The sequence below is a fragment of the Onychostruthus taczanowskii genome, unplaced genomic scaffold (assembly GCF_017590055.1).
Source record: "Onychostruthus taczanowskii isolate IOZ18803 unplaced genomic scaffold, ASM1759005v1 scaffold162, whole genome shotgun sequence".
Lineage (NCBI taxonomy): Eukaryota > Metazoa > Chordata > Aves > Passeriformes > Passeridae > Onychostruthus > Onychostruthus taczanowskii.
The window spans coordinates 567,286-703,779 of record NW_024498818.1 but is presented as its reverse complement, the minus strand read 5'-3'; the positions used below and the strand labels follow the sequence as shown (position 1 = coordinate 703,779).

At 45.3% G+C, this 136,494-nt stretch overlaps 2 protein-coding genes across 9 annotated transcripts in view; one reads left to right on the top strand and one right to left on the bottom strand.

Annotated features, from left to right (window-relative positions):
• Positions 1-31,120: 31,120 nt before the first annotated feature.
• LOC121333294 (histone H1-like) lies at positions 31,121-117,384 on the top strand. The gene is given in 3 exon segments (XM_041399520.1): positions 31,121-31,125; positions 116,765-116,863; positions 116,865-117,384. Coding segments are annotated over 3 exon segments (624 nt in total).
• A 9,749-nt stretch (positions 117,385-127,133) lies between these two features.
• Positions 127,134-136,494, bottom strand: part of FBLN2 (fibulin 2) — a 92,121-nt gene continuing 82,760 nt past the window's right edge. For all 8 annotated transcript variants that reach the window (XM_041399509.1, XM_041399518.1, XM_041399515.1 and 5 more), the window contains 6 exons: positions 134,861-134,989; positions 134,182-134,307; positions 133,455-133,571; positions 132,342-132,470; positions 130,026-130,149; positions 127,134-128,584 (listed from right to left, as the gene is read on the bottom strand). In XM_041399509.1, the coding sequence (XP_041255443.1) occupies positions 128,227-128,584; positions 130,026-130,149; positions 132,342-132,470; positions 133,455-133,571; positions 134,182-134,307; positions 134,861-134,989 (983 nt within the window). In that variant the 3' untranslated portion in view covers positions 127,134-128,226. The remainder of the gene's footprint in view (positions 128,585-130,025; positions 130,150-132,341; positions 132,471-133,454; positions 133,572-134,181; positions 134,308-134,860; positions 134,990-136,494) is intronic.

Below are 136,494 nucleotides of genomic sequence, written 5' to 3'. Positions count from 1 at the left end.
AGCCTCCCCATAAATTGCCCGTGGGAGCGTGTGGATAACACAGATTTAGGCTTCCACACTCATGAAAAGCTTCTACTGGTCTTGCCCATCTTTCCTCTTCACAGCACTTGCTGCAGCAAGAAGAACTGTGGAAGGGTTCTGTAGACACTGCTTTATCTGCCTTTCTCGTGTGTGTGTGAGCTGCAGATTTTAGCACAGGGATTTGGGACACTTGGGCATAATAATAACAATATTTAACAATTTATTCAGATAAAACTAATATTAATTTATTTAATTAAAAGAAGAACTTTACCAACCTTTCTGGAACTATTCTGCAATTAAAGTAGATAACTGGCTTTCTTTGTGGAATAATTTTGTAGGATCAGCAAGGAAACACTGGAGCTGTACATATTATTCTTGACTAGAATATTTCTATTAATTGGACTTGCAGGATATGTTCGACAGTACTGGATGTTTAGGACAAAAGCTGGCATCTTTATATATATGTATATACACAAACACACTGTATTTTGGGGTTTTTGTTTCTTTGTTTCCTCCTGTTTGCTGCTAGTTGTCTGGAACAAAAGTGGAGTGGTAGGGGTTACAAATCTTTACCAGTTTTGCATTTGTTGTTTTTTCTTTTTTTTTTTCCGATTAAAGCAAGAAACATTAATAAAATCCTGTTTGGAATATGTCTAAAAATAAGAAAATCCAGACAAAATTCCATCTTTTGGAAAAATCAACCATAGGATAAGAGAGTATATTTTGTAAGAGACTATTTTTATATAAATATTTTATTTATACTATGTCTGCTTGTTCAACCTGTACTTTTTCTCAAAACAGGCATACAATTTGTAATTCTTAGGCTATTTAACAGAGAAAGGGTAATTAGTTTGAGAACACAACAGCAGCAAGCTGGATGCATTCAGCTGCAATTGGTGGATGTGTCAGAAAGCAGGATGAACTTTCTCTCCTGGCTCTTTTCCTGCAGCTCAGTTTGCAGAATATGCAAAACAAGAACAGGGTATGTAGCATCAATTTTGTCACATGGCTTGAATTCATGATTGGTATTAACTGGATGCTCATTTATCCCATTCAAGAAAAAAAAATCCGAATTAGCTTCCCACATGCGTCAGTCATTAAACTGTGGCGTTATGACTCGCAAATGTGCTGTGTGTGCTGTCAGTTAAACCTCTGCTTTGTGCTGCTGTCAAATCTGATTCCCATCAGGGCAAGACTGTAGACTGTGACTGTAATAACTTGCATGACACACATCATCTGATTCTCATAGATAGGATACAAAGCTTACTTTTTGTCCAGCTCCTTTTGGCATTTACATTATTCTTCTTCCCCCACACACAACAGCAGCAAGCTGGATGCATTCAGCTGCAATTGGTGGATGTGTCAGAAAGCAGGATGAACTTTCTCTCCTGGCTCTTTTCCTGCAGCTCAGTTTGCAGAATATGCAAAACAAGAACAGGGTATGTAGCATCAATTTTGTCACATGGCTTGAATTCATGATTGGTATTAACTGGATGCTCATTTATCCCATTCAAGAAAAAAAAATCCGAATTAGCTTCCCACATGCGTCAGTCATTAAACTGTGGCGTTATGACTCGCAAATGTGCTGTGTGTGCTGTCAGTTAAACCTCTGCTTTGTGCTGCTGTCAAATCTGATTCCCATCAGGGCAAGACTGTAGACTGTGACTGTAATAACTTGCATGACACACATCATCTGATTCTCATAGATAGGATACAAAGCTTACTTTTTGTCCAGCTCCTTTTGGCATTTACATTATTCTTCTTCCCCCACCCCCCCACCCCCACCCCCCGCTTAGGCCAGAGCCCAAAAATACAGAAAAACATTCAGACAAGTTTAAAGAGGCAAATTTAAAGACTACTCACTTGTTTTTCAGAGCCCAACTAAGCTGTTTTGCATTCCCTTTGTGGTATTTCCTTTTTATCGCTGCTGATTTCTTCAGACCTTCGAGTGGTAAATATTTCTCTGCATTTAGAATCATTCTGTTCCTACTGCTTAGCTCATTTGTGGCTGATAAAAAACATGTCTAATTCTAATGTTGTTTTTCACTGGGTAAGAAACGTGGCCCAGTGTTACAGATGATATTGCACATTGTCTGGGACAGAGCAGGTTCTCTGCTCCTTCCAGACTGCAGGATCTCCCAGTTAATGAGGCATCAGTGATGGGACGGTGTCACTGATTCCCTGCCCTGCAGGAAGTGCCACCAGGGGTAGGTGAGACAGCTCTGTCCTGTGTGCACTGATCCTTCTCAGACAAAACTCCCACCCAACACTGTGAAAACAGAGAATTTCTGAGAAGGGAAACAGAAGCATCACAAAAGATGCTGCAGAGTTTGACAGCTTACCTGTTAGGACTCCGGTTTTGACTCGCTCCTTGTATATACATTATTCAAGAACACAAGCCCATGCAGTACCTAATCCTAGCAATGTATATCAGGGGTTAATGCACAGTTTCTTTGCAGACCTGCCACTTAACACAAAATAGAATTTTTTATACAATTCAGGCACCAGAATGGGGTATCAAAATAAAGTTATTAATGTAATTTACTTTCAATCTTACGACTTGTCAATTTTCATTGAGTCACTGCTCTTAATCCTCCTCAATTCCACACAACTAGATTTAAAATGCAACCACATACAGTAGGGATGTTCATTATTATTCTGTATTATGGTTAAATAATTCAGATCTGACATTTACTATTGGAATCTCCCCCTCAGTTTGTATTGGGCTTTGATTTAGTGAATACCATATCATAGTTAAAATTGTGTTTTCCTCACTAATTAGAGTTATTTTACAAGTTATTACTTTTGCAGCATGTTTTTACCATAGAAAATAAACTCCTGCTTCCTGTAAATTTCCATATGCAGTGATGTGCCATGTAGAGCTAGCAGAATAGTTATTGAAGGACAAATATATTTAAACAGTTTTACTCACAATAATAAAAAAAAACCTGGATGCACAAGAAATTCAATTTGGTACACATTTTCCCTATATTTTACAATATTGCTGATGATAAAATGGAGAGGGGAAAAAAAAGGAAAAAAACCTGCCAATTTTTTTAATAACTTGAATAACAGTTTGGGAACCATGAATTAAAGAGCAAGGAAAACCAAATGCTGCATTTAACTAGAAAGTATTTAGAAATTTGGTTGTGTCACCTCAGGAGAAATCGGGCCCATCAGAATGTGCCATGAATGTGGAGTTAATTGGTCATTCGCTAAACGGGCTTGAATGGCACGAAGAATAAACAGGAGAAGGAGGAAGATTTACGAGTTTGTGGATATCCTCCCCCCACAACAGCTTGGTCTTTGTGCTCCGGGATAGAAGAGCTCTGTTTTTAGGTGGGGAAGGAGCTCACAATGGCACTGAAATCCACACAAGTGCAGGACAGTGCAGCCCTCAAAGGAAAATCCATCTTTTCACGTGTGCTGCCACGGCAGTGCTGGGCACAGGGACAACCTGGATGGGGCAGAGGAAACACAGCCCAGGAGAGGGGCAGGAAGAGCAGTGGGAAGCAGAAGGGGAAAAGCCTGGCTGCAAGTTGGGAACCTGTTAATTGTGGAATCTCCCTTCCCTATCCTGTAGTGGAACCCCAGTTTGTAGAAATGAAGATGTTCTGCCTCAGGATGTTCTGCCTCCTAAGTTTTAAGGATTTTACCTCTCAGCCTTTCTAAAAAGACAACTAACCTGAATTCACCCAGCTTGACACTAGAAGCACTTACATAAAATATGAATCAGTCCATGATTAAGTTTTCTTTGCCACGTATGTGCAAAGCTAATGGAGATATGTCTTTCAACAGTGATAATTAAACTGAAAACATCCTTAAAATATACCCTCACCTGGTTCATTTGATAAAGTTATTGTAAGGGGACACTGTAACTTAGAAAATGCAAATAATGGCTACTAACCATATTGCACAAGGCTCTCAATGAACTCTCATGTGGATTACAAAACTCTTTTTAGCTGACCACACTTCAAAATCAATTTGAAGTCAGGATGAACAAATTCAAATTAGGATGCTATACAAGTATTTCTGACAATATTTTCACATTTGTCATTATAATAGAGTAAATATGCACTGTGAATGTCCCAAATGTGCATATTAACCAATACTGTCCCTTGTCCCCAACCTGTAACCAAAGAAGCTGATGGAGCAAGCAGGTCTCCAAGTCTGAGCTGCAGGGTGGATGGAAAGTTGGATATGAGTCAGCAGTGCCCTGGCAGCCAAGGGGGACATGCCTGTTCTGGGGGGGCACCAGGCCCAGCATGGCCATTTGGGCCAGGGAGGGGATTATCCCTCTCTGCTCTGCACTGGCATGGCCTCACCTCAAAGATTGTATGAAGTTTTGGTCACTGCAATACAAAAAAGAGTGTTCAAAGGAGGGACACAGCATGGGGAAGGGTCTGGAGAGGCCCTACAAAGAGTGGCTGAGGGCACTTGGTTTGCTCAGCTGGAGAAGGGAAGATTGAAGTCAGACCTCACCAGGGGCTGCAGCTCCAATCTCTGCTGCCCGGGACAGGGACAGCACCCAGGGAACGGCTGGAGCTGGGCCAGGGGAGGCTTAGGGTGGATATCAGGGAAAGGTTCTTTCCCCAGAGGGTGCTGGGGCACTGAACAGACTCCCCAGGGTTTGGTCATGTCCCCAAGGCTGCCAGAGCTCCAGGAGCATTTGGAGAACACTCTCAGGGATACCCGGGGTGGGATTGTTGGGGTGTCCTGTGCAGGGCTGGGAGTTGGACTCGATGATCCTTGCAGGTCCCTTACAATTCAGGATGTTCCATGATTCTAACTAGGAGGCAGAAAAAGACATTTGAAAGATAAAGAAACTAAAGGCCTGTAACAGACAGGGTGCACCCCAGAAATGCTTTGGAGTACAGAGGAAAAAGCCTCAGAAGGAAAAGCCCTGAACAAACCAACGCACGAAAGGCACACCACTGAGTCCAGCAGGGAACAGAAAGGGCTCAGTGGAAGGGCCAGATTGCAGCAAAGCTGAGCCTGCCCGCTGCTGTACAGCCCACAGAGCAATTTCATTCACATCAAGCCAAATCCAAGTATCTGTTCCCTGGAACCAGCAAGAAACCTGTTTTGTGAGTTGTTTCTCACACAAAAGTTTTTACCTAGCAACTTTTCTTGTACAATATGCATTATGGACATCACATACAGTGTATTTTTTAGCATAAAATCCTTCAGAGGATGTTAAACACCCACCACCTTGAGAAAGAAGTCAATGGAGAAAGACACAGAAGATCCAGTAAAGGCAGTCGTGTTACACTGTAACTCTATCACACAGGACTGGAAGATAGGTCATTTATTTAAAAAAAAAAAAAAATCCACATATTAAAAAAACCTCAGGATAATTCCTCTTGGCCTTCTCTAATGGTGTGATGTCAAGTTGAACAAAAGTTCTGAGCTGAGCCTGGTCCCAGCCAGCCACTATTATCCCTACAAACAGACAGGAAATCAGGAGAGAGAGACCAAGAGGGTTGGCCAGTAGGGACAAAGGCAGCCTGCGAGAGAAAGAGGATTATGGCCCAGATTTCTCAGCTTCTGCCATCCCTTTTTTGAAGGAAACTTGAGCAATGACTGATTTGTCTCCTTGTGTAAAATACATATCCAGATTTGAGGGTTTGGGAAACATATTCACTACATTCAGTGATTTCCCTGTGTGTTCTGGGTAGCTGAAGAGACGAGACTCCTTCCCAGGCTCATTAAATGCTGAGCACGCAGTAATTAATATAACCTCCACATTAAGTATGAGTCATGCACCAGGAAAATGGAAGGAACCTGGTCTCATGTTTTGTCTCCTCGAGTCAAGTGATCAGCAAAGCTGAGAGATAGCAAAGGAGATAGCTGAGCAGGCTTTTTGAGGGAGGGGATGTGGAGGGAGGGGATGTGCACAGCAGTTCCACAGAGGGAACAAACAGCTTCTGGCAAGCTGAAACTCAGCTCAAACTCTCCACAAAGCAAGGGCACATTGCTCTGATGCCTCAGCACTGGAGGCATTAAAAAAAGTTAGGGAATACTCTTTGGGAAGCGTTTAATAGGATGGTGTTAAAGCACACGGTGTTTGCTGCCACCAAAAGAGGGGGATGTGAGATGACTCACTGGGGTCAATGAGTTGTACCAACTAAGTACAAATTATGAGAATTAGAATAGAAGCTAAACCAAAAAATAAATTGATTAAAGCCTTTCTGAGAAGTTAGAAAGGCAATTTATCTGCTTCTGTCTCTCCTTTTGTGCTCAGCTCGGGCACTTGTCAGAATATTTTGACGCTTGCCCATTTTTAGTTGTGAGCCACATGAGCTGAATTCAGATTAAACAGTAAAGAAAAAAAGCATCTCAGAATATATACTGTGTTTATTTAGGCCAGAGCAGCTTGGACGACAGTGCAAAATCAATCAGAGCCCAAAAGGAAGCTGGCAAACCGTCAGTGCCTCGGCACATCCAGGCTGCACTTGCTCAGAAAGACAAGGGAGAGGGGCTGGGAAACTCTTGGTGTTTGTAACACACCCTTGGTTGATATAATAATGAGATGAGATGAGATGAGGGGATACACAGACCTGAATTAATGGCTACGCATCAAAGTTGTCATTTTGATGACTTGTTTGGGCAGGAGTGGCAGTGGCCGGGTGATAGATTATTCTCCCTTTATCCTGTCACAATGACATCTGCTTTATTCACAGATCAGCCACCAGTTGCTACAACAACGCCAGCATGCTTTAGAAAATGTTGTTGAGCTGCTGAGAGAATCTTGGCTACCCATTAGTAAAATGTTAACTATGCAAAACCAAAGAGCGCTTGGTTTTTTTGTTGGAAAGAAGTCAATGCTCTGCAATAAGTAAGAATGTCAAAAAGAATTTACATTCAAAAAGTAGAGAAGGGGTTTAACCCATGATATCACCATGATTCAAAAATCCCCCTGGAATTCATTAGTGAGACATTAGGTCTGAAGAATAGAGAAAATAAATAATGCGTTTTAAAAAGAAAGAACAAATACACTTTCCTCCAAGCAGGTTGTTGTCTGCAGCATTTTAACACGTCTGCTGCCCTTCACTTTTTCCTGTTCATTGTCTTGGAGTTTTACACAGTAAACCTTCACTAATAGGAGTTTATTTATTTTTATTTATTTCTTTCCTGCCTGCTTAGCACTTGGAGGAGACCCTGGCTGCTGGTAAACCATGCCAGGACAGGGGCTGGCTGCCAGCAAAGCCCCTCACCCCCACTTCAGGACAGGCTGGGAGAACCTCAGCCACCTACTCCTTAGAAAGGCAATTCCAGGGAAGCGTTTGCAGCAGGAATGGCTTTGTCCTGCAACCAGACAAGGCAGCCCCGTGTTTGAGGGCTGCACGCGGGGGCAGGTGAGAATCCACAGGAGCAGCCCTGCAGGGGAACAGTGCAGAGCTGTGCCCAAAGGCTCAGAAATCCCCAGCTGCTGACGGGGCTGCTCGGAGGGAGAGGCGCCCAAGCTGCAGTACTTGGAGTGAAATTCCTCCAATTTCTAGGAAAGCTCTGCCTGCCATTCCCAGGTGATTGATGGGGGCTGCCTGCCACTGAGGGTGCTGGTAATCTGTGTCAGGCAGCATCCTCCTCTGAGAGAGGATCCCTGCTCCCAGCCCTCTTTGCCTTTGGAACACAATGGCTCCATCCATCTTGGCCATAATTTTTCATCCACTTCAAAGTTAAGTGAATGTAATTCTTAATTTGTTTTCCAAATGACTCCAACAATTTTCTTCCCTTTGTCTCCCCAACAAGATCAGATCGATTTTACAATGTGTTGTACTTCAAATTTAACTTCATTAAATGTTTATAACATTAAGAGGCTAATGACATAAGCCTTGTCTGTGGTATTTATAGGCTTTATGAAGAGACTGAAGACCTGAGAGGGCTGAAGTTTAGGTTAATTCTTTGAGAATGAAATTCAACACCTGGTTGGAGTTGTAATACACAAACTACTAATACTATGTCAAGGCTATCACGTTAATTTAATTAATCAACCATATTTACTGCTGAAGTTGGAAATCTCAACCCAGCCCACAACAGATCATAGGTGTATTGTTTTCCTGTCACAGTAAATAGGTCCCAAATGCTGATCTAATGATCTTGTTACATAACCAAGCTCAAGATTTGTTAAGCTACTTATTACTGGAAGAATATATGTGAAAAATTGCCAGGGGCCATTTTTTGCTACATTCTGAACACATTCTGGAGTCCCCTCCCCACAGTGGTTTCCTGGGTTCTATCTGCCCCCACTTCATGCTGTAATTGCAAAGCCAAGTAGTTCAATGAAGAATTCAGCTACTGAGCTTTGCTGCTCACCACTGCCCTGTCCAGCTGCTATCAGTCTGGCTTTCCCCCTTGGTCCTGAGCCTGCTTCTCCCAGAGATCCTTCCTAGAGCTGATGATCTTCAGTCCATGGCAAATAAAGGGATGTCACACATACTAGTGCCAACGATGGAGCAGCATTAGTTGAATCATATTCCACGAATTTTCAAGGGAGTGCAGGTGAGGAGTGCTTTTGGGGTCTTTTGGCATCTTTAGTAGGGTGTTTTCTTTGTTGTAGCTGCTGCTACAAGCACTCAAGGCAGCAAGGAACAGGGAAACAGGTATAATAGGGGACTAATGGGTTGCCTGAAGCTTTCGAATGTGTTGGATCATACAGCTTTCCCCAGAAGCACCAGCAGATATTTCTGTGTAATCCTAAACTGGGATTTCAGCTGCTCTCAGGTCTGTCTGGAGCAAGCACATGGGACTAGGTGCTGTTCAAGACCAAGCTCAGAGCTCAGCACACCCACCCAATGCACCCAGGGTTCATCTCCTCCGGGGCCAAAGCTCTCTCTCAGCTTTAAAGGACGAGCACAGCACAAAAGGACATTTTAAAAAGGACCCTTGTGTCTCAGGTACGGCAAGCAGGGAACAGCAGCATTTGCCAGCATTGTTGTCATGGCTACAAGTGGCAATCTCTATCTTCCACATGCATGGAATGTCATCTGGGAAGAGTCCAAAGAGCATCCTTAAAAATCCACTGCCATGAGAAGGCAGCAGGTCCTGGAGCCCCACCAGGCCAGCAGCAGCCATTCTGTCATTGTCCCTACGGGTCTGTGCAGCACTGGCAGAGGGCAGCTCCTTTCCCATCTATCCAGTTAAACCCACCAGGTACCCCCACTGCCCTAATGTCAGCCAATTTCAGCTAATTATACACTAGGAACTTTATTTCCTGAAAATGGATATTGCCTAAGCAAGAGGTATGGATAACATCTTCATCTGCCAGAAACAGGATTAGTTTTGACAGAGTTATGTTTACAAACATAAAATTTATCACCTTTTTTTGTTTTAAATAGCACCTGTGTACACCTGGAATAAGACAGTAGCTAATGATTTATGTTGGACGGTAACAACTGCTGGTTTTGCTGGAACTCTGCCACAGCTCAGTGTCTGTCACTCTGCCCTACTGGGTCAAGACAACACATCAGTCAAGTAAATCACTTAAGTAAATTATTGAGGACTTAAATTGACTTTTTCTACATAATATGTAATTACTTCCTTGAACCAACATTCCCTTACATCACCGATCTAAAAAGCTTTCTATTTGTTTTTTAACTGAATATTGATTGAATTTAAATTACAGCCAGCCTGTACTGTTTCTCTGAAGTTCAGATTCTGGGGAACAAACTTTCCAGCAGCGCTGTCAGCCCTGCAGGCCCTTCCATCCCCGCACCCACGGCACCCAGCTGCAGCCCTGCCCGCCAGGCTCCCAGGGCAGGAGCAGCCTGGTGCCTCTGCTGAGCCTGCAGGGCCAGGGCACCTGGCAGGGAAGGCAGGGCTGGGCTGGGGATGCTGGAGCAGGGCAGCAGCACAGGGAAAGGTGAAAGACAGCTCTGCAACACCAGGCTCTCACCCTGACATGCTGGAGCAATGCAAAGCTGTTGAAGCCAGAAGTGAGAATTACAAGTGTAAAATCTCCATGGGGACTACAGGGATTTAGAGCCCCACAAGGCTGTATCTGCTCTGCTGCTGGCTGTGCCTGTGCTTCTGTCACAGTTCTAGAAGAAAAGCCAAATATGCAGAGATTCCTCATGTCATCACAGAAAGATGAGAGATTTTGGCAGATTACATTCTGCCTCTGAGTTCTGTCCCTCACTCAGACGCAGGGTGCCGTCTGTGGCACTGCAGTGGAGACAGAGCTCAGCAGCCCTGAGCCACAGAAACCTGCCCAGGTCAGCTGCTCTTCCCCAGGCTCTGTGTGACAGCAGCTCAGCTCAGAGCATGTGGGTCTGTATCACTGGAATCATCTCCTGTGTCAGGGAAACATCCTCTGAGTGCAAATGTCCTTCCTGTCAGAGAGTCTGTGTGTCCTGTCCTCAACCATCCTCCCCAAACCACCCTTCCAAAACCTATTAAACCCCTTCAGTCTGGGCAGTGATTTTCCTGCTTTAGAAGACAACTGAGGGGAAACAAATACCAATCATTTTCAGAAGTGTCTGCATGCAAGTTTGGTGGAGGGCAGGAGAGGCAGGAAGGAGACACTGGGCTCAAAGAAGGAAGTTTTCAAGTTGGAGGAGTCTTACACCCACAGGGATCACATACCCCCTCCTGCTTTGGGCAAAAATAAAAAGTCCTTTAAATTTGAGTTTGAAACTGGTCAAGTGACCCTGGGCTGCAAAGTATGTCTAGCTTTGAGAAAAGGCCAAGAAGGAGGCTGCTGACCCCAGCAATGATGAGCAGAGATCAGATTTGTCAATGTGCAACATTTAATATTCCTTAGTCAGAATTGCTTCCGGTTAAAATTGGCAGAAGTGGTGAATATAATTCTCTCAATACTTTATTAGCGAGATGGGAAGTAAATGGGAAAGTGCAGCTAAAAGTAGTTTTGCTAAGGCTAGAAAATACATTAAAGTCAGCATTGTCATGGATTACACCCAAGGTCACAGGATTCAGTCACAGGAATTGATTGGTATTTACAACTCAACAAATTGCTTTAAGCAAGAGTGACATCATGGCCCACACTATTTACCACAGGAACTACACACAGTGAGGCTGCAGAGCAGCACATCAGCTCTGGGTGGGTTAATGCACTTGGTGTGGGCTCAGCTGCAATCAGGAGAATTCTGCCCTCCCAGCCTCATGTTCTGCACAAAGCTGCACTCTGTGAATCCAGGAAAGTGAGGAGGCTGCTGTTAGATGAGCACCTGAGCACTGCTGCCCAACCACAGCACGACCACAGCATTCCTTTTTATTCAGATGGGAGACTGGAGAAAGCCACTTTCTACTTCATGCAGCTAATTGCATTTTAACTAAGAATAATTTCAGAAAGCAAGGTCCTACTTGCATCTGTTGCAAGAAGGCGATGCTCCCAGCACCCCAGCAGACAGAAGAGCAGGCTGTGGCCAGGCCTGTGCCTTGGGAACTCCTTCTTAGCCCTTACAGGCACTTGGACTCTTTCCTGCTTGGTTCTGTGCTGGAAGAATTGAACAGGAGCTTTGGAGATGTGTATTAAGGAGTTGGGCTTAGTGATCCGTGGAGGTCCCTTCCAACTCAGGACAGTCCTGATTCTGTGATTCCCTGTCAGCCCAGACAGAGACCAGGGAACCCCAAACCAGGAGCCACTTCACAGGTCTGTGAAGTGTAGGAGCTGCAGGAGAAAATCCTTCAGCTGCCCTGGAGGGGTTAAGTAGTGCTTATTTCTCTCCACATGACTAAATGTGGAAGTAGGAGCACTACCAAACCCCGTGGACAGTGGGGGACACGGAGCTGGCTTTGTCTCAGAGTACAGTGGCCAAGGGACCTACTCCCCACCAAGCTGTGTGACCTCCCCTGTGGTGTCACGCAGCCCCAAGCCCCAGAGCACCTCCTCACGCCCTCCCTTCCTCACTCAGCAGGCCACATTTTCACTAAAAAGTCCATTTTCTTCCATCACCAATGGAGGCAAGTCCCCTTTCATGTAATTGCATGTGCTTCAAGGTGCTTGTGGACTTTGACCAACCGGTTTGTACAATCAGACTTTCCCCCTCCCTGCTGGAATCTGTCATTCCCTAATGCATTACTTTACACAGCAAATTGAACGTGGGTTTGTGGGAATTTTTGCCAACCTTTATGAATCCTCTTGAGTGATCTGTGGATTTGATCAGCAAACAAATTTTGTTCTAGCTCTCCAAATCCTGACACATGAATTGATTTCAGCAGGACACGTTAAGTGAATGATGGATCTCTGCCAAAAGGGCATGTAGGATTTTGCAGGGGGGAGGAGGAAAGAAGAAGACTTTGCTTTCTCCCTTTTTTCTTCTTCTTAGCTGGTCTTGTTAAGAAAGGGCAAAAGCACTTAAATTCATTGCTCTCAAATAAATTGGGTTTTTTTCTACCCTCTCAGAAGTGTTTTCCCTCCCCAGCTTAGCCAGTTGTTCCCTTCCTGGAGGCAAGAACAGGTGAGATCCTGCTCAGTCCCTGAGCCCCGGCCACCCTCGAGCCGCACCGCCGGCCCTTCGCTGGGCTCGGCTGCCCCTTGGCACCACCACCCCTCCTGTCCCTGCCCAAGGCTCCACTGACACTTTCTCAAGCACATTGAGGCTGGCAACAAGAGCAGGGCTGTTTTAACAAATGCCAGTGGGCTCAGGAGCTGGAGGGAGCCTGTTCCTCTGGCTCCTGGGCAGCTCCCAGAGGCTGCTCTGTATGCCTGGCCAGGGCTCTGGATGCTAATTTGTTGGCACTGCAAACTCCCACTGCAAACGAGAGATCCCATGACCTTCTTTGGTTACAGATAACACAAACTGCAGTTATATTTAAGTGGCAGATTGCTTAACCTCAGTGACTCCGTTTCTATCATTAATAAAGGGTTACATTACAAAGGCACCTTGGAGTTCTCGCAGGGAAATGTGGCAACCAGCCCTTTCTTGTGAGCAGATTTCTGCACTGAGCTCCTGCTTTGGGCAGGCTGTGCATTACAAATGCTCTGAAACTCCAGCAGCAATGAAGGTACTGTTTTAGGACAGGTGCTGTGGCAAAACACATGTTCCAAATGAGGTGTGCTCTGTAGTAACTGTTATTGCTGCTGCGATTTCCAAATCCTCCAAAAGTGTTTGAGCACAGAATCATCATGTGAAATCTCACCTGAGCTTTCAGCCATCTCAGGAGGAGGGCTGGTTTCAACCAAAAAAAGTCAAAATAGAGTTATAGAGATTTTTCTGTTTCTCAAAAAGACATTCAATACCTGAACAAAATACTTATTACCTCCTATATTGTACTTCATGTAGCTGTATCGTATTTATAGCTACTTTTACCTGTAACTACCTAAAAATCTACACAGGATTTCAGAGGACAGTGCAATTTTTGTCTTATTACAAGAGGTGATGTGCAACCATTGTAAATTTAGCCTTGTCTGTTGTGCACCCTTTATCTTGGGCATTAAGAATGTCATCATGTCCATCACAGAAACCTTATTCCACATCAGAGATGAATCCACGGCTCCAGATCTTGGGAAGTTCCTGCTTTTCAGCGCCCAGCAGGACCTGAAATGTGTTTCCACCAAAGCATGCCAACTGTCAGGCTCCATCAGTGTCTCAGGGTACCACCAACCTGTGTGAGCAAAAAACTGGTGGTGACAGAGTCCAGAACTGGAAAAACTGGAAAGTTCCACACTTTGACAAGTTTTTTTAAGCAAGGCTGTTCTTGTGCAGCTGCTTATGATAAAGTTCTAGGTCCCTGTTTGAAGACACCCAGAGGAGTCCAATGCTCAGTTGTACAGAACCAGGTGATTCAACCCAGTGAGGCAAATCTGCTCCTTGTTCCTCATTTATCACTTCTGGGTCAATTCTGTGCCAGAACTGTCTTAGATCTTCTAAAGGCTGATGTAGTTACACAAACACAAAGTCATTATTGCCTTGGCTCCAGATCTGCTCATTCATCTCACTCCTCAAGAGCTGGTTCAAGAATGCTAATTAATAGTAGTTTATCATTAACGAGCTGGCTTTATTTACCAAGATTTGCCTTTGGTTTGCCAGGGACAAGACTGCTGGAGTTCTGTTGTCTGACTTGTATCTTGTTGAACATTATAAACTGGATTTATATGGTATGAAATGATGAATGAGGGCTGAGTCATTTCATGTATTAGCATTTCATACTGCCTGAAATGAGACAATTTGTTAAGTTCTACAACCTGTGTAATTATTCCTCTACATCTCAGGTAAGGAAATGCTACAGCTTCACTCTGCCATAGTGAGTCTGAGCATCCAAATATCTTTTAAAGCATTCAGTGAGATTTATGATCATCTTCTCCTTATTACTAAAATGAGACTCTAGCATATGATGGAGATGCATCTAGAACAACACTTAAACCCACCCAGCAGTGCACCCACATGGCAGCATGTGCACTCTTACACAAGAGATCCCTCCAGAAAACATTTTTCTCCTTTTTGTAGTTCCTGGAAATATTTATCATCAACTCAATATAGTAAAGGAGAGCATCCTGCCTTTAAACCTGCTGGGTCAGATTGTGCTGCCAGTAAAGAGGGGTGCTTGGGGCCAGTGAGACCCAGAAGAGGTGAATTCTGTCTCTGTTCCTCTGCCACAGGACAGGACAAGTGCAGATTGAGGGGGTGCATGTGTGAGGGACCATGCACTGGGAATGAGCTTTCCCACTCCCTTTCCCTTTTCTCCCAGCTGCTGAAGGTGATGAGCAGGATACCAGTGAGATAGAGAGGTCAAAAACCTGAAATTAATAGAGGCTCCTCCCAAAAGCTCAGTGCCAAATGCTCCATTTCCAGCCTGCAGCACATGGGGATGTCTGCTGGCTCCCAGGAGTGGCACAGGGATAGCTGCTGGCTCCCAGGAGTCACACACAGTGCCAGAGCCACTCGGGGCCCTGCTCAGCCGAGTGGGGTAGTGGTGTCACCTCCCCAAGCAGGGTTCCAGGTGCCGCTGCTGCTCGGGAGAAGTCCTAGAGGCCCTTGCCCAGAATTCAGAATTCCTGGCACACCCCAACAGCTCCTTCCCTGTGCACACATCGCTTCCCTTCTCACCTGGTCCACCAAAGCACCTTGAACTCCTCCTGACTAACTCCATCTCCTCTCCACAGTCTCAGCAGGAGTGGGACCTCTGGGACTGATATTCCTAGCACAGTATTTTGAGGTAATTACATTAGATTGGTGCTCTCCTTCCTCACCTATTGCTTTGGCAATTAAAAAGCATTAACCAACAAAGTCAGAGATTGGTAGATTTACTGAATGACTGAATATTTACAAGAATATTGTACTTCAAATTATTCCTCAGCTTTTGAGAGAAACTATTATAATGTACATTAATTTATTACACTGAGCACTTCCTCCTATTAGATTCCAATGTAATGAGATAATTTTCTTCCTTCAAGCATAGAACTCATATCAGTAGAGGAGAGAAAAACATTAATTCCTTTCTTCTGTGGGTTATTTGGGATAACTCTGTAGTCCATTCCTGCAACTGGTTATTAAAGCAGTTGGTAGTTCAACCCAGCTGAGTGGACTGAAATCACACAAGTTTGAACAATTTGATCAAGTGATGCTCTGCTACATTTAAAGATGCAACAAAGGAAGAACAAACAAACAAACAAACAAATAAAAGAAATCCCCAGACTCCAAATCTCTACAAAACACATGGTGTGAACAATTACGTTACAGTATGAGATTTTAAGGCAGCTGAATTAACACAGACAAATATCATTACATGATAATTACTTAGATTTGCATTTTGTGGGAGGCCCATTTTTTCATGATTTAGAACACATTGTCTCCTTCTCTAAGCTATGAAGCATTACAAATAACATTTGTGGGGTGGAAGCTTGAGTTTTCAAATGAAAACTTTGCTCTAAGGCAAGTAAGATGAAGAACTATACATCTGTGGGGAAAGAGAGACAGCAGGAACAGGGTAACCATGACCAGCTGACTCCCACCATGCTTCTTCTTCAGGTTACAGAACTCTTTAGTAGAAAGTCAGACCCTGAAAACAAACAAAAATGGAGCTCTGATGTAAGACTGCATGGGAAAATTATTGATATTTTCTTCACAGTCTGAGGTGATGCCTGGAGAGCACTGGAGAACCTTGGCTGTATCAGGACCACATGCAGGATTTGACTCTGCAAGAGCCTCATCTTCACCTGAGCAGGGCTCAGGAACTGCCGGTGAGAGTCTTGTGCCAAGCCCTCTGTGTGCCCTGTCACACAGATGTGCCACAGTCCATTCCCCAGTTAATGCCCAGTGAGCTGAGCTCTCTGGGATGATGCACACTCCTGTGCGAGAGACTGCCCTACACTGAAACCTAAAAAATTGCATTGGCTCTCCCTTGTGTGCTTGTGGGTTTGGGTATAGGAGCCAAAATATTCAAAAGTAAGAAGATCTTTGAAGTTTCCAATTTTTGCAGACCCAGATAATTTTGGCACAGGTCATGTCACAACCATCATTTGTCCTGAAGCTGAACTTTCTGAGCCATTTCAGCAGCAACTCTGAGACTGTGCTTTGAAATACAGATAAAGTCCTTGACTAATGCTGTTGTGAACTAAATTCAGGTTCTGTCAGGGTGTTTTGAAATGCAGGATTTGGCTCAGAACAGATTATCTTCCAACACTTCAACATTTCAGTTTTTTCTTGGATTTCATTGTCTTTCCTTTGCTGTGATTTAATCCAGGAACAGGGAGAGGCTAGGTCCTTTGGAACGGCCCCTTGCAATGGTTTCTGTGCCACATCAGTCCCATTCACTCTGTCACTAGTGAGCCCATTAAAAACGGCTTTTGATGTCAGTGACCTCAGGCATATCAATAACAGGGACCTCCTTCTCCTTGTTCCCCATATTCCATCCCACATCCAGACTTAAGCTGGTTTGCAGTTTATAAAATTGTTGAGAAGATTCAAGGGGAATGGACAAATTCCAACTTCACAGATCCCACTGACAATTTTGAGCCCCAGCAAACAGAAAAAAACCCGTTAGGGTTTGTGACAAAACAGAATAGTTCCTAATTTCACAGGTTGTGTGGGTTGTTCCCTCTTCTTCCAAGTTCCTGAATTGTGTCCCAATTTCCCCCAAAAATCCATACTGGTTTTGCTGAAATCTTTAACCAGGAATAAAACCAGCAGCTGAGAAATGTCTTAGGTGCTCCTTACACTCTCCATGGAATTACTCTGTTGTCTTATCACTGTGTCTTGTCCCTGTTTAGGACTACATGGATTTGGGTACCAAAACTCTCTAATCTCAAATAGATATAATTTTATGAAATGTACTACTTCTCTTTCCCATGGGAGAGGAAATGGTGATCAGGACAGGGACTGCCAGGTCAGTAAGTGGTAACAGCATCCCCAGCACAGGGTTGTGGGTCACATCAAGCTCTCTCTGTTCCCCTAGTGCTGGAAAGATCACCCCAGATCCCAGAGTGAGGTGTTGGGGTCCCCTCAGAGTGTCTCCTCTAACGTGAGCGATGTATGAAGATTTAGCTGTATGTTCTACTTTTCCTGAAACCTATAGAAATATTAATTTAGCACTCGAGGATGAAATGCTGATTACTAGAAGAAGGGAAGTGCTTACATCAGGCAAAAGTCCTACAGGAAATACATTCATGCCATCTGCAGAGTCCCACGTGTCAAAATTTTGTCGGTGTTAATTGCAAGTCATGTCTGGAGTCAAAATTAATCTGCTGAGCTACCTTTCACATGTATTCCCAATCTGTGCAACAGTGATATCAAACTGCTTAGAGCTCTTCATGTGAGCACTTGTTAACTGACTTGGATTTGTAAACACTTGAAAAAATTCTTGCAACTTAAGTAAATCTTATTATGATTGGGGAAAATTCCTATCCTTTCTCCACATGCTAAGCAGTCAGAAAACAAGGATGTTTTAAATTCCTTCAATTTAAAAGAGTTTGAGATATTCTTTGAAATGACAAATGTATTACTTCTTCGTGACCCAATTCCCACTTACTGTCAATGGCTGTAGTTACTCTAAAACTGTTTCGTATTTAGCAGAAAAATGGACAGCAAACAGAAAAAACACAGATATTTCAGAGCTCAGAGTGTATTTGTTTCTTTCCCTCACCAGCTGCTTCTGTGTTGGTTATCAGACAAAAATGGGGCCACCGTGTTGTGAACCAAGCCCAAACCCCACTAAGCTTGCAGGTGTGTGTATGGGAAAGGAGAAGGAACAGAGGAGAGGAAACACAGTCCTCATTCCTTCTGGGAGGATTTTTCCTTTCCCAAGTGCAGCAGCACCCGGCCTTGGTGCACTCAGGGAGTCTCCCATGCCCTGGTCCTCCCTCTGCCCCTCTCTTTTCCTGAGCACATGGTCATTCACAGGAAAACAGACCAGGAAATTCTTTTGGCACTTCAGTTCAAATCAGTGTCCCAAATACCTTACACTCAAGTGACACAAAGCACAGGTACATCTGAGTTTTCCCAGCCCCCAGAAGCCTCCCAGCCCAGGCATGGCCGTGTCTGTTTTCCCACTGGGAGCTCCTTGCCGGAGCCGGGATCACTGTGTCCAGAGGAACTCACAGCTCTCATTCCTTGCATTTTTAAGGGAAGCAATTCCAGCACTTCACAGAAGCAGAACCAATGCTCAGTTGTTTTACCTCTTTTCTTCTACCAACAGGTGACTTTGAGCTGAATTAAAATGGGACTTCTAATGAAAAGCAGCCACTTTTGCTCTGCAGCCTCTAATTACTCAAGTGATTAAGCAACTCCTGTAGAACGGAGAAGCTTCAGTGTCATTTCCATTTCTCTTTTCCCTTGTTGGTAGCCCGTGCAGCATCCAAGGCACTGCCTTTGTGCACACTGAGCTGGGGCTGTAGAACAAAGCATCTACTCCACACTCCATCCCACTAGCTGATTGCGGCAAAGAGCCCCCTGACGCCCTTTGAGATTTCCCCTCCTCTTATTTCTTCTCCTTTTTAATTCCATCTCAGCAATTACCAGAGCTCTGGCTGAATGCAAGGCCCTTCCTCTTCAGAAGCTGACTGTAGCAAGACTTAGATTCTACCCCTTTCGAAGAAAAATGCTTCCTGACAGCTCTTTGGAAAGCAGGGGGAGTTACGTGCAGGGGTGACACTGGCAGAAAGAGTTGGCTCTCACCGTTCCTTGAAGCTGCATAATGAATGAAATGTTTAACAGAAGAGAGGATGTAGGGCTGGCAAAACCTATTAGTTAAAGGGCTTTTTGAAGCCATCTGTCCACCAGCTTTAGCCACCACTGAATGAAAATTGGTTTTGAAAGCAAAAGGGACAGACACTTTTAATCTTCCAGCTCTTCAGCCTGCACCACCAGCCAGCCAAAGGCACTTGCAGTGCTCAGGGAAGGAATGAGTTCCTCAGCTGAGGGAGGGGTGCTTTCCCCTCTTTCAAATGGTTCTGCTCACAGTATTTTTATCAGTTAACAGCATTTACAAGTGCAATGTACCAGTAAGGACTGAAACAACGAAAGCCAGCTGTATAAAAATCTGCTATCCCTTATGTGAACTTCAGAGGGCAAATCAACAGAATTTTAGACAAACCAAGGAGAGCTGCAATCTCTTTTCCAAAAGTAAAGCTGTGCTTTAGTGCACCAGTAAGAAGCCCTGACTTTTGACTCCTCTCTTTAATCACTGAACCAAAATTTCTGTGCTAACACTAGCCCTGGCCCTGCTAATGCTCATTTTGGGGGTGTCTGTCTTAATGGTTCATTCTCACCCCTATTTCTGCATGGATTGAAGGATAGAACAATTCCTGTAACATGGGGATAATTTGTGATATTCTCTCTTCATACAGCTTAGACCAAATGAAAAACTTCTAGTTGCTCAGTGCAAAGCTGAGATTTGCCAAGGGCATACAAGCAGTTTATTCACAAGCTTATGAAACCACCCAGCAAGAGGATAAACTGAGGATTTTAGAACTCTCTACCATCAGACTTGTAAGTAAAGAGTGAGAAACAGAGGTGGTTTCCCACACAGCAACACGAAGACACAACAACTCACAATGAAGCTCGTCCTACTTGAGACTCGCTGCTGATTCAGTACAAGGGCAAGAGAGAACAAATCCCTGCTGAACCACAAACCCTCCACCACCAAATGTGGGAACATGACGTGTTAATTTATGCAACAGGATCTGAAGAGCAATGTAAAAGGAAAGAAAACCATCCCAGCAAATGTCTTGGGTGCGCCCTGGCCTACTGGATCCGTGCACCTGGCAGATCAGCAAACTAAAGCAAACAAAAGTGGGAAGTAAGTTCATGTTTCTGAAGAAAAGAAAATAAGACAATTTCCCTCACCCCCATTCCAAGTTTGCATTATCCTACTTTCCCAGGGCTATTCCATGTTAGTTGTTACCCTCCTTCACAGCCATTGTTTAGACAGCTTGAGCAGTGGCTGCAGAAGTGCAGTAGGTGTTTATGCAGTTGAAACTGTAGCATACAAGCGCATCTTTGGTCCTAATTTCAGCAGGAAGAGATTATATGGAGAGAGAGAGAGAGGGTTCAAACAGATATAAAGTCCAAGGAAGAATAAGTCCTTGAAAGCTTTGTCCCAAAATGTTAAAAACAGCATTTGAACAGTGTTCCCTTAGTGGTACCTTGCTGTTGAGTTCCAGGGTTTGCTCTCTGGAGCCCAAACAGCTCTCACAAAACTGCAGCCTGGAGAAGAGAGAGGAGCTCCAGCCCTGCTGACAGAACATTTTGCAATCAGCTTGCCAAGGACCAATTTGTTAATGACAAAGTGTGTGTGTGAAGTGTGTGTGTGCGTGGCAGGAGCATATCAGTACATTTGGAAATGTGTGGGCTCTTGGCAAGACCTTGAGTCAGTGACCTCACACACCTGAGGGACAGCCCTGGGACTCACCAGCCACCAGCAGGATCCAGGGTGGTCCCTCTCGGGTGGAACACAGAGGCAAAGCTGGAAGGAGCTCCAAGGAATTGAAAATTAAGACCCCGTGGTGAATGTTCAACTTATGTCACAGGGGCCTGAAATGCTGAGCCTGGGGCTCTGGCAAACCCAAACCCAGGCCTGGCTGGATGAGCAGGCACAGGGAGAAGGACCAGTAGGGCTGGGGCCGTTCAGCGTGGAGGGGAGAAGGGTTAGGGCAGATTTCTTTGCAGGATTCCAGGGAGAGCTTATGAAAAGGAGGAAGAGGGGCTTTCTATACAGGCATATAGTGCCAGGACAAGGGGGAAAGGTTTTAAACTGTCAGAGGGTGGGGTTGGATTGGATATTAGGAAAAAATTCCCTGTGGGGTGGGGAGGCCCTGGCACAGGGTGCCCAGAGCAGCTGTGGCTGCCCCTGGATCCCTGGAAGTGTCCAAGGCCAGGCTGGATGGGGCTTGGAGCAGCCTGGGACAGTGGAAGGTGCCCCTGCCTTGGCAGGGGTAGCACTGGATGGGCTTTAAGGTCCCTCCAACCTAAACCAGTCTGGGATTCCATCATTCAATGCTTTTTAAAGACCCGGAGGAGTGGCCTTAGGGAGGGAGCTGGAGAGGTTCAGCACCCAGGAACAGCTCACAGACAGCAGTTTGCTATTGCTGTTGCTTCATTTATTACCATCAATCAAAATGTTTATCTGCAAAGCACAGATTTATTGAAGAACTTAGTCCTTTGCTGTACTCAGAGTACTGAATAATTACCGGCCTTTTCAAAACAGCACATTGCAAAAAAATAAAGGAATAAGCTGAAGGTAGAAGGTACCATCAATTCAACACCAGCCTGAGCAGGTGTGTGTGTAGCAGACTGCAATTCACTGCTGGGGAAAAATGGTCACTGACTTGTGTGCTACTTTCTGCCCTTTATTTAATTTGAACAGGGTTGGGCAGAACAGATTAAAGCAAAATATAATGAAATACAGAGAATGTGCTTTGTCCAGATGGAAGTGGCATTTGAATGAACGGTTGTACAAAACAGAATGTGTATTCTTGTTTATGTGAAATCAGTATCTGCAGACTAAAATGACTGAAAAGTATCTATATAGGTCTACTTAAAACTGGAAAGAAAGAGGCAATTTGGAAAATAACTATTTTATCTGCTAGCAAGCTGATAAGGGAAGCAATGTGACTGAATGTCGCTTTTGTCTGAAAGCACCCGCAGAGATAAGAACCAGAATCCTTGCAGGGATGTGTGGCCAGGCTACATTACCCGCTGGACACCGCTTAAAAAACCCACCCCTGACTAAAATGGCAAATTACCGACTTGGCAAATAGAGCAACAGAGCCCCGGCCGGTGCCAGCTGCCGGCCCAGCCCGGCGAGGCACCTGAACAAAGGCGTCTCAGAGCGCCGTAACCGAGGATGCTCAGGTGGATGCGGGGCCTCCCGGAGCGCCAGACACAGACAAATTCACAGGCAGGCAGCGCAGCGCTGGGCTGGCATGAGGACGTGGGTTCCGGGGGCCATTCCCAGCACAGAAGACAATCACTGGCAGGTAATAAAGGAGGCATTTATGCGATATGTCAGCGGTTAGTGCAGAGCTTAAAAGAAATGAGATCATGTGGCGAGATAGCATTCTGTGCCTTCCCCCGGGGGAAGCGGCAGCGCTGTTATTACTGTGAGCCATTGTTACCGCTACTTCTTTGAAATAAAGCGTGCCACAGCAGCGTCAGCTGATACCTGTGCGAGCGCGGCCGGGCCGGCGCGGGCTGCGCGGCGCGGAGCTCTGGTTACGGGCTGCCAGCGCCGCAGCAGCGGGGACGGGGGCACCGGGCTGCCACCCTCCTGCAGCCCGGGGACAGCCGCCATCCTCGGGTCTTGCTCTGTCCTGAGCCATCCCTGGGCCCTGCTCTGTCCTGAGCCATCCCTGGGTCCTGCTCTGTCCTGAGCCATCCCCGGGTCCTGCTCTGCCCTGAGCCAGGGCCATCCCCAGGTCCTGCTCTGTCCTGAGCCATCCCCGGGTCCTGCTCTGCCCTGAGCCTTCTCCCGGTCCTGCTCTGTCCCGGACCGGTCGCCATCCCCTGGTCCTGCCCTATCCCGGTCCTGCTGCCACTCCCCAGTCCTGCTCTATCCCGGTCCTGCTGCTGCTCCCCAGTCCTGCTCTGTCCTGGACCAGGCGCTGTGCAGCCACAGTTCCATTCCTTCTTTCCCTGAATTTTGTAGTTAGGTAAGAGATGAGCAAAGAACATTATGGTCCAACAGCTACTGGCTTTAGCTCATTACTCTCTGGGGAACAATTATTGCATGTGTAGAGAAGGTTTCATTTAGTAAGAGACCCTACAGCTGACAACCTGCACAGTGGCCCCAGAGTGAGCTAAAGCTAAAGGTAAAGTGCACTAAAGCTCCTATTCTCATCAGTTTATATGCTGTGAAATATTTCGCACCATGAACTCCACAGAATAAACAACAGGCTTTCATGTGTATTAGAATTACCCCCATTTCTCTAATCACATGAGGTCACAGTTTTCTCTCAGGACAGTTTAGAACCTCACAGTCAGGTGTTAGTGCCCAAGAGTGAACTGAATAGCTGGAGACTTGTTTATGCCTCATTTATGATTAACAGTGTCAGTGTCCTCAGTCAGCTGCCTGCCAACCATGTTCCAACTGCCATTTTATTTCAGACCTCAAAGAGGGAACAGAAGAAGACTAGGTGTGCTGCACATGCATGGAACATGTTCCCAAATCAAGGGCTGGCAGGTGCACAGGGGATTCCCGAGGAAACAGGCTGGCTGTGGCTGGAAATCACTGTGATGCTGGGCCAGGAAAAGGAGTTTTGGTGACCACTTCAGTTCTTTCATAACCACCTTGAAACAGAATCACTGGAGGAAGCTGTGGGAGCACTTCAGAGCAAGAGGAAGCCAAAGGTAGATTGCTGACAGAGAAAAACACTCCATCTCCACTCTAGAGCAGTTTCCACCAATGACTTCAAAAACTTCTAGGACCTCCAGGTAAGCAGGGAAAATGATACCACAGACTGAGGTTTATATTGAAAAGCAACACATTCCAGTGCACAGGAACCTCACATCTCAGTTTACTGAAACCCCTGCTCTTCCCGGCAGGCAGCTCATAAAATGAAGAGAGCAAGTGGGATTTTATTTCCAGATTGTACTTAGCAACCAAATTACCATAAAGGCTTGGGCAGGAGAGCCAGGCTTTGCTCCATTCACACGGGGGCAGCAGGTGGGAAGAGCTAAAATCCACCTCAATCCTGAGAGCTCATTTCGTTGTTGGTACCACTGCAGAGGTACTTTAAGATGCCACAGTCCTTCAAGTCCTCCAACCCACCCATTTTCTACTTTTGGATTTTTTGTTGAAACAGAAGTGAATGGCACATTATTTTCTAACAGGACCTAATGACAGTCTTCTTCCACAGTCATAAGATTTATTTCTGGGGCATGGAATTGTAATTACACAGGGGATTCCACTAAGTATTTCAACCTCTAAACAAAAAATTAATTTTGCCCAGATTTTGCCAAGATAATTGCTCCTGGTATTCCAGTGGCAGTTTTAGATCCCATCACTTGTCCTTATGAATATAATTACCAGACCTACAGACAGGACTAGCAATTGAAAAATGATGTGTTTAACTATATTAGATTGTAGCTCTATAGACAGTAGAGTCTATAGGCTACTCTTTCCCTTGGACAAGATTAGATCAAGGAAATCTAAAACACAATCCCTAGGAAAAAAAAAAAGCCCTAACAAATAAAAAGATTATGACCTCTAATTAAATGGATTTTTTGTTGATACAACACATACAGATACTTCTCTTGTCTGATCTGCCTCAACCCACAGCCTTACCTACAAGAAATCAAACAAAGACCTTCTGGAACAGCAGCTCTGGCACTGCCCAAAGATTTAGTCCCTTAAGGCCGATTGCCATAAATTATGAGATTTGCCAGAAATTCCCTCTACTTCTCTAGAATTCTGTAAATAAGCCCCAATTGCTGGAAAACTGTTGAATAATGAATCAGAAGGATGTTCTTTCATTTGCTGCAATCTAGTTTTGGTGGGCTCTAAGCAATTTTTAAAAAACTAGTGGATTAAAAATTAGCATGAAGCCCCCTCGTTACTTAATGATAACAGATTTTATCTTATTAAACATTAAAAACTGCAGTCTTAAAGGGGGTGGGAAACCTAATATGGGCTCCCATACAGAAGACTCCTCCTAGTCTCCTACACCAGGGCATCTGACCTTGATTTTCATTACACTTTCAGCCTGGGACGGATAACTCACTTTGTGGTTAATTATCCTGCACGGAGTCCATGGCAGTGGTTGGAGTGTAGAGCTCTTGTGGGCACGGCCAGATCCATTAGAGCCTCACTGAGGACACGAGCAGACCCAAGCTGAAGAATTTACCAACTCACTCCACATAATTACTGCTAGCCTGAGACAGGCAGGTATGGAAGGAGGAAGAAAAAGGATTTTTTTTTCTTCCCTGCCAAGTGTCTGGTTATAAATGGATGGCAATGCTAAGGTGAGGACAACCTGAAATTCCTGTATAAGGAGACAGGGTTCTGTAGGTTCCCAGCCTTCAATTTCTCCTTCATGTTTGTGACTTAATAAATACCTGAGCAGACCTGCAAGTAATTAGTTTAAGCAGGGATTGCTTTTGGAAGAGGTGGAAAGCTAAGGCTGTGTTGTGCCAGAAAGGCCATGAGCAAATCATAGGGAAAGCGGTCAGAAGATGCAAAGAATACAATGGAAAGAGCTGAAAGGTATTTTGGAAGCAGCAATTGCGACACTGCAGACAAGTCTTGGCACAGAACTCCTAAGCAATTAGAGAGAATCCTAATTGCATTTCAAATATGTTGAAAACAGCCTTGCAGTTTCACATACATGTGAAGTGGGGCTGAAGGGTGATTCCCTGCAGAGAAGAGCCAGCCTCTGCAGGGTGGCAGGGTCCTTTGGCAGACACCCCAGCAAAGCTCACCTGGGCAAGCCTCAGCAGAGCCAGAGAGGGCACAGTCCCAACACAGAGCTGTGCTGCTGCTGCTCCTGGTGTGCCACGCTCCAGCAGGGTGACAGTGACACCAGGGTGGCACTTCAGGGGTCCTGGCCCTGCACAGGCAGGGAGAGGCTCTGCCTTTGGGGGGGTTTGGGGAGGTCAGAAGTGGTGGGAGCCCGGGGAAGAGCTGTCCAGGGCAGCAGCTGTGGGCTCACTCCTGCTCCAGCAGCACCCCCTGCTCCCCTAGCCCCGGACAAACCCCACAGGTTGTGTTCAAAAGGAACTGCTGCATTTCACTGCACAGTTCCCATGAGAACAGGAGCTGCCCTCCAAGGTCTGCATCCTGTGCACCCCAGAGTGGCTCTGGAAACAACCAGGATAATCAGGCTGCTGTCAAGTGTTCTGTTATTAAAGACTATAGACGTTCAAAATACATATTCCCTTAAAATACATGGGGAAAAAAAATCACTTTTTGTGGTGAAGTATTTTCCAGCTGCTACATAATCTGCAGCTTCTCTTTAGAGAAAAGATGCAGAATCTGATGGGTATTTATTTTCAAGCAAATGTGCTCACCAAATCCAGCCTGGGCAGCTGCCACCCTTTCAGTTCTACAGCAGAATTCTTGAATTTAATTTTGGGTTTTGGTAGCATCTCTGTTCACCAGGATTTGCAATTTCAGCAACTGGGGGTGGGAGGGAAGAGAAAAAAGACAGCAAAATGGGATAATTCAGTCATTTTTGCATGTCAAGTGCTGAGCTGTCACTGGGAGACTGCACTTTTTGGTCTTTGCCCTCCTGTACTGGCACTGTGAGAGAGGAACAGCTCCACTCTCTTTACAAACATCCCCAAAAATGTGTTTCTCTCTGTGAGAACTCAGTACAAGGTAAGTAAAATTACCTGGCTGCTATTTGTACCAGAATGGTATTTTCATTTCTTTCACACAACGAGCTGAAGTTTTGCGGGTCCTGGACAGATTAAATGTACTATTTTCCAGCAGGACAGACAGTTTGGGAGTTCTGGGAGAGGCTCTTTCTGCTGCTGCAGTAGGATCCTGACACTGTCAGCTGCTTTGCCAGTTCTGTGGCATAGCAGGGCAAGCCAAGCAGCTCCAGCCTCCTGGTCCCACCGAGACCAGTTGGTTGTCTCCTAGGAGATCAAATGCCTTATTTTCCATGTACCTCACCCCGCAGCCTCAAGGAGGATTCGTTCAACATTGTCCTGCAAATACTTTGAATATTCAGTTTGCAGTAGATTTATCGAAGGCTGAGATAAAGCTTTTCAGCATTTCAGTACTTGTCAGTTTCATTGGAATTTACTTGAAGTATTAAAAAGAAATTAGTACAAACATGACCTAGGCCTATATAAATATTTGCTCATATTTGGTAAATGTTTATATATGTAATTTCTGAAAAGCACCTCTTACTATGACAATTTCCAGGTTTTAGAAAGAAAAAAAGGATCTTTCCTCCCTGCTTTATTCACACTGTTAGAGGAAATCAGTGGTTAAGCAAACTTTTCTAAAAGGGCTTAAAAAATCATGTTTTGCAAGTTCGTTTAGTTTTGAATGAACTTGAGAAATTTTGAAAGCAAACATCACTCGAGGGTGGCTAATTTAAGAGGACCAGGGAAAACCTCCTTTGCTATTTGAATTTTAAAGCTTGGCCAAAGTCTTATGTCAGCTGCCTTGTTCTGCAGCCTGTCTTTGAATCCTCTTAGGAAAGTCAGGGATACCCACTAACAATGGAATTAAAATCTGTCTTTAGGACTGGCAAACCATTCAGAGCTGTCTGGCTGCTTAGCATAGACTGTGCTAGGCCTCAAGAAGAGAATAGGCCCCTAGAGAAGCAATAATTTTCAGATTGTTGTGTACAATGCAGTGATAAAGCTCCCTGTCACATTTTTCTTCCCAGTTACTGAAGTTCCCATTCAGAGGAATTGTCACAGCTTCTTCAATCCAAACAAGCACCCTTCCGGCCTTGTTTGCATTAAAATGTGATAAAACTAAAGGTGACTTTAGCACAGCTGTGCAGAAAAGTGGATTAGGTCAAAGTGACAGCGTTTGTTAGGCCCTGCCACAAAGGTGGTTCAAGATTTGTCTAGAGAGCTGATGTGGGAGAAGCAGGGGCTTCTTAAACCCAGACATTTGTAACAAGGCCACAAACAACAAACAGCATTTCTTTCATCCCCGCGCAGGTTCCCAATGGCCTCAGGCCATGCTGCTGACCTGCTGTCACGGGGGATTTGGGGCTCAGGCCAGCCCCACACGGGGAGGCCCTGCCGTGCCCCATGCCCGGTTCCCGTGCCCCAAGCCGGCCCTGCCGTGCCCCATGCCCATGCCCCATGCCCCATGCCCGTGCCCCAAGCCGGCCCTGCCGTGCCCCGTGGTGCCGGAGCTGCCGGATCGTCCCACGGAGCCGCAGCTCCGGAGCCCTCCCCATGAGCACAGCCCTGCTAAAGCCCTCGGGGGAGGAGGGAGGTAGCGCTGTTGTTGGCAGTGCGAAGCAGCCGTCGGTTCCTCAGCCAGCGCGGCCTCTCCGCACCGTCCCTTCACCTCCTGCTCCCATTTTATTTTACTGCTGAGGGAAAGCCCCGCCGAGGCAAAAGCCCTGGGCAATCGCACCCTTTGCATGCCCCCTGCTGGCAATGTTTTGTATTTGTCTAAAGTAGGGCAGAGCATCATGTTCTCTAGGACCAAAACCACTCCTTGTGCCAGGGGCTGGCAGAATAATCACTGCGAGTCCCACGCGAGCACTTCGGGTCATCTGTGTGGAATCGGGGAGAGGCCACCAAAACCCACCTTCTCCCCACCACTCTGCCATTTAGTTCTTCAGCTCATTTATGGTTTCTAACCCAGAAGACAGAGATCTTCTGTTAACCTTTACAGCCCACAAAAACTGCAGAAATGCGCAAGACTATTTTACAGGAGCAACATTTACACCTCAGCTTCTCCATGGTGTACTTTTACTGGTCAAAGGTAATACAAAGCTCCCACATTTATGGGACTTATTTCCAACACAAATTTTACAGATAGTTGCCATCATTTCCATGCTCTGTTCTGGTGGAAATGTGCACCAGGACTTGTGGCCCTTCAGCAGAGGTGTCTGTGCCAGAGGATGCTGCTCCATGCCGTGGGACCAGCAACAATCACTGTGTGAAGGAGCTCTGTAAGCCTAAACTGAAGAAAAAAATAATAGGGAGCACTTTAAAGAATTTTGGATAAGTTATAAAAGTAATAAATGTCTGAAAGAAAAATCTCTGCATCAGGTATTTCTTACTAGCAGAAGAAAACATTAATTTTTTACCTTTACTGGAGCTTGTTAAAGGTATTGGTCTGCTCTTTTGATGTACATCACTCATTCTCCAGTCCCAGTGAGGGCCAAGCAGAAGCACATTCCTATTTTTGCATGTCTAACCAAAGTAGCTGTGGACAGCTCTCCTCAAAGGTTTCCTCCAGCTGGTAAGAGCTGGAACTGAGCGTATCCTACTGAACCAAACCCAAAACCAGACACAGCACCACTGCCAGAGAGCTGCAGCCTCAGAGAGCTGAGTGCCAAGAAGGTTTTGGGAGAGATACACCGGTTTATTGGAAACAGAGTGAAGAGCTCAGGCAACTCTCAAAGACACCATTTAATATAAACTTAGACAGTCTACTGCACCTGCAAAACAATGAGTGTCCTCTGTCTCTGCAGTGCAGGGCCCTGCAGGGACAGCGAGGCTGAGAAAGCCCAGGAAAGCCCTGAGCTGGAGAGCAGCAGTCCAGCCCCACAGCACAGGGCAGGGCAAACCAAATCCACTCCTGGCTTACGACAGGGCTGCACAAGCCTTTCTGCAGAGCGGGCAGACCTACCTAAAAGAGAGGTCTGGGGCGGGGCTGAAATTTTTGGAAAGAGTTCAGGAATTCTGAAGGATAGAACCTCAAAACAGAGGGCAAAAACCTGACTTTGGAAATTAATACACCCTGGAAGCACGAGTGCCTGAAGCCCAGCCAGATAAGGAGCCAGCTGACATTTGAAGAGCTCTGGAGCTAGCAGATGCTCTCTCTCAGAGCTCGCTGCATCCAGCACCCATCCAAAGGTGATCCCAGCACCTTTCCCTGGAGCTCCACACAGCCAGCTGGGCAACAAGGAAAGACAGGTGAGACAGATTTTAATGACTACATTGTCCTCAGTTTGATTTATAAATTCATTCTCCATGGAAATTAACCCCAGAACTTCCAGTCAGGTATTTTTTCCCCCTAATTACTACTGGGGTAGTACACAGCTAATCTTGTATTTTTCTCTAAATAAAGCCTTATTTGCTGCAATTCAAAGATTCCCTCTACAGGGAATTTTTGAAGTCTCAAACTTCAGAATCCTCCTTGTTTGTGATATTATTCTTCACAGAAGATTCATAACTCCCTTTTCATCTCTTCAAATGTATTGAAGACTCGAGTTTGAGGTCATGCTCAATTACTATTAATTAACCCCAGCCCACTTGTGCCTTTGCAAACTCTAACTAGGCAACCCACAAGTGCAAATATTTATTATAAATCGCAGACTGAGTTGGGTTGGAGGGACCTTAAAACCCATCCAGTCCCACCCCTGCCATGGGCAGGGACACCTTCCACTGTCCCAGGCTGCTCCAAGCCCTGTCCAGCCTGGCCTTGGATACTGCCAGGGATGGGGAGTCCTTCTAGAAACTACTGTGAAGGAAAGCAAGGGGAGGGAACAGAAAATGAATGAGTAGTATATTGATGTGGAATCAGGTCTGGGGATTATTACAAGGATTCAGTTTTACTGTGGAAATATCACAGTGTTATTACTTTGATAATTAGTCTGGCCAGGCAGAGGGCCAAGGTGTTTACACTACTACTGACTTTAATAATTGGTACTAGGATAGAGTTTCTGTAGTTTATAACCTGATTCTTCACACTTACACTGCTTAATTGAAGCGCAAACTCTGCAAGCCTGTAAGAGTGGTATAATTCCCTTAAACTAAGCCTCACTCCTAAGACTGACCTTTAATTTTATATTGATTAAATACAATTTATTTCTATGCCCCTGAACACACCCCATACTCTGAGCACTGTGAGCACTGTAATGACACTCCCAAATATTTTTATCCCTTGGTTACTTAATAATTATGATCTTTATTATTCTTGTTGGAGGGATTTTCACCGTGCTACAGCCTCGTTCTCAAGAGGCAGAGAATGAACTGGCTATGCCTGTGCCTGCTGCCTGTTGCTGCATGCCCCCAGGTCAGCAGTACACTCCAGCTCTAATCATGCCGAGATGACGTGAGCTTCAATTTTTCCCAACCTGAAGGCAAATGCCTTCTTCATCACCAGAGTGTACTTTCATTTCAAGGCACACAGAGTTAAAACCTCCAGGCTTTGGATTCAAAGTAAATGCATTAAGCACAATTTGGTGCAGCAGTTAGAGGATGCACACTGTTTAACCTGCAATCAGGGCTTTTCCTTCTGCTTCTTCCAGGAAATGAGAGAGAAAGAAATGCCACTAACTTCCAGAGATATGATAAATGAGAGCAGCTCAGTTTGGCGTTCTGTTTCAAGAAGTGCCTTTTTACAGTCAAGTGAGGCAACTGTAGAATAAGCATGGGAATATTTTACATGCAATTTATTAAACCTTTCCTTAAGTAAGAAGCTAACACTTCGAAATGTCTTTAGTGTAAATGATTCAAGAGCCTAACGTATCCTGACTACTAAATGCAACTTTCTGTGGTTCTTTTCATGTACCCACTTGCCTCAAACCAAACACATGTGAAAACCCAAAGCCCAGAGAGAGAGATTTTATAGCTCCCAGTTCTCGCCTGTGTGCACTCTGACACAACTTTGGTTAGGTACCAGATATCACAGCGAGAGGATCATTATTAGTGTCAAAGCTTTCAATTCATGGAGTGATTTTTTTACATGATCTTTTCACTTTTCCCTTCTGCATCCCCAACAAAATTCCTGGGCTGGAGGCTGTGGGATGAATTGACAAATAACACTGCCTGTTAATAAAGTAGGGAACTATTTGGGCAACTGTCCAGGGGGGCAGAGTACCAGCCCCAGAACACGTCCCTCCTCTCTGGTGGGCCCCAGTGGGTTTTCTAGGGAGTCTGCAAAGACAGCTCCGTGTCCAGGATGGTGCATAGGTGACCTGTGAAGCTCAGGTCACCCATCTCCTCTCTGTCCAGCACTCCAGCCCTGTAGAGCTCTCCACAGCTCTGCTGCTGCCTCACATAGTTGCTAAATCAGAACAAACACACTCTAGTGCTGCCCAGGCACATCTCTGGGAGGGCTGGTATGTGGAGAGCAGCCCTGCTGCCTCTGGCACACTGCAGGGAGCACAGGGAGAGCAAACTGTGGTGTTCCACTGAGCAGGGCTGGGAGCTGCTGCACCCGGGGTCTCACTGGGCAGCCACGCACCCCAAGGCAGCACAGCGAGCTCTGCTCTGCCTCTCTTAGCATCCTTCTTGTTCAGCATTCCAACAGTGACACTCAGTGATATTCCAGGCCTCCATTTCCATCTGTTACATAAGAATAATTTATGTTATTCTTGTTAAAGAATGTTACAGTCAATGAAATCTAAACAAGTGCTGAGAAACTTCCACCAGCTCTGAACACTGATTTGTGTGTCAGGAACATCACTGCAGGTATAAACACACGGAAATATCCATGCTGGAGTAACAACCTCACAAACAAGAGCCCCACAGCCTCCCTACCTGCTGATTTTAATTAGAGGTTGCAGCTACAGGAACATCATCTCCATGGAAAGCTTCAGGGTGACTTCTTATCACTTCCAACAAAACCCAAAGCACCCTAAACTTTCCAGAGCAATTCCAGAAGTGACCACAGCTGACCTACGACTCTGATCCAGACACTCAAGCTGATAACAGAGCTCTATTCTTAAGTCCCTTCACTGTTCTCCTCAAGGACTGTTCAGAGATGTTTCAGAGCTCAGTCAGATCCTTCAAACGTTCACCACCATTTTTCCACACTGCAGTGCCTCTCAGATTTTGTGAGAATGTAAATGATGGTGGGGGAAATCAAATCTGGACAGTGAAGCCCATTCCTGAATTTCAGTGCAGACATTGTGATAGTAAACTAAGACATTGTCAAAGTCCTAGTGGGATACATAAAGAACTGAAGCAACCTTTTAATTCCTGCACTGATACTGTGAAGAAATCCCATGGGTATGGAGCATCTTTCGCTTGGTTTAATTTCCATTTCAAATTACAAAAGCTTTTCTGTGCTTTTACTTTATAGTCAGTGTGGCATAATGATTCCATCCCTGATCAGCGATTTGCATAATTTATGTTAATAGTAGTTGGGTTCATGTTACATTCTTAAAATCTAGAATTGATCAGAATCCCTATTATGAGCCTTATTAAAACATTCTCCCCACCTTCTCACATTGAATTTTACTGCCCCATATGTTGTGTTATACAGTGAAGGCAAAGAACTTTAAAGGAAGCCAGGGCTACACTTAATTTCCTATATAAGGAGATCACCCTATCTTTATTCTTTCTAACCTTTCTCCAGGTTTGAAGATGTAGGAGCATCAGTGTTTGTATCTAAATAGACTTGAAAGTGATTACTGAAAGGCCAAGCAGCTGAACCTGCTCAGTACTGGTGAGCAAATGCCAAAATAATTGCTAATAATTGCTAATAATAATTAAAGGGAATATTATTTAGGATCACTTGATTAGAAAATCAATCAGAAATTAAGATAACAGATGCCAACATTTTTAACAGCACTCCAGTGCACATGTATTATTACAGCTTTAAAGAAATATACATAAAAGCCCAACAAGCAAAACCAAAACACCAAAATCTTTTTTGTTTAGTCCAGTGCATTGCTTATCTTTATTTAACAAAGTCTTCTGCATTTTTGAAAATTTGGTTGCTTAGTGTGTGGCTTCATCCTCTGTGCAGACCCATCAGAGAAAGTGAAGTGTTTGTTTTCTAAACACAATATTGTCCAGCCTGAACAATATTTACACCGAAACTTTCCTTCCCTTTGACTTTCAAAAACCTCTTCCTCCAAGCTCAGACCTACTGAAATATCTCAATGCAAGGTTTTCTCTTGGGCAGAAATATTGAATTCTCCCAAGACAAGACTGAAACATTTGCATGAATCACAGAACCATAACATGTCCTGAGCTGGAAGGAACACACAGGTATGGAAATACACTAGGAAGGAAAAAATAACATAATAAATCCTTGAATCACACTAAAATGGCACAGTTATTTCCACCGTTGTGAATTTCTTTGGTCAAATTTTGACCAGGAGCACAGCCCTAGGATAAAGGCTGTGCTATTCACTGAGGGCTGTTCCTTGTCACATCCATGGGGAACTCCCATCCAAAGAGCTCACAGCATTTCCTGAGTTACCTGTTTAATTTCACCCTTCCACTGTTTGAAATTAGTAAATAGACCAGTAATTTTTTTTTCTTTTTCTTTTTCAAAAGAATCCCCAAGGCTCAGTTTTTAGCTCCTGCTGGCAGATAGGAAGGTGAGCTTTGCACAGCCTGCTGACACTCCCCGTGCACACAGGGGAAAACTTTCCAACGACAAACAGGTACAGAAAATTACAAGGATTTATACAAAAATACAAGCCAGTTGCTGGTATTTCATATGTTTGCAGGAGCTCACATGAAAATCTGTTGAGGCAGAACTTGGCCCACTGGTTACTGACACCCTGAGTGAGGCATTTTGTCATTCTTTTGGCCTAATATAAAGTGACATCTACATTGTTGCTGTCACAGTTTGCTTGCTTATCATTACTGTCACTATTACATGCTGGAGATTTTACTCCGCAGTGATGATTCAGAGCAGAAAGCAAAGTTGTTGGCAATAGGGTTTCAAGAATTCCCTTTCAAAACACTGCTGAGATAAAGCTGGTCAGATGCTGGAACACAATCCAAGTGCACCCAAATGCAATAATTTATTTCTGTCTTATTTTGTTCTGCGGACACAGCCCATCATTACATCCTCCCAGCATGGGGGGTTCAGCTTTCAAAGGATTGATGGGATTTAGCCCCAGTTCCTATTAACACCAGTGACCCACCCAGCACCACTTTGGAAGTTACCTGGGGCAGTTTTCCTCTCTGGCTGCACAGGGGTTTGTACCCCCAGCTCCCCACAAGGTGAGGAAGAATTAACTTTGATTCTTTTCTGTTCCCTGATCAGAGAATAGTTTTTGTAACTCCTGACTGATAATCTTCTAAGTCCCAAACTTAGGTGGCTGTTTTGCTTTAGGGAAAGGAGGATCAACAGGTTCAAGGTTTTCCAGCCTTAATATACCTGTTGTTAATGCTAAAGAGCACAGTACGTGTATTTTCAATCTTGAGTTAAACCTTCATTTAATTAACTATATGTACATACACACAAACCAATTCTGTTTTACAGTCCTTAGCCAAAGCTGCATGTCAATCTAAAAATTAAATAATAGAAAACAGACATTTAGCTTAGTTTATATAACCTGACAGTGCTCCTATCCTTCCTCTGTTTCACCTAGTGTCATCTTTCAGTGTTCCTCTCTAATTTTATTTGGAACAAAATAAAAAGATTAAGATAAAATAATTCCCAAAAGATAATTGCAAAATGATTTATGTGCAGGTGTTAAATTATTTCTGGCATTGATGTTCCATAAAGTGCAACGTTACAACATTATGGTATTCAAAAGAGCATCTACATTTGATAATCCTGCTAATCATCAAAAGACACTGGATCTGAATCCCGAAGGCAATGTTACATTTTGATTAAATTTTATCATTCATGATTCTGTTTACGGTTCACTAAGGTATGAATTTTTTTCACATTCCATTGGGTTTACAGCTTATTGTGTTTGACTTGGAACACAGTCAGCTGGAGCTTGCCCTGAGCCACCAGCTCTCCAGCTACTGCTTTTGCACACTTCAGACACGCCGAGCGATCCCGGGCGTGAACAATTCCAGGCTTTTCCAGCACCTCCTGCTCCTGCTCCATCCCCACAGTGGTTAAAAGCTGAGCCCCCAGGACAAGCTGGGTGCCTTGAGCCCCCCAGAGCTGGGTCTCTGCTGGCTGCCCAGGAGCCAGCCCAGGCAGCAGAACACATTTCCAAGCCCGAATTGCCAAATGGCAGAACAACTTGTAGGGCAGGCTGTTAGCACAGATTAGTGTTGTGTACACTGCTGCAAGTGGTGCGGTAATGCTTGAGAGAGCTTGTTGTAATTAAACTCTACTCCTTCGGAATCTTAATCCCGAGGCTTTCTGATTTGTAATTCCGACTTCACGGCTGCACAACCAATTTTCTGTTCTCCAGATAGAGCCCCGGGCTGTGGGGTCTTTCCACACCAGGGTGCACATGACAGCAGCTCCACTTTAAAACCATGGGCCTGGCTGGGAGAACCACGGCTTCTGGGGGGCAGCTCCGTGCTTTCTTCACACTCATTCCACACCAGACCGCTGCAGTATCCCAGCTCTGCCCCCTCCTCCTCCTCCTCCTCCTCCTCCAGGCTGCACTCAGCCGGATCTCACAGCACCTCTGTGCATCCCTGCCACCTCTACATACAGCTGAGAGCATACCTGGCAGCTCTGGACAGAACACTCAGATGTGGTTCTTCCCAGCCAGCTGGGAGGATTTGAGAGGCTGAGGGAGGGGAATTGTTGCACTGGGAAGTAAGGGAGCACACCCAGACATGTGCACTCTAGGAGAGTACAGCTCACACTGACAATCAGCCTCTCACTGCAGCCATTCTTCTAAGTGGGACCACAAGAAAAACCACCCCAGACCCCTCCTTGCCCTGCAGGGAATCTACCATCATTTGTGATGATAATAATAATAATAATAATAAATAATACCACTACAAGAACCCCTCCAGACTGCTGATCTGGCTGCCAGCTGCAGGTGCCAGGCTGCTGTCCCTGTATCTGACAGAAGTTGCACCTCTGTCCCATCATGGCCCTGGCTTTGACTACTTCAAGGGCATTTGTGCCATGACAAGTAACCAGAGTGGCTCTGGCAACTCAGACCTTGGCACCAGAGATTGTTTTTGATGTATTACAAGGCAGCAACTAAACCTCTGGCTGGGGGAAGGTGAGAGGAAAACAGGAAGATGGATGGTTCTTTCTATTCTTTTACGGTTTACACGGTTCTCACATTTAGAGGAATAGTTTCAAGTTGCTTTTGGATACATTATAATGTCTTGCATCAAACAAATAAAGAATAAAAAGAAAGGAAAATGCTTAGAGAACAAAGAGAAATGCCTTTAGCACTACAGGTTAAAAAAATGAAAATATGACTATGAACGTTAACTTTATTTTCAACATTCCTCACATTTTTTTTCGTGATAAATGACTTCACATGTAGTTGCCTTCAGGGTTATATCCACAACTTCATTCTTCTTGTTATTCTGAATAAAATTTAAGGTGGACGCTAGAACAGGCTTTACTAAAACCCAACTGGTGCATGCACACACCATTGAGAACACCCATTGGTTCACTCAGGGTAGAAAAACACTGAGAAACAATCATGAAACACTTGTTGCAAACAAAGCTGGGATTTTCCTCTTGCCTACAAGTGCATTGTTGCAGGATTGTCCTTTCCTGCTGAGTTCAGACAAATTTCAGGGACACACACGGAAAAGGTGAATGGTAACAGCATCCAGGCTACTGAGGGAGCTCTGGCATTTGTGAAGTAGCCTGGATTCTTTCCTGCACACAAATAAATAATGATTTCTTGAAATGAATGGGTGGCTTTGGTTACAAGAATAAGGCAGAGGGAATGGTAAGAAATCCTCATATTTCATGGCAAGTAATGAAAAATACCAACTTAATGCTTGTAACTTTCTACCAGTCAATCAATGGGGGCATACAGCCAAGCAGTGTGGGGGACGTGTCATTAGTCTTTGTTTTATGAATTTGCTCAGCTCCACTTAATTGTTTCAGAGGTTCAGTTTGAATTCAAACAAATATTTCTTTTTTTTTTTTCCTTTTTTTTTTTTTTTTTCTGTGTAAACAAGAGTTTGGTGATGACAAAACTTCCTACCTGACTCCTGAGCACCTGCAGCATCCCAGCACTGCGTGTTTCACGTGTAGTTACCCTGTTTGGGGTTGGGTTTGGGTGGTGGCAGAGGACCTAGGATATGTTCACTCTGTGGGAAATTCAACCTCTAAGAAATCTTGGGGCTGCAAGGGCAGTGGAAGGTTCCTGATCTTTCCCCTCTGTGGGAGGACTGGATTCCACAGAATCCCAGAATCATTAATGCTGGGAAAGAACTCCAAGACCACCAAGTCCATCCTGTGCCCAACCCCACCTTGTTGCCCAGAGCACTGACTGCCACATCCAGGATGTCCTTGGACACCTCCAGGGATGGAGACTCCCCCAACTGCCCTGGACAGCTCTGTCCAATGCCTGACAATGCTTTCCACTAAGAAATTCCTCCTGATGTCCAACCTATACTTCTCCTTGTGCACCCTCCTGCCAGGGAGTTGGAGAGAGTGAGAAGATCCCCCCTGAGCCTCCTTTTCTCCAGATTGAACAACCCCAGCTCTGTCAGCTGCTCCTCACATGACTGACTCTCCAGACCCTTCACCAGCTTCACTTCTGTTACTGGAACCCCAATGACATCTTCTGATTCTGTGGGACAGTTGGTTCCTACCAAACCAACTTTGTGCTTTACTTTGTGACCCAGCTCTGGCTCACAAAGAGTTAACACCCACTGCATTCGTTCTCTATCTGTAAAGCTGGCATTTTTCTCCTATTTTTCTCCCTAGAAATCGTCAGTGAACATGAACCCTTTGCAGCACAAATAACTCAGCTGGGCATGAAGTGTCTGATTCAGCTGGAATTTGCTTTTCCTCCTGCCATCCTGAGATTTGATACATGGGCTCCATTATACAGGGAGTCACAGAATCCTGGAGTGGGTTGGGTTGGAGGGACCTTAAAACTCATCCAGTGACACCCCCTGCCATGGCAGGGACACCTTCTAGTTGTCACAGGGTGCTTCAAGTCCCATCCAACCTTGGACACTTCCAGGGATGGGAAAGGCACAACGTCTCTGGGGAGCAATGATACCAGTTCAATTCCTGTTTGTCCCTCAGATGTGAAAACAAATTAAAACCACCTCCCTCCAGCAGGGAATTAAAAAGTGTTTCCCCAGGAGTCCAGGAGTATAGCTTGTCCTATGGGTTTTTAAAGATTTCTTTATTGTGTTACAATGAACCAAACCTTAGCATGGTTTGTCAGAAGAGAACTTCACCACAGCATGTTTTATTTGGAGGTTACACTGTACTCGGAGGGCTTAAAAGCTGAAGTAAAGGATGACAGAAACTCTTGATTGGATTCTTATCAAAACATCTTCCCTATAAATACCTTGGCATTATTTCCTGCATGTCATGTGGCTTTTATATCAAAACAGGAAAAAAATCAAAAGGCATTACAGAGCAAACAGTAACTAGAAGATGACAGACAGTTCAATCTTCACTTGAGTGAGCTGTAATGAATTTATTTTTTCTCCATGCTGAACTGTATCTTTCAGCCCCCATCGATGCTGTCTGCATTGCCAAATGCTACTGCCAGAATTTCACTGTCAACCTCTAGGAGACACAGTCAGTGCAAGACCCTCCAAGTCAAGAAGAATCACTGGAATTAACTTCTAACTGTAATCCCGAGGTTAGAGGGCAAAATGGGCTCATTTCTCTGTGAATTAAAGGTGTGGATGTACCCAGAAGAGTAACGACCAGCAAGTCACAAGGTGGGGCTGACCTTTCCAGCAGAATCACCGAGTGGTTTTGTCAGGAGGCAAAAACTCTACAGGAAAGTGAACATACCTGAGAGTGCAGCACCTTCGAAGGAGCCATTTCTCTGCTGGGAGAAACAAAGTCTGAATTGTGCAGAGAGATGGCAAAGTCTCCTCTCTGCAGGCTGCAGGGGTGGGAGCCACTGCTGACAGTAGCAGAGCAAGTGTAGATTGGTATCTTGGTAGTAATGGAAGGAACTGCATTCAGAGCAAGAAGTTTGGGAATTCAGAAGAATAAGATTCTTGGCTTACTTTTTTGTTGGTGACAAAAGGAAAAAGAGGCAGAAATAGCTGCAGGAACAAAGATCCTGGCTCTCTCCAAAAAGATTTGAGTCTGGTTATGGCCATTTTGAGTCAGTTATCTAAATACACCGGAGGGACAGAGATTATGGGGATGAAAGGTACACTATTATATTGTTTATATGATCTGTCTTCTAATAATCTATATTGAATTCTGTAGGTAATTTTCTGAAAGATGATGCTTACTTATTTGAACAAATTTAGGGAGCCATAAACTGCTTTTAGGCAGCAAAGATCACTGTGCTGTTGGATATTAGAACCCAGCTGAGTCTCCACTGCTGTGTTTATCTGAAATAATGTTTTTTAAGATGTCCTACACAAGGATGTACTTCTCTGGGAATGGAGCCCTGCTCAGAGGAAAATCCCTGCTACTGGATCATGTAACAAGAGGTCTAAAAACCCTCCTGGAAACAGCTGACAGCTCCTGGCTTTGGAATCCTAACAGTCTGTTAATGTAAAGGTGAGCAGAGAGAATCAAACTGCAAGGAACTTGTGAATAAAACTCCCATCTCTGTTTTTGTCTGTCACTTTGTAAAACAAATACAATTTGTATTCTTTGTGTAATTTATTTCTGAAGCCACTGTAACAATCTTGTATTGGTAATAGATCTTTTCAAGAAGTAGGTATGGATTTGGAAGCCTCCCTTGTTCTTTACATTTTTGAAAAGCTGGCTTTTGGTTTAGTGGTACTACAGCTTTGCGTCTTTTTTCAAACAAGAAATTTGTATAAGCATTAGAATACTCGCTTGTTCTGGAAAAGCTAATATGCTAAATAATCACTAGACTTGCTCATTGTTTGTTCTGGAAAGTGAAAAATACTTCACATGTTCACAGATGACACTTCCAGTTAAAAGAATGTACTGGGACAAATCCAAGTGAATGGCAAAGATCAAAAATACCTAATCTCTTTCATTACATATTGTTATTAGTCTTTAAAAAGGGAAGTAAGTCATAATTAGCTAATAATATCCTCTAGATAAACCTGTGTCTCTCATACCTAAGCTCTCTATGCAGAACTGCACTGTCAGTGGTCACTCTTTAGTCCAAACTGCTGAGCAGATGCAAATCAGAGCAGTTGTGCATGAGCACAGAGGGCAGTGCAGAGTCCTGGGGCTGCAGGAGGGCAGGGCAGGGTCCTGGGGCTGCAGGGATGTGGGATGTGGGCACAGCTCCAGCTGCCAGCCTGGCAGAGCCCATGGGCGCTGGGACAGCTGCCCTGGCTCCGGCTCGGCAGGTCCTGTGGGAACTCGGGGCTTGGTCTGTCCTTCTGCACAGACAGGGTGCAAGTGAAGCCCAGTCCTGCTCTGCAAGGAGAGGCTGGAGCTCTTGGCCTCCTGAGGGGCTCTGGATCTGCAAAGGTGAAAATTGACTTCTGCTCTAAATGTGACATTGTATGGGTGGTTTATTCCTCTATTTATTGATTGATTTATTTGAAGATAGCTTCATTTCATCATCATAAAACAAAAGTGAAATATCATTTCTTGGAAAGGAACCCACTGTTATGAGCAATACAAAGGGAAGGTCTTTGTTCCTCTCATGAACCAGTTAGATTTTCAGTTTACAATGCAAACAGCTGCAGATTTCAGTTTCAAATTCATGAAATACAGTTCAAATCTGGCTTGACTGAGGAGAGCTGCAGCTGCTCCGTGGCTGAGGGCTGAGATACAGACAAGACCCAGCCACCCTCACCAGCATCCATCCATGTTCCAGGAGCAGCACCAGCAGATGCTGCTCCAGAATGGGCAGCACAGCCCAGGTGACCTGGGGCACTGCTCCAGCCCGTGCTCCACCAGGGGCTGCTTCTGACACCTCTGGCCATGGAAGCCAGCAGGGCACAGAGGTTGCTCCAGCAGTGTTTAGTGGACAGGGTTTGGTCAGCAGCCTCCTGTCCCCATGGACACCCCAAGGGCAGCAGATCCACACCTGGAGGAACCTCCAGGTCCTGGGCTGGAGTGGAAGATGTAAACATGTCCATTGACTCAACCTAAAGTATGGTGAGCCCGAAGCCAGGCATGTTTAAGGAATCTGATGAGAAGAAAAGGAGGATGGAAAGAAGTGAGACACAGAGAAACCTGCAATTATCAATAGGATGGATTTTCTTCCCTTTTTGACAGGGATAGAGTTACCCAACCTATTATTATGTGTACATAATTACATATCTCTGCAATAGATCACTCAGGTAAGGAGAAATATCTACTGCCTGGGAAACATCACTAATTGTTCCTTTTTTGTTGGCATACTTTCTGATTGGAGTAATTATAGAGCTGCTTCCACATTCTCTTTTACTCTGAAGATTTTGAAGATATATTTCTTCACAGATTCCATAAAATTAAACACCTTGAACTTCTTAATTTTGGCTTTTTTGTTCCCCTTTTGTACCTTTTCTTCTCTTGGACAGAATATTGCCAATTTTACTGTGTGTGAAGAAACCTAATGCAACAGCTTCAGAATCCTACCATGCTGTGCATTGTACATGCTACAAAAATTCCTTGATTTCAATCATTATGAAATTCTTACACTAATTTCAGAAAAGCTTTTGACTTTCAAAATTATCACAAGTAGCAAAAAGGGGGAAAAAAGTTTAGATCTATTAAGTAGCTTATCTGTAATATAAGTAGATAGCTAATTGGCTTTGGTACACTGAAATCAAGTTCTAACAGTCTGGGAGATACCTATCGCAGGTGTGTCAGCAAGTTCTTTATCAGGATGCTGCAAACCCAGCCAGGGCTACAACAGCACCCACTCAGACAGGTCACAGAACATTCTGCATACAGTCTGAGCAGGAGAGCACAGGAACAGAGCAAGGCCCTTTAACAGGCAGAACCTGTAGATTGTTGCTGATTCTTCCACTCAACTCCACAGCCTGCGTTTCTAGCAGAGCTCAGAGGAGGACAGTGCACCATGGCTGAGAGACCCAGCAGTGATGAAGACTCACAACCTCTTTTGACAGGTATTTCCCACCTAATCTGAGAGTTCTACATCTACCCTTTATTGCTATCTTGAAGATAAATCAAATCTCCTGACCTACAAATATCTCCAGCTGCAGCCCTTCTCACCCTGACTTGGACCCTGATGGTCCATTTTATTCCAGCTACAAACACTGATCTTCATTAATATCCTCAGGTCACTTTAGACCTAAGCCTTCTGCTCTCCTGCCATGTTTTTTGCTTTTCTTTACCTTCTAAAACCATCAAAACAGGAGGAAAATATTTATGCCACATTTTTGGGTTTTGCTGCAGAAACGAGTCAATTAAAATCTCCAGCACTTTCAGGAGGTTGTAATCTCCTGACCGTGGATCTCTGGAAGCCTCATTCCTCTATACAATGAGATGCTTTGAGGTTGAGTAGCTCAAGTTCAGTTTTCCTGGCATGGGAGTTCATGGCACTTGTTCCATGAAAAATCACCATGAGAAGCCAAAGCTCAGCAGTCCCCTTGCCTTTTCTCTAACCCTGTACCATGGGCTTTACAATGGATTGAAAGACAAACCCTCACCTTGTTCTGCCCACCCCATGCCAAGTCTTCTCTTGCCTGGGGGCTTCTGCTCAGATCTACATGAATGGAACAGGCAGAAAAGAAATTCAAGAGCTTGGTTTTATTAAGCAGATCTTAAAACTAGATCTAAACCCTAGTCCAGTCAGGGGGAAGATTTCTTATACCACACACAAGTTGTGGCTGAGCCTGAAGTCTGGGATGATTTTGTTTATTTACTGGATCTATCTCCCAACTAAGAAAGTACTAAATTTTCCAAGCATCTGCACAACCTAATGATACAAAGCTCCTTTATGAAGATGTGTATCTTTGGAGTAATTAATTTATCATGTGATGGAACTGTTGCCGTGGTTACTACAGAAATTATTCAATAACAGAGCAAATTGGTATGTAAACAGTAACACTTATCTAACTTATTGGCACAAAAATAACTGCTGACAAGTGCATTCCACACACTCCAAAGTCTCTGTCCAGCTCAAATGTACTTCCTTCTTCAGACTCCTCCTTTATTCAGATCCTATTCCTTATTTCAGTGAAGGGCTCCTTAGCACCCCAAACCCACTGAGAGCACCGCCATCATTAGCCAGAACTGCTGAAGCCATCTTTTCCTTGGCCTGGGGTGAAAGCCCTGCAGACATCAAACAGATGGAGCAGTGTCCAGTCCTTCATTGTCCAGCAGGGTGATGTCAGCAGCAGCTACTTCTTATCCTATTCCTCATCCCATTCCTCATCCCATTCCTCATCCTATTCCTCATCCCATTCCTCATCCTCTTCCTCATCCTATTCTTTATCAGATTGAGTGCTAAACTGAGGAGACCATTGCTCACAAGGTCACATAACCCAGGTGTGCTGCCCCTCCTGGCTGGCATTTCTAATAAAGGATTCCTGGTGTTGAAAACAAAGCTCAACAGCAGCACAAATTCCTCCCCTTCCTCAGAGGAGGCTGCAGGGGTCTCCAAAGAGAGGTCACACCTCATGTCCATATAAATAGTAGAGTCCCACTATGCCCAGTGGGGCAAGAGTCACCAGAGGGCATAAACATGTGCAGTTGTGAATGCTTGAAACCTGCACAGGATAAATTGCATAAAGAAGCAGTCCCAGAGCTGAAGACACACCTTTTTGTAGAGCTCCCTGTGCAAACACAGTGTGTGCTTCCAGCTCTCTGGGCTGCTGAGCAGCCATTCCCATGGAATGCTGAAGGCATGGACACCTTGATAGTATTTCTTCCTCAGCTTCATTGATTTTTTTTTTAATTGTCTGCAAAAACACGACCAACTACTACCTTGGTAAACTATCACATTCATATCATGCAACTACATGACTGTCCCTATCATGCACTATAGAGTGCTTTTAACCCTTAAGGTAGCCTAGTTATTGGCTTCTTTTGAAGAAAATGTCTCTAAAAGCAATTCCAAATGTTATGTGCATGTGCAGTAGGGATTTCCACAGATGACTGGCCTGGATCAGCCACTGCTGTGCAGTGACATGGGGGCTGGCTGTATTGCAGCTGAGGTGATGATTTCTGCATGTTGTGATGGACAAGACAAAACTGTCACCAAAGTGTGGGCCTTGGCTGTGTCTAAACATTCCTGTGCCCACCTGGCTGCTGCTCCTGCCCTAAAATGAGCCCGTGAGAAAGTTCCTACCTTTTTAATTTGTTAGAGGACTTAAGAAATCACTATAGCATTGCATGGCAGGGTTTTTAACTATTATTTTGTGCACACAAAAGTAGCACAGAGAATTTAAAGGTGAATCCCAAGTTCAGACAAACTAAGATGTTTATTTCAACTGGATAAATTTAGACTGATGGGGTAATGAAAGGGGCATTGACAACCACTTGTGAGCTCCTTTAACATATCTATTTCCAGGAAATGTAACATCTGGTGTATACCACATCCATTATCCTATCTGTCCAACTTAAGTGCACACAAATAATATATGTGCATGACTGATTTCCCTTCTGATGTCTTTATTATTACTTTGAGCAGATGAAATCTAGACCAGTCTTTTACTGTTACATTTTGTTTTCTGCATTCCAATGGCAAATTGGTTAATTATGTGATATTTGGTCACACTCTACAAATGTTTCTTGCTGTCATTTTAGTGTCCAGTATTTAGAGCAACAGGTAGAAAAACCAGTCAAAGTGCAAAAACATGAAATATTTTGATTCAAAATGGTAAAAGGTCATAACTACATTACTTATAGAAAACAGAAGCAAAGTCTTAAGTGATTTGTCAGTAGCTAAAACTAGAATTTGCTTCCTGTGATTCCATCCAGTCCAACCCCTGGCCCTGCACAGGACCCCCCAACAATCCCACCCTGTGCCTGAGGCCATTGTCCACACTGAAGGGAGCACTTGTTTGGTTTGACGGAACTTTTACAGGCTCTAGACCTCCATAGGTTAATGCTTTGTACACAAATAAGACCTCAACAGGGCAAAAAATCATCCCAGGCTCATCTTGCCTTCCCCAGTAGATACCTGCTTCTATTTTGAGAGAAAAACAGCTCTTAGAGGAAGCAACTTGTATATTTAGAATACTACTTTTAAAGTGCCCTGAAGGCCACACAGCAGCTTGGAAGCAGTACAATGCAAATGAAATGAGTGGGAGATGAAAGATTTTAACAAGCAGTGAGAGCAGGATAATTTTGCACCAGTCACAGCAGTCATTTCTTGGCCACAGGACTGAGTGCCAGAAAAAGAACCAAGAGCCTGAAATGAGAATGTCTGCCACAGCCACAGCGCTTGCAAACCAATCCCTGGGGATAGAGTTGGGTTGGTGGCAGCAGTGGTGAATGTGCAGGTGGACATGAGGTGCTCCTGGATTTGAGTGCTGCCTTCTTTTTGCCATCACTTCCTGGACTGCTGCCTCTCCAGAACTCAGGGAAGAATAAGGAGAAAATGTATAGAGAGAAAAAAGTTACCTGAGAAATGGTGGATATGGAATCTCTGCCCCTTTTATCTGAGTTTTACCACATTCCCATGCCTGGGGACATCTCTCTCAGGGGCTCTGTCCAGCTCTCAGACCTCACCAATCCCTCCCTTTCTGTTAGTGGGAAAAGGAGACATTCCCTGAAAGCAGCAGAGGAGCTGGGGATGTGAACAGGGATGTGAGCAGGGATGCAAGCAGGGATGCGAGCAGGGATGTGAGCAGGGATGTGAGCAGGGATGTGAGCAGGGATGCGAGCAGGGATGTGAGCAGGGATGCGAGCAGGGATGTGAGCAGGGATGTGAGCAGGGATGCGAGCAGGGATGTGAGCAGGGATGTGAGCAGGGGCAGAGCCCTGAGTGCTGGGGCTCTGCTGTGCCAGGCACAGGCACTGCCACAGAGCCAGGGGAGGCAGGAGGAGAATGCTAGGCCGTGTGTGCAGAGAGGCTTTAAAATCAAGGCAGAAAGTCAATACCTGCACAATGGGCCAGCTCAAAATACTCTGTTTTCCAAGGCTTGGGAGCTTGGAGTCAGGTTCATGGCAGCAAAGGAGGACCATGAACACCTGTCCTTTTCTTACTGCAGACTTACTGCACTTTGCTGCTTCCAAAAATCCCTCTATAACATTTCCTTCACTTGCCAGCTGCTGGGCTGTGAGTTACAGACTCTGTTTTGCCAGTCCTGAACACTTGATCTCTCAAGGAGGTCAAAAATTAGAAATGAACTTCAAACCACCCCTTTCTGAAGACAGAGAAAGTGAAGAAACAAGGACATGAGTACAGTTCAACACATCAGTACAGCTCAACACAGCAGGCACATTTCTCACCCCACCTCTGCTGACAGGCACCTTGGAACAGCCCCAGCAGCCCTGAGGGACAGGGATGTCACTCCTCCAGTGACAAACCTACTCACAGAGATATTCATTACAGACCCTCCACATCTGCAGACTGGCAGGATGAAACCATTCCTCACCCACCCACAAGATTTACCATCCAAGGCATCATAACCACCCCAAGTGAATCTGGCACTGGGATGGGAAATCCACTTGGAAGAAGGAAATGTCCTTCTCAGGGAACGAGGGAGAAATCTCCTTCTCCACCACCACCAAATCACTCAGCATCCAGTGTGGCACCACCAAGGAAGCATCAGAGACCTGGAATTCATGGACAAAATACTGGAATTCAGATTTTAAGGATGCCAGCCCCTGTCCTCAGCTCAGCCCTGCCTCACAGCAGTTATTTTGGCAATGCCAAAGGGAACAAGTCCAACTGACTGCACCCTCAGGACTGGAAAGTTTTAGCACCATGCTGCAAACTTGCCACATACCTTAGATCTGTTCTTCTGGTTCCTCTAAAGCACTGGGTCTATGCCACCTTAACTCTTGGTGTGAGGAATTTGGAAACTTTGGTAAAAATATATTGATGTTTTGGAATATCATAAGTTCTTTTTATGAACTCATATAGCATAATCTTAACTTTATGAGTTGTTTTCATCATCTACTCAAACCATTAAAATGGCTGCTCTGTGTGTTCACAAATGTCCAGGCCATCTGGTATTCCTCAAAATGTTATTTTTCATTTTAAAATAATCTGAAAGGTGCATTTGAAATAGCATCATCTCTGCACAGGTGAAATGTTACTGAAAGAAGAAATGAAAAAAAAAATCAACATGCAATGAATTTTGCAAGAAATCATGAGGAGAGAAGGTTTCAAAACAGAAATCATGTTCTCTGAGCTCGGGGGCTCCAGGCTCTGCTTTCCAGCTCTCAGCCAAAGCAGGACCTGAATTAAAGTGCAGCCACAACTTTGGGGCTTTCATGTTGATGCAACACCCCCCATTTCTTGGCTGGATGCAGGAGCCAAAACAAACGTGGAGGATTTGCATTAATGTGTCAAGACCCAAAGAGAGGCACAGAAACATCCCAAACGAGCAAGTCAAAGCTGCTCTCAAGGAACCATTCCACTCGGTCCCACCCCCAATCACTCTTCCCATATGAAGTTGCTATGGTGATGATAATTATTCTTGATCAGCAGGATACAGTAATTATTGCAATAAAAATCACATAAAGCTTGTCACTACATGTGTGAGACAGGGATTGTCTCTTCAATTATGCACCTTTCCTTGCCCTCCCCCTCCCTTTAAGGTAGGGTGTTGGGGTGGGGATTTTTGTTGCAATTATGTAGTAAAAGACAAGAAATTCAATTATTTCTTGCTAATATCAACTTTGCAGGAGATGATGGCAGTTGCCAGCAGCTGTTTGGATGATCCCAGTCAGGCAGTTTCTGATTATTTCCACAACAAAGGAGGTAAACAGGATTTGAGAATTTACGGCAAAAATTAAATGGCTTAGTATTTCAAAACATATTCTGGAGAGTTTTGAATAGTGGTCTAAAGGTTTGCAACCATTGGAGCCCCTCGGTTCTCCAGTCTGGTGTTCAGCTCATGGGGCTGAAGCTCAGCAGAAGAGCCCCCACGGTCCAGCTCACATCGTGGCTGCAGCTCCCTGCTGGCTGCTTGTGGGCAGAGCCTGGCTCTGGAACAGCACAGAGCATCCCAGCCCAGGGCTGGTGTCTCTCACCTGAGCAGCTCTAAGGCAGCTTAAACTTCAAGGCTTGTTTACCCCGTTTGCCATTTTAATTTGTCGACCTTCATTTTCAAAGTAGTTGCAAGCATGCTGTGATTGATGGGGGGAGTAACCTGATATCGATATTCTGAAGACATCCATCATGAACTCTAATCTCAGATATAACTGTATGTGGAAGCCTTTCTAGAAATCAGTCTCCTCCTTTGTGTGCCTAAGCGCACATAAGGACTTACACACACATTCAGACAAAACCACTTTGCTTTAGGACATCAGGACTTTAGCATGATGAGCTGGGAGAACACCCTGAGTCATTCCTGACTGGCTTTGGGCATTTGATGCTTTGGCTATTGCTTACAAACTGTGCCTGACACGGGGCCCAAATGTTTCCAACTCCACAGAGCCCACAAACAGCATCCCTTTTATTACCAGTGGATCAGGCAGAATCCATCAAAATTGCATTTTACAGTATCTTATTTCATCTCTACATTTTGTAACTGCTTCAAAAGAAGCAGGGGGAAAACAATATCACAGGATATTTTCAGCAGGTCGTACATTGGACAATAGCACAGCAGAAATCAATCACCATTTCAGTAATGCAAATGTTTTAAAAAGCACAAAAAGTTGTTGATGCGAGTTTAAGATCTGCTGAACCAACAGGTTTTGAAGCACTGCCTTAGGAAGGTAACTGGCTTTTTTTTAGTACCTATATGACACAATCTTTTGTTATACTTGTCTATGACATAATGTTCTGTAGTCATTAATATGGGACTAATCTCACAGGCATCTCATCTGCCCTCAATGGAATGGGAATGAGGCCAGATCCTTAAGTATGCAAAAATGCAAGAAAAAGATTTATCTGTCTATCAGCATGTATTCATTCCACTTAAATTTTTATTTGTTCATTATCAGCTTAACCAGCACTTCACAATGTAGAGAAATCAGAGGGCCTCCATCAAAAAGCAGAGTAAGTTTAGGAGAAAACAAGAATTCTACCCCACTTTAACCAAGGCAAGAGTGAGAAACTGAAGAGCAGAGTCAGTACAGGGAACAAAACTATCTTTTTGTCATGTTATAGGAGACAACAGAAAAAGAAGATGGCAAATCACCTCTGATGCCTTTGACAGGTCTGTTTGGTTCGTGCATTCAGCCAGTTGTAATTTTAAAATGTCATAATTGCAAGTCTCAAAGCAGTATAAACTGGAATTTGAGATGAGGATCTTGGAGCCAGAATTCATGTTCTACTGCCCACTCACCCTGAGCTTTCTCTGTGAACTTGGCCATCTCACTCAGCCTTAAACTCAGTGTCCAATAATTTGAAGGTTTTCCAATTTGGGAGGATTTAACAAAACCCCAGATCTTAGTACTGGCACCAGCTGTCAAGTGAAATCATGTCTTTGTCCTTCTTGCACATCAAACATCTTAAACATAGAAACCACAATAAAATTCTTCAGAAAATACTTCAAAATCACTTAACACAGAGGGTGTCACAGCATGAATTCAGGATCATCTGAAGCATCAGAACTTTGTCTTTCGGGCAGGCTGACCACCAGGAGCTTCTGCTGTGCCTTCAAATGACAATTCTCAGTTCCTTACTAAATCTAAACTTGCACACGCAGCATGTTTCTAAATTAAAGCCAAACACCACCTCGTACTCAAGCCTTCCCATCATTTTGCTGATTGTTGCCACCTCCAGTTAAACTCTGAATGTTCTGTTTTCTGATAGTCTCATTCAAGAAAACCAGTGTTTTCCTTGCCAAAGAAATCTCTAGAACTTCTGCACACTCACCTGTGGGATGCCCTGCACAGCCGTGGCCTAGGACTGACTGGCCAGCTCATTAAGAGCATGTTGTTGTTTTATTTTTTTCCCTAAAAAATCCCAGTTTTCCATGCAGCCCAGCACGCAGGAGGGGATGGGTGTTTTCCTGCCTATGTGAGGTATGCAGACCTCTGTGCCCCCCAGGACAATGTTTCACTTGTTCCCCTTCCCAAGGGGATGGCTGGAAGATGCTCCGGCCCCAAGGAGATCAAAGAGCTGCCAGGACGGGCTGGTCAAGCATTTCCCTTTCATCTGAATATACTGTTTGTGATTCTGAGTCATTCTCAAAGGTGAAGAAGGCTTCTAATCATTACAGGAAGGGCCCTTGGAGATGACAGCAAGAGAAAAGAGAAGATTAAGGATTGCTTACAAGCACCAGGGAACGGCAGGTTACATATTTGGAGTAAACTGCATTTGTTGATTTTACTTAAACAGATTTCTAATAAAGAGTTAGAAATTCAGGCAGCATAAAGGAAGCAATCACTTAACACTGGTACTTATAATGGAACAGGGGCTGCTTTATTGCCAGGATATCTATTATACTGTAAGGTGTTCATTTTGTAATATTTTGCATTTCTAAGAATTAACACTGCACTACAATCAAAAGGACTTAAATTATTTTCATTACACAATAATTTTTCAGAGAATCACCAAATTCACCAAATAAAGCAAAGCAGTTCTGTGTCCTCATAAATCACACAGAGAAACTGAAAACAAGACAGAGCCCTCTAAAGTCCATAAAACCACACCAGACCACAGAATTTTAAGTTTTTTCTATCACAGCTCTTTCTCTTAGTTCAGCAATTCATTTTTAAAACATTTTTGAACTGAAATTTATCCAAATTTCACTTTGTTGTTGTCATGTCTCATAACAAAACTCCATCTACACTCTTTTGCTGTAAGGATGAGCCCATTATCACTAGAAGGAATCTGATAAGGTTTCTGTAATTCAGCCAAAGGGAATAAAGACTTTTTAATTTTTATTTTTCACTTCTAATTTTCCGCACTGTGGCAGCACTGAAGGAAGAACCAGTGAGGGGCAGACCTCAGCCAGGGCTCTGTAAAACTGCTAACAACAGCTCTCAGCTGCAGTGAGAGGGACCCAGGAGCCTGATCCAAGCCCTGCCACTACAGCTCCCATCTCTGACCCCCCAGGTAAGCAGAGGGCTGTGACATCACTTAATTTTCACGACTGAAATATGTTTGACATCCAAGAATTCCAGCTCTTTCAGATCCACCAAGTGGTTTAAGCACAGGATGAGGGCGCAGGGCTGCTGTGCTTGTCCTCCCCAGGAAGGAAAGAGGCAAAATCCTGGTGCTCCCCAGTGCCCACGGCCCCTCCCAGGGAGGCTCTGTGCCAGCAGCCTCCTGCCAGGGCTCCTCTCCACTGCTGCTGCCATGGGAGCTCCACAGTGAATAATCAGTGAAACATGCTCAGCCTCCAGAAGCAGATGGAGCTGCAGAAACCCTCTCCTGCTCCATTTTAACAGTAATATTTTCACTAGAGCAAAAAGAAAACAAGCAGTATTAAGTGCAAGTATCTCCTGTATAAATATTTATGTAAGGAAGAAAAAGTGTCCTTGTGTGCAACCACAGGTGCACAGACAAACACTTCAACACCAAATTCCATAAAATAGCCTTCGGACAAGGAGCTGAGCAGTGTTTGGACAGATGGCCAGTTCTTCTAGAAATGCTTCATTTTACCTCCATTGTTTTATTCAGGGCAGGCTGCTGTAGTAGAAACTATTCTATAGCACCCTTTTCATTCAGTAGTTTCCATGAATTATACAAATGAGAGTTTACCACAGTCCAGGTAGAAATTGCAGGGTCTCTAAAACCTTGAAGGCACTTGTTTTTGCACAGAATTCACAGAGTGCTCAGCACAGACTGGGGCAGCCCTGCTGGCAGAGAAGGCACAGCTGAAAGACTAATGAGTCCCATCAAAACTGAGAGAGGCATATAAATAAATTTTAAAAATAAATAAATGGGGAAAAAAAAAGAAAAACCAAACCCCCCAAAAAAACAAAACAAAACAAAGTAGAACAACAACAACAACAACAACAACAACAACAACAACAACAACACAACAAAAACAAAAATGCTTCAGTGAGAAGTGTCTGAAATCTGAAATAGAGGGGAAAATTCTTTCAACTCCTGCAGCTAGCTGAGGCAAGTTCCCTGGTATTTCTTCACTGGGAAGTTTCTTCCCTTTGGCTATACAGCAACTCATGCCTACAGGAGAGGAGAAAGCTGATAACCAGGATTAGGTGAACTAGTCTAGATAAAGAACTGACTTGAACCTCTGCCCAAGGATTGAACCCAAGGCTTGCTCTTCAAATCAAGTATTAGGAGGCAGTTTTCCTCCTTTCCTTTTTTTCCTTGCTTCCCCTTGTCCAAAATCTCTTCTGTCCTGGGTGAAAGCAGATGTTTTAGGATCTCGCATCCCAGAGAACCTTTTTCCTCAGTTTGACCATCCTGTACACCTTGTAGCTCCTTTCCAGTGAGATGATTTCCCAGATTTGGGAGGACAGGGAGTGCAGAAGCCTCTCCTGTGTCACATCCTCTCAATGCCCCTCATGCAGCTGGGGCAGCAGCAGCATCTCCCAGTGCTCTGAATCCTGAGACCCCTGAAGGAGCCCTGCTGTTCAAAGATAGTTTAAATCACAGGGTCGCGATTATGCACTGTATCCAAAAATTTTAAGTAACGTGACATTTTCGGGGTTCCTGCAGCCACAGCATCCTCTGACCTGTATGGAGGTGACACATCCGTACAAGGCATGGAGCTGTTGCACATTTGAAAGCTTTCTTGGAAGGATTTCACCAAATACTCAGTCCAGGCACTGCTGCTGGCCACCAAAATCACAAGTTGAATGCAGTTTCAGAATATTCTCTTCTGCCCTCTATGTGTTCTGAGAAGAGAAAAACTTTTTTAGTACTTGAACATACTCTTAAAAGATCTATAAAGCTGCCAGTCAACATCAAATATCTCTTTGCAGACACTCTCTTTTCTACAGCCAGGGGATGGTATCAATAAAAAGAAAAAACAGAAGGCCTTCAATGCTGTAGTCATTCCTGCTCCCTTATTCTTTAAGTATTTAGCCAATTTAGGAGAAAGGCAAGATCAAAATGCAGGATAATCAATGTAAGCTAACATAAGGCCTAAATTTTATATGCCTTTTCTTATTTCTCTTCCAAAATATCAGGACATGAGGAAATATGATTTTTAAATGAGCGTAGTTAATACACCCTGGAATGAACAATAAACAGCTGAAATGAGCTCCTCAGCCCATTCTTTTAAAGTGTCTAACATGTAATCCTGGTAACACTTAACATTCATTTCAACATGAAAAGGCTTCAGGCTAGAGGTGCTAATAAGAACACCCCACACTTCAGCTTTAAACAGACATGGCAATTTGTATTTCAATAAGGGGGAAAAAAAATCAATCTTGAGGAAAGAAATACCTCCACTCCTCCACCGTATCCATTTACAGTACTCACGTGCACACATTTCAGCATCACTAATGCAAATCCAGCATCAGGGAGACAATTTAAATTGCCCTTCAAAAGGCAGAAAAAGAAACATATCATTAGCATGACATCTCACTCCTCTGAAATGCATGAAAGGCTGGTTGTGTGGTTAAAGGTACAGGTAGGTGTAAATGAAAAAATGCATTCTTTGCTTGGTGATAAGGAAAATGTGGAAACAGAAATGCCAGGGTGACAGACTATCTTCTGCTTTTTCTCACTCTGCAGATCTGACAGCTTCACATTGAAGACACATTATAATAAGGCTGGAATCCTTTCCCTGTTGGGAATGTAGGACTTGTGTTTGCTCCTACTTTAATCAGGAAAAAATAAAAACTCAACTCATCACCAGCACTGTGTCTTGTTCTCTCATTTCCTGGGAGCCTCATCAACATCTGTCTTGTCAAAGTGAATTTTAATTGCTGCAGGATGAAATGTTTTTTGATGCCACTTTTTTTTGGAGCCAGGTCTGACTTCAGTTTCTGTACGTAGAAGAATCTTCTGTAAGAAACCTGGAATAAGTCTTGAAAGCAAAATCCTCAAGAAAATTTAGTGCTAACTGCCTTGATTTTTTTTTTATGTGATTAAACAATTGCCTGAGTTTTTGTGGAAGTCAGAAAGAAATTATTTTTATGAACTGCTTCTCTCACTTCTAACTCCTCAAATTGAGTTTATATGACAAATAGTTACTTCTAAGAGCATGTTAGCAAAGCTGTCCCAGAAAAATCATGTGCCTGTGTATAGATGAATATTTATATACATTAGAAATTCTCTCTAGGAGATACTGGAAAGCTGAGGGGAAAATCCAAAGCACAAATTGAAATGAAGAAATCGGCATTACTCATGTTCTCGTGATAGAACAGAATTGATCTGCCTGAGCTGTCCTATATTTGATCACTGTAGATCCAGGACACATTTGTGCTGAGGCTGCCTGTGGAAGTCACACATTCCAGGGTGTTCTTTGGGAAAGAGAAGAACATTTGCTGTATGGAAATCAGTGCAGGCTGTTATGGGAATACCTAAAGCAATTCCATAGAAAACCTCAGGAGCTGCCAAGCCAAGTTTTAGGCTACTAAGGGGAATGAGAAAAATAAGTAGCTCTCAAAATATGTGGTGGAAATAAAAAGCTGCACAATAAACCCTGAACTTCTCTCTGTGACCTAAAATAAGGAAAATGTGAAGATTATAAATAAATCTGATGTTAGGCTTTCTGATATAAATTTCCTAAACTACACAAGTTGCTAAAATCTTCCCTCTCTTCCTCATGCCCACAAACTGACTTCATCAGTCCCACAAACCTGAGATATAAGGTTGCTGCTGCTTCATTCTTTTTTTCCTTTTTTTTTTTTTTTTGTGAGTTTTTTTCCCCCCTGTGCTTTTTATGCTTTTGCCACTGTTCAAAAATATCTTCTAAAATCTGACGTAATAAAGACAGAATTACGTCCCTGGGGCCTCAGGAAGATCAATAAGTAAGTTAATTTCCTGAGTGGCCATAGAGCTCCTGGTTTGTGAGAGAGGAAAAAGGACTGAAGGACACAGAAATGTGGGCCCAGAGAGAGCTCCGGCAGCAATCCTGGCTCCCTGCAGGCTCAGACTCCCATGATGTTTATGCTTTGCTCTCTCCTCCCTTTGCACCCAGCCACAGCTCTCAGAAATGAGGAGAAGGTATCCCATTCCTGGGGCAGCATCCCTGGGGAGCCAGGGCAGGGATGGAGGGAAGGAGGGAGAGGGGCAGGGAGGAAGGAAGGCTCTGGGAGGGCTTTGCCCCACCCTGCCTTTGGCACAGGAGCACCACAACCTCCCTGCCCTCCTGTTCCCAGCCTGCTGCTGATTTTCACTCCCGGGAGCAGCCGGCCGGGGAGCAAACAGAGCTGATCTCAGGGAAGGAAAGGTCCCTGCATGGGCAGTCACTCCTCTGCCCTGCTCTAGACATGAACAGGTGCACACAGGGATAGGAAAGGGGAGATTGTCAAATCCTTTGATGAAGAGAATCCTGAACTTTCCCATCCCTGCAAAACCGGCTCCTCTGCTCCCTCCTCAGCCAAGAGCCTGCTGATGCAACCCTTGGATGACAAACTGGAGCCAGATTAATGACAAACCCCAAAGTAGCCCAGCTCAGATTGCTGTGGAAACTCATCCACAAGATGATTACTCCCCAGTTTATGGTCAAAGGTCTCACTTGAGCAGATGTTAATCCATTTTGAATGCACAAGTTTCTTTCATGGTTCCAATTTAACCCAGGAACACCCAGCCCAAACCAAACTGGCAGATGCAACCCCAGTCGCCCCAGACTGGCACCCTGGGCATTGCAGCAACCAAGGGGCTCTGGGGAAAGAGAAAAGTGTTAGAAAAGTTAGAAAAGTGAAGCTACTCAGTCTCATGGCTGCTGGAAATGAAGAAGGTTCATTTTCCCTGCACTGCAGTCCCTAAAGCTGGGTACCTGGATAAAGACTCTGAGCTTCTCGTGGTTTGCACAGCACAGAACCGAGGGAGATGCTGCCATGGAAAAGCGGAAGAGTCTTGTCTCTTGATAGCTACTGCACATCCAGTCTCACCAAAACTCAGTTCTGACTTGAGGGCTGTCTGGAGCACTTATTTAATCAGATTTGCCTGTGGGAGAGCTCTAGAAATTACCACCTGTGAATATTTCCAGGAGGGAACAAATGAGCGCTGAAAAACCATCATGTTAAATTTAAGGTAATACATATAGCTTCTGCACTGTGGCCTCAGTTTTCATTCAGCCAGGTTCAAATATAGCTTATCAAAAGCTCTAGGAGCAATCAAATCCACTTTCATGGGCCTTTAGTAAAAAGAGTAACATGTATAAGCTTTCCTAAGCAGCCTAAAAAAAAAGAGTTTACATTAAAAGATGTAACAGATACACAACTATGCTCAAATATTTTTATTTGTCTAACATAAGGAATAAAACAAGTTACAGCAAAGCATGAAATCTGATGAGGATTCTACCTTAAGGAAAAAAAAAATTGTCTTTTATAATAACAAATAGTTGGAACCGGCACATTGCTTTCGCGACATTGTTCCCTTCGAGACAAGTCCAAACGGTTCAACATTATGAAAACTCTGCCTATTGCTTTGTACCAGAAAATTTATTACCCCCAAATCATTTACAACAGACAGCATGCATTCCAAAACTGATTTGTTACTTTAGGCCACAACAACTCACTTTCAAAGCTTAAAGAATCCATTATACTGCGCAAAGGAAAGCCTGTGAACAGGACACAGAGAAGCTTCAAGTGGAATTCCAGTAAAAAGTTTGGATGGAGGAAGGCTGCAAACCCAGCCAGACGATTCACTGGGAGCCTTCTGGGCACCCTGGACTGGGGGAAAAGATTGAATACGATTTTTATTCCATGAAGTGTGTGAGCATTTGTCACAATTTCAGCAAGCTGCTTGCTTGATTGGGAGAAGGAAGCGAGGCAGTTAGAGAAGTCAAATATGATTAACACAGGAACTCTGCTCTGTGGGAGATGTCATTACCTGCTGACACAGAATGGGGCATTTGTCTCACTTTGCTGCAGCACAAAACACAATGTGTGTGTTCAGCACTACTCTGCTCCTCTGATTTTGTTACGAGCCACAACAGACACTTGGGCCGGTTTGATTTATTTGATTAAAACGTCTCAGACATTTTTCAGCTCTGGAGGCCACTGCAATTTAACAACTGCTGGTCTTAGAGCTTGCCTGAGAGCAGAGGAGGGTTATACCTTGGGAGGCAAACCCAGCCCAAGGAGAGCCAGCAGCCAGGGCAGTCCCACAGAAGGTGACCATAAAGAGGATTCTGTGTGAAGGAGCACGGGAGGTGGGAGCAGCGCCGGTGCCCAGGGCACGGGGCAGGTACTGAGCTGATGGCACAGAGGTGACACGGGGCAGGCACTGAGCTGATGGCACAGAGGTGACACGGGGCAGGCACTGAGCTGATGGCACAGAGGTGACACGGGGCAGGCACTGAGCTGATGGCATAGAGGTGACACAGGGCCTGGCGTGCCTGACTCTGCTGTGGCACCAGGCTGAACATCTGCATCTGAAGATCAAAGAGCTTAGCAAGAAAAGCAAGGCTTAGAAAGTTACCTACACACTTGATTTACAACCTCTTTAATCACAAGGGACAATATTCAGGAACTTTTTTTTAAATCACTGCAAATTCACATCATTAAGAGACTTCTTCTACTAAGTTATCACAAAGCTTGAAAAGTGTCAGGGAAAGAGCATCTAGAAGTGATACATGTTTGGTTAGCATTTGAAAGTCTGTATTTCTTTGAACGGATGCATACCCAAACAGCTCAACCAGGGCTTTAAATTGTAATCCTATATGACCAAAATACAGGAAACTGCTTTGAAAAGAAAGCAAAACCCCAGGGCACAAGTGTGAGTCACTGTGGTGACTCAACCAGTCAGCTCTGGGTGCTCAGCTGTCCTGGGGTTTGCCCAGAGCAGGAGGAACTGGGTTCTTTGCACGTAAAAATATTGTTCCGGGTCCTTTGGAGGTGACAGTGTTCTGAGTTTAACACGTGGTGTTTGCAACTTGATTTTTAATTCAAAGCCATGGGACCAAGGAGCCCCAGCATCCCTGAGCCCAGCTTGGTGCTCTCAGAGCTTCTCATAACTTGCTGAGGGACTGGGGAGGGGACAAAGTGGGCTCCTTTATCCACTGTCTCTCACTGGAGTCATGTTCTCGTGGTCTACTTCATAATCACTGCTTCTGGAAATTGATTTGTTTTGTTTTTAAAGCTGTTAGACATCTGTTCTTCCTTTAATGTAAACAATCCTTCTCTCTCTCTTTTTTAATCCCACACCTATTTTGTTTTTCAGTTCTCTCTTGAAAATATTGACTGTAAAAAATCCAAACTGGCCAAATCCACTCCAAGCTATTCTGAGCACACTGCTGCAGAACGAAGCACAGAGTAAAAAAAGAGCATCATTAGCTACCATTTAAATGATTTCCAAAGTTACCATTTAGTTTTCTGTGATCTTTGTCCAAGAAAACTCACCAGTGAGCTTAATGAGATTTCTTTGGGCACGCACAGCAGAGCAGGGAGTGACCAGGGGATGTTACAGCGCACAGAACCCAGGCTGCTGCAGGTGGGCACACACAGCCAGAGGGGCTCCTCAGCACTCAGCTGCTCTCCCTGTCCTCCTGGGATGTCACATCTGAGAGGAGACAGCACATCCCCAAAGGGCACCTCTTGCTTGCTCACAACATCACATGGACAGGCTGGGAGAGCTGGGGGTGCTCACCTGGAGAGGAAAAGGCTCCAGGGAGAGCTCAGAGCCCTGCCAGGACCTAAAGGGGCTCCAGGAGAGCTGGAGAGGGACTGGGGACAAGGGATGGAGGGACAGGACACAGGGAATGGCTCCCACTGCCAGAGGGCAGGGATGGGTGGGATATTGGGGAAAAATCCTTCCCTGTGAGGGTGGACAAGCTGTGGCTGCCCCTGGATCCATGGCAGTGCCCAAGGCCAGCCTGGACAGGGCTTGGAACCACCTGGGACAGTGGAAGGTGTCCCTGCCCATGGCAGGGGCTTGGAATGGGATGGATTTAAGGTCCCTTCCAACCCAAACCATTCTGGGATTCTGGGACTTGTATTTTGGCACCTAGGTCCACTGGCTGTGTGTCTGTTCTAAAATCCATTTCCAAACACAGACAAGTTCTGAGCTGTAAATTGGCTTGGAAACCAGGCAAGCAGGCAAAGTGCAGGCCCAAGACAGATTCCCTGGGTTCTGAAAATCCAAACAGTGCAGCTCAAGCACGTGCAGCCACACAAAGCACTCCTAGAAAGCACCCAAAGCCAGGTGAGTCCACACCCCAGCTTGGCTCCCCAGCCAATCTCTGCCTCAAAGCCTCCATGAGGTGAGGTGAGGAAAATGCAGTCCCGCTTCCAATGGAAACACAGCTCCCTGTCCCTGCCTGCAATTTGTGGTGTCAAGTGTTGCACACACCTGCTGGTGAACGCAGAGCCTCAGGAGTGTGATCCCAGCTCCAAAAGCAGCCAGGTCTCCGGGGCTTTTTAGCTTTTCTGGAAGCAGCAGTTTGCTGCAGGAAGGTGGGATCAGCACCACCAGAGCACGGGCATCACCCCACAGCCTTTGTTCCACCAAAGCCCTGCTCAAGGCAGGTGTTGAAAAGATGGGTTAAAAGGTGAACTTTTAAAGTCCTAAAGGGTGTTTTTTTTTGTTTCCACCCTGGTTTTTCTTCACATTTCTGGTCACTTATTAGTGTAGCTGAATAGTGAAAACAAGCAGTTTTGATTAATACTGTATTGGAGAAGTTATTTAATCAGACAAATGAAAAACATTTGTAGTCATCACAGCCAGCTCTGGGTACCAGAAGCTCTTGACAGCTGGCTCTCCCGGCCCTCTGTGTTAGTTTAGGGCCACATCCTCATTAAAAACAGATGCACAAAACAAAACTTCCAACTGGATGGACATGTGAGCACCCTTGTAGTAGAAGAGACCCATTTAGAGGATGCTGAAATATAATTACATCATATATCCATTAGAGGGATGGTCTCTGCAGCTCCCAGAGAACTTGGCAGAGCATTAAAAGCCCGTCAAGGCTGACCACACAATAACTGAAGGGGAGGAAGAAAAAAACACATCAAACCACAGAAAAAGCCTGAGAAAGGATTTCTGGTGTGCTACTGCACTTTTCTTTGATCTAAAACAGAAATAATCTTCTGGAAGGGTACCTAAGGCATACCTCTGAGAAAGTACCCAGCACACCTCCACCATGACTTTGCTAACTTCCAAAACTCAAAGGGCTTCTTAGCAGAACCCCTTCCTCTCCAAGGACATCTCTGTGTCCTACCCCATCCCCAAGGACATCCCTGTGTCCTAACCCCTTTCCAAGGACACCTTCCACTGGAATGTGGGAGACAAAGGTTCAAACTCCAAGAGCGGAAAAGTTCTGCAGAACTGCTACTGAAAACTTTTCCAAACAAGTCCCAGCTGAGCATCCATCTTCATTTGAAATCCGCAGGTTTTTCCCAACTCCTGTTTGGAGCTGTTTTTTAGGGGACAGAAAAAAACAATGCAAAACAGAAAGCAAAACCAAACAATGCAGAACCCCCAAAACGCAAAGAAAAAACCTTGAACCCCCCCATTCAAACACAGCTCTGTTCATCCAATGCATCTCCCAGCCTAGGAAATCAGTTTTCTACCTCTGTGAGGGGAAAAAAATACGAATTCAGAGTATTCCAACTTTCCTACTCCAAGCTGACAAGGATACTAATGCAGGTACTGCTGCATGTTCCTGATTCCCAGTCCCCACAGGAACAAAACACCACAAACCCACGTGTCATCTCACAGAGACAAGCAATCTTCAGAGAATCAATATAATATGCTGGAAATTAAACCAACAAATGCTCAGCCAAGATTCCTCCATTACCTTACAAATGTTTTTATTAGAACTGAAGTGAATTAATATTACAGGAAGATGATGGAGAAAGTCAGAAAAAGAAAGCAAAATTATGGAAGTGGGATCAAATCAGACTTTTGGACCCAGGCACAGTGGCACCACATGGCAGAATGCAGTGTGAACACTGACACTGTGCCTTTCTGGCTCCCCCTTCTGCTCACTGTCAAATGAATATTGATCTTTTAGATGAAACAGAAAACTCTTCTTTAACTGTGTGCTTTTCACAGCTTAAAACATTGCCCGAAGCATCCTGGTGGCCTGATGCCATCGTGTTCCAGATCTGCAGTTCTGCTTCACCTCAGAGATTCACTCAACTCTCTGCAAACAGCCAAAAGGTGGGAAAGATGAACATTTTAAGTAGGCAATTCTGCAGGAGTGGGTGTAGGGACAGAGCAAGAAAAGCCACCAGGTAAAGGTTCCATACTCACACTCATTACACATGGCTTCAGGGAGAAGCATTGTGCACACCTCAGTAGTGCCAAAGCAATCCTCTCTTACCCCTTTATGTCAGTATTTTAATCTCCTTGCACTCCAAACATGTACACTTGCCTTCATGTGCCAGCTGCAGAGCAAGCCAACCAAGCAGAATTGCCAGCCAAGCCCTGAGCCTGGGCAATGCAGGAATCTCTGCATGTATTTGGACCCTGCTGTAGCAAAACCGCCATCAGAAATGCCAAAGCCAGCTCTTCTTTAGAACTTAATCCACTTCCCTCCATTCCCTCCCATCCTCACTTTCAAAAATCCAGAGGTGAGGTTTGCTTGTGCTCCCAACACATGGAGAACAATGTGATGTAATCCAATAAAGCTCTCCTGCTTTCCTGCAAACCACTGTGCTCTCCATGCAGGCACTATTGCTTTATAGATTGTGCTGCTTTTGATGTCCTCTTTGATCAGATGTGCTCCTGAACTTCAATGGAGCTATTTCAGAGCAGCACCTGCCCTGGTGACAGCAGAACCAGCACATTCACACTTTTTATTTCAGCATTGACTGAGAATGTTTGTTCTCCATTGCAACAACTGCAAATGAGCAGGCCAACAGCTTCCTAAAAATAGACAAAGTGCAGCATTAGCAGCATATCATGCCCACCCGGTGCATTTTTTTCTTGTTAAAAATGTATGAAGTACAAAAGTCCCTTAGCACAGTGCAGGACAAAGCAAGAGCCAGTCCCTGTCCCAGAGGTGATGTCCAGCACCTCCCACAAGCAGGACCTGTGGACATTGTTCATGTGCTCCATTTCCCTGGCATAGGGAGATGAGTTAGAGAAGATTTCACTCACCTCAGAGAGATCAAATCCCTACACAGAGCATAGGATTGACAGAACAAGGCAGAGAACCAGATTTTGTTGCCAAGCTGCAGTTTTAGCCTTGTGATCTCCTAAGGGAGTGACACAGCCAGTGTCACCCCTGGGCTGATCTGTCCTCTGCATGGACACTGGCATAGAGGTCAAGACTGGGACAAAAACAAACCCAAGAAATTTCCCAAACCCCAGCAAACCCACAATGTGTTCTTCAGTCAGAAACTCACAAAATGGTTGAGAGATGAATGTGGCAGTGCTGGGTTGACAGTTGGACTTGATGATCTTAAAGGTCTTTTCCTACCTTAACAAATCTGTGATTCTGTGGTTCTAAAACCTCTCACAAAGCCAGTGAGCAGTTTGCTTGGCAGCTGACTCCATCTGCTGCTTTTTTCCTGGGTGCCTGAGAGTTTTAGCTGGTGACAGATTGTCATCTGCTGACAAAGGAGAGCAGGGATGCTCAGAACCTTGTGATGCCACTTGGCTTCACAGCCACCCAAATCCCCTGTGAAGAACTCAACTTCCAGCCAAACAAAACCACAATTCTGCTCATATCTGCAGTGGAAGATCTGTAGGGCAAGAAGCCAAAGCTCCAAAGCTGGTAGGCAACAGAACCCTGAGATATTTGGCTGAAGCCTGCAAAGAGGCACAGAGGAAAACTTGCTGTATCTTTACAACATTTCTACACAAAGAAGGGGGCAGAAAGGGAGCAGTTTCTAAAGCATTCTCCAAAACAAGGTGCAGGGGAAGGCAGATTATTTCTATCTGTGTGGGTGATGGCAACAATTTAGTTTAATGCACGAACAAAGAAGAACAAACGACTATTTTAATCAAAACAGTTTGCTTTTCCTGTCTCAATTTTACAAGCCTCTCTTGCTCCTGTTCTATTTGCAGATGCACCTGGCTGTTATCCCCAAATAACACAGTGCACAGTGCCCTGAAAGCCCCTCAGACAGATTTGTTCTAACTTCCTTTGCAGAAGGATGGAATGAAAGAACTCTATAATTTCTAGACAAGGAGAAATTAATTTGTTTGCAGAATGACTCCATGGACATGCAATAAGCTGAGGCAAGACCAGGAAATCCTGAGGCAGGATTTCGACTTGGGGCAGAACCTCTACTGGAGAACTGCCAGATAAAGACTTTCGGGAAAGGGGAAAGTGAGGGGGGAAATATTAATTTAAAAACATAAGTCAAATCCAGGAAACTGTAATTTATGGCTTAATGAAAGAAAAAAAAAAAAAAAGCCTAATTTGCCACAGTGTTAAAATGGGGTGATGATACAGAGCAGGCTGAGAGCTGCAAGTGGTTAAGTAAGGGATCAGGAGGTCCAGACAGAACCAGGAGGAAACACTCCACAGTTATCTCCTCTGGAGGCAGCAAAATAGTGATAAATCTGTTTACAAACACATTTCCTGAATGTGTTCATTAAAAATACAGTTTTTAGATCAATAAAATTCCCAGAGAGAAATGTTCTGCTGGGGAGGCATGGTGTGGCTCTGCCTGTGCACAGGCAGCTCTGCAGTGAGGGCTGGGAATGCCACAGGAGAGCAGGCAGGGCAGCTGGCACATGGCTACCTCAGCCCTGCACAGGGAGGTGATAAATCATCCAGAGCTTCAGGGATGATGGACGCCTGCCAAACCCTCAAAAATGTTTGAAACTTGATAAGAAAGAAACAAACAAAGAAAAAGTCAATACTATTTAAGCGTTAATTCTCTAACTTACGCAAGCAACATTAATAAAAAAATTATCAGTGCATTTTATACAATTTATGCCAGATTTCATTACTCTGCACAACCTGAAAAAAAAGCACTGAATAAGACTGATATCAAATCCCAAATTTGTGCATCCAGTTATTTTATTGAAGGCAAATTATTTATATGTAGAAGCAGCCCTGGATTATTCTCCTGCTGCTATGACAAGGGAAAGGGGGTGCTTATTAGCTACCTCTCGCATAAATTTTAATCCCACTGAGATCCTTTTCAAAAACTGCTTTCAAAACTGAAGTAAACAAGAGCTCCTGAACTGGTTAAAGCATCAACAACTTGTTTTGCTGGAAAAACTGTGAATTCTTTTTCTGCCAAAGCTGAGGAGTTACACTGACGGGTATCTGAGCAAACCAATTCACTGTGGTCAGATTCACCTTCTCCTGCTGGGGCAGCAGGGCTCCTGGCCCTGCCCCTGCAGAGCTGCTGCTGTAGCTTCTGCAGTCAGTGTGAGCTCCCAGTCTGGCACTGCTAACACTGCCCTGTAGGCAGCCAGGCAGGTCCTGCTCAGCCATGTGCTTTGGCTGATCCCAAAGCACTGATCCCACTTTGGCTGATCCCAAAGCACTGCAGTGCCCCTTAGCCCCAGAGTTTCACTCTGAGCACGGGACACTGCAGACATTCCCTCTCAGAGCCCCTGCAAGGAGATGTGGAGTGCCTTGCCCAGCTCGTGTTGTCTCTCCAGCTGTGGCAAGAGGAAGCATTACTCAGACAAAAACTGAAGCCCAGGCACTCACTGCAGAGCACCCCTGCACACCCCAGTGTGGCACTGAGGCTGCCAAGGAGCCATCCCTGGCTCTGCACACCACTGATGCTCTTTGTCTCCACCACTGCTTTGGACAGCCAGTTCCAGGCAGTCCCAGCCCGTTCCCCAAGGCAGCTGCCTGCTGTGCAGAGAAGCATTTCCCTTCTTTCAGTTAAGTCAGACTTACAGTATTTCCTTCAGGTGCTTGCTAGCACTGCTGTTGTCAGATTTGGTGCACAGTTCCACACTTGGTTCATCCACCACAGTTCAGGTTATCCTTCTGGGATGGCAAATCCCTCCCAAAGGAACCCACAGAAGGACAGCAGAACCCACAGAAGGACAGCAGAACATGAAGTGACAGGAACTTCTCCAACCCTTGCCCCAGCCACACACAGTGTTACTCCTGCGGGATGTCCCAGCACAGGAAACACACACATTTCAGTTTTCCTGTGTGTGCTATTGTGCAGTAGAAGCTCTAATCACAATCTACTGATACCTGGCCAAGACATCAACTCCCAAAAACCGGTGCTGTTGAGGAGGATTTACTGGACACCAAGACCTCTGGTTCCAACAGAAGTACTCAACATGTGGTTTTACACTTTCTGGTGTTAACTAAATAAAAACTGGCACAGCAGCCTTGGGTCCAGCCTGAGCTTTGCTCTGCAGAAAAAGGGGTTAATCTTTTTGTGTGTACACGTGCCTTCCATCACAGCCAAATGCTGCAGCCAAGCACCAGGGTGTTCCCAGACCCCTCCAATGCAGGCTGTGTCTCTCAGCCACTCAGCCTGGCACTTGCCCGATTGCCAAGAAGTGGGACAGAGAGACTGTCACCATTGTCACCTGCCAAAAGCCCTGACCCCCTTGTCTGTGTGAAAACTGCTGCATCTTGTCAAGGTAGTGATTTCCTTTGTCCCATGAAAGTAAAGAGAAAGTGAAGATGAAAAACAGTGTTCAAAAGGTGGAAATCAGAACTGTAGGAGAGCAATTTTCTTTTGAAAACATGACAATTGCTCAAGGCACAGGAACAAAGTGGCAAATCCTATTCCCCAATGTACTGGGATCAGTAGCAAAGTCATGATGCATCTCTGCACCTCCGAAACAGCTGCCTGGCAAGTGGAGACAGATCCTGTTTGCTCTGCATGAGCCCTGCTCAGGTGCTGTCAGCTCAGACCCCCTGCTCCAACCTCTGCTCTGGGAACTCCAGGCACGTCTCAGGTCACAGGGAGACCTCGGCTCCTGGCATGAAACCTCTCCACAATTCCCTTGATTTCCAGTCCCAAACCAGCTCCAGAGCCCTGGCTCACAGGGAGGATTTGTTCTGCTCCCAGGAGATTTGGGTTTTTCTGCTCTACCCACACCTGCACTTTCAGGCTGACCCGGTGACCGAGCCCATGCCTAAACTCCACTCCGGCCCCACACCAGTGACCACATATCTTGATTCCATTTAATCTAATAAAAGAACAAATTCCCCAGATCTCCTTCAACATCCTCTTCCTTAGAAGAGCATGCTGCAGCAGCCAAGACACTGGAGCACAGGTCTGTTTAGCCTCAGGAAAGTGCACACAATACCTGCCTGCCTCCCAACTTGCTGCAGCTTGTGCTGCTTTCCTCTGTGGTCATGAAATAAAATTAAAGATCAATTTAAGCGCCTGGAAGAAACAAACCTATAAATAAGTAGTCATAAAACCTAGAGGACAAGACAGGAAGAAACAAAATCTAACGAACAAGAATAGAGGCTGAAAATTCAATTCCAGAACTCACTAAAGAAAAAAATGCAGAATTGAACAGTTCTGGGAAAGAAAGGAATTCACCATTTTTCCTGGAAGCACTTGCCAGTGATGCATATGCTCTCAACAAGGCAGATTCATGTATTTTATGGTTTTTGTACTTTTGTGCAAACTAGGAGTTGTTGCCCTGAAGATTTTACAGTCTGAGGGTGTCATCACACTGCTGCTGTAGGTGTAACAATTTCGAAACAAAAAGGATTTCATTAGCAAACATCTACATAAATAACCATTCTCCAGACGAGGATAACACAGCCCAAGACATTACAGCACAGCCTCAGAAATTATAACACACACTCCGTATTTGCAAAGATGTGGAACTTCTGGAAGAATTTCCAATCCAGCCTTTTCTAATTCAGAGCGTGAAACCATCGCAGAAAAAGTACAGAGGAACCAACCTGGAACTCAGACATTTGGGAGAGAAGTGCTGAATGGGGTATACTCGATTTTTGCATTGCATATCACAGAAAAGACACTTTGCCAAGCTAAATGTTTCATCAAATCAGTGTCAAGGATCCTACTAAGTGCTCTCCAACCAAGAATCATCCTCAAGAATGTGGCATAAGAACCTTGCCCAAAATTCAGATTATTAATAAACACTGACAAGTAATAAAGTCAGAAAGGCCCCTCTTTGCTGCTGTAAGGAAAGCAGGTTGTGGAACCCAAAGGCATCCACATGCACATCCTTCTTAAGGACGGTGATTACAGTCTTAGGACAGATTAAGCAATATATTCAAGGGGTGAGGAAGAGGGAAATCATAATATTACTCAATTCTTTCACAGAGCAATTTATTTTCTCTAGTTCTCAATATTTATTTTAGAGATTTAATATCAGATATTTCAAACTGCAGTTCTGATGCTTCTGGTGCTTCGTGGATAACTTATTAACCTGTTAGAGAGAGAATGTTTTAACCTCAAATACAGCCCTGGAGTGTGTGATTCCTTGCTTGGCTCGGTGCCTGTACTCCAAGTCAAGCTGAACTTGCAGGCGCAGAGCTCAAGGTGTCTGCTCGGTTTGGGTGGGGATTTCAGAGTACATATCCCAAGGGGTAAACATTTGTTGCTGCTTTTACTGCTTGCTGAGTGAGTTTTCTTCACTGCTGATTTGCAACATGACAAAAAACAAAGAGTAACTCAGAATAAGAAGTACCAAGACAAAAACAACTCTGTCTCTTTCCTTAGGGTAATAAAATATCTTGACTGTTCACCAAACACTGAGGCTGCAGAGCACGAGGATTTTATGTGTTAGGTGCTTTGCTGATTCAGAAGAGTCTTTTAATGTCACTTCTATTGTGACACTGGAAACTCTTCTGCCTGACATGCTGATGTTGATCTTTTTTTCAACATGAAAAAAACCCCCAGATTTTCACAAATAGATCAGAATTTTCACTTAAGTGTTTCCCTTAAGTCTTAATTGCTTCTGGGGGAAAAAAAAAAAAAAAAAAAAAAAAAAAAAAAAAAAAAAAAAAAAAAAAAGAGGTCAAGAAGTTTCCTTCACCTGAAAGAGAATCCACAGACCTGAGTAGGTGGCACTGTGTTGTAGCAACAGGAAGAGACAATTTAATAGGGTTCTTTCAGCACTGTTTCACCTGGGAAAAACACTATAACATATGGGCTTCTTCCTCAAAGTTTATCGAATGGTGAGTTTGCCTTTTAGCATCCTGGTATGGGATCCTTCCACCTAACAGAAACCAGGGAATTAACCCAAAGGTTTTAAGTGCAATAAGAAATAACTGTTTGTGTGTGCCCCCTGTCCCTTGTCTTGCCAGGCTTGTGCTGTTGGTGACAAACCATCAGAAAGTTTTGAAGTATGAAGAGCCTGTTTTTCTTTACCAACCAAACAGATTTATCTTCACACCGAATATTTCGTGAGACTTGGTTTTTTTGGGTGAGGTTTAGGGGTTTTCTGCTTGTTTTGGGGCTCTTTGCTGTGTTTTGTTTGGGCTTTTTTCCCCTTCACACTTCATCCCTCCCCCAGCCCTGCTGTTCCTCCTGCTGACTCTCCAAGGAGTTGTATCCCTGCCACTGGGCTGAGCAGTTCCTCCAATTCTAAGCCTTCTACCTGGGCACAAATGCAATTTTACAAAGGCATCTTGAGACAGAAATTAAGCTACTTCGGGCTGAAGAGTCTTAAGCAATGAACTTCTTTTGGAATATTTATTCAGCTATCTATCTGTATTTATGAAAGCTGAGGTGAGACTGAGGAGGGGCAGGGGAACTTCAAAGCCCCAAGCCACAGGTCTCTCTTGGAGATTTTTGCAAAAAGCACCTGAGGAAATATGTCAAGTGGTGGGTGTTATGCAGTGATTTTTCATTAATTTTAATTACTGTCATTCTATAGGATAGTGAGCATCCTCAGACCTTCGCCTCCAAATTGCACTGGGATTGATGCCAGATTTCTTCTCCCTCTCTGGTTCCCTCCAGCAGTATTTAGTAATGGAATCGCTTAAACATGTTTAAATAAGAAGGGTAAATGCCAAACACTTCTGAATGAGAAGGAACGTGTATCTTAAATGGCACATGAAGCCTTTATTCATAATTCTATAAACTGAAAACCTGGGCTATTTGGGATCAAATAGAAGGCTTGATCAGGCTTGAGAAGAGAGTAGATGGAACATCCCCATTTAAGGAAATGCAAAACAAAACACAAAGTGACTCTTAACTTTTCATAAGCACTAGGAGTGCACACTGGGGGAGGGGGAGGAAAAGACAAAAACGCAGAATCAATTCCCTTGATGGGATCTCAGTGGTTTACTTTTAAAAGAAAAAACAAACCAAACTATTTTCGGCATTAGATTTGCAATACAGGTGCCATCACCACCAGCATCATCATCAGCATCACCATCTGCTCCCGGCTCCCTTGAGCCGTGGTGACTCCAGATCCCATTCTCCCCTCACATCCCCCAGCAGCCACAGGAGCGCTGCTTTTCAAACCTGGGCGTTTTTGGTGCAGAGCCTGTTTTCAGACAGGTTATTCTGACAGGCCAAGGTCCAGAGCTCCCACCCTGCCCTGCCTGGAGCTGGCCACAGCAGCCCCTGAAGCACAGCTTGGCTGACCACCTTCTATGAGGCAAGGGCACAAAATAGGGAAAGGGAAACCAGCAAATTACAAATTTCATCTTTGGAATGATCATAAATGTCTTGAGAGCAAGATCTCACTGGTTTGTGATGTAATTATTCCATTAAAGCCTGAATCCTAACTGGAAGCTTAGAGGCAGAAGCAGCAGCAGCAATGCTTCAAAGTTTCTATTCTTGGGTAGCACATGGTGGGGCAGAGATGGCAAATCCATATTAATCAGAAGTATCTCATGAAAACTGTACTGTATTTGCCAAACCAGAGTCTTTCTTTTCCACAAAGCCCGATTTACAAGGATTCACTCGAGACTTTCACACAGGTGTACTGCATCCAGCATGCAAATAAAAGGAATCCTCACCTAAAAGCAGCTGTCAGACTGTGCTGCCCAAGGCAGTTCCCCTCCAGAGACATTCTGTTTGTCCAGTGAACAGCCACTCATTTTCCTTAGCTTTCCACAGCTGACCAAGGAGCAACTCACCATTTTCCCCTGGTTTATATCCTTCCACACCCACAACTGGAGCTCACCCACAAGCTCAGTGTTTTTCATGTTTACAGTGCCAGCAGAAAGGGGAATACCTTCCACCCTCCCCAAAAACAAGTGCCAGCTTGGGGTGGTGAGTAAATACAGTCAGTCACCATTTCTTTCCAAATGCACCCACATTATCCTCTCAAAGCCATTCCAGTTGAAAGTCCTCCACTCCCTTTGCAGGAAGGCTCCTTGTCACGCCTGCCTGCCCCAGGCTTGCCTTGCCCCACCTTCCCCAGCTCTCCCATTCCATTTAGGTAAAAGCCAGCTATGTGCCAGGCCCTGGGCTTGCACAACACTTTTTTCTCTGTGTTTCCTACAAAAAGCCTCCTGAAGAGCTCCATCTGAAGAGGAGAGTTTGCTTGGGGGTTTTTTTTGGGTGAGTCTCTTGGTGTGTGTTGGGGTTTCCATGTGTTTGTCCGTGTCACATCCCTCCAGCTGCAGATTTCTCCCTGCATCATCCCCAGCCCAAGGAAATCTGCCATTCTACAGTTTATAGTGCCCTTGAGATACAATTTTCCTGCAACTACCAGTGAAATTTTGGGAGCAAATGTGTGCTGGAGACTCTTTAGAGACCTAAATTTAACAGAGACAAAAGCAAGGCCGAGTTACAACTAAGCTACAGAATTACCCTTCAATGTTCAGAGTGAAAATGTTAGAAGGGATTTTCTCATTCTCTCTTCAATTAGTTTTTCCCCCACAAAATAAATCTAGTTGCCTTGAAACTACATTCAGCTATTTCAAATTCAGTTTAAACTCATTAACCAGCACTGCACAGAAGACTGAAGTGTTTTAGACCAGAGAGAGGACACAAAATAGTATGATCAAGAAGGGTATATTCTTATAGGCACAGAGTTCAGGAGATTCCTAAAGATCTAGAGAGGTGTGTGACAGCAACATGTCTGAGATGGGAGAGATAAACCAGCAGAGCCTGCACTAGATAGGAGGACATAGGAATTTCGAGGGGACACAGGAAGAACAAGGCAAGTGGGAGGTGTCCCTGCCCACGGCAGGGGTTGGAACTAGGTGATCTTTAGGTCCCTTCCCACCCAAACCCTTCTGGAATCCTATGAGAAGACAGCCTTGTGTTCCCTCTGGGTCACATTTGATAAAGCAGAGGTGAATTTCTGTGGGAAGGGATATTTCACTGTGCAAGTATTTCACATGAGTACATGGAGTCAGTGTGAGACTTAAAATGCACCTGTGGACCTGAAATGCCTCTGCATTCTCTGCCTTTTCAGAAGGCAAGGCAGAAGCAGCAGAGAGAACATCATTACCCATTCCCATGCTGTATTCTCTTCTGTAACAGATAAAGGATTAATGAGAATTCTTCAAGTTCCCCTTACCACAGCCTGAAACCTTGCACTGATGAGAAACACTAAGCCCATTTTATATCAGGACATGATGTTTGTTTACTTTTGCAAGACACATCAGAGCCCAACCTTCAAGAAATAGAATGAGGTCACTCCCTTACCGGAGTTCTCTGTGGCTGTTTGGCTCTGAGATTGGACATGTGAAGAGCCACATCTTTCAGCATCAGCAGATTTACAGAAGACATGCTCTGCTTTGAAGCATGGGGAAATTGATCCTGCAGGGCTGTTTACTCCATCAGCACACCTTGGAGTGCTACCACGGCACCTGCGGGTTGCGTAATTGCTATTTCTCCCTCAACCAAACATCAGCAAAATTTGTAGTAGGCAAAGGTATAATCACAGGGAGTGCTGCAGCCAATTTTCACAGCTCAGACATTAAAAAAAAAAAAAAAAAGCTAATTAGGAACATCTATTCTGGACCTGCCTGCACTCTTTGTTTATTACCTGCCCCCTGGAGCAGCATTACTGGGAAAGGAGCTGGTTTGAGCACGTGTGATAACCTGGTATATGCACACACTTTCCTGAGGGACACTACATCCCTTGATACAACATTCAATAGAAATTCATCCAGTTCAAGTTTTTGAAATAGTTTCTCTTACATGATTCATTAGCCTTATTTAATTTTATGTTCACACATAGAATTAATGAGGATAATCCTCTACTCCCTGAGGTCTATGAACAGATCCTTCCCAGCCCTGTGAGCTGCAGCCTCCTTTTGCCCAGGCAGAGTCAGAGCTGACCCACAGCAGCCCCTTTGCACGGAGTGACACATTTTAATCCACAGGCAAAGTCTGGACTTCCCTTGCTCTCTCAACCTGCCCATCACCTCTCACCTTCCCCTGCAATCCCAGGCCGTGGTTTGCCCTGGCTTGATCCCCATATAACGAAATCTAGCAGAGCTCATCTAGGAAAGCAAGGAAACTTCATCAAGGAGTTAATTTTTAGGAAGTATGCAAACCTTTAGCAGACTTCTTCCCTCCTATTTTTTGACTCACATTAACACAACTTCCTTGATCTCACCTTGTCCAGCTGCTCTTTTTAAAATAAACTGTGGTCAACTGCAACACGCAGCAGTGTTGTGGCTTCAAAAAGGGCCCTAGTCTTCATCTGTGACAAGCTTATGCTGCATTTTCTGCACAACTAAGAAAAAGGTTTAGAAGAAAAAACCATGTCAGAACATTAATTCGGACCAAGAATACAAACCTATTTTGTGAAGAGTTTAGTAAATCTTTCCTTTCACCACTTCCTTCTATTTCTCGTGGAATTATTCTTAAAAACACCAAACCAAAACGACAACAAACCCCCACATCTTGAAGATTAAGAACCAACAAGGCTGATCCCATCACCACACTCCTGGCTGAATGCTCTGATCCAGACCATCAGCCTCAGCCTCTGGCTTTGGGTGCACCCTCAGTGGCACTTTGAGAAGGGGCTGCCTAACTCCCAAAATAATGAGCCCTGGCTGAGGTCTGTACGTAAAATAATGGTGGAGAGGATGCAGCACTTGCCAGAATGCACATATGGGTGAATAAGGATGCTTAAGGGGATGTAGCAGTAAGAAGATACTTCTCATGTGACTGATCAGAGTGAAAACTATATTCCAGTTTATTACACTGCCTGCAGATATAGAATTCAATGGTAATTGTTTGAACTAGATTCAGCAATACCTACCACGATCCACTAATGAAAGAAACCTGTGTTGTCTTGCACTGTTGGATTAGGATTGTTGAGTACATTGTATTTTTAGAACAGCAATAAGGATCTTTTACATTGCTCATGAAACACACAGCACAGGTTTAACCAGGCAGAGCAACTTGTCTGGCTGGAGCAGAATGGCAGCGGGGGAAAAGCTGGGACTGGTTTCTGCAGGGCACAGGAGAGAAGGCTGCAGCCTTAACCATGCTAAAATTCTACTATATTTTGTACCCTGATCAGGATTCTTTGGTGTTTGCAAAGTAAAAATGGTTCAGGTTTTGGAGCTTTGCAGGGGTTTCCTTTCCTTTCCTTTCCTTTCCTTTCCTTTCCTTTCCTTTCCTTTCCTTTCCTTTCTTTTCTTTTTCCTTTTCCTTCACAAAGGAAAACAAGAACATGAAACAATGTAAAATACATGGTTTTGCTAAATTTCCCACATAAAGAAGCAGGGCTTGGGGCACAGCTGGTGAAGCTGGAATGTCACCACAATCGAGTGCACAATCCTTGCATGCAAATAAACTACAGAAACTAGTGATTTTAGCCCCAGCTCTCCAGGATTTGATACTGATTCTGTGAATTTCAAGAAGCATGGAAGAACACTTGCATTTTCTATATGCAGGAGCTGAATTTAGTCTATTTAGGAACACTTCATGGAAAACACTGTGAGTTGAAGGGTGATTTCTTAACTGACTGCTCTCCTGTAAGTCTCTCACCCAGAGTAACTGGGCTTTGCATTTTTTCCCAGTCCCATAGCAAGAACTGTGTCAGGTTTCTGAGGCTGGGCAGAGCTGAGCTGTTTGCATCAGTGCTTGAGAGCAGGACCCCCTCAGCAGCAGCTGGGAGATCTCCAGGGAAAACACCCTTTGATTGCAGGGGAAAGCTGCTGGGCAGATGGGGAAGGCTGGGAAGGAAGCACATGGAGGAGGAGATGGCTGAGAAGGAGGCTCCTGCTCCCTCTGAGCACACTTGCATTTGCAATCTCCCTGCTCGTTAGGAAGCTGGGGACATACACACCCAGTTTGTTACAAAGGTGGCCCTGGAACTTCTGGGGACATCGCAGCTGGTGGCATTTGTCAGCGGCACCAGGAGCTTTCCTCAGGACAAGGGAAGCTGGAGTCCATCTCAGGAGTGGCTGGAGGTGGGAAGGAGAGCACCAGAGCATGGCAGAGGTGAGCTGTGGTGCTGCTGCATTTCAGTGCTGGGCTCAGGGAGGTCATTCCTGGCATTCTGGTTCCCCTCTCTGCTAAGTCAGTCCTGTTATCAAGGAAGAAAATATATACCAGCCTCTTTTTCCTTTTGTTTGTTCTGGCTCTTACACTCCCTGCCAGTGCCTGGCCCGTGTCAGACATGTGCTCCTCCCTGCCCAGCAATGCTGTTTGCTGCCGCCTTGTCACAAATGTCACCGCAGGGCAGGCAGGGCAAGGGCAGCGCTCGGACAGCCCTGCCCGAGTGCCACACACCAGGGATGCCCATCTGGAACCTGCAGGGTGCGGGGAGAGCGCCCTGGCTGTGGGAGCACCCTGGCACAGGGAAGGGCAGTGATGCCAACAGCAGCAGGGTCTCACCTGGAGAGCCCCAGTTCAACACCCAAAAGTGCCTCCCCCAGCCCAGCTCAGGCAGTTTCTGCTGGGAAGTGGGCAAGGAGAGCAGCATGGGGTGGGTCCAGCAGGCTCACACTCACTGTGGCTCTGTGGCTGATGCTGAGCACGGCTTTGAGGGGTATTTTGCAGCCTGTGAGCTGGGTATGGTGATATCCACCCTGCTCTGGGAGCAGGGCTCGGGGCGTAGCTTCATAATCTGCGCTGGAATTTTCACGAAAGGGCTTTAGTATGTCAGCCACAATATTCCACTTATGTCTGGCTGCAAAGGGGGATATGGAAAAAAAATCAAAAAGGTGTTAATCAAGTGCTAATCTTGCTGCTAATTATTGTAACTGCTTACATTTGGAATTTCTGTATATGTCTCTCTTATTTTCCTTCTCTAAATGGGAGTGAAATGTACAAAAGGGCAGGTATTTCCTCCTTTCTGGTCCTGCTCCACCTATTTATTGGGCCATACTACATGCCTGGGAGTTTCATAATGGGAATTGGAAATGGAATTAAAGAAAAGGAAATTGCTACAAATGAAGCAATTTCCTGGGTGTAAACAGGGTTTGGAATTTTGAAGAACAGATTTCACATGAAAATATATTTTGTTCTGTCAAACAAATGTGACGATTTCTTGTTAGATACTATTTAGCTGAGAACACTAACAAACAACCTCATTATGATTGCTGATGACATAAAAGACCAAGGACTGAGTGCTGAAGCCCTAATTTGGGCAAAACTCCAGAACTTCAGTGATACTTTTGTCTCAGTAATCACATCAGGACCTGCTCTTGGCAGGTTCAACCCTAATGGATAGCAATACACCCTGGACTGACTTCTCCACAATTTGTTAATTTGCTTTACAAACATTGCGGCTGGAGGAGCTAAATCCCATGGACTTCCACCAAGAGTGAAACTTGGTGCCATTTTTTTTTTGTGACACCATTTGGATACCTGGGTGTCTGCACAAGGTACAGCCCAGCCATGGACACTTTCAGGAATGGGGCAGCCACAAATTCTCTGGGCAACCTGTTAAATTATCTCAGAAATACCAGTCTGAGCTTCTACTCATTTAAACTTCTTAAATAATTTCCTTCCTTTCTTTCAGCACTGAGGGCTGGACGTTGAGAGCTGATCTTCACATCAGTGAGTGGCTTTGGGTGCGAAAGATTCAGTTAACTTGCCAAAACTACAAGAGATATTTTGAAGTTTCTGTATGAACTGATATTTTCTGAGCACCTTGTAGATAACCCTATGAGCAGCCTGCATGCAGATGGTTGATAGTCACATTGGTTTGGACACTCAGGGTAATTTCAGCCTTCTGAGGAGCCCACTGAAGTTACCTGCCTGCCATGAAGAATGCATGTGCTGGTGTTTATTTTCTGTTTATTTTCTGCATGTTCTACAACTGAAAAGAGTGAAAGTATTACATCTGCAAACACTGTCTCCTGCCAGTGTGCATAATTTTTTTTTTTTTGGAAGCTCTTTGAAGGCTTTGGATCAAATTTAGAGGCAATAAATTCCATTTTAGCCCTCTCTCTTCCAAGTGTGGCCTGGTGATTATGTACACCATAAAACACCAGTATCAAAAACCATGAGAGAGCACACCCACTGCAAGGCATGAAATGGATTTCACCACCACACACTGATGTTCCACTGAGGCAGAACACGTGGTTAGCTGTCTATCACAGCAGCAAAAGTAAACCCTGCATGTACCAGAGGTAAGAAAATCATTCATCCAAGGATAATCAACTTTTGGAAATCATTCACTGCTGCTATAACTGAGCACAATGCACTGGCAATTAGTTGTGCATCATTGCTTTTAAATTGCACAAAGCTGGCTGCAGTGGGGGTGATGAATATTTGTTAAGCTGGGTTTATGTGAAATAAGAGATCACCTGGAGGAGGAATATTACTGGAATTTGCGTTTCAGGTCATATCTGGGAATTTACATTTCAGTTGTAGAATGTCTTCTCTTGGCTTCCACAACCAATGATGTCATAGATCAAAGATACTGGGTATCTTAGAAAGCCCTGCTGAAGACACCATGAATAATTCAACATTTGCAGACCAGCTCCTGCTCTTATTTGTACTGGAGTTAATAAGAAGTGATTCCACTGAAGCCAAGGGAAAGTTCTATTCCAGTGTGAGGGATATGAGAATGAGAGAAACAGAATGCACCCATGGCTTTGCTGCCTTCCAGCGGGTGTCAGACCCAGAGCCCACCCAAGTTAAGGGAAATTCCTGGGCTGCCCTCCATGGAGAGAGGCCCTTGGAGAGGGCAGAGCCTGCAAACCTCGTACAGGAGCCCGGCAGCTGAACCCCGAGCTCAAGGATCTCCTGGAGATATTTGATGATAGATCAGAAGAACTCATTGCACACACAGGAAGGGCAGTGGAAGCACAGATCTGCACAGGCAGCAGCTCTGCCTTTGGGTGGGGTACCCAGGAGAGCGCCGCTCTTTTGCATGAGGGAGGGAAGAACCTGGTAATGTTCTGTAACCACTTGTGTGCAGTCCTGGGAAGAACAGAGAAAAACCCAAACAAAAGCATGCAGATGTGGCAGTCCCAGAGCAGCACCAGCCCTGGCACTGCCAGATTGGCACACAGCCTGCTCCCCTGCCTTGGGCACCTCCTGCTGCTGCTGGCCTCCTCCTCAGGTGCGTCACACTCCCCTCTCTGCTGCTGCGCTGTGGCTACGAACTTGGGATGGAGCTGCAACAAGAACTAACTGATCCCTTCATAAAATTACAAAATGTAATGCAAATCCAGCCTCTACTCAACAGCTGAGAAAGACAAAATAAAGTACATGGTTACTGTCCTAACCTTTGTTTCTCAAGGCTTATTGGTACCACTGATATCTCTGTAACTTTCCTTTTACACTCCTGTTCTTGTCTTCACTTCTTCTGTCCTACTCTTGATCCTAGAGACCTCCCTCTAGTCTTGGAGCCTCAGATGAGTCCTGACTTTTCATTTAAATCTTCTGTCAAGCACCTTTCTCTAAGAACCCTTTACTGTAATTTCAGATTCTCATTCTTTTTCTTTCCTGTGTGTTTGTAAGAGTGATTTAATTTTTTTTTTTCATAGGAAATTTTCAGCAGCCTCTATGTCCCTTTATGCTGCTGTGCAGGAGCAATTTCACTGGCACTGGAAAAGAGAGAAATATCTCTGGATAAAGTGAATGCCTGGGTAAGTCAATAGAGAGCCCCAAGTTACGGCAGAGCCCTCTGTAAAAGCAACTAGAAGGAGCAATAAATACCATTATCATTTACAATTACAATATAAGCACTATCCACCACCAGCCTGGCAGTTCAAAAGCAAGCTAAGAACTCCATCAGCAGCCTGTTTTGCTTTGAATAATTACTTTTATAAGAGAACATTGATCAAAGGCATTGGTAGCAAGTTTAGTGAAGTGTTCATCATGTACAAAGTCGCTGGAAAATTACTCAGCCCTGAACTCAGCTCAGCCAAAATCAGGTAAACCATAAATAACCAGGGTTAAAGATGAAGAGTCAGCTCTGAACAAAGGAATTCCAGGGACAGCAAAGCATGGCTGCAGTCTGAGCAGCAATGTGTGGATTTTGGAGCAGTGGAGGAGAGCAGCTCACCTCTGTGCAAGCTCTTCCAGGCCACAAGAAACCTGCAATGACAAAAATGCAAAGATTCTTGGTGACATCTAATCAATTGCAAAGACAGGGAAACACTGGGGATACAGGGAAAAGTTCCTAATATGTTGTAAACAGAGAAAATAATTCAGGTTTTCTGGAAGAAGCTCACCCAGTTCATTCGTGGAGCCATTTTTGCTCAGCGTTGCTCAGTTTTCTGCAGAAAATGAATGGTTATCTATAATTTTTAGCACATTTTCAGCTAGTTAATAGCTGAGCCACTTCCCTAATTTGAGGGGAAATATTTTTCCCCAGTATAGAAGTAAACTCAAAATTTCAAGCAATTCAATGTGCACCTGCTGAACTCAGAGGTAAATATATTCATTTCTTATTTCTTTTTTAGGTGGTCAGGGAAGGAACCATATTAAAAATGTTCTCTACCAAATGCTCACTGTAGGAATATAATCAATGAAAGTAAATTAGAGAGGGCGAACCAGATGCTGCTTGAATTAATTTCCAGTCTTCTGAAGCAGTTAAAGCTCCTTCCAGCACTGGAGCACATGCCAGCATGAGCCCTCATGCTCTTTTAATGCCACCACCAACGTATGGGCTAGTATTTGTCACTGAGAAAAAGATACATTTTCTCATTCCTTCTTGAAGTTCACATTCAAGACAAAACTCCAAGGAACTGAATTTGACCTTGAACTGATTCCAAAAATTTGGCTTGTGCACTTCCAGTTGAAAGAAAAATCAGGGATCCTGGCTCAAGGGTGAAATGGAAGCCTTGTTTGAACTACAAAATTAGTGCAGTTTGAGCAAAATGACTGTATAGTAAGGGAACATAAATTAAAGGTAAATCATGAAAACAATGAAGTTTTTTTTTTAAATAAAATCGCTTTCCGTTAAAAGTCAATTATTTCTCTAGAAGGTCAAACTTATTTTCAGCAATAACACTGTTCACTAGTAGACCATGAAGACCTGTACACATCTGAAATATGTAGAACTTTTAATATGCACAACAGAAACTGGATGTTGGAACGGTGTCAAAGAGTCTCTGTGAAATTACAATGCAAGTCGGACCGCATGAAGTAATCAAAGTCTCAGTTTATTAAAATGTGTTATTTATGACTTACAGAAAATATTTCTTGTCTGTGAAAGAGAAATGAGTTAAGAATTAACCCTTTTAATATTAAGAGGTTCCTTTTTTCATTAAATACACAAATACTGAATTTTATTCATGAAGCAGGCAAAACAGAGATGCCAAGTCTCCCACATTATCATCTACTGGATTCATTCTCTAGCTAATAAATCTTCTGATTCACATTTTCTGCCTGCAGCATGCTGATGCCTTCCCTGCTGGCTGTGCTGCTGACAGGGTGTCTGTGAGGATTGCCCTGGCTGCTGGCACAGGGTGGCACAGTCCTACAAGCACTGCAGGGCAGGCAGGGAGCTGCAGGGGTGCTGCAGAAGGGTTCATGGCTGGTGCTAAAATATGCTGTGAAAAGGGAGATAAAATAGGTTGGGTCCTCCTGGACCAAGCTTGTCAGCACGAGCATTTGCTTTGCTTGTAAAATAAAAGCTTTGACAATCTTATTTTTCTTTTTCTTTGTTGTTTGTTTGTTTTGTTGTTATTGTTTTGGGTTCTCTTCTCCCCTAGTCTCCCCATTCACCTTTATACTTTAGACAAAAATACTGAAGGACCAGCACAGCATTCTCCACCAGTGCTGTTCCCTACATTTGGTCAGATGCAAAACCAGCTGTTATGAATTTTGAAAAGTGTGAGTTCAGCTCATCTGACTTGAAATGTGTGGCCAAAAGTTGTTCCTGGAGCCACATCCAGCCAGTCCCAGGGGGCACGGCAGCCTGTGACCCTTCCAGCCTGGGGCCAAACCTTGGTCCTCCATGGCTGCTGGATCACCCCAGCCAGGAGAAACTGGGGAGGAAGTCATCCAAAGCTGGATGTGGCTCTACTGACAGGGACTCCAGCCCCAGAGAGAGCCCCAGGCCCAGCCCTGCTGCAGGGCAAAAATCCTGACTCAGGGAAGATGCTCAACCCCTCACACATGGACACACTCCCCCTTTCTCTGGATGTATGATAGATTTTCATGTGGAGTGTTAATATTTTATGTGTACAGTTTTTTGCCTTTTTCAGGAAATTTCATGCTTTGCCTCTTATTCCAAATTTTCAGCTGAAGCTGAAAACCACATTTTTACATGTAAAGAAAAAAAAATTAATATTTTGACTTACACATAATTTACAGTGCAATTCACCACAGGTAGTGATTTCCTGGAGTTCCCTAGTGAGGGTTCCTGGCTCAGTGTCTCCTATCCTGACTAACTCAGGTGACAACAACTGACAACTGCATTGACAGGAACAGCAAGTCCTAAATCAATCCAGAACAAAAGTGGAAGATGCAGGAGGTACCTGCTGCTCTCTGTAGCTGTGTGCTAAGTACACCGATAATAACCCTAAATATCTACATCTCAAAGTATTAACTTGTTATCAGAGAGTCCTGGAATGCCTTGGCACAGCAGTCACATTAAAGCTCAGCTCATCCCACCCCAGCCATGGGCAGGGCCACCTCCCACTGTCCCAGGCTGCTCCCAGCCCTGTCCAGCCTGGCCTGGGACCCTGCCAGGGATGGACACTTCCACACAGCCAGTAGGATGGCAAAGTTAAACATTTTTCCTCTTCTTGCCCAGGGGAAGGAATGGCTGGGAAAAAAGCAAGGCGGGGACAGACAGAGATGTCAGGAGACTTTTCCAAACAGCCCCAGTGCTGTGGCAAATAAAGCTCTCAGCACCTGGCCACAGCTGCACAGCAATTTAAAAAGTGCCCAAGGTCCAAGTTCTTGTTCAGCTACTGTGAATATATGAAAGGTTTACATAAAGCAGCAGTGGTGCTCTGCTGCTGGTTTTGTACTGATTCAGGAAAATGGCTTTAACGCACAACAGCTCCTTGCACTGCACTGCTCTGTGAGGCTCTGCTGGGCTTTATAAGTCACAGTATGGAAATGATAGTGGGTTTAACACTTTCCAAAGGCTTTCAAGTCTGAATAGTTCAGACCTGAAGTAAGTCTTCCCTTAGGGATTTAATGTATTTAATTATCTCTGAAGTTTTATCCATCATAATAGCTAAGTGAAATCATTGCTCCTGTACAGAACAAAGGGAAGCCAAACATATAAATCAATATTTGATTTTTTAAAGTTATTTACTGGAGTAACACATGACAGACATTGAAACAGTAAAAGAATTCCCAATAATTATTTTTCTACAAAATAAAAACTTAGCAAAAGGTTATTTTAAAACAACAAAATTCGAGACTAATTAGCCAAGAAATATGGAAATGTCAGCAGCATGGTGGGAGAGGCAGAAGGATGAACAGCAGAGACTTGTAACTACTTCTGCATTACTTCTGTGGGGTTAGTTAAGACTTGACTGGTCAGTGCTTTTATAAAAGTGATCTTGAACTCACCTCAAGATGCAAAAGACCTTCACAAAAACCCTGGGTAGTGAAACCATTTTGTGAGTGTTGTTCTACTAGGAACTTGGTGCTGGTTTCCTTAGTGGTCACATCCTTGTGCAATCTCTGGAGCTCAGAAAGGGCTTGGGGACATCAGTTGTTTTCCAGTTCTGTCTTTCAGCAAATCATAGCATTCCTCCCCCAGGATGCACAAACCTATGGATCCCATGCAGTATGTAAACTGGGAAGTGTAAATCCAAGTGGTGTTTAGGGGATTATGTCCAAGTGCAGAACACCTCCATTTACTTATTATTATATCCCTAAACTTTGCTTTACATTACATGTATTTCCTATCATCCTATTAAATACACAATCTACAAGGGATACAGTTTGAATCATTTCCCAACCAGGCATAAAGAAAATGGATTAATTCTCAAGCCCATTAATCAATGCTTTGCCTCTTGGCACGGATCCCTCATTTCCCCCTTGGAGTGGTGGTGCTTGGAGCTGCTGCCACTGCAGCTGGAGCTGGGAGAGGGCTCTGCCAGGGTGGCAGTGCTCACACTCCGTCGGGGCAGTCAGCACTGCCACAGAAGGGAGAGAACAAATCTGAGAAGACAGCCCCAAATCCGGCTGGAATCTGTCCCCCCCTGCAGTACCTGGAATTCCTGTGTCCTCCCTCCAGCTCTGGGACATCAGCAGGGCCCCACCCTGCTCAGACAGACACAGGCAATGCCACTCCTCTGATAAGGAAGTTTGAAGCATTTCCTTGGATTTATCAGCTCCCAGTGTTTCCTGGCCCAAGGAGGGTGAAATCTGAATCTCATCTCCTGTGCTGTTGCAAAGGATACAAGGACAAAGCATTACCCCAAAAATACAGTGTGGAGAGGTTTGATAGAAATTAAAAATCAGCATTTTGTTGCTGACAACAGTGGAATAACAGCTTTATAAGGAGATTCATATGGAATCCCAATTTACAAACAATAAAATTAAAACATAGGGAGGAAAACAACTTGCACATCTTCCCAAGGGGAACCAGGACTCCTCAGGGAATAGAATCCAAGAGCCCACATCACAAAAAATCCTGTTAGAGGTCATTCATTTGGTAAACATCATGGTAAGTAACAAATGGTAACTAGAATCTATTCCAGTTGTGCACTGGGTCTCGGGTACAGCCAGGTGTGAATCCAGACTGGCATTCTCCCTGTTTACAGTGGAGAGGATGCAGTGAAGGACCATAAAACTGAGCCACATACTGCAGAATTAATTCCAGGTGAAAACTGGAAGAAGAAACACAAGCACAAGCTGATCGAGGAACAGGATCTTCTATACATTTACCAACACCTGCAGAGATGTTCAATTCAAGGAAAATTAATTATCCCAACCAGACTGTTAGAAAGTGAGTTCCTGGGCCATTCTGGTGTTCTGTTTAAAGGTGACCCTGCAGCAGTTAGATACCATTCACATCACCACCACAAATATTACAAAGAACTTACAGGAAAGGAGCTGCAGTCCAACACATCCACCCAAGTTTCTTCAATCCTTTTTTCTTTCAGGTAAATTCCAGACTATTCCCACTCCCCTGCTGTACCCTTTCTGATCAGTTATCCTGTTGTTCTGGAAGTGAACCTGCTGCAAAAGGTTAAGGTGGCTGCACTGTCACAGAGCCAATCAACACGAGATGTACAAAACTCTCCCCAGAGCAGAGTAGCAGTGGCACTGATGTCCAGTTCAGGAGCTGTCTGACAGGGACCTTTTGTGTTCTTTCATGCAATAAAAGGTGTTACTTTCAGAGACCACTCCTTTAACCAGTCCTAAAATGATCGAGAAGGATGTCCTGGGCACAACACCTGCCTGAGACATCAAGTCTATGGATGTAGATCATTTACTGCAAAACAATGCAACCTCACAAAAAATATGCTTGCTCTTTGGTTTAATAAGGGCCTTAAAATGTGAAGCTTTTGGCTTACACCCTCAGAGGACATCAAGGACACCAGAAGAGGTAAGGTTTACCAAGAAAATTTTGTCTATCCTGCCGGAGAGCTGGAAGCACCACACTGCACAGCCCACACTCCTTGGACACCATTCTCTGTTTGGCTGCTTTGTTCAGAGGATCAGTAGAAAAACCTTTCAGTGACACAGTTGTGGTTAAATTGGGATAGCTGTGCTCTGCAAACAGCATCCAGGATGACCTGCCTTACAGAACTCACTAAACTTCCTTGAAAAATTGGTTGTCACTACCAATCTGGAGTCATTTTGGATTGCTGTCTGCTTTTCCAGATGCCCCATTTGTCTCTCTGGATATGCAGGTTGGGAGGCTGCATAACTGACACTGTTCAAAACTTCGCGTGTTGAACTTTGCAGGCAGATTCTCTTCTCTGATTTAAACTTCCACAAAATGATTAGGTTATCATTTTGCCCCAGCACTTGGTTTTCAAGAATTCTGTCCCTAGAATTTGTGAGGATTATCTTGATCTGGAAAAGATTCCCCCTTCCCTCGTTCCTGCCTTGGGCACGTCCTGACAAGCCATGGCATTCTGTGAATGTCAGAGAGCAAAGACACTGGCAGTGGGGATATGTTCCCTCTGGGCCAGGACCAGCTCCAGCTCCCCAGCTCCTCTGGGTCTCCACCATTTCTTTTATTTCCTTTACAAGGTTAGGATGACCAGTTTGCTCCAATCAAGAGTTTGCTTAGTGTGGAGTCTGAAGACTCTTCCCATGAATGGGCACCTGATCATCTTCCTTATTGAAGTAGTGAGTTAAGGCCTCCCCAAACCTCAAAGAATGATTCCAGATTCACTATCGTAACTTGTTCAAGAACCATTCTACCCTCACCAAAGCAGGGATCAGACTGGGAGCTTCCTGGAGCCATACCCTCTGGAGATGTGAAATATTTTGTCATTTTTGTCTACAGCCAAGTATAGTATTGGAATGGTTTCCTTAAAAAGCTTTAAAAAAATTTAAACATACCAATAACCAGAAGAGTTAATGTAACCCTAAATCTTAACCCGAATAGCCCTGAAGTCAAGGGGAGCCTTTACTGATATAATCCCATCCCAAGAGCTGTTGGAGCACTCAGAGTGGCCATGCACTGGTTCTGAACTGCTGATACACACAGACCTGTCACCAAGTGCACTCGATTCAAATTGAGGGTTTTTCCCCAAGAAAAGACATTATAATTCTTCACTGGGTCATTGCATCATCCACCAGAGACACTTTTATTTGCATGTATCAGGGCCTACATCTCTAACCCGGGTGAAGTGGCCAAAATTATTGTTCCATCAGTTCTGAAAGTGAGACCTTGAGGTCAATGGTCGTCGGGCAGACCTGAGTCATCCTCTAAGCTCTGCAGAACTGGAGCTTGGCATCTCCATTTCACAGAACTTTAGTGCCCTTCCCAGTGGGACTGATCTCCCAAAGACCAAACAGGGGAGTAAGCTGCATTGTATTGAATAAATGTCTTTGGACTCACCTCTTACTCCTGTAAAAGTGCAATAAATACCCCACTGATTCCCTGTCTCCATAGTTTAAAAGTATTAATTCTGTACATGTGGCAATTCTGCTCACAGAATTTACACTTTGCTCATGACCTAACCCAGCGTGTCCCAGTTTGACCAAACCACCAGGTAACTGTGGATGTTTAAGGTATTGAGAGCTTATCTCCACCTGATTTGATACAGTCTCACTTTGCAATGGGCACTGGGGGCACTCAGCCTCCTCCCCAGCTTCCTCTGGTGTCTTGCCAGCCCACGAGGATGTTCTGATTCCACAGCCCAGCAGAGCAGCAAGCAGCCACCTCTGCCCTGTAACAGGGGGAGGGCAGCAAAGTCATCCAGGTGCTGCTTTTGGTTCTGTTTTTGCCCTCCTTGTGTGTCCTTGCCACCTTTCATTTTCCTCAGAGCCCGAGAGCTTCCATTTGCACGGGAGGCACAGGGATTTCCTGCACCACTGCACCACAGGGATGCTGGCACCGGAGCCTGCAGCCCCCACACCAGCCCTGCATCTGTCTGAAACAAGAGCAGGCAGAGCTCAGAGACAAATTGTGGCACCAGAACGTCGTGGATGTGCAACACAGCTTCAGGTGTTGGGAAATGCTCTCCTCCAGCATCTCAGATGCTGTGCCAGAAACCACAGCTCTGCAGGCTCATGGCAGCAATCCCCCATGCCACATTCTGCAGTGTCATACACCCCTGAATAAAGGAGGACAAAGAAATTAAACACTTAGAGAAATCGTTATTGCCAACAGGGAACAGCACACAGAGACTCCAAGAGAAGCAGGATAGGACTCTGCAGCACACACATATCAGAGAAAGGACCTTGCATAAGGAGACAAGATAGCAGTTGGGCACATAAGTGTTTTTCCAGCCCATTAAATCCAGCTGCACTATTTCCCTTCTTTTATTACAAAAACTAATAAAATAAAATCACAAAACTGCCATCATTCTCTAATGACTTCTGTTCATCACTGTGCAGTGAACAGAAACAAACCTAGGAAAAATGGGCTCTGTATCTGCAGGAGCTGGTTGTTGTTTGAGTTTCTCTTTGGTCAGAATAGAATGAAGTTACAGATCTGTTGTTGCACTTTTGTGTTCCATGGATTTATCTATTAAGAAGACACAAAAGAGATTCCTATTTTGCTCCCACCCACCGGAACAGATGAGATGACCAATGCCACCAGCAGCAGAGCTGCTGCAGTTGGACTGGCCCCAGTGAACCTGCTGGTTCATGGTTGGCACCTCTGAGGTCTCAAAATATACAATTTTCCTGCAGCTGGGGCACCCAGGATAATTCTCACCTGTTTCTCTAATAAGAATTATTCTGCCTTTTTCAGTACTAGGGAGGTCTGTTACTTTTGGCCAGGTATTTTGTGAACCCTGATGGAACTTAGAAAGCATTGCCCCTTGTCCCAGTGCATCTGGAAATAAGCTCAGTACCAGAGACTGGTGGGAGAATCCCACCAGCTCCTTAGGAAAGAAGATAAAAAGATAAAGGTTGAAGAAATTAGGAAAATGACAACAAAAATCCTTTCTCAGCTATTAAACTTAACAGTCTACATACAGTTTAATTGCTTACTCTGTTTTCAGTTTTGAGCATATGCTGTTGTAATCATCAAGTAAAAACAGGGTATGCAAGATAAGTTTGTGGATAATGTGAAGGCAGAAATGTTGAGGCATACTATACCTTGAGTATTTACATTCCTGTTTTTGTAATTATCTTAATTAAAGAGTAATTATTGCACTTACAGATAGGCTTATCTCTAACATGAAACTACCTGTCTACCATAATAAAAATTGGAAAACATCAAAATTGCATTTTTTACTGTCTTTAATAGCTGTTCTGTTCTTTAAATGCTGTCTTCAGCGCAAGGAAAACACATTGTTATATTCCCTTGGTATTCTTAATTTGTCAAAAGCAGGCAGGTTGCTAAGAATGGAAGCGGGATTTCCAGAAGCACCGAATTAGCTGGCTAAGGAAAATACGCTTTCACTGTAAGTGAAAGGAAAGAGAAAACCAGAAGCTGCTGTCACAGTGTCAGGTAAGAGCAGGAGGAAAATGAGGCAGAAATCTGTGCAGGTGCCTGTGCTCCCTGCCCAGGCCTGGGGACAGCTCCTGGGGACCTGGCTGTCACCTGCACCGGCAGGGTGAGCCGGGGCAGCCGGGGCGGCTCTGCAGCTGATCCGGTTATGGAACATTTCATCTGCTGCTCTTTTCGGCTGGCACCTGCCCCAGGACTGCCCTGACAGGGCAGGGCCAGAGCTCCTCAGCCCCTCGCTGAGAGCTGTCCCGGACACAAAGGAGCGCTTCTGTTTGGGGATAAACAGCAGCAGGCAGGAGCACACAGGGATCGTTTTCCCGGGACTGACCTGACACCTCACCTGCGCTGAGCCCGGATCAAAGTGGGGCCAGGACAGTGGAACGGACTCAGGGAAGACGCTGAGCTGCATGGGGACCCGGCAGGGAACAGCTGGGACTTTAAAACAGTTCACAGACCTTAACCAGCGTGTTTTAATCAGCCTGGAAATAAATTAGGCAAGGTCTTCTAAAGCTGCCAGCAGCCAGAGTGAGCCTTGCTCCCCCTGAGAGCAAGGGAAGCTCCCAGCAAAGGGGTCAGCTCTGTCCCTGGGGTATGTGCTGGCTAAAGAGAGGTTACTGCACTCAGCACCTGAGGCACCTTCTAACCCCACCTCTTTGCTCAGTCTAGACATTTTCTCCCTTTTATTTAAAATTTAATAGAGGAAAATTATGCACTTGTTACCCAAAACCCTCACTGCTCAGCTGAGCCTGAGCTTCCTTCTTCTTCACTTGAAGCAAGATCCCCATCACCACCACCAAACAAAAAACAAACTAGCAAACCAACCAAAAACCCCACAAAAACCTGGCCCCCAACAACTCACAGAGATCACTTTACTATAGCACCTTAATCTTTTAACTAATAAATAACTGGAACAAGACAGAGAAACCATCAACTGCATTGAGACCAGAGAGTTCCTACAGCTGTCCTGGAATGATTACATCGAAGGTTGACATTTATGGCAAGAAATACAATTTATTTGTGCAACTAGAGAAATTACTGCTCTGTCCAGTTTATGTCTTTTCAGAAAAAAAGGTGAATTTCCAAAATGCACACCTGTTTTTGACTCCCAAAGGCTGTCTGTGATGCCAGCATTCAGCTGTACTTACACTGCTCTCCAAGGGATGCCTCTGGGTTTTAAAATGGGGGTGTTTCCTCTGTTGCATGGTTTGCAATATACCTCAGCTGCTCTGTGGCAGCCCTGCCCAGGCTGGGGACTGGAACCAGATCATTTTTAAGGTCCCTTCCAACACAAACCATTCCATTCCAAGGATTCTGTGACATCCGTGATATATTCTGTGACCCACGTGCTCAAGAAGGCTAATTCATCAGACTTTGGGAAAAAAAAGTATTGATAAATAAAAACTTTTGACTTTCATTCAGAACTAATGGACTTCCCCTCTAATTATCTGTGCCAAGATTTCACTGTAATAATGAGTAGAAGTGGGTCTGCAGAATACCGAAGATAAATGTTCTGCACACACAAATCTGTGAACGAGGTGCAGCCCCGTTTTGAAAAGAGCTTTCCTTTGTTTCCATCCTGCCCTCCAGTGGCTTAACCGGGGGTTAACTGGAAGACAGGTCAAGGCAGAGCTTTTAAAAAGCACTAACCAAAACATTTTAGCCTATTTTTCTGACTGACTACAGTACACAAACAAGACAGGTCACATGCTAAAATTATTCTATTTGCAAAAATCAAACAAAATAAGATTTTTTTTTGTCTGATGAAGGATTTTACCTGCCGAGAAGAGGGTTAAAAAACCTGCATAATTCCCTCATCCACAGCACATACGCGAATGGTTATTATTTCCACTTGTACAGGGCCTTTGTTTCACTCTGACAAAGCCTAGGAGAATACTGATTTTATTCTGCAGAATAATAGGTGTGGAAAGGCGTTTTTGTCACAGGGAACTCATGAGATCATTATTGCTCACAGCACCCAGCACTGTGAACAAAAATCTGCCATAGCAACATTCAGGCCACAGCAACACACAGACGTGGACAAAAACTGCTCCTCTGCTGAGCAGGCCGTGTTTGACACCCTCCAGCCCAAATGCTCTGTCCCAGTGCCCAAACCAATCCCCTTCACTGCCCAAACCAGACCAGGTCAGAACCCAAACCCAAGCCATTCATAAACCAAAATTATTCCATGTGAAGAGTCCACACCCAGGTGCCCTCGCCTGGCTGAGGACATAAAGAATGCATAAGGCACAGAGACAGGACCGTGCTCCTTGCCAAATAAGCGCCAATTTCTGCAAAGTTCTGCTAAGCACTAGTGGATATTATTTTTACAGCAGCAGTGTTTTTGCACAGCCAGTGGATACCTCATGTGAGACTGAGTTCAGAATCAAATACCAAAAAGGAAGCACACACATGAGGCACAGCAACAGATACCCCAAAAAGGGTCAGACTTCCATTACAGTCTGGAGTGGAACCGTTCAAAGATGGAGGTCCCACCAACACCAGAGCCATGGTCAGCACTAAAAAATATTAAAAAATACTATAGCAGGTCAAAATCTGCTCTTGTTTTACCTCCTATGTCTGAACATTTCACCTTCAGTCAACTGAATTATTCAGTATTTCCCATAAGGGCACCCTGGACTGGTCCAGATGAAGCCTTGCCTGGGCACAAACACTAATCCATGAGCTCAGTTTTCCTCTTGGTGTCACCAGAAAAGCTGAAACAGTAAAGGGAGTTTCTGTGGCCTCACAGAGCTCCCTGGAAAGGGAGGGCAGCATTTGGCACGAGCTGGGAACATTAAAGCCTTTGATTGATCCTTGTGAGCCATTAGGAAATGCCCCAGCACCTGCACACCAACACAACTGTGGGTTTGGATAAACTTCTGTTGTGCCCAGAAGCAGGATTATATAAAGTACAATAAGAAATGGAGAGCTTCCCATTCCTGTCCCACCACATGACACAATTTTTTCCAAAGGGAATGTTTAAACATTCTCAATTTAATGTTTAATCACAGGGATGCAGAAAGGGGGAAGGAAAAAAGGGAATTAATAATTATATTACTAAAATTTGTTGTAGCCACCTGTAAAATTATTCCCTTAATTTACCATAAATGGACATGGAGAGGGAGATTGGAGGAATCTTGAAAAAGTTTTAATAATTGATAATAATAATCATTAATGGGGTTTTTTTTATGGCAAACTTCCAAAAAGCTGTGCTGATCTTCAATACTAATTCCTCCAGACAATTAGATCACTGAAGTTTTTAATATAATGTTAAAAAATCAGAATCTGTGCAGTTTTCACAAAACATAAGTGTTCTGCAAGTGCCAGATCCTGCACTGATTATTGTCTCCTAGCTCATTAGTGAATCTCCTCACCCATTCAATCAGAATGTCTCTGGTCCATTTCCCATCACTTGGGATTACGAAAAACAACTTGGCACTCAGTCAGACTGGGACAGCTGTACTGATAAAGCCAGCAGGGGAAGCAAATAATTTGTCAAATCTCAGAACTCCTAAACATGAGGAGCCCTGGGAATGAATCCCCGGAAGGGCTCAGAGGGGCAGGGAGGGAAGGGCAGCTCCGTGCTCAGGACAGAGCCCCCCCAGCAGATGAGGGGAAGCCTGCCAGATCCTGGCTCACACTGGGGCAAGAGGAGAATCGAGAAAAGACTCCTTGACCTGCACCTTTGTTAGGTGAATGTGGCCCCATTCCTTCTTCGTGCCCACAGAGCTGACTGCCTGTCATCTGGGGGGTGAAGGAGGATTCAACAGGTTCTTCTCATCAGGGAAGTAGCCAGGGTGCCACCTTTAGCTGAATTTATCTGGTTCCTTGTTACCTTTAGACATGACTGTTGTTTTGTGCCATCTGTAGTTTTGGAAACAAAAACTCCAACCATGCATTTGGCAATCCATTTGCCAAGCCAAATTAGTGTTCAAAACTCCACATTTTTGCTGATGGCACTCATCAAAAAGCCTATTTTCTTTTTGTGGAAAAATATTTGTACCTGTTAGTAAAAAAAGTCAGGCCCACCTGAACATGCCCACCCCATGTGATAACAGTGCTGCCACAGTATTTGCCTTCACACTGGGGTCAATTCAAACATGCCCAAAGCCTGTGCCTGAGCCCTCCTCTTTCTGCAGGGACACTAGAGGAGCTGAGCTCTTTGCAGCACACTCAGTATTGTCACAACATTGGCAAGGCAGGAGTTACCCCCAAGAGCTCAGTTTGATGTTTCCCCAGAATACTCATTGCAATGCCAATACCATTGTAGTCACTTTTATTTTCATCTAAAACTATGCAGGGAAGAAAAGTGAACAAGAATTTCTTGTGCTTTTGCTTCCCCTCGATGTCTCAAGGCTGACATTTACTATCAGAAAGGAAGGTAAATTCTTGAGTGTGATGATGGCCTACAGAGAAAAACAGCCCCTGTTTTGCTTAACCCCTTGGTATTTCTGATATGGATTTTCTGCTTCCCAGGCCGTCGCAGATCCTGTGCTCTTACTAAAGATTTAAGATGCTCCTGTCTCCTCTTTGTGACCAGTTCACCTTTATCCCACAGGCTCATTGCTCAGCTGCTCCAGATATTTTGCCTCCCTGCCCTGGAGCTGCTCAGTTTTCCCTCCTGTTTCTTTCCATCTGGGGCTGGCTCCTGAGTTTTAGGAGGCAGCAGGCAGCCCCTGAGGCTGGCCCTAGGCAGGCAGAGGGCACCAGTGCATTGCCAGGGCTCGGTTCCCAGCAGGGCACAGGGGCTCACCTCCCCAGGTACGTTCTGCAGGACACAGGTGGGAGCGGGCGCGCTCCTGTTCTCCGGCATTGGCTGTGTGACTGCTCGTGGGCATCCTGCCCAAACCAGACACTGCTTATCCACCAGGGGCAGGACCCACACAGCCTTTCAGCGCTGGGAACAAACCGAGTTAGCTTCAGCCCTCTCACCTGTGTGCTTGTGGACTCTCCTGGAGCCTTCAGCAGCGGCAGCGTTCCACCTGCATTGTTCAGTGCACACTGCAAATAGTCTCACCACCGGGAGAGCAGCTGAACAGAACCATGGCACTGCTGCAGATGTTACAATTAGTGCACAAAGCACAGCTCCTGTGCCCCAAATCCTTTGTTGCAGCAGTGTGCAATACATCAGAACTTACTGCCTTTGACATGACAAACAATCTCCTCTGCCAGCATTCTCAGCTCACAACCAGACCATTAATTCTCATTCCTCCACCAGGACAAGTACTCCCGAGTTAATAAAACACTAAGGTACGCCTTTTTAGGGAAATTCTTCCTTTCTGGGATGTTTAATCAGGTACTTTGAGAGTGGAGAAAACCTGAATGCTTTTTCTCCAAAAGAAAGCACATGAAAGAATTAGAAGAGACACACAGATGCTTTTGTTCTTTTAAAGTGAACACTAGGGATGTGAATTGCAGCAATTATTTGGGTACCTTGCTTCTTTGGAGCTGGCTGGATGTGAGTTTCTGTCTGGAAGGTATTTAAGTGTATCAGTATGTCATGGTGACTGAGTGCACCCAAGACAGCTGATCTTCGGGGTGTTTGGAGAGCAGAAAAAGAGCTCTCCGCAGTTTCTTAGACATATTGTGAAAATTAAATGTCCCATCAGGTATGAAATTGTTTTTCACTAGCCCCTATGAAAACAAGAGCCTGCAGAGGAGTCTCTCGGAGGAATAACTCATCTGGGTGTGGAACAGCACCTGTGCTTTATTTCAGAGCAGACACATGGCCCACAGCCCCACGAGGGGCGGGATCCCAAAAGGATGCACAACTGCACAAAATTAGATCCTGCGGTGAGAACTAAAACCCTAAGCTGGGGTCAGAGATTCCCTATGTGGTCCAGGAGCTTAAACACTCCCTGTCCAAACTCAGCCAGCAACTGATTTAAACAACATGTATAGTACAGTATGGCATCAAGACACACTTGAAAAAATGTCTCTTTTTGAAGCCAGATTATAATAGAGGATCCCAAGCAGAGACTCTGTAAAGACAAATTACAGCCACTTACCCCCTGTCAGTACAATTATTAGCCATGTTATATTTAGCTAATGGACAAAAATGTTACAGGGTGTGAGCAGACTTCTGCAGGAACATCCTTTGGCAGCTGAATCACGGAGAGACATTGACTGTGGCCTTGGGAGGAGAAGGCTGAGGGTAGATTAGCATTTTCCTGTGGGTGGGAGGCACCCCAGGGCCTGCCTGGCTGCTACAGAGACATTTCCAGAGGCTGGGGGTGTTTAACAAATGCCAAGAGGTATCACTCACAGTCACCAGATCAGGAGTGGGTCAGAGCCATGGCTCTGACCATCGTGTCACTTCAGAACCATAAATCACTTCAGAACCATAAATCACTTCAGAACCATAGATCACCCCTTTCCTGCCCATCTGAGCTCCTCTCCCCTTGCCCACAGACCCCGTGCCCCATGCCTAGGGTGGGAAGGGCACACACAGAGTTGCTCCTTCCCCTGAGCTGTGGCAGTGCAGGCTGAGCCAGCCTCAGGGGCATTGTCACCATCACCTGTGGTGCTCCTGCACAGCTGGGCTGGCATGTACTGAGCAGAGGAGAGCTGATATGTGAGATAGAAACAAACGTCAGTGGGTTCAGCAGTCCCAGTTTCACAACTGAAGGATGCAATACTTTCCTATTCTGTTAGAATCAAATAGAAGCCATTCTTCGGGGTGGGAAGGAACTAGCTCTGGTCTTCTCCTTCATGTTTTGTTTGTTTGTTTGTTTGTTTGTTTGTTTTTAATAAGGAATTTAATGGTGTTCCTCATGCTTTCAAATATTTGGTTATTTCTGGCTGACCATCATCCCAGTAACTGCATTCTTGTCTCACAGAGTGAGGTGATGTATCCACACCTCCAGCCACTGTGTCCCTTCCCAGAGCCTTGGTGTGATCCGAGGGATCCTGGGGACATGTCAGAGCTCCTGAGGGACACCAGGTGACCCCATCTGTGCATTCAGGAGAGGGCACAGCCAGTCTGCCGAGCTCAGGAGCTCTGCAGCACAGCCTCAGCTCCTGCCACAGGCAAGAGAAGCAGCCATTCAAAGGAGGAGGGATGGATCCCTCCCTGGATCCCTGCGTGTGACTGCAGTGACACCGGTGTGGATGTACACACACCCTGGGCAAGGGGAACAGAGCTGCTGCTGAAATAAAGAAAAGCAGCCTGTGTCAGAGTCCCACCTCTGCAAGAAAACTCCCTTCCTTTCCTCTGCAATCAGCTGAGGGCTGCTGCTGCCATCCCAGCTCCTGAGAGCCACTCACGGGCACAGCAGCCCGGGTCCCTTCTAGAGGAATGTTTTCTCAGCAGCAGAAGGAAATGTGTACCTTGGTCTTTGGTGAAAGGAGAAACTGCTCTCAGCTGAGATCTGCCCCTGCAAAGAGGATCTGCCTTGGCTGCCAGATCCAATTCTGCGCTGTAGAGCCCTCTAAGGAACCAGCTCCTGTCCCCAGGCAGGTCTCTGGAGCCTGGAAATGGTTCAGGGTTAAGTGAAGGATTGGGCAATAGCCCAGTAACAACACCCAGCTTCCCCAGCAGCAGCTGGCTCCATTGTTTCCCAATGGCATTTTCCACTTGCTTCCCAAGTGTTTACATGTCTTGTACCCTCGGGCTCTTCAGGATGGCCCAGCAATAGAGAAGGCTCCCCAGGAAGCCCCAGAGCTGCAGGGTGACAGAAGACAATGGCTCTGGAGCCAAGATAGAAGGGCCTGCCTGCAATTAAGATAATTCCTAAGCAAATAAACACATCCAGTCTGAAGGGCTTGGGCCGTGCCTGCCTGAGAGGATCTCAGTGGCAGGGAACTTCAAAGAAAGGTTTGGGGAACCTCAAAGAAAGATTTAGGGTGCAGCTGGTGCAGATGGACAGATGGAAGAGGCTCATTTGGCTCCCTGGATTCATGAACACTTTATTCCTTGGCAGAAATTTACATCCCAGTGCCACCCCTGCCATAGCAGGGACACCTTCCACTGTCCCAGGCTGCTCCAAGTGACACCTTCCACTGATCCCTAGCTGTCCCCAGTGTCCAGCCTGGCCTTGGTCACTGCCAGGGATCCAGGGACAGCCCAGCTGTTCTGGGCACCCTGTGCCAGGGCCTGCCCATCCTCACAGGGGGGAATTTCATCCTATTATCCAACCTAAACCTACCTTCTGTCAGTTTGAAGCTGTTCTACCTCATCCTGTTACTTCCAGGCTCCTGGAAAAAGTCTCTGCTCTTCTTTCTTGGAGGCTCCCTTCAGGCACTGGGAGGTCACAATTAGGTCACCCAAAAGACTTCTCCTCTCCAGGCATCCACTCACCCAGGAGCATCCTCCAGGAGCTCCTGACTCCTCATTAACCAGCTCTGCATGTGGGGCACACACAGTTATCACAGCTGGGTGCAGGGTTTGAGGAGGTGGGGCTGAACTGTCAATAACTGGAAGGCTCTGAAGCACTTTAGTACTGCCATAGGAGCCCAAACTCCACTGTCATTGCTGCTCTGGGCTGCTCTTAAGTCGTTTTAAGCTATATGATTGACTACTCTGTTTTCATCTCTCAGCCTCACACAAAGGCTGTGAAAACTCTCACAGCCTGTTTTCATTTTACCTCTTGGACACCGAATCTTTTACCTGCATGAAGACTTGTGTTTGCTGCTCTTAGTGCATGATGGATTTTGTAAACTACTTAAGACTTCTTGAGCTTTTCTGGATGAGAGCACAGCCACTGGGAACAGGTTGATTCCCCCCAAAAATGAGTGGCTTTAATTCTCTAACTGAGCATCACCTTGGGAAACATGACAAAAGCAAACTGACCTGGATGGTGCACATTCCTCACCTTCCCTTTTTCACAGACAGCTGGAAAGACCCATTCACTTTGCTCTCCAGGCCCCAAGCTCTGCCTTTCTCCTGTACACACAAATTAAATGATGGTTCCATATACCACAGGATATGTATGGTATCTATATGATGGGGTATCTATGGTTTCTACATATCATATATATATATATATATATATATTTTTGGTTCCATGTTTCTCTAGAATTTTGTTCCTTGTGTACTCAGCTTGCATTTTTCCATTGAGGTAATCATTTCCCTTATGTAATAGGTCCTGGAACTTTCACTGTGTTCAAAGACAAGAAGACAATAATATTTTCACAAAGTGAGATTTTCCAACTGCAAGAGCAAGCTGCTGGGAGCAGGTGAGCCAGAGCTTCCCTCTGGTTTTTCACCCACATAGCAAGACACTTGTGGCGGTCCAAGACGAAACAGCCCGGTACTGACCCACCTGAGCTACTGCTTTTCCCCTCACGGCTTCTTGCCAGAGTTGCTGAACCCTCTGATTACAAAAAGGGCAAGAAATGGGTGTTCTTTGGGTGGAATCCACAATACTGGAAGTGGTTCTTTATCTTGGCCCACACAACTGAAATTGTTGCCTTGCTGGGCATACTGGGAATAGAAGGGTTTGAAGCAGGTCCAGTTTTACTTCCCCTAAGACCCAGAGCAAAAAGGGCTGAAGAGCCTTTGCGTTGTCATCATTGCCCCACTCCAGCCCGGGCTGGACAACGCCGCTGTGTGAGATAAGGAGGGAAGGGAGGCCCTGGCAGAGGGGCTGGTGCCGGGGGCACGGGCAGGCAGAACAGAGCCCAGCCCCTCTCCCAGGGCAGTTTGATGCTCCCAAGCCTGAGACAGCACTAAGGACACAACCAGCACCAGCAGGAGTCTGTTTTTGTTTGCAGCCTGGAAGAGCTCTGAACCTGTCTCCTTGTGAATACAGGTTTTTTCACTTGCATGGAGCTGGGCCAGTAACTCTTGCACAAATGCTGAGGGGCTGGGCTACATCCACAGCGTGTGGGGCTTAGCCTGGCTCTGAGTGACTCCTGGAGCTCTGACATGCCCAGATGTAATCTGCCTTGTCCTGGAGTGCCTGCTCACAGGTCACATCTTGTGCGTAACACGAGGTGACAGCTCGAAGGAAGCAGGACATATCACTTATCCCAAATCAGCGGATTTTGGTTTTAAAGTTTATAGTGAAAGTTTCCTTTAGAAATATCTCCTTTTCCCCCTCACTATTTTCATTTGTTAGTGAAAAATTTATGTGCTAGGGTCAGCAGTGTACTTGGCACATGTCTGTCCCAAGGAAAAGGATGAAGCAATTACACACGTGGCCTCTCAGCATGGAAAATACCAGATTACAGCTCCGTTCTGACAAGACCTATGTGGCCATGTGGCCGTACTCCTTTGAGTATTCCACCTCTATGGCCAGACTCGTTTATCCTGAATTTACACTGCCTAGAGTTAACACTAAAGCACTGCAACATGGCTAAGATTGAGGAGCGCTCCAGAGGCAGCAAACGCCTCAGCCTAAGGCAGGGTGTTGTGGCAGCCCTGGCGACACCCCACACTGAGGGGGAATGTGTCCCTTCCACTGAGGAGGGGACCCAACACTCCACGCTGAGGGGGCACACAGTGCCCTCCACTGCAGGGGACACCCCGCGTTGAGGGGGACACCCCGCGTTGAGGGGGACACCCCATGCTGAGGAGGGGACCCTGCCCCACACCGAGGGGACATAGGACCCCGCACTGCAGGGAACACATGCAGAGAAGGGGACCCAGCACTGCCCGCTCCACACCCGATAAACACCCGGTATTCTCTGTGCCTTCCCCTTAAAAACACGCAGAGGGTGGCGGTGGGGCGGCAGAGGGTCCAGCGCCCATCCGGGAATTCCCGGGAAATCCCAGGAATTAGGGAATTTTCGGGAGCTGCAATAACCCAAGCAGCCACGAGGTGCCGCTGTTGACGCAAAAAAGCCGCACCCGGCCGGCCCCACTGTACTTCCCCGGGAATTCCCTGCCCCGCGCCCCCATCTCCCCGTTCCCCGGGAATTCCCTGCCCCGCACCCCCATTTCCCTGTTTCCCAGGAATTTTCCTGCTACACACATAAAGCATTTATTCCATTTTTTTTAAATGGGGTTAAGCAGGTTTCCCCCATGGATGTATTTTACATCAGGAATGCTGATGAAATTCTTTTTGATTTCTTCTTTTCTAGAGTACAGCTAAGGAAGGGGACATGTGCTGAAACAGGCTCACAGAAAGATGCCAAGAATAAATGGCACATCTATGCCCTGAAGAGCAAAGGAGAATCAAAGGAAAAAGAAGGAGGAAAGTAGTTTCAGGGCAAAAATAAAGATAGATACTGCAAAGCAGAGGAGGCAGGCGAAGGAGTGAAAGCAAAGTAATACATACTGACAAATCCTGGGATGTTTTGAGGTTGTAAACAAGGATAAGGTGGCACTTGATATACCTTATGACAGTAAAATGACCCAAGTCATATAGTCATCATCTGGAAGATATTTTGCGAGTGGTTACAGCAATGTTCACCTAATAAGAACTAAAAGCAAAATATTCCTAGTAATTGGAGAAAATATATTAAAATTTATGCTGCAGAAAGGCAGCAAAGACCTTTTCTATATTTGTTTGCACCAATAATATCCATAAGTACGACTATGCTGATATAAAACTTTTAAAGAGAGAGCTGGCCTTGTATTTGGCAGCTTTTTTTAAGTTAGATTTTTATGGCTTGGCTAATTGTTCTCCTTCCTATAGTCCCTAAAGAATCATGATTGGCTTCAAGTTAATTTGCTGAAAGCCAGAAATCTAGTAAAAATGTAATTTTACCCTTGCTAACAGCTGGAGAAGCAAAATCAATTTCAGCATCTTGCTGAGTAATGAAATTAGAGGGCTCAGAGCTGACAGGATCCTCCCCTAACTGAGTTGAAGGGCAGTGCCATCACTCTGCTTTAACCCCCTGCTGCAGACACCCTCCAACAGCCCTCAGCAGGCAGCCTGACCTCCCTACGCTCAGAGGATGCTTCTAATAAAGGTGGATCACAGAAAGCCTGGTCTGAGTCAATCCCGAGCTAACACACAAGGGAAGGTGCTCAATGAGCTCGATACCTGTCCCTGCACATCAGCCTTCGGCACAGCTCACACCTCTCCAGGAGCTGGGAGTGGGAAAGTTCCACGGGAGAATTTGCTGTTCTCACCAGTGCTCCCCTGGGAAATTGCCAGAGCTGATCTAGCTGTTCTAAAGCTAAATTCTGCATTTCATTGTCACCCAAATTACTGTAGAAGGTGTAGGACAAGCTGCACCGTCGTTACTCAGAGTGCAGTTTGGTTCTTCCCAGAGGAGGAGATCTGAGGGGATGCTGCAAGAGAGCTGACTCAAGTGGAACAGCCCTCCCAGTCCCTTCCAGCTGTTCCTGAGCCTCCCCAGGCTGCTGGCACCTCACCCTGCACAAAGCTCATGAGGGAAAGGGGCTGAACTCGTCACCAGCAGCCAGCACAGGCTGAGGCTGGGGAGGTTTCCATCAGACAGAGGGTGAGAACGGCCCAGTGAGCACTGACAGAGCTGCCTCCATCACTGCTCCCTGGGGAGGCCACGTTTATCAACACACCTGATGTTCTTGCTACCAGAGTCACATAACTCCTCTGAGAGTTATGGGCAAGGTGGATATTTAAAACTGAAATCTCCATTTTGCAAAACTGTGAGCTGAGCCGAGGGCCTGGAGAGTTAACAGATGTCCCTGGACTGTTATTGCTGCCGCTGCACTGCTTACCTGGCACCCCCACCCCAATCCAGAGGATCCTGAAGCCTTCAGAAGGGTGAGCTGAATAAACTCTCAGCTGTTTGTGGTGAGCACATGGGTGACAGACCTGGAGAGACCTGCAGGGTTGAAGAGGCAATGGTAAGCCAGTGCACAGGGAGACAGCTCTGCCACGTGCTCCTCTGCTGGGTGCTCCTAGTCATTGGAAAAGGCAGGAAAATGCAAAAGATTGTGCCCATAATGAGACCCCCAGACTTCCTCTCCTGCTACCCAGCTCCTCCTGCTCTTGGCACAGGCTGCAGGACTCATATTTTTCGGGACACATAGTGTCAGAACAAGGGGGAATGGTTTTAAAATAAAACATGGCAGGTACAGATTAAATAGTTAGAAGGATTTGTTCCCTGTGAGGGTGGGCAGGCCCTGGCACAGGGTGCCCAGAGCAGATGTGGCTGCCCCTGGATCCCTGGCAGTGCCCAGTGCCAGGCTGGACATTGGGGCTGGGAGCAGCCTGGGACAGTGGAAGGTGTCCCTGCCATGGCATGGATGGGCTTTGAGGTCCCTTGCAATCCACACCATTCTGTTATTCCTTTTCAGAACCACCACAGCTCAGGCAGATGACAAAACACATCACTCTGCCATCAGTAACAGCACTGCCAGTGCAGGGGTTGGGTTTATTTTATTCCTTCTGGACATGATCTATCACAAACTTGGTAGTATTGTTTTTACAGATGATTTATTTTGCACTTATGAAAACTGACTGCAGCCTGTTGAGAAATAAGGAGGAAGAAACTGATGCTATCCAAAAAATTTTCAAGTGAAGTAATTTAAAGGCAGAAAGGAAGACTAGAAGATGGTTACTTTATGCTACCACAGGGAGAATAAAAACAATTAGAGCAAAAGGTTCAAGGACTGGCTTAGGGATTAGAAAATCTGATATTGGAAAGTGGCTGATGAACTTATTTATTCTTTTGCAAGCAGGTTCTGAGCTTGAACCAGGCTACTTTATATGGCAGATGATCTATTTATCACCAACATACAGGAACCTCCTTTCACATCATCAATTAGTTATGAGGGCAAAGTGTGTACTAGGGAATGGTCCTTGCAGGGTGAGGAGATTTGTGGGTTGGACTCTCCTCTGAACCGATGGGTGGCAGCAGCAATGTTGCTTCCAGACAGCTGATTTATGGAACTGCTCGTTAAAATCCATAATGTTTATTTGCAATATGCAGCTGGCAGGGGTTCCCTGCCACCCAGCTCTGCCAGCAGGTGAATCTGCTGGGTGAGAATGCCAGCAGCAGAATAAACCAGGTGTTTTTCCATGCAGCTGAAAGACAGGTGAGCAGTGTCTCTACAGGGAGAAAACAAAACGTTGAAATCAGCGTGTGCAGCTATAAACAGCACCTTTTCTCACCCTTTTCCTCAGTATTTAATCAAAACCAGAGCTGGGTTAGAAGCAAACTCCTGACTGGGTGTGCAGACTTCAATTTAACGTGAGCTGGAAGCCTTCATAACGTTCATTGCACCTCCAGTGTGGGTACCCAAAGGCATTTCTAGCAAAAGAAACCCCTAATTCTTCTTACATGCTGGCCACACCAGTTCCCTCCTGCTTTCACTCCTCAGACATATAAGAAATACAGACAAAGGCAACACCTAGAGAGAGGGAAATTACCTTAATTCCATCTCTGTATTTCAATTCCATTCAGGTCCTTACTCAACTGTACATTACCTTCCTCCCTCCTTTATTATTTAAGATATTTTTTTTTCTGAAGAAAAAATAAAACATAATAAAACGGAAAATAAACCACAAGAAACCCACAACAAAACAAATAGAAAAGTTTCCACTCACAAAAAAAAAAAAAATCCGCAAAACAAAACAAACAAAAACTAAAATAAACCCAAATACACACACACAAAAAAAAAAAAAAACCAAAAAACCAAACAAAACCCAGCCCATCTTCACCCACCCAAAAAAACCTCAAAACAAAATACACCCCCTAAATAAAACCAACCCACAACTATTACAGCAGGTGGAGGGATTAATTGCACAGATGAGCCATTGAGGATAAGGGTAAAACCAAGTGGAAGGGAGCAGAAGTTAGAAATCAAATCACAAGAAACTTGGAGGTGTTTGTCATTGTTGAAAGGGTACAAGGCACTCCCATATCTCTGTAAGACAAACCACCGTGCCCTTTTTTATATAACATTTTCATTCTTTGCCAGCAGGAACATTCTGCAAAAACTGGGGGCATTTTCCCAGGCTAATCCAAGCCACCTCAGCATTTGTGTTCTGGGGTTTTTAGCACTGATGCAGGCGTATTTATTTATTTTTAACACTAAAGAATAAATAAGGTAGAAGCTTGACATCCTGGCTCACAGTCCAGAGGTCTTAATTTTTTTTAAAACAAGAACTCCTTCAGACTGTTATAAGAATGTACCAATAAGAAGTTTACAAACTAAAATGGAAATCTAAGAGGCCATTCTTCAGTAAGTTTTCTTCATTTTTTTTCTCTTGGGCACGGTCTCCATCCTGTGCAGATTCTCCTGGAGGATTCCTTTTAGCAAAATATCCTGCAGAGAAGTATGAAGTAGCTACTGGCATACCACAAATCCTCCTCCTTTTGATTTACTGTGGAGGTGGGACTGTGTAGGATTTACATGCCTTGTAAACTCTGGATTTACAGCGAACAGGGTTGTAAATGGGCACTGTGTATTGGTGTGAACATTTACTTTTTATATTCATTGTGATTCAAGCATGATTTAATATGCATATTTGCAAAGTTTCCAAGAGGAAGTTGGATTAATTTTGCTCTATTTATTATTCTCTGCATCACTCACTCTAGCAGCTTAGCATTTGCCAAATTTTAATCTGCCTGGGATTTTTAGAAATAAGTGTTGAATAAATAAGTAACTCGCTAATCAGATGGGTTGGCCAGCATCCCAAGGCACAGCTAACCTGCCTCAGGAAGAGCTGGGAGTGCTGAGCTGTGCTCTGCACTGCTCAGGGTGAAGGAAACCAAACTCCCCTCAGTAACATCTTTCAGCAATGAGATTATTTATGTGGCTCCAGTTTAATATAAATTCCTCTTAATCTATGCAGAAAAATAAGTGTGCCTCATGTCTCAGAGGGGCATGGATCTAAACCCATCCTTGCTCTTTGCAACACATGTCCAGTTTGACTTTTCTTTTGTTCAGGAATGCGTGTCTGCAGTTAACGCACCCCAGTCCAAACCTCTGTGAGGTCACTGTGATGCCCCCGATTTCAGCTTTTATATTTTTCAGATTCTGTGCTGCTTTAGTGTGTGGGTCTGGGTTCACATTAGGGCATGGTGAGCTCTCTGCACAGAGCAGGGAGACAAAACAATTCCTTCTCCAGCTGGGCACCAAGGACAAATGATCCAAATCTCAGCCCAAGAGCACAAACCCCGTGGGCTGGAGAGAGAAAAACAAGCAGGATGGGACTGCATGGGCTAAAGCTGGAATTGGACAATGAACTGCAATGTGCACATGGAGCAGAGATGATCCCAGGGAGAGACCCCATGAACGATTGTGCATTTTGGGACCATTTTGGTTCACCCTGGGTTCATTTTAGGACCATTTTTGTTCATCTTGGGTGCAGCCCTGGCTGGGCTCTCGTGCTGCCCAAGGTGGATCCATTGAGGCTTTTCAATAAATCCCTACTTTATTCTTTAGCTCTGTCCAGTCTCTGTTCTAGGGCAGCCTTCACAAGGCATCAGCTGAGCCCTCTGGAGTGTCCCACTCCACCTGGAGGACAGCATCCAGCTCTGGGCCACAGCACAAGGGAGACATGGACCTCTTGGGGTAAATCCAGGGGAGGTCACTCGACTTATCCCAGGGCTGGAACCCCTCTGCTCTGGAGCCAGGCTGGGAGAGCTGGGGGTGCTTACCTGGAGAGGAGAATGCTCCAGGGAGAGCTCAGAGCCCCTGCCAGGGCCTGAAGGGGCTCCAGGAGAGCTGGAGAGGGACTGGGGACAAGGAATGAAGGGACAGGACACAGGGAATGGCTTCCCACTGCCAGAGGGCAGGGACAGATGGGAGATTGGGAATTAGGAATTCCTGGCTGAGAGGGTGGGGAGGGTCTGGGATGGAATTCCCAAGGTGGGAATTTTGAAACGCCTCCCAGCGAAGTGCCCGCCTGCAGCAGGGCTGTGCGCTAGGGGGGGGTCACGGACCGCGGCAGAGCAGAGCCGCAGCCCGGGCAGCGCTGGGAGCCCGGGCAAGCCGAGAGGAACAGAAATGAGAAGCGTTTAAAGCAGCAGCAGCAGCAGCAGCGGCAGCAGCAGCAGCAGCAGCAGCAGCAGCAGCGGCAGCAGCAGCAGCGGTCCGTGCGGAGCAGGTCTCAGCACTGGGAGCTCATCCTCCCGGGCCTGTGCGGACACCGCCCTCACACCTCTCTGTGAGGGACACCGCAGCCCCGGCTGCTCAGCCGGAGGGGTCTGCAGGCACAGCCTGCGCTCGCTGTCTGCAGGAGGGGCAGAAATCTGTTCAGAGCGTCTTAAGCCCCTCTCTGACCGTCACAACAACGCTGGGGTGGGGGCTGAAGGGAGGAAGGCAGGGCCTCGTGTGTCTGTGGCACCCAAACAAGGTCATTCAGAGTGGAAACCCTCCAACTCCCAGCCGAGCTCACAAAAACTGCAGGTTAACCTTCTCCTAGGGACTGGTTTAGGAGGCAACAGACTCAGATTTTCACAGCCTCCCTCAGGATTTTGTTCAGAGTAGAGAACTATGCTGCTTTGTCAAGTAGGAAATTATTTTTCCACCATTAGTTTTTTCTCACTGCAACTGTGGTTTTTTTAAGACTTACATTCTTCAAAGGAAAAAATTCTAGACCACACATAAGAGCAAGCCCTTAAAAGAGCCCTGTGCTGCTTTCCTGTCCTAGAAGCAGCATGTTTTTAAAACAGTGCTTCTCCCTAACTCCTTTGGGCAGTCAGTCCAAGATGAGGAAGGCGAGGGTAGGGTTGGGAGCAGTGCAGTGAGGCCGCAGCATGAAGTTAAATGACAAAAGCAATCTGTTTGGCTTGATTTAAACTGCAGTTCTCACATTAGAGACTGCAATAGAGCTGAAGGTCACGAGCTGATTAGCTCTGCTGAAGGACAACCCGAGCCCTGTCTGACACTGCAGCAGGGCTCCAGCAGCAGAGAGGTGCTGCAGCTGCGCCACTCATCCCCATCCTGGCCTCCCTGGGTAATTCCAGTGACTGAGCAACACACTGAGACATTCACCCACAATGCTGTAGTTTCTCTTCTCTTCTCTTCTCTTCTCTTCTCTTCTCTTCTCTTCTCTTCTCTTCTCTTCTCTTCTCTTCTCTTCTCTTCTCCTCTTCTTTTCTCTTCTCCTCTTCTTTTTCTCTCCCCTGCCCTCTCCAGCCAGCTGAAAAGGCAGCAGACACTGGAGTGTCCCAAAGCCCAGCAGGCCATTCCAGCACAGAGAGTTTTCCCCACTCCTGATGCAGGAATTGTGAGGCAGAGCCCGTGCAGCAGCAGGAGCAGTAATGGGAGTAATGGGAAATGCAGAGCTAACTGAGGTGCTGAGGGACTGTGACACTGGCTGACACTGATTGATTAAGAGGTTGAAACTCTAACTGTGGCACTTGGCTGTTGAGAATAAAAGAAACTTTCACTTCTCACTTGCACACATCCATCACGAGCAGACAGGCGCTGGCTTCTCTGTAATGACTGCGGCTCCTTTTGTGAGAGGGAGGCACGAGATGGATATTCAGCTCCTTCTGTGATCTGAAAAGCATTTTAATTCATCAGCTTTTCTGAAAGGATCTTCAAAGAAGAAATAACACTCTTTGGTAACACAGCTGGGTTTCAGCATGTTCAGCACCGCAGCTATCAAAGACTCTTCTTTGCTTGGCTGAGAACCTGGCTGGGGATTTTGAAGACAATGGCTGGGTGTTGTTCCCAGGAGGATGCAGTAGTGCCCAGGGCAGGACAGCCACCAGCACCCATCGAAATGCAGCACCTGGAACGTGTCTGCCAAGTTAGGAATATTCCAAAGCCCTGCCTTGAACAAAGAACCTGTATGGATGCTATGAAGGACATCTCTATGAGGTCAGCTTGGCAATTACAGGGTGCTCTCACATTTCTGTACTGCCGTGTGTGTACAGCTCCAAGTATTTTGGTTTCAGGATTGACCCTGATGGCAGTTGTGTGATCAGGGCCTGAGAAAGGCCCGTGATCAGAGAATCCCAGACTGGTTTGGGCTGGAAGGGTCTTTAAAGCTCCTCCTGTTCCACCCCTGCCATGGGCAGGGACACCTTCCACTAGCCCAGGTGGCTCCAAGCCCTGTACAGCCTGGCCTTGTACACTTCTATGGATGTGGCATCTTAAAAAAGATACAAGTGGGGTCCCCTTGCTTTTGTCTTCTGCCTTTAGCCTTAGGGCACCCTCATGCCAGCAACATTTCCTGGGACACTCCTGTGGCCATGGGCTGTGGGAAGGTACCTGAAAACTTCATCAAGATGTCAAGTCACAACACTGAATCAATAGGAACAGGTCCATCCAAGGTTCTAGAAAATAAGGATTATCATTAGGAATAATGACAATACCACAAATCTCTGAAGAGGAAGTTGTCCTTAGGAAGACAATATTGCAAAATCATTTCAAACTGCCATTTGAAAGTGTCACTAAATAGAGACTGCAAGCATGAAAGCACAAAGACCAACTCAGCTCCACAATTTAAAGAAGCAAGTTATCAGATGAACCATTTGCTGCCTGGACCGGCTCATATGCAAGTGATTTGCTGAACCATTCCTCTCAGTGCTCTTGGCTTTGCCATGCAGGAACTGTGTTACAGATTCCAGCACTGGTCTCTCTTATTCAGATCATAAAGTGACTTGGGGTTTTGTAAATTAGTTTCACATTTCCCTCAGCTGCATTTAGCTCCAGTTTACTTTGATGTCTCTTGCTCAATCCCAGTTTTGGCCTACCTTCAAAAAAAAAAGAAAAAAAAAAAAGAAAAAAAAAGAAGAATTTACATTATGGTCCAATTAAGGCCCATTCAAACATTTGCCATTTTGAGAAGCTTATTTGCCTTTCCAGAAACAGCAAAATCTTCAGCACAAATTTCAGGAGGATCTCATCCATCCAGGATATTTCCAAACTCCATTAGCCTCCTCAGAGTGCTGCCACAGCATCTCAGTAGGAGGTGGCTACAGAAAAAAGCTAATTAAGACTACAATCACCTGCAACGCCACTTGCTTCCTTCCCCTCTTGGTTCCCCACTTCATCCTCCTCAGCCCTACTTTCTCCTCCACTTCCTGTCCTTTGTCCTAAGCCGTGCTCCAGCTCTGTCCCAAGTGTTCAGCCAGTGTCATCATCCCCTGCTCTCAGTGCTCCAAAATGCCATGGCTGCACCAGAGAGCATAAGATCTTCTCTGCAAGTGGAAATGGAAGCGCCCCAAAGTCAAGCATTGCTTCATTCAGACCTTTGTCAGCCTCAGATCAAATACTGTACAAACACTGACGTCGACTAACAGCATTTGAACAATTAATTTATTTGCCAGGTTTTTTTGGTTTTTTGTTCTAATGACCCACCCAAACATGTGCCAGCAGCTTTGATTGTTCCCTAGACACATAAGGGGCTCTAGTTCTCTGACAAGATGAGCATAACTTTTTTACATTCTTGAGCATAACAGACTTCAAAAGCAAAATTAAGAGCCACCATTTGCAGTGTCCAAACTTCCAAGTTAAAATGCAGTAAACCTGCAGTGCCTGTCTGTCCATGCACAGAAAGGGCTATGAGCCTGGCCACAGCTGAGAGGGCCCGTGAGCCTGGCCACAGCTAATCCATTCAGAAAGTTGCACAGCTCTCTGCAGAAAGCTTTTTTGGAGCAGTCAATCAGCGCAGGCAGCTCAGATGGTTTCCTCTTCAAAGCACGCCAGGCTGTCATGTAGGCTGGCTTTGTGCACAAGGAAAGTATTTTTAGCAATGCACTGAATGGTTTGACATTGAGAGAACTGAGGGACATTGTCGTGCTGCAAAAACTTGGATTGGTAATTCTTGTACTGAGGACTTCCTGGGCCCAGAGAACAGCCTGGAAGCATTCATAGACACTATAATTATTCCCATTTCTACATCATACATTCAAAACAAACCCCTGTTCTCTCATATCATTGTCCAGTCTTCCCAGTGATTGTTAAAATATTCTTGTGGAGACATCCCTCCTCCCATTTCAGAGTGAAGATTTAGGCAGACACAAGGTCAAGGACATTGGAATGGATACTAAGGAGTCTTCCTTGGGACTGGTGCTTTGGTAGATACAAAACACAAATAGAAGCAAATTTATTTGCAAATGTAACCCAGTTTCCCAGGGAATACAGAGCCAGGACAGCAGCTGCATCCTTATGGCATTTACAGTCTCAGGAGCATAGATTTCATTATTAAAGGGGGTTTGCACAGAAAATCTCTCCCTTGGTCATTCCTGTTGCAGGAAACAAACCTTTGGTGCCATAGCATCCAACTTGATTTAATCTGGGCAAGAAACTGCCTGAGATGTGGAACACAGGGAGGTGTGGGTGGACGGTGTCACTGTCCCTGCTGAGCACAGCTTCCCTGTGCCACAAGCCCCCCAGCAGTGGAAAGGACCAAGCAGGTGCCCCAGGTCTGATGCTGCAAACTGGTGTTAGTACAGACTAGGAAGGAGAGACCAGGTAGATACTAACACCTACAACCATAAAACTGTGTTTTCACATTCACTACAAAAGTTTTTAGTCCTCACATTGACAGTCTGCCCTTGCAAGTGCTGAATTCTGTGCTTAGTTAATTAGCAGAAAAGAATTATCTGTATCATATAAAACAGATCTGTGCCATTGCTTGCTATTACATGATGAAAACCTGCAGTCCTTAAACTCTTCAAAGCACAATATTCTTTATGTCTAACTGAAAAGTAGGATAATTAGTCAATGTACACAGCCTTTCATCAACCAGAAGTCTTAAATTATGACTGGTATTAATTGTATATAATTGAAATTATAAACTCCCCAAGATTAATCATATCTCACTTGTAAATCCTACAAATATTTTTTCCCAACAATTATAAATAAGTTCTCATTCATAAGCATTTACAGATTAATGCAGAGCTATGGATGTAATTTCTTTGCAAATGAAGCTACGTCAATGTCACTGCTATTCATAAATCTCTAGGCTCCATATTTTTTAATGAAGTCTAACAGGTTATGAATCAAGGCAAATTTTTATTGTTTGGTGTATAAGCATTAAGAATCAGAAACAGGTTTTATAATCTAATTTCCCCAGAGATTATGTAACAAAAGTGATAAATTTACAGTTAGTACAGCAATGGTTTTGACAGCTATGACTTTTTCCCCAGAAGAAAGTAATTTGAATTTAGATTAAGACACATCACTGTATCTTTCCTTATAAACTGTTGGATTAAGTTTCCTGATCGCTCTCTGTGCACATTTGACTGAGTGAACCAAAATGTGGAAATTAAAAATGTAGGAAGGGAGCAGCTTCTGCATTCCATTGACCTTTATATTAGTTAAGCATTTGAATTTTAATATATGTATGATACATACTTTAATTAAAGTGTAAATCAGAACTCTGACTTCCTCAGATTTATGAGCCATGTATCAGCAAAGCTCCATTCAACCTTTCCACCAGCAGCTCCTTCATGGCAGCAGCACTGAGCTGATGCCATGACACACCAGAACTGATAGCAAAAGCATCCACAGGCTAAAGGTGAGAACTTCTGGCCAGTTATCTTTGGTTTAATTTAAATTTGAATATGAAGGCAATCAGAGGAAAATATTAGAGAGATAAAAGAATTCAAGCTGGCTGCTCAAATTAGTAGAGACAGAAGAGTAAAAGTCTCTTTCTACTTGTACTTAATAATTTTTTAGGACAGCCTGTCTGAATTATCTCCCAGACAAATAGAGAATCACAGAATTGTCAAGGTCAGAAAGGACATTTAGGATCATCAAATCCAAACATCAGCCCAGCACCACCACCCTGCTCAGCACTGAACCGTGTCCCCAGGTGCCACATCCACACATGAACAGGGACACTTCCAGGCATGGGGACTCCCCCACTGCCCTGGCAGCCTGGTCCCATGCTTGACCACGTTCTCAGGCATGAAGGAATTCGGATAAGCACATCCATGTAAGGAGTTTGCACAGCTCTTAGTGCTCTGAGTAAGTGCGCTGAGGTAACAGGGGGTCTGCTGGTTTCCCTCCTGCTGTGGAAGGGAAAGGGAGTACTCCTGCTTTCAATGCAATTCCAGTTTCCTTTCTTTTACATCCCATTTTCTTCAATACCATTCCACTTCCCTATTGAGAAAAAAAAGGAACAACACCCCTAAAAATAACCCACACCCTACTCCTTCCTTCCCGAACCAAAACACTCCCTCAGCACAAACTCCTGTGCTGGAGGTGGAGGACGTGATGCTCAGAAACCTGCCTACGTACATGTTTTATGGAAGTGGAACACAACAAGCACATCTATCACAAATAATCACTCTGGAGGATGTTTAAAAAAATAATAGTTCCTCAGATTTGCTCTTTATTTCTTTTACAGTAAGTTGTATATTTAAGGTAGCTGAAATACGCTCATCACAATTGCCGTTACTCAGTCCAGCATGTTCCCTTTCTCTCCTACCTCTTGTCATACTGCACAGTTCCCAAAGATGCTAAAAAAAGTCCCTCTGGTGGAAGAAATATTATTCTGGATTTTGTTTGACTTTCATTAGATCACTCACACAAATAAATGAGTTCTAGAACACCAGTTTGGATGGAAGACTTCCAGCAAGTTGTTTTCTTGTTTGGATCACACTTCCCAAGGGGCACCAAGTGTTAGACAGAAGAGATCCCCCTGTAACCCTGCTGCTCCCAAAGGGATGCACGGCCCAGCCCCAGTCTGACAGCCCCAGGAGTAGCAGTGCTGTGTCTGGAAAGCAAGAGCACAATAGAAATGAATCCCTGCCTGGAAAATTGCTGGAAGTTTGTTTAGCTCCAAAAGAAACCCTGAAGCTGTGGGGTCTGATGCTGGCTGTACTTTTTTCCCTGTGTGAGACAGTGGTACCCAGCACCTTTGTGACTCTGTGCTGATGAATGCAGCGTAGTGCTGTGAATTTTATCTGGGTTTCGATCAGCTGATGCTCCTCTTTAAAAAGAGACCTTCATCCTCTGAAGCTGAGGAACAATTCTTGCAAGGATTCATCATGAATGACAAAGGCTTTAACGATGCTGTTGTCATTCTGGCCTATCTGTAACTCTTAGATGTTGTTTCCCCTGGCACAATGTTATCTGAGAAGAGCAGGATGGCTTGGCTGCAGGCTGAGCCTCACAGCCCCTTTGCTCCCTGCCTGCTCCTGCTCCTGCACAGGGAAGGGATAAAAGGCCAGAGGGCAGAACTGTAGGAATGCAGGGAACATAGGGAAATGAGAGGCTACCAGTAACTCTAGAGTTAAATAAATCACAGAATCCTGGAATGGTTTACTTGGCAGGAACTTAAAGTCCATCCTGTCCCACCCCCATGGGCAGGGACACTTTCCACTGTCCCAGGCTGCTCCAAGTGTCCAACCTGGCCTTGGATACTTCCAAGGATTCAGGGGCAGTCACAGCTTCTCTGGGCACCCTGTGCCAGGGCCTCCTGCTCTCAGGGCAGCTCTTCCCACAGGGAAAAATTTCTTCCTAAAATCTAATCTAAATCTACTCTCCTTCAGGTTGAGGCCATTCCACCTTGTCCTGCCCCTCCATCCCTTGTCCCTCACCAGTCCCCTGGAGCCCCTTTAGGCCCTGAAAGGGGCTCCAAACTCTCCCTGGAGCCTTCTCCTCTCCAGGTGAGCACTCCCAGCTCTCCCAGCTGGGGTTCAGAGCAGAGGGGCTCAACCTGGTGACTCTAGCGAAAACTGGTGACCTGCACTGCCCAGTGTGTTGGGAAGGTGTTTGATCCCCCTTGTGCATCCTGTTTCACAGAGCAGCACAGGCTCAGCATGCTGCTCACCTGAGGAGTCCTCACATCTTCTTTGGCAGCCAGGCTACATCAGTTACATTAATTCATAACTGGAGGCAGTGGTCATCAGCTTCTCCTCTATTTCAACTTGGAAAACATTTGCAGAGCCAGAGGAAATGGGTGCTGTGAAATAAGTGGGCTGGAGATCTTTCTCCTTTTTAATGCCTCTATTAAAAAGAATCAGCTCAGGTGGGGAGAAATCGACGGGTCGTGCCCACACCGCCGTTGCTCCCAGGAGTGGCACGGAGGAGGAGGAGGGTGATGCAGCTTTGTCCATTGGTCTGCAGGCAGAGCTGGGGATTCTGTCCTCATGAGAGATTAGGAGATTCCGCCTTTTCGGTCCAACACCTCGGGTCCTCTCTCTAGGCAACATCCTCTTAGGTTAGGGTGAGAAGCAAAATGGATCCACGCAGGCACTGGACTATGTGCCGATCCTTAGGCATCACCTAGGTCCCCTAATTCTATGTTGGCTCATTGTTTTTAGGGGTTTTGCTGGAAAACTATAAAATTTGGTGCAATGCATTTCTCATCTGCATACTAGTTCTGATGGCACTCCCATTCTCCTGGTACTGCAGGGTCCAGGTGTCACTCTCTGGCAAGCATCAGGGGGACAATGGCTAATCACCAACCATTAACAGGTAATTGAAGAAGAACTCTTAACAATGAAGCTACCCTTAACAGCAACTGGTCCAACTTGTTTTAACTCTGCAACCTTAAAAAAAAATAAATAACTTTTTATTCACGACATGCTGTACTGTCCTTCTTGTCCCACTGCACAGCACATGAGCACCCTGTGAGCACCCCCAGCTGCCCACTGCAGACCCAGCCTGTCCCCAGGGCCAGAGCAGCCCCAGCAGCTTTGCAGAGGCTGACTGAGCACCAGGCTCTGCAGTGAGGTCATTAAGCAAGGTCATTGTGGGGATAGCTCTGCAAAGGCAGTGGATTACAGCAGGAAGGACTTGGGCTCAGGGCAAGTAGTGCTGGCACCACCGAGCCTGGCTGAGAAACTGGCTGGGGCTGCAGCCAGAAAAGGTGAAGGTGCAGGTGTGGGATGGAGTTCCTGTGAAAGTGCTGTGGTAAGAGAACTGCTAATTAATTCAATACTGAAATACTTGCTTAGGTAGAAGGCTGCTTCTGAAACTCATGCAGATTGAAACAGCAAAGCTGCAGCTCCAACACTGCTCTGAGGCTTGCAGTCCTCTCCTGAAAGACTCTAAAAATGTGAATCTCAGCACGGCAGTGAGACAACTGCAAACCAGTTCCCTCTCAGCCATATGTGCTGGGACCCCCATTCAGCCCACCCCTGTCCTCACAGCAAACTTATCTCTAAAAGTCTCCTGAGGTCCATTCCCCTCCTCTGCCTCAGTCAGAGCCCTCCAGATTCCCACTGCAGGGAGCAGAAATTCATTTCCCTTCACACATCTGAGGGGTAGAGAGCACACGTATCACTGCCCCAGGGGAATGTAAAATAAATTGAGGAACACTGGCATGCTCCAAGCCCTGGAACAGCTGCCATCAGTTTTATATAAGAGGTTGTGGTTGTCTCTGACAGCTTGACCTTGACTATCATCTTTGCCTTGAAGGCTCCTTTCCTTGGGGACGTTGGTCCCTTCCCTGCTCCTTCCTTCCTTCTCATCCTGCCCTGTCTCCCTCCCAGCTGTGGCTGCCCTTTGTTCCTTCCCAGTACTAAATCCAGTTTTGTCCTGGGAAGGACCAAGAACACACTGCTGCACCATCACCCCTCCAAGAGCTCACACACAGCAGGAAATGTGGTTGCTTCCCAAGTTAGCTCTTCTTTGCCTATGCTGCTGCAGAAGCACAGGCAATGTTTTAATGGAGTGTTATTCCTCCCATTTCAAACAGGGAGGGAGAAAACTCTGGAGGAAGGATGGTGCCCTGGGGTCCTGGTGATCCAGGGAAGCTCATCTGATCTGCACAGCACAACAGGCTGGGCCCAGAGGTGCCACAGGATCAACTCAAAGTGCTGAAACCCAAGAAACATTGAAGGCTTTTGTCAGTTTTCCACTTTACTCTCTATTAATGCTTCACTCAAAGACGAGCTCTTCAGAAGTTAATGGAAAACACCCAGCCAGCACTAAAGTCTTCCTGCCTGCCAGTTTTTGATGAAGAAAATCCCTGAGGTTGTAATTTCAATCAATCTATTAGGATATACATTTTTATTCCTTATTACTATTACTTCTGCTTATGTAGAAGGCAAATAATGTAAGATTCAACTCTCTAAGACTCAAGTTTTGCACAAACTCAGTATCATCCCAATGTACAGCTTAAGTTAGGGCTTGAATATTTCTCAGTACTTCTGCAAATGAATCATTAGATCTATACCAATCATTTACCAGCCCATCTTTGCCTGTCCTAATGAACAACACATTGCATTTATCACCCCCTCTGTCATCATTTATGATGGTGTAGTCCATTGAAATCCTTGAACAAACCTCTCCCATGCGCCGAGGAGCTGCAGGATTTGACCCACTTAAATTTAATAAGAGACAGATTATTTCTGAAGTCTCTCTGATGTTAGTAATTCGCATGGTTTTCTTTTTTTAGATTAGGTATTATTGCCTGGAATTTAAGGCTCAGATAATTAAGTAGATTTATGTTTATATTGTCTTATTATTTACTCATGTCTGTTACTTAAAACCTAATAACAAACAATGGCACTATTACTCAAGTACTTAAGATATCCATAATTGAAATTAGGATCCAGAGCAAATGACTGCTTATTCTGACTTGATGGATAAATAAACATTCATCAGTGAAAGCAATGAGGACAGCAAATAATAAAGAAACCCTTACTCTCTTTATCCTGTGTCACATGGCCAGGACATGCACCATTGCCTTGAAGGTGGGAAGATGCAGACATCAATAACAAGGATAGCAAAGCAAGTTGGAAAGTGAAATCTGACATAATTTTGGACATGAAGGTCTTGGGATACAAGCAAGACAAATTTGAGGGAGGCGATAACATCTTTATTGCACATAGGGATAGAATGATAAAAAGAAATAAGCATTCAGGCTCAAAATGCTTTTTCAGCTTGCATGCTGTAAAGCTTGTCTGCTCTTCCAAGTATATCATTATGTCTCAGGAACGATATTATCTCTCCCTGCAGACTTGATAGTGCTTAAAATGTCAGCTCTTCTTGAAGATGTCTGCTTTGCACCTTCCATCTGTTCCCAGGGATGAAGCTGCTGTCCATCTCTGCTTCCCACCTCTCCCACAGCAATGTGGGAAAAGGCAGAGAAGGGTTTCCAAATAAAATATGTTTTTTAGATTAATATTAACCTCATTTCCATACCTCAAACTGTTGGCAGAGACCACAGAACATGGGTATTATATGCCTGCCATGTGAAATACTATTTATAGGGGCCCGCTGTCTGAGTAGGCACAAGAAAAAGTTACCGGTTGTTTCAGTGCAATATGTGTACAGTAAAATTAGTCTATAATCCTTAAGAAAAATCTTTTACTGGGAAGAAAAAAGAGTTAAAAAAAAGAGTTGGTGGGTGTAGCAAAATTAGTTTGAGTTCTTTCTAAAAAGAAATAAGAAAAAACTAAAGCAAAGAGGAAATACCCTAAACTCATACTGTAGATGCTTAGGTAGCATTTATTTTTATTAGAAGTGTACAAAAAACCGAGCAGGCTTTTGTGTTCATGTAGCTTGGATAAGGCATGGCACATTCCCCATTTTTGAGAGGGAAAAAAGGTAGAGTTTAGCTGATTTGCCCAGTCACACCACATCCCTTCCAGCACATGGAATTAAGCCTTGCTCCTTTCCCAAGGAGGTGCCCATCCCACTGTCCTTTGGACAGAGCAGCCCCAGCAGGGCCAAGGCCAAACCAGCCTTCCCAGGGAATTCCTGACAGGGTTTTACTGCGGGCAGAAGGGAGGGCCGGGAGGCCTTTTGGCCGGCTATGACAGCACACAGCTGGACTGCACGTGTCATAAGAGCAGGAGGGTTTGGCTGCAGGGAGCCCGTTCCCGGTGGGAACACAGGCTGGCAGCCGGAGTGGTTCTCCTGGGCTGCAGCACGGCGCTGGACACGGCACCCTGTGCCTCTGCTGCCCGTGCCGGGGCCGCCACCGAGGAGCTGAAGGAGGCGGCAAGCGGCTCCCAGGCCCGCGGCCCGTGGGGCCAGTGTCACCGAGGCCGTGTCCGCCTCCAAGCAGCGCAGGGGGCTCGCCCTCGCCACGCTGGCTGCTGGCAGCTACAGTGTGGAGAAGAAGAGCCACAGCAAGCTGGGGCTCAAGAGCCTCGTCAGCAATGGCGCCTTGGTGCAGACCAAGGGCATGGGTACCTCTGGATCTTTCAAGCTGAACAAGAAGCCATGTGAGACAAAAGAAAGGGCAACGAAGAAAAAGACAGCTGCCACGCCCAAGAAGCCGGTGGCCAAGAAGCCTGCTAGCACTGCCAAGAAGCCGAAGAAAGCAGTGGCAGTGAAGAAGAGCCCCAACAAGGCGAAGAAGCCGGCAGCCACAGCAGCCAAGAAAGCAGGCAAGAGTCCCAAGAGAGCCACAGAGGCAGGGCACCCCAAAAAGGCAGTGAAGAGCCCAGCTAAGGTGAAAGTTGTGAAGCCCAAAGCAGCCAAGCCTAAGGTAGCCAAACCCAAAGCGGCCAAGGCAAAGACAGCAGTGCCAAAAAAGAATTAAGATGACTGAGAAAAATTGAGAGTCTACTCATTTAAATAAACCCTGTCATCTTAAATAATTTTTTGCCATGACAGTCCTCTGGTGATGTCCAATTACCTAAACCGAAGGTACTGGTACAGGACCTTGACACTCGGGACAGGGTATGCATGTATTTCCACAGATGCTGGTATTCGATGGTAACAAACCTCTGCACCAGCTGGATGGAAGTCCCAGACCTTTGGAATGACAACTTGCCTGTTACTTCACCTGGACCTCAAGAGTCAGACAGTTTAAGGACATCGCAAACAAAAGGAAATGCTCCCTCTGACAGTTTAAAACGCTACCTCTGGTAGTTTTTAAATTGGTTTGTAACATTCAAGTTGTAAGTAGTCTACAGCATGCCACCCAGCAACATTGTACCTTTGGCAGCTCCTGGACACAATAGTAAAAAATTGATGGGACTCACCAATAGCTAGAAATATTAGGTTTGTCAGTTTAGTGAAGAATTTAATTCTCCTTGTACCATGTTTGTTGTCCTTTCTGCAAAGGGGCCCCGCAGAGAGACAATAAACATGGCTTTTATATTTTGAAACAGAAAAGGGGGAGCTGTGACAGCATACAGCTGGACTGTATGCGCCACAAAAGGAGGAAGGGTTTGGCTATGGAGAGCCAACCCCCGAGGAGAAGGCAAGCAGGCAGCTGTTGGTCAGTGAGCCGGGTGGTAACCAGTCATAGCCAGCCAGGTTTGAATGTGGAGTATTTTGGACAGGGTATGTAAGAGCTGTGTAAACCAAAGTCTCTGCTGTATGAACCACGAGTGTTGTGCTGTCTCTCCGTCTCCCCCCATTGTGACAGCCAAAAAGGCACCTTTTATACCCAAACCATTTTGCAGCTTTCAGCCAGGGCAAGGTGATCTTACCGTGAAAACAGCTACAATTTATATCCCCAGAAATTCATTTACACACTGCTCAGGTGGTGCCTGGAGACCTCAGCATCCATAGAATCCATGGAGGAACAGGGATCCATTTCCAGTTCTGGGCTGGCCTCTGTGCCAGCATGGCCACCACCCAAACACAGGGGACAGGTCCCAGACAAACACCTGCACTCTCAGGGGAGACCCCAAGCCTCCTGCCAGGCACAGATGGGGCAGCCCAGCCTTTATCCCTTGTCCCTGTGCGCTCACTGCCATGCTCGCACATGCGGCACCAGCACCATCCACCCACTCTGCTGGCTTCTTCCCTCAGCATTACGTCAACCTGTTCCACAGCACCAGAACCAGCCTGCTCCCCTGTCAGAGCTCGGCACCCAGGAACTCAAAAATATCCCTCCCTTCTGTTCCTGCCAGCCTCCAGCCAAGGTAAGTTCCACTTGGCTCCGTTTTTAAGCTGCTCTCGTGCCACACTGCCATGACTTCATGTGAGTCCAGGACTCGTCTCACCAAGAGCCCAGAGCCGAGCTGCATCCCTTGGTCCACAGCACTTACAGATAGCAGGATGTGATTCCAGGCAGGGATCTCCTAAAATGGAGCTTTTCAACCCTTCCCAGGGAGGACTCTGAGGCCACGTCTGTCACGGTGTCCTGCACGGGGCTCCGCACGTGCATGGGATGGCTCAGCCCTGCTGTGGGTGTGCATCGCTCCATGCTGTGTCTGGAAAATGTGGGCATGGCAGAGGGCACGGAAATGCCTGCAGGTGTGCTACTTCCCCGATGGGCACTAATTAAAAGTACATTATGAACCGTTCCGTTTATTGGTGTAGAGTCCTTAAAGTTTTGCACTGTTAAGGCCCATTTTAAACATTTATTATGCTTATTATGCACTAGCTGACAGCAGGGCTGGGATCACTGTAGCTCATTCAGTTGTTGCATTTAAAAGTAAGTCTTTAATTTTTCCATCTGTGAACACCCCCCCCTATATTTTTCCCTTCCTCTCACTTTGTTTCCCTTTGTGTGTGGTTCCTACATTTAGGGTGGTCCTCTCTGGCAAACTAACAATGATCAGCTGAACAATCGCAGGGAGCAATTTTTCTACCCCTGCCATCCTTCCACACACCAAGGAAATCCAAGATCATCTAACCTGTTCCCAGGTGTTTCTGCTTTTCCCCTTTTTGAAGTAGAAATACTGCATACTTTCATCCCTGTTATGAGTATGTTAATGTCAGAAGTAACATCAGATGTGATTTTGCCCTGTGCTTTCCCAGGATATCCACTGGGAATATTGTTCATGCATGCAAAAGCAGGTCACAGACATACTAAACCCAACTGAAATTGAGCCTGGTCTTCAAAACAAACTTCCTCCATACTCTAAGTAAAACACTGAGCTATCTTGAATCATTAAGACTACTAAATGCCACCTTCTCTTCCAATAAATACTTACTAACAATTTCAGACACTTTTCCCCTTTTGTTCCAAGTCAAGGAGTTGTTTGTTTTTTCCAAGGTCATCATTCTTTACAAGAATGCAGGACAGTAGCAATTTCCTCAGGAAGCTCATAAAAAATCCTTATTCAGTATATTTCAGAAAATTATTCTGAGGAATAAAAAGCAAATTAGAGCACCCACCTCCTATATTTCTCAGTGTTTACATGTATTATGGCTCTTGAGATGATTAAATGCCACTGAGTAAGCAAGGAGACTTTTACTGCAAAAAATCCCAAGCTTTGTTTAAAATAAGTTATCTCTGATCTCAGCATCTAGTTATAAAGGGAGGATTACCAAAGACACCAGTGTTTCTGTGAAGATGGCGTTCATGAGACGACATACAGCCTACCCAACACCTTCCCTCCTGTGGCACTGATCGTGCCAGCCCCAGATTTCCCTGGGGATTCCAGCCCTCCGAGTGATTGCGGCAACCTCCTGGCCTTTTGCCACTCAGCCCGGGATATTCTTGGCAGCAGCGATAAGAGCCCTTGTTCCAAATAAGGAGAAATCTAGAAACTAGTTTGTCTCCAAGCAAATCCACCAAAGCTCTCGGGGCCGGACACGGGCGGGGAGAAAAAACACCCAAAAAAACTCAAATGAAGCAAAAGTGAACTTCTGACTGTCTGTCTCTCCAGCACCAGCTAAATCTCATTAAAGAGCCACAGTGATGAAATACATTGACAGTAAGTGCAACAGACTTGAAGAAAGACCTTAAAATGTTTATGCTAATGCAAAGTTTCAGTTTCACATTCCACACAAGCTTTCCAAACAAGAACAGTGCCAGAAAGCATGGAAGAACAATCTTAACTTTTACTTTTCCAAAAAAATTCCAAACAAAATATCAAGCAAAAAAATTCAAGCACCAAATCCCCAGTTTTCCATTTTTTTTTTCTCACCACCTGCATATTTTGCTGGACAAGTGTAAAAAAAAAAGGCTTCCCTCAGTTTGCTCAGTTTGCTTGTAAGACAAACCTCTGTTGGAGCTATGAGCTCCTTCAGAGTCTAGAGGAGCAACGTGAAGCAGCTGGTGCCTGATTTACACCATGGAGGAGCCACCCCAGTAACTCCACATTGCAGGGAGGCACCCCTGTGCAGAGACTGAATAACTCAACACTCTGAAAACAAAAGAAAAACCCCAAGAAAGCTCAGTCCCAGTTCTATTCCAAATCTGTTATTTAGTCTGACTGCCCCTGCTCTATTTCCTCCACTTTGATCAACTAACGACCAAGAAAAGCAATTACCAGCATAAGGAAAATATATTCTTGGTATCTTTGAACTGCTGTGGCAAGTGTAAATGCATTCCTTTCATGAGAACAGAGGAAATATTTCTTCAGTGGCTAAGATGAGAAACGAGGAGGAAACAAGTAGGAGGAGGCAGGGGAGAGACTATTATTTTATTAACTAATTAGATCAGCATTGAAAGAAAACAAGCCTACAAATCTCTGCTTTATCAATTGTGCAGATATGCTGCAATGTACAGCAGAGATGATGAAACACTGGAATGTGCTTTTGGAAATGGCTTGTCCTGCTGGACAGGGGAGCACAACTTACAAAATAATTGAGTTATTGTCACTGACAGGTTTGGGAAAATGTGTGCAGGTAACAACTGGTCTTGTAGCCTGTTCTTCAAAGTCTTCCAGTGCCAGCACATGAGAGAGAACAAATCTCTCTGACATTTCTCTGTTTTTTGTGTATTTCCATTAACATCTCCACTGCCACTGTTCCAGTCAGCTACAGCACCACCAAACAGGCCAGAATAAACCCAAGCAGCTCTGCAATAACAATGGGCCCAAAACGGGCTGAACCACCTCAGCACCAGCTGTGGGCTGGGCCAGACACCTCCAGAGCAGTGCCCCTGGGGGGGAGATGATGCTGAAGGACATAAACTGAAAATCCCCGATACCCTCTCAAAAATGAACACATGGGAGCAAATATTTAACATTAAACTCTACATTTCTACAAAAACACTCCAAGAAAGAACAAAACATAATGCCTTAAAAAAAAATAAAACAAAGAGTGCAATTTGGGGAAATATAAATCACCCTTTATTAATGATTTCCCAGGGCACTCATTCAACAGCACACCCTGAAGTCCCAAAGGTACAGAGCAGCTGTCTTCCAAACCTGCAATGCTGCAGTTTAAAGTCATGGTGTAGTGTAGAATAATATTATTGCTCAGGATCTAGCCTGGCAGCTCAGAGGCTTAGCAGGGCAGTGAGCTCCTCACGCTGGTGCAAGCTCTCAGGCATCAAGGAGAAAGGGTGGCTGTTTCTCTTTCTGACCTGTGCTCTTTTAAAGGGGAGAGAAGTGATGAAACGAAGATCTCCTGCAGTGGAGTAAAAGCAAGAGAACCCACAGGAGGCAGCTGCAGAAAGGACAGGCTGCAAGTGGAATTCCTCAGAGAAAGAGGTGGAGATTGCTGGGGGTTAGAGGTACCAAAGTTAACAAATGAACTGTGAACTCCTGGATTTCCAAGGATGGGGAGGCTGGGAAGTGAGGATGGTGAGAGCTTTCAGAGTCCTGAGAAGGTCACGCTTCACGTGGAAAACCAACTCTGCACCACCTGCCAAGGGACTGGGACTACCCAGGAGAGGTGCAGACGATCAGCTCAACACACCCATGGCTGAACTGTGAACACCCACAGCCTCCCTCTCCACCCAAACCAGTAAAAACACAAGGAAAACCTCCTGAAGTCCAACCACCCAAAGTGCTCCAATGCCCCCTCCACGCAGGGGTCAAGGCTGACTGAAGGCTGGGGAGCCTCACATTGCATTCTGGCAGCTCTAACTCTGCCTGTTGGCTTTGGCGTCCTCCCACACTGGAGGCCTGGCCTTCACCCGCCTCTGAGCACTTCATTTACTAGTGCAAACATATGTTTTTGAAAGAAAATTCAGGTACTTACATGGAGTAATCACATTTTTAAATACCCTTCATCATTATTTCTGTCAGCATCTTCCAGATGTGATTCAGGACACGATAGCAGCACATGTCATTTGTGTGTCTGTTCCTGTCCCCAGGGGAAAATTAAGTTATGATTAAAGCTGTGCCTTCACCCAGCCCATCCACTTCAATGGAGCTCTGCATCAACAGCTGTTGGGAACCTGTGGAAAACTCTTTCTCGAGAATATTAAGTCTTTTGCTCAGCAAGCATTATTTTCAAGGTGATTGAGGTTGGGGTTTTTGTTTGTTTGTAGAGCTCCCAGAGTTAGCAGGAGGTGCTGGCGGCACCCAGCACAGCCCAGCAGAGCTGCAGGTTTGTGGCACCTGAGAACAAACCCAGCCTCAGCCCTCAGCCACTAGCACCACCTCTGGTGTCTGCGTGGGAAACCCTTGGGAGAAGGGAACCAGCACCAGTGGGATTTGTTCAGCCTCCACGTTCCATGGTTTACTCAGACTCCAGCAATGGTAGTGTCCTTCATCAAAGATTATCAGCTTTTTTCCCCATACTGAAAGTATTCCACACGCATTTTCCTCCTGGCTATGAGTGCTGGGGAGGATCTATCCCCTTCTATGGCGCGTCTGGCTGCAACCAGTAACTCTGCAATCAGAGTGAGCCAAATTCCCTTCCTGGAGCGGAGCCCAGTGGAGCTGCTGTCAGGGGCCCTCAGTGACAGAGAGAAAGGCATCTCCTCCCTCCCATTCCCTCAGGGCATTCATGTCTCCTTTTTGGATGCATTTTCCTTACATTGGATCAACTGGTGTTGCCAATATGTTTCACAACTCCTTTCTAGTAATGGTGGCACAGAGGACAGTTTAGTGCTCCGCACACTGGACTATTTTTCCTGAATGAAATTAGATTTTACATCTTCCCCCTCCACCCTTCCCCAGAAAGGAGAGCATTCCACACTTGTTCTATTGGGAAAAGCTCTGACTCCTTCAGATGGCCCTTTTCATAATCAGTGTTTCTCTTCAGAAACTCTGCATTTCCTCGGGAGGTTGAACGCTCGGGTTACAGACTATTAGCAATGAACCAAATCTCATGAACCCTGCACAGAACTCATTTCATTTCCCTTCTCACACATTCTGGGCTCACTAATCTGACCTTGGGTCACCTGTAAGCACAAGGCATCTCTGCTGAGACCAATTCTTCATCCAGAGTGAGCCTGGGGTTTATGTCCCATGGGGTAGTGAGATCAGAGACCCTTCTGCTGCAGCCTAGCCCCAGCATCACCAGTTCAGCACCTCCATCCCTCCACCACTGCACCATCCCATGTTCCAAACATCCTGCTATGCCTTTATGCACTGAACACAATCCTTGGCTGCCACACAAGGGCTCACTGATGTACAAAGGCTCTTGTCCCACCCCTCCAGTCGCAGCGTGTAAGGCAGGCACCACAATGGCATCCTCTTCCTCTCCAGCCCCTGCTAAAAAGGGAAAATTCACTGCAGATGTTGCCATTTTTAACCCCAAATTAACAGGACCCTCAGCCTTATGGGAAGAGAACGTGCAAGAGAAAGAACTGTTCTTTAGAAGACAAAAGGCTCGAGTTTGTGACTTCAGCTTCACATCACTGAAACCAGACATAATTAAATCCTGCTTTTCAGTAGCCACTTCAAAATTAATGTCTCTGTAATGCAGAGAACACTGCAAGTGTGAAGACACTTTTTATTTGACCTCAAAATCTATTTTTACTCCACAATCCTAATTCTCCACAGCTGGAACTTTCTCTTCCCCCTGGCATGGGTGGGAGCAATGGAAAGACAAAGGCAAAAAAAGGCAAATGAATGGAAAAACCATCTCCCTAGGTGTGAGGCAGGTCTGCAGAGCAACACAGGAGGACAATGTGTGTGTGCCCCCATGGCCAGGGCCTGCCAAAGGTGTCTGTGTGCCAGGGGCTGCCCAAGGGAAGAGGGGTGGAGAGGGCTCAGCCCTGCCCTCACTCTCCAAGATGCCCTCAGCTGGCAGAGGCACTGGGACCTTTGCACAAGAGGCTCTCGTGCTCTGCAGTTGAAGAGATGTTGCAGAATGGCCCTTATTACAGCTTTTTACTAGAAAATCTATCTGAAATTTATTTCTGTCCTGAATCTGATATAATTTATATAACTGACTAACTGGTACAGAGAAATAACAGAGAATGAAAGTCTGGAATATGTTGGAAGAAATGTAAAAATTTGGGCCCATTAACAGCTCCCTCCCCCGTTTTGGTTCCCCATTGTGAGGAGGAGTGAGGCCCAGGCTGAGCCATCCAATGTCTTTCCCTGCACCAGGCTCACACGGGAATGCTGGCACAGGCTGGCCATCACCTGCAGTGACCCACAAACATGTATTTACACACAAAGAGATTGTAAATCACTTCCTCCCTGCTCTAGAAAGGGAACAGTTTAAAATACGAGGTAAGAACATCCCTCTCACCCGTGTCCTGCTATTTCAACTCTGTTATGTACATTCCAGTCCAAATAAAACCTGATGCTTCTTTCTGGAATAGACCCACTCAAATTTCCAGCAAACACATAGAGGAACATTTCTTCTTCGTTCCAACAGCTCATTTGATCTTGCTCAGTCTCTGGGATCACTGGATCTCCCAAGGAATGCAACAGCAGAGTGCAGAGAGGTCAGATTTTATCGAGGCAGGAGCAAGAAAAGCTGAGCAGAGCAGAGCAGGCCTTGCTCAGGCAGGTCACAGCGAGGCCATTTCCATGCTGGGAAACAACCAATAATCCGAGTTTTCACACACACAGAACAGATGCCCCAAGTCAGCTGTAATTCTTTATGAGGTTTGCAGCTGTTGTCTTCCTCGTGAGTTTATCAGCTTGCACAGCTCTTGTGTAGCTGTTCTTAATTCACCTCAACCAGGCAAGGCATGGGGGGGCCACAAAGGAGCAAAGGGAATAAATGAAACCTACTCAAAAGAAAAGAAATACAGCCCAGGCCTGAACTCTTTCCACTGAGACCTCCTGTGCACATAGACACACAACATAGATTACCCAGCCCAAATAAAGTGGAAAGAGCATTCCTGGAGATGGGGACTGGGCCTTTGGGAGCTGGACGAGTTGAAGGAGACCAAAATTTCAGTTCAAGGCCACTTACAGCACGTGAAAGCACATCCCCCATGTGGTGGGGCCGAGGCTGCTTAAGTTCAGCCACGGGCATTGCCCCAAGGCAGAGCTAAGGGAGCAGTGCTGACTGCTCCTGCTCCTCCTTGAACTGACAGAGAGAACTCTTTGGGTTGGAAAAAGGTAAAACCCTCCTCTGGTTAATCTGGAAGCAGAAGAATGTGAAGTTACCTCCTGAAATCTTTCCCCTTGCTTTGACCAGTTGCACCAAGCAACCCCTTCCAACCTTTCCCAGCTACAGATGAAGACACCTTTCTTCCTAGCAGAGCATTTTCCTTCTAATATTATGCAAAGCCTTCCCTAAAACTTTCTTCATCAATTACCTGTCTAGAAAATGAAGAGTTGGTGCTAAGAACTGCCAGATCCTTAATATGATTGACTGTGGCTGGTTTTAGTCAGCAAAAGGTCTCCCAGTAACAAATGACTTGTCCATTTATTCTCTGACAAGAAGCACAGTTGAGGCCTGGGTATCATTTATGCTCAATCAAATCCTAACGCTGATGGAAAACTCCAGGTTTTGGTGACTCCTGACGTGCCCCAGTGGGGCTTGGAGAAATGTGTCACCCCTGAACGTGTGCAGGATGGATCTGAAAGGCCTGGAGCTGTAAGACAGGAATTAACTGGAATGACAAATTGCACAAGCATGTGTTTCTCAGCTGGCACTTCCCTGTTACATGCTTACAAAACTGTTAACTATGGAAAACAAAAGATGGGTGGAAGAAGATCTTTTACTAAATGGTTTTTATAGAAAATAAACAAAGAGAGCAAGCTCAGTGGTAGTCCTTGTTTTACAGCTGGGGAACATGAATAATTTTTCCCTGCTAATGGGATTTTATGATCACAGACACAGAAAGATTTGCCCTTTATTTTAAGAACGTCCAAATTAAAGGAGTGAATTGAAGTGGTAGAGACTGGCCTGGGGATGTAGTGAATACCCCTCACCATACAGCTGATGCTTACAAGATTTTTAGATGCAATTTTTACAACATAATAAAATTGTTGAATATGGCATAAAAATGTGTAAGATTTAATTTCTCCATTTCTTTTTGTGTAAACATCGACCAAAATAAGATTGACTGTAGAAAAGAACAGGTTATTGTTATGCCAAAAAGGTTGGATCCTTGAGGTCCCATCCAACCTGGGATTCTAGGATTATTAAACTGCAGAGAAATAAACATCCATAGCTTGTAGCTATGTTTTTCCTTTAAAACATTTTGCAAAATAATTACAGCTGAAACAAAGGAAGCTCAGAAAATTGCAACACTGGAGCTTTTTGGGGAAGGAAAAGAAAAAAACAGCAAAAAAGTTCTGATATTAATTTTTGAGTTCTAATAAATACTTCAATTATATTATGCTTTGCCAGATCTCGCCTCCAACTTCATCCAGTTCCCTGAAGAACTAGAGGAAATCGAGCTCAAAACTTTGGTTGTGCTCTTTTCTAAATGGCAAAATACAACCCACCAATTTCACTGGCATTTTTCATTTGGCAACACCACTGGAGGCATTTTCCTGAAGCAGAGAAGCAACTCCCTTTTTAGTCTATTTAAAACTGCAAGTTATTGCTCAGGGACATGCCCAAGCTTTAAAATAAGGAGCAGTAATTATTATTTCATTATTTCCATTTGGGCATTCCTTTAAGAATTACAAAGCTTCAAATCTGCACTTACATATTATAGAGTGAGGAACAGAGGAACACCAACACTTTCAAAGACAACTACTAAAAATGGCAATGTGAGCTTTTACCTTAAAGTGTAACATTCTGGTAAGGCCTTGGTCTTGCAAATATTCAGCAGATGAGCATTCCTACTAAAGCAAGACTCATCCATAGGCTTTTTCACTGGTGGAGTTTCCTTTTATTTATATATATTTTAAGGCAACATATTATGAAAGGTGGAAGGAGGAAAATAACCTGGGAGCAGGAGGTGGGGTCCCCATCAGTGTCCACGGATTGCCTTGGACTCAGCACCTCAGCAGAGACACCCCAGTGAGGCCACTGGCCTGGCCAAACCAGAACTTTGTGTCAGAAAGAGAAATCATTCCATGTTTTTTTCCCAGTACTCCCACGTGAACACCTTCCCTCTCTAGTGCAATACCCTGCAGAAGTGACTACACCTAAAAATAATTGCCAAGAAAAGATTCCAGCATTTATCACAAGGTCTGTACTGCCCTTCTAACCCTTCCTTTGTTCGCTGGCAGATGATGATGTACAGAATTGCATAAGAACATAAAAAGATAAAAATTAACTTAATTTACACAACCAATAAGAAAGTTTAAAGCAACGAAAGAAAAATAATATAAAGGCTAGATACATGAAATGCCAGTTCAACGGTATTAAGCTTTGGTAGAACAGTTAAAGAGCATAGCACCAATAAAATCCAACACCAGCACAGGCTTCAGTAGGCATGAGCCGTGATGAAAATGTAGATTTTGGCAAGAAAAGTGGTGTAGGTTCCCTGCCGCCAGAGTTTCATTTCCACATCCAACAGGAAGTCTTTGGGCTCCTTGACCTGGCGCTGCAGGTAGACGATGCCTGTATAGGCGTTGAGCCTGCGCGTGCTGAAGAAGCCCTCCTCGTTGCCCTTGGTGATGGTGAGCACGATGCTGTCCCCGGCGTAGGCGGGCGAGGGCCCGATGCGGAAGATGTGGGCTGGCACCACGATGTTGGTCTGGAAGTTGAGCTGGTAGTAGGTGATGCGCACCGGTGTGTTCTGGCACTCCAGGAAGTTGAAGCAGCTGATGCGCTCACACCTCCTGGGGAAAGAGGAGAGAGGCACCTTCAGGGGCCAGGGAACAGCAGGGAAAAACATAAAAACCTCGGGGCATTGCCAGGGATCAGACTGATGCCTCAGGATTTTAGATTTTATATTGTTCATACACTTGTAATCCTGCAATTCTTTAGCGTATAACTCTAAACTCCATACAGAGTGTTCACTACTGCTTTCCCATTTTGGTCAGACACAACAATTCCTCTCCAGGCCTGGCAATCAAGGACACCTCACTGCCTCAGGCTCCAGAGAAGTGAGTTTGGGGGGAGCAAACTTGGGGTGAATGACTGCATTACCTGAAGCTGTAACTGGAAGATTAACCCCCAATATGCAAACGGACCAAACTTATAAAAGTATAAAAACCCGTGACCCATGACTACACACTTTGGGTGTAGCCCCTGGTGAGGGGGGGGGGCTGGCTTCATCTGCCCCAAATGTACCTGAAGGCCCTTCAATAAATATAAATGCTTTTTATTCTCTTAATTTTGTCTGGCCTCTGTTTTCAGATAGTCCCATCAGGACAAGAGCAGTCCCAAACCTCAGTGTGTGATCAGCAGCTGCTTGTTCTGCCCTGCCAGTGCCCAGGAACCCCTCTGGGTGTGTAACTGAGAGCAGCACAGCCCGAGGCACAGATCACAGCCTGGGGAGAGTGTGGGGAAGCTCCACAGGAACAGCCAGAGCCAGGCTGAACGGCACAGAGCCAGGAAGGGGAGCTAGGGGCTCATCACCGGCAGAGCTGGGGCACTGCTCCAAGAAAATAACAATGAGACCCCTTGGAAAGGTACCTAAAACATGGGAGTGGGAAACAAACTCCTCAACTGGCAAAGCTGCTCAGTTCTGTAAGGCAGGAAAAGTATGTTTTAAGCCATAAGCAACTAAGTATGGGTTCCAAAGCACTGGCAGCCACTGAGGCAGGAAATGGGTAGGGAGATTTTGGGGCTCCCGAGCCCCAGCTGCTGAGGAGCTGGGGATGTGCCATTCCCAGAATCCTGCGGCCTGGCAAGCTCAGTATCCTGCTCCCCTTCAACACTCCCTAAGGAACTGCAATGTGGGTATTAAACAGGGAGCCCTAAACCCACAGTCAAAGTGGAGCACTGAGCAGCCTGGCTGCTCCTGCTCTGATACAAACAGCACAGAAGATAGTACTTTAAAATTTAATTATAAACAGAGGCATTTTAGAGCTGCAAGGAAAGCTGCAGGCTCTGGTCTCTGCTGTTCCACCAGCAGCTGGAGGGCAAACAGAGGCTTTAGGGCTTAGGAGCATGAAGGATAACCAGACACAAACTCTGCATAGGGAAGGTCTATGAGCTCCAGGCGCCAAAGCAGCTTCTCAGAGCTCTGAGCACCCACACCCATCCACAAACTAAGTGCCACACAGCAGCAGGGGCACTGGGCTGGCTCTGGTGCTGCCCCAAGGCCATACTCACATGTCAGACACCTTCCTGTAGTTGGAAGGGCACTCGAAGGACAGGCAGCGGAAGCTGCCCTGGATGTTGTAGCAAGTCTCTGCAGCTGAGCAGTTGTGGCTTCCTATTGCACACTCATCAACATCTAAGAAGAAACACAAGAAAAAGATGTTCCAAGTTCAAAAGTAAGAATTAATTCCTAGTACTTTTCAGGAATAAACAAACCCCATAATTAAGTCATGCTGAAAGACAACAGGATCTTCTCACTGATTTTTTGAGACTGAAGAAAGCTGGGCTGTGCCAGAAGAATCCATCTGTGCATGAAGGTAGCTCCGGATTAATGCAGAACAACTGAAATGAATGTGGAGTTAAAGCAAGCAAATGCAAAGTGGTCACTGCTGTCCTACAGGATCCAGGAGATGCCAAAGAGGGGAACTTAGAACAACCCTTCAGAACAAGGCACACAGTTTAGAAAACCTAAATACAAGTATCTCCCCAGAATGAGACATAATTGCAAAAGACATAATAAAGAGCACTTAGAATCTCAAAGACACTTTATGGCCCAAAGAATAATGTGGTTACCGAAATAACACATAGTCACAAGCCCAAGCCATGGGCCTGACAATGCTGAGTGCCAGATGCAGTGACAAAGATCCAGCCTGAGCAGGAAGCATTGACAGAGCCCTCGCAGTCACACTGTGTACTCCCAAACGTCTAGACAATGCACAGAGACTTTAAAATGAAATAAATTCCAACAGATGAGGCATGTGGACTGCGTAGGGCCCTGCAGCTCTGCTAATTCTCACAGAGCAGAGACTCTTAGAGGGAAATCATAGCCTTCCACTCCCTCCATTCCCCCGGGATGAGAACTGATCTCACACACTGAACCGGCTGGTTTAAAAGTCTTGCAAAGGAAAGTATACAATAGGAAATAGGAGAGAATCAAAGTCAAGTAAATCCCTTGCTGGTTCTCAGCAGTGCCCGTAGGTGAAAAGAAAATTTCTTCCATATTGCAATCATTGTCATGAAAGCAGTCCCTGCACCACTTTGGCTGCGCTGCAAAATACCACAGGCAGTTTCTGCAAAGAAGATCCATATGTTGAGCCACTACTGCATGAGATACAACTCATCTTTTGAAAACAGGGTACAAGGAACATTCCACCAGTAACTCTTCAGAACTGGTCAGATGATGAGCAACTGGAGCCAGATCATTAGCTGGGGGAAACCAACATCATCTCCCTGCACAGAGAAGCCAACAACAGAGCCAACAGCAACCCAGGCTTCCTTTGACCACATTTTCAGACACACCTCAGTATCTGCCCAGACTTGTACCTACAGACCTGCAGAGCTCCAAAAAAGTGGATGTATCCAGGGGAACTGCAGTTTTCTAAAGGTAAACTTTATGTAAGAATTTAAGTCCATGTGGATATTACTGCAATCATACTTAAAAACACATCTGAAAATATTTTAAAATGTTTATAAAGGATTTTAATTGTCATTTCATCCGCTTCACTGCTCCACAGTCAGGATTAAGTATGCTCATGCTGCTCAGGAATTACACAGAGAAAATTCACTGCCATTAGCACTCAGAATTCAAGCACAGGAGATACAAAACCAAAGTTACGTGAAGGGTTCCTAAAAGAGCCAGGGCAGGAAATGCCTGGCAGTTGGTGTAAGGACTGCAGGAATGTGCAAAGGACTAAAGGTAATCAGATCCTCCATCAGGTTACACAAGCAGTGCATCCTTTGGAAAGGGGGGTTCAGCTCAGAACCACACAGCTGCACACCAGATGAAAACCACCAGACTCCCAGAAGACATCTCCACAATTCTGAGGAAAAGGGGTGTGTGAGGGGAGGGCTCTTGTCATTTCACTAACATTCATTAATGCCAGCATGATTAAGCTTAGGTGATACTGCTGGATGGCCAAGTTTCAATTACACCACCAACATTTAATCTCCCAGTTTTCCAGAGGAGAAAACTGTAACTCATAAAGCAGCCACAGATTTCTACATCTGGCACCTCTAAAACCCCAACCATTGAGTGCTGTTCCAAGGTGCACACACAGCTCATGTGAGTCATCAAGTGCCTCAGTTGGAAGGATGAAGTGGGCTCCTGGGGAATTCACTGAGGCAATTAGTTCACACTGACAGCTGAGTTGCCACAGCACTTTCTTCTAGCACAGGAAAACTGACTTTGCAGACACCAATACTTGGCAACTTTGTCGAAGACTGACTTCAGAACAGTGACTGACACAAACCGTGGAGGCTTGACTGAGCAACTGTAATGGCTGAACTCACTGCAAGGGTGTGAAAGGCCCAGTCCTCAGGTGCTGTTACCTCTGCAGGTCCTGCCGTTGGCTGCCATGGTGTAGCCCTGCTCAGGACAGGCGCACTGGTAGCTGCCAGGGACATTGACGCAGCGGAAGGTGCAGAGGATGCCGGCGCTCTGTGTGCACTCGTCAATATCTGCGCAAAGAACACAGTCACAGCCCAGCCAACAAAACAAAACAAACCAAAACAAAAAACACAACACAGATCTGCAAAGGCAAGCTGCAGGACACCAGGAAACTCTCACCTGACACATTTATAATACATTGCTAAATGTGAGCACAACCATGGAGGTCTGGCACTGCCTTGATGCTTTCTGAAATGCTGAACACCAGCCTGCTCCCAGAAATACTGGCTGCAAGCAGTACACACTCATGGGAAGCAATAATGAGGGTGGGGCATGTCTGAGTTTGAAGCACTCAGTCTCTCTGGTGCCTCTGTAATTGAGAGAATCATAGAATTACAGACCAGTTTAGGATGGAAGGGAGCTTAAAGCTCATTCCTCCCCCTGCCATGGGCAGGGACACCTTCCAAGAGACGAGGCTGAACCTGGCTTTGAACACTCCAGGGATAAGAAATCTCTCTGAGCAACCTGTGCCAAGGCCTCACTACCCTTTCAGCAATGAATTTTTCTAGGATATTTTGCCAGGCTTCCCTGTGCTAGGAAGGGTGTTGGCTTCTTCATCATTCCTTAAACAGAGACTCTCCAGTGTGTCAGTGCTGATAACTTCAGCTAAAGAGCCAAAACCTTTCCTCTCTCCATTCTGATCACTCTGCTCCTCATTCACCATGAGCAGCTGTCAGAGCAAACCTTCACTCAGCTGTGCAGGTGTTCACTGATGCAATACAGGAATATCTTCCCACCTGATTCCTTCAGTCATAAGCTCTGGCCCCATGAAACCATTACAACAACCTCCCTGGCTGTGCAGTCCCACAGGTGTGCTCCACCCACTGAACTGCACTGTGCAGTAGCTGAGTGACCTTTTGCAGCCTCTGTGGCAGCTGCAGCTCACAACCATCCTCAGCCATCACCTGCAGCACCAGGGGCAGCTGAGGGTCAGAGAGCTCTTCCTGCTACAGAGAATAAACACACACCCCTGACCTGGTGAGGCAGCACCTTACCTTTACAGGAATGCCCATCTTCTGCCAGCTGGAAGCCTTGCCTGCAGTAGCACTGGTAGGAACCATAAACATTGGCACACTCCTGGCTGCAGGGACTGTTATCACATTCATTCACATCTGCATCCAAAAACAAACCCACAGAGATGGCCACAGTGCTTCAGAACAGTGTCTTCCACCCTTTCCTGCCCCTGAAAACCTTTACCTTCCAGTCACAGTGACTAAGGAAGGACTAATTTGTCCCTATTTTTTCTGCTCCCTAGCCAGAATGCCAGGAAGCCAGAGCATGTCTGTTGCACCTGAATTTCATTTCTCCATATGCCAATGGAAACACACACACATGCAGACATTTGTTTCAGACTTCACTAAAATACAAAACTGTTGCCCTAAAAAGATCATGGAGAACTCAAAAATTTTCCATTCAATTCAAAGTTGTTTTTTGTAAGTTTTATCACTACCAAGTTTCATCTTTATCAAAATTTGAATGGTTTCCTGTTTTAACTTTGTTCTGTTCTCCTGTCACCTGAAAGGAAAGCAAAGAGTACACAGGGAAAGAAAGAAAGCAAGGAAGAGGAGAAACTTGTTGACACTCATCTGACAACTCCAGTGTTTGACTGTCTGCAAATCTGAGCACACAAAGGTTACTGCCTTTATATTTCACCTCAAGGCCTCCTCCTAAGTCCCCTAATTCCCACAGCAGTTGCTTCCTCATGCAGGAGAAGGCCGGTACCTTCACAGTGCTTGCCATCGTAGGAGAGACGGAAGCCGGAGGAGCAGGTGCAGTGGTAGGAGCCGGGCGTGTTCTCACACGTGTGCTGGCACAGGCGCCCGGGGTAGTTCCAGCACTCGTTTATGTCTGCCAGCAACAAGCAAACGCACAATCAGCTGAGGGACACGAGCAAACGAGGTGCAGGAGGTATTTTTTAAAGTGTCAGAGATTGGTTTGCAGAGCGTGAAGTGCTGCAACCTCGGGTTCGAGGCTGTGTGACCCTGAGCTCTAATTGCTGCACGGGAGGGACCAAAGACAAAGTGCTGTGTCATGGCTCTTGGGAGGACAGTGCTGGAACCTTCAGAGAGGTTTCCCACAGCAGCAGAAGCATAACCCACAGGGAAGGACTCTGCAGATGGTTTAAGTGACAAACTGTAAGTAACCCTGCAGTTAAGGCAAGCCAAGGGTGCCTGGTCCCAACTCCCAGCTGGGAGTGACAGAGCCCAGCTCTGGAGGTGACGCCATCCTCTTCTGAGGCACTGCACTGCAGAACTCAGACTGCAGTGGTGCTGAGCACTGCAGAACTCAGACTGCAGTGGTGCTGAGCACTGCAGAACTCAGACTGCAGTGGTGCTGAGCACTGCTTTGGGGTCCAGGGCTCAGTCAGGGTGAGCTGCCAGCCCTCCCATGCCTCACGCACCGATGCAGCTGCGGCTGAAGGCGTCGTACTGATAGCCCATCTTGCAGTCACAGCGATAGCCCCCGGGCAGGTTGTGGCACAGCTGCCCCTCTCCACACCGGTGCACCCCAGTCTGGCACTCGTCCACATCTGCAGAGCCAGACAAGGCATCAGCATCAGTACAGTTTGCTTAAAACCAGTGTTTATAAAGAGACACAAAAAGGTCCATTTAATAGCAGGATTAGAAACTGGACAGGAGAAATACCACCATCTTCTCCCTCCATGCTTTTCTCAGAGGCAGTCGAGTCAAACCTGGGAAAAGCAGAGCCTTACCTTCAAAGTGAAAATGGTAACTGGACTTGCAATGGGGTTCTCCCAGTATATTCTGCATTTCAGTGTAAACACACTTTGGTTCTGATCAAACCATGACATTTAAACCCCCCATTCTGATTTCTGCCATTCCATGAGTCACACCAAGCCATTTAAAGCAAAACAAGAACGAGCCAGAAATTCTGCTCATCCCTTCAATTAAAGCAATTGCTATTTTCATCTCCACCTGCCCTCTCAGTCTGCTCCTGCTGTCTACCTTTTGCTCTTTCCCAATGTTGATTTTTTTCCTTTTCTCAATCAGCTCCCATTTTGATACTCCCCACGGCCTCTCATCCAAAATCCAATACCAACAAATTAGTTGCTTCTTCACTCACACACATCATTTCCAATCTCATTCAAACATCCTCAGAGGAAGATGAGAGTTTTCAATACAGGCTGATTTACAAGACTTGCAACATGACTAAATAGCTCATCAGCATCTAACAAATCCCTCTTACCATCTGTGACAAGAAGCATCAAAAAGTCTGATTAACTCTCACAATTGTGTTTTTCTTCAAGTATTCCAAGCTCTGCCACTTACTAAGCCAACAGATCCTGATTTTTTCCTATTGTTCACATCTTCAACTACTTTCACAACCCAAATCCCTGTTCATGTAATTGTGGAACCTTGTCCAGCTGGGTCCTGCTTCAGATGCATTTGCAGAGGGCTTTGGCCACATTCCATGGCAGGCAGGGCACTGAGAGGAGGGGCACCTGACCAGGCCACAGTGGGAAAAGTGGGGCCACAGAAATTACTAGTATGCTAATAGGACTATCCTATATTTGGTCAAGTTTCCAGTTCTTGCTTCCAGTTGGCTCCATGTCTAGTTCATATAAGGTCAGGTTCTGAGTTCACCTTTGTGATTGGACCTTGTGTCCCTACACCTGGCTGCATTTGCCCTGCCCAGGGATCTTTGGAATCTAGCCTCTGTAACCTGCACCATGTTTTGTTATTTTGGTTATTAAAGTTTGTATTTTCCAGGCTGTTTCACTGTTCCCATCCCTCATTTATTAGCCAGCCCCCCCTGGCTGAGCCGAGCGAGATCACAGAGAGCTTCTAAGCCCATCTGTAATAATCATCAGGATGGATCTCTAAGGCTGGAAGTTCACCATACTGCCCTATTTGAAGCCATAAATTTGAGCACTGAATCATTTCAGAGGGCTCCTGGGCAGTTCTCTATCAAACAACAGCCTTGGAGAGGCTGCACCCACACAGTCCCTGATGGCACCGGGGTCAGGGATGGCAGGGAATGCCCCTCACCATGCAGCAACTCCTGACAGGAACT